Source organism: Syngnathus typhle, linkage group LG5, assembly GCF_033458585.1.
Source record: "Syngnathus typhle isolate RoL2023-S1 ecotype Sweden linkage group LG5, RoL_Styp_1.0, whole genome shotgun sequence".
NCBI classification, from domain to species: Eukaryota; Metazoa; Chordata; class Actinopteri; order Syngnathiformes; family Syngnathidae; genus Syngnathus; species Syngnathus typhle.
The window spans coordinates 385,393-529,571 of NC_083742.1; the positions used below are offsets into that span (position 1 = coordinate 385,393).

The following is a 144,179-nucleotide window of genomic DNA, read 5'->3' on the forward strand; positions in this document are numbered from 1 at the left end:
CTGCAACATTCCTTAAATATTTATTCAACTTCTTCACCTTCACACGCAATTCCTTCAGGAATTGCAAATTCTAGTTATTATTATTATTCAACATCTTCCGCTCACTTTTTTGTCCATTAACTACTTCCACATACTTCAACCGATTCACTCCATTCCACTTTTCACTTATTCCAAATATTCATGGCATGGGTGCTCACATTTTTCTCGTTCCAAAAATTTTCCGTTTCCGCAAAATTCACAAATTTACGGCGATTTTTGCCCCATTCATTCTTAATGGCAGATTCAACATTTCACATTTACGTTGTTCCTGTTTGAAATTCACATAATTCAACACATTCAAATCACATTGGGGACATTCCCAAACTTGCCAAATTCAACATTTTCACGTTTTCATCTTTTATTTTGAAATTCACACCCAATTCCTTTTTCCCTTTTCCCTTCTCATTTCTACATTTTTCAACCGATTCAACCCATTCCAACTTTCAACTGTTCATCTTTTCTCTACCTATTCAACAACTTCCCACTTACCAAAAACTTCACTTCTTTTATTTTGAAATTCACAACCAATTCCTTTTTCCCTTCTCATTTCTACATTTTTCAACCGATTCAACCCATTCCAACTTTCAACTGTTCATCATTTTTCTACCTATTCCACAACTTCCCACTTACCAAAAACTTCACGTCTTTTATTTTGAAATTCCCACCCAATTCCTTTTTCCCTTCTCATTTCTACATTTTTCAACCGATTCAAACCATTCCAACTTTCAACTGTTCATCATTTCTTTACCTATTCCACAACTTAACAAAAACTTCACATCTTTTATTTTGAAATTCACACCCAGTTCCTTTTTCCCTTCTCATTTCTACATTTTTCAACCGATTCAACTCGTTTCAACATCATTCTGCAACATTCCTTAAATATTTATTCAACTTCTTCACCTTCACACGCAATTCCTTCAGGAATTGCAAATTCTAGTTATTATTCAACATCTTCCGCTCACTTTTTTGTCCATTAACTACTTCCACATACTTCAACCGATTCACTCCATTCCACTTTTCACTTATTCCAAATATTCATGGCATGGGTGCTCACATTTTTCTCGTTCCAAAAATTTTCCGTTTTCGCAAAATTCACAAATTTACGGCGATTTTCGCCCCATTCATTCTTAATGGCAGATTCAACATTTCACATTTACGTTCTTCCAGTTTGAAATTCACATAATTCAACACATTCAAATCACATTGGGGACATTCCCAAACTTGCCAAATTCAACGTTTTCACGTTTTCATCTTTTATTTTGAAATTCACACACAATTCCTTTTTCCCTTTTCCCTTCTCGTTTCTACATTTTTCAACCGATTCAACCCATTCCAACTTTCAACTGTTCATCTTTTCTCTACCTATTCCACAACTTCCCACTTACCAAAAACTTCACATCTTTTATTTTGAAATCCAACCAAAATTCTCTAAAATTTCCTTTTTTCTACTATAATTTCTACATTTTTCAACCGATTCAACCCATTCCAACTTTCAACTGTTCATCTTTTCTCTACCTATTCAACAACTTCCCACTTACCAAAAACTTCACTTTTATTTTGAAATTCACAACCAATTCCTTTTTCCCTTCTCATTTCTACATTTTTCAACCGATTCAACCCATTCCAACTTTCAACTGTTCATCATTTCTTTACCTATTCCACAACTTAACAAAAACTTCACATCTTTTATTTTGAAATTCACACCCATTTCCTTTTTCCCTTCTCATTTCCACATTTTTCAACCGATTCAACTCGTTTCAACATCATTCTGCAGCATTCCTTCAATATTTATTCAACTTCTTCACCTTCACACGCAATTCCTTCAGGAATTGCAAATTCTAGTTATTAGTGTGAAGGTCTTCACCTTCACACTATTGTTATTCCTGTCCTTTATTAGTGTGAAGGTGAAGACCTTCACACTATTGTTATTCCTGTCCTTTATTATTATTAGTGTGAAGGTGAAGACCTTCACACTATTGTTATTCCTGTCCTTTATTAGTGTGAAGGTGAAGACCTTCACACTATTGTTATTCCTGTCCTTTATTATTATTCTACTTATTCTGCCCACTTTTTTGGTGCTTAACTACTTCCACATACTTCAACCGATTCACTCCATTCCACTTTTCACTTATTCCAAATATTCATGGCAAGTGTGCTCACATTTTTCTCATTCCAAAAATTTTCCGTTTTCGCATAATTCATAAATTTATGGCGATTTTTGCCCCATTCATTCTTAATGGCAGATTCAACATTTCACATTTACGTTGTTCCAGTTTGAAATTCACCTCATTCAACACATTCAAATCACATTGGGGACATTCCCAAACTTGCCAAATTCAACATTTTCACGTTTTCATCTTTTATTTTGAAATTCACACCCTATTCCTTTTTCCCTTTTCCTTTCTCATTTCTACATTTTTCAACCGATTCAACCCATTCCAACTTTCCACTGTTCATCTTTTCTCTACCTATTCCACAACTTCCCACTTACCAAAAACTTCACATCTTTTATTTTGAAATTCAACCAAAATTCCCTAAAATTTCCTTTTTCTACTCTAATTTCTACATTTTTCAACCGATTCAACCCATTCCAACTTTCAACTGTTCATCTTTTCTCTACCTATTCAACAACTTCCCACTTACCAAAAACTTCACTTCTTTTATTTTGAAATTCACACTCAATTCCTTTTTCCCTTCTCATTTCTACATTTTTCAACCGATTCAACCCATTCCAACTTTCAACTGTTCATCATTTTTCTACCTATTCCACAACTTCCCACTTACCAAAAACTTCACATCTTTTATTTTGAAATTCACGCCCAATTCCTTTTTCCCTTCTAATTTCTACATTTTTCAACCGATTCAACCCATTCCAACTTTCAACTGTTCATCTTTTCTCTACCTATTCAACAACTTCCCACTTACCAAAAACTTCACATCTTTTATTTTGAAATTCACACCCATTTCCTTTTTCCCTTCTCATTTCCACATTTTTCAACCGATTCAACTCGTTTCAACATCATTCTGCAGCATTCCTTCAATATTTATTCAACTTCTTCACCTTCACACGCAATTCCTTCAGGAATTGCAAATTCTAGTTATTATTATTATTCAACATCTTCCGCTCACTTTTTTGTCCATTAACTACTTCCACATACTTCAACCGATTCACTCCATTCCACTTTTCACTTATTCCAAATATTCATGGCATGGGTGCTCACATTTTTCTCGTTCCAAAAATTTTCCGTTTTCGCAAAATTCACAAATTTACGGCGATTTTCGCCCCATTCATTCTTAATGGCAGATTCAACATTTCACATTTACGTTCTTCCAGTTTGAAATTCACATAATTCAACACATTCAAATCACATTGGGGACATTCCCAAACTTGCCAAATTCAACGTTTTCACGTTTTCATGTTTTATTTTGAAATTCACACACAATTCCTTTTTCCCTTTTCCCTTCTCATTTCTACATTTTTCAACCGATTCAACCCATTCCAACTTTCAACTGTTCATCTTTTCTCTACCTATTCCACAACTTCCCACTTACCAAAAACTTCACATCTTTTATTTTGAAATTCAACCAAAATTCTCTAAAATTTCCTTTTTTCTACTCTAATTTCTACATTTTTCAACCGATTCAACCCATTCCAACTTTCAACTGTTCATCTTTTCTCTACCTATTCAACAACTTCCCACTTACCAAAAACTTCACATCTTTTATTTTGAAATTCACACCCAATTTCCTTTTTTCCCTTCTCATTTCTACATTTTTCAACCGATTCAACCCATTCCAACTTTCAACTGTTCATCATTTCTTTACCTATTCCACAACTTAACAAAAAATTCACATCTTTTATTTTGAAATTCACACCCAGTTCCTTTTTCCCTTCTCATTTCTACATTTTTCAACCGATTCAACTCGTTTCAACATCATTCTGCAACATTCCTTCAATATTTATTCAACTTCTTCACCTTCACACGCAATTCCTTCAGGAATTGCAAATTCTAGTTGTGTGAAGGCGAAGGCCTTCACACATTGATATTGTACTTTATTATTAAACAACTTATTCCTCCCACTTTTTTGACATCTAACTACTCCCACATGCTTCAACCGATTCACCTCGTTCAACCTTTCACACGTTCCAAAAATTCATGGCACGCTTGCCAGTATTTGTCGCGTTCATAACATTTACCGTTTTTAAGTAATTAGCAAATTTGTGCCTTTTATTTCCCCATTCATTGTTAATGGCAATGTCAACCCGAGCCAGTTTCCTGTAGTGGGTTCGATTCCCACATTGGGCGTCATTAATTATTTTACTCTTTATTCTTCCCGCTTATCATTTTCAACGCTTATCATTTGTAACTAACATTCGCATTCAACATTCATTACATTAAGCAATTTCCACCACTTTGATTACGTATTCGCATTCAACAAACACATTCATTACATTAACCAATTGCAACCACGACATAGTAAGGGACTCAATTAGCTCGTGGGAAACACAAGTGATTCCAGTACACGAGCATCATTCCCGAGTGGTATCAAAACCCGCGTCAGTTCGATTCCCACATTGGGCGTCATTATTTATTTTACTCTTTATCCTTCCCGGTTATCATTTTCAACGGTTATCATTTGTAACTTTTGTCATTCGCATCCAACATTCATTACATTAAGCAATTTCCACCACTTTGATTACGCATTCGCATTCAACAAACACATTCATTACATTAACCAAATTCAACCAGCAAGAAGGAAGGATCCTCATTAGCTCAGTCGGAAACACAATGGAAATGTCAACCCGAGCCAGTTTCCTGTAGTGGGTTCGATTCCCACATTGGGAGTCATAAATTATTTTACTCTTTATTCTTCCCCCTTATCATTTTCAACGCTTATCATTTGTACCTTTTTTGTAACATTTGTAACGTTTCATTTTTAAAGCTTATCATTTGTACCTTTTTGTAACATGTATTTGTAACATTTTCCCATTTATTTCACAATTATCTATTTTCCCTTTGTATTCTTCCCGCTCATCATTTTTAACGCTTAACGTTTGTAACTTAACATCTGCCTTCGCCTTCACACGCAATTTCTTCCGAAATTGCAATTCTAGTTATTATTATTATTATTCAACATCTTCCGCTCACTTTTTTGTCCATTAACTACTTCCACATACTTCAACCGATTCACTCCGTTCCACTTTTCACTTATTCCAAATATTCATGACATGGGTGCTCACATTTTTCTCGTTCCAAAAATTTTCCGTTTTCGCAAAATTCACAAATTTACGGCGATTTTCGCCCCATTCATTCTTAATGGCAGATTCAACATTTCACATTTACGTTCTTCCAGTTTGAAATTCACATAATTCAACACATTCAAATCACATTGGGGACATTCCCAAACTTCCCAAATTCAAAATTTTCACGTTTTCATCTTTTATTTTGAAATTCACACCCAATTCACTAATATTTCCTTTTTCCCTTCTCATTTCTACATTTTTCAACCGATTCAATCCATTCCAACTTTCAACTGTTCATCAATTTACTACCTATTCCACAACTTCCCACTTACCAAAAAATTCACATCTTTTATTTTGAAATTCACACCCAATTCTCCAATATTTCCTTTTTCCCTTTTCATTTCCACATTTTTCAACCGATTCAACCCATTCCAACTTTCAACTGTTCATCATTTTTCTACCTATTCCACAACTTCCCACTTACCATAAACTTCACATCTTTTATTTTGAAATTCACACCCAATTCCTTTTTCCCTTCTCATTTCTACATTTTTCAACCGATTCAACCCATTCCAACTTTCAACTGTTCATCATTTTTCTACCTATTCAACAACTTCCCACTTCCCGAAAACTTCACATCTTTTATTTTGAAATTCACACCCAATTCCTTTTTCCCTTCTCATTTCTACATTTTTCAACCGATTCAACCCATTCCAACTTTCAACTGTTCATCATTTCTTTACCTATTCCACAACTTAACAAAAACTTCACATCTTTTATTTTGAAATTCACACCCAGTTCCTTTTTCCCTTCTCATTTCTACATTTTTCAACAGATTCAACTCGTTTCAACATCATTCTACAACATTCCTTCAATATTTATTCAACTTCTTCACCTTCACACGCAATTCCTTCAGGAATTGCAAATTCTAGTTAGTGTGAAGGTGAAGACCTTCACACTATTGTTATTCCTGTCCTTTATTATTATTATTCAACATCTTCTGCCCACTTTTTTGACGCTTAACTACTTCCACATACTTCAACCTATTCACTCCGTTCCACTTTTCACTTATTCCAAATATTCATGGCACGTCTGCTCACATTTTTCTCGTTCCACAAATTTTCCGTTTTCGCATAATTCACAAATTTATGGCGATTTTTGCCCCATTCATTCTTAATGGCAGATTCAACATTTCACATTTACGTTGTTCCAGTTTCAAATTCACATGATTCAACACATTCAAATCACATTGGGGACATTCCCAAACTTGCCAAATTCAAAATTTTCACGTTTTCACTTTTAAAATTTGCATAAAATTTTGCAAAATTTCATAAAATTTCGTTTTTCACTTCTAACTTCTACATTTTTCCACCAATTCAACTCGTTCCAACTTTCAACTATTCATCTTTTGCCTATCTATTCCACAACTTCCCACTTACCAAAAACTTCACATCTTTTATTTTGAAATTCAACCAAAATTCTCTAAAATTTCCTTTTTCTACTCTAATTTCTACATTTTTCGACCGATTCAACCCATTCCAACTTTCAACTGTTCATCATTTTTCTACCTATTCCACAACCTACCAAATACTTCACATCTTTTATTTTGAAATTCATTCCCAATTCCTTTTCCCCTTCTCATTTCTACATTTTTCAACCGATTCAACCCATTCCAACTTTCAACTGTTCATCATTTTTCTACCTTTTCCACAACTTCCCACTTACCAAAAACTTCACATCTTTTATTTTGAAATTCACACCCAATTCCTTTTTCCCTTCTCATTTCTACATTTTTCAACCGATTCAACCCATTCCAACTTTCAACTGTTCATCATTTTTCTACCTATTCCACAACTTCCCACTTACCAAAAACTTCACATCTTTTATTTTGAAATTCACACCCAATTCCTTTTTCCCTTCTCATTTCTACATTTTTCAACCGATTCAACACATTCCAACTTTCAACTGTTCATCATTTTTCTACTTAGTCCACAACTTCCCACTTACCAAAAAATTCACATCTTTTATTTTGAAATTCACGCACAATTCCTTTTTCCCTTCTCATTTCTACATTTTTCAACCGATTCAACCCATTCCAACTTTCAACTGTTCATCATTTTTCTACCTATTCCACAACTTACCAAATAATTCACATCTTTTATTTTGAAATTCACACCCAATTCTACAATATTTCCTTTTTCCCTTCTCATTTCTACATTTTTCAACCGATTCAACTCGTTTCAACATCATTCTGCAACATTCCTTAAATATTTATTCAACTTCTTCACCTTCACACGCAATTCCTTCAGGAATTGCAAATTCTAGTTATTATTATTATTCAACATCTTCCGCTCACTTTTTTGTCCATTAACTACTTCCACATACTTCAACCGATTCACTCCATTCCACTTTTCACTTATTCCAAATATTCATGGCATGGGTGCTCACATTTTTCTCGTTCCAAAAATTTTCCGTTTTCGCAAAATTCACAAATTTACGGCGATTTTTGCCCCATTCATTCTTAATGGCAGATTCAACATTTCACATTTACGTTGTTCCAGTTTGAAATTCACATAATTCAACACATTCAAATCACATTGGGGACATTCCCAAACTTGCCAAATTCAACATTTTCACGTTTTCATCTTTTATTTTGAAATTCACACCCAATTCCTTTTTCCCTTTTCCCTTCTCATTTCTACATTTTTCAACCGATTCAACCCATTCCAACTTTCAACTGTTCATCTTTTCTCTACCTATTCCACAACTTCCCACTTACCAAAAACTTCACATCTTTTATTTTGAAATTCAACCAAAATTCTCTAAAATTTCGTTTTTCTACTCTAATTTTTACATTTTTCAACCGATTCAACCCATTCCAACTTTCAACTGTTCATCATTTTTCTACCTATTCCACAACTTCCCACTTCCCAAAAACTTCACATCTTTTATTTTGAAATTCACACCCAATTCCTTTTTCCCTTCTCATTTCTACATTTTTCAACCGATTCAACCCATTCCAACTTTCAACTTTTCATCATTTTTCTACCTATTCCACAACTTCCCACTTCCCAAAAACCACATCTTTTATTTTGAAATTCACACCCAATTCCTTTTTCCCTTCTCATTTCTACATTTTTCAACTCATTCAACCCATTCCAACTTTCAACTGTTCATAATTTTTCTACCTATTCCACAACTTCCCACTTACCAAAAACTTCACATCTTTTATTTTGAAATTCACACTCAATTCCTTTTTCCCTTCTCATTTCTACATTTTTCAACCGATTCAACCCATTCCAACTTTCAACTGTTCATCATCTTTCTACCTATTCCACAACTTCCCACTTACCAAAAACTTCACATCTTTTATTTTGAAATTCACACCCAATTCCTTTTTCCCTTCTCATTTCTACATTTTTCAACCGATTCAACCCATTCCAACTTTCAACTGTTCATCATTTTTCTACCTATTCCACAACTTCCCACTTACCAAAAAATTCACATCTTTTATTTTGAAATTCACGCCCAATTCCTTTTTCCCTTCTCATTTCTACATTTTTTAACCGATTCAACCCATTCCAACTTTCAACTGTTCATCATTTTTTCACCTATTCCACAACTTACCAAATAATTCACATCTTTTATTTTGAAATTCACACCCAATTCTCCAATATTTCCTTTTTCCCTTCTCATTTCTACATTTTTCAACCGATTCAACTCGTTTCAACGTCATTCTGCAACATTCCTTAAATATTTATTCAACTTCTTCACCTTCACACGCAATTCCTTCAGGAATTGCAAATTCTAGTTAGTGTGAAGGTGAAGACCTTCACACTATTGTTATTCCTGTACTTTATTATTATACAACTTATTCCGCTCACTTTTTTGGCGCTTAACTACTTCCACATACTTCAACCGATTCACTCCATTCCACTTTTCACTTATTCCAAATATTCATGGCAAGTGTGCTCATATTTTTCTCGTTCCAAAAATTTTCCGTTTTCGCATAATTCACAAATTTATGGCGATTTTTGCCCCATTCATTCTTAATGGCAGATTTAACATTTCACATTTACGTTGTTCCAGTTTGATATTCACATAATTCAACACATTCAAATCACATTGGGGACATTCCCAAACTTGCCAAATTCAACATTTTCACGTTTTCATCTTTTATTTTGAAATTCACACCCAATTCCTTTTTCCCTTTTCCCTTCTCATTTCTACATTTTTCAACCGATTCAACCCATTCCAACTTTCAACTGTTCATCTTTTCTCTACCTATTCCACAACTTCCCACTTACCAAAAACTTCACATCTTTTATTTTGAAATTCAACCAAAATTCTCTAAAATTTCCTTTTTTCTACTCTAATTTCTACATTTTTCAACCGATTCAACCCATTCCAACTTTCAACTGTTCATCATTTTTCTACCTATTCAACAACTTCCCACTTACCAAAAACTTCACTTCTTTTATTTTGAAATTCACACCCAATTCCTTTTTCCCTTCTCATTTCTACATTTTCCAACCGATTCAACCCATTCCAACTTTCAACTGTTCATCATTTTTCTACCTATTCCACAACTTCCCACTTACCAAAAACTTCACATCTTTTATTTTGAAATTCACTCCCAATTCCTTTTTCCCTTCTCATTTCTACATTTTTCAACCGATTCAACCCATTCCAACTTTCAACTGTTCATCATTTTTCTACCTATTCCACAACTTCCCACTTACCAAAAACTTCACATCTTTTATTTTGAAATTCACACCCACTTCCTTTTTCCCTTCTCATTTCTACATTTTTCAACCGATTCAACCCATTTCAACTTTCAACTGTTCATCATTTCTTTACCTATTCCACAACTTAACAAAAACTTCACATCTTTTATTTTGAAATTCACACCCAGTTCCTTTTTCCCTTCTCATTTCTACATTTTTCAACCGATTCAACTCGTTTCAACATCATTCTGCAACATTCCTTCAATATTTATTCAACTTCTTCACCTTCACACGCAATTCCTTCAGGAATTGCAAATTCTAGTTATTATTATTATTATTCTACTTATTCTGCCCACTTTTTCGGCGCTTAACTACTTCCACATACTTCAACCGATTCACTCCATTCCACTTTTCACTTATTCCAAATATTCATGGCAACACTGCTTAGATTTTTTTCCTTCCAAAAATTTTCCGTTTTCGCAAAATTCACAAATTTACGGCGATTTTTGCCCCATTCATTCTTAATGGCAGATTCAACATTTCACATTTATGTTGTTCCAGTTTGAAATTCACATAATTCAACACATTCAAATCACATTGGGGACATTCCCAAACTTGCCAAATTCAACATTTTCACGTTTTCATCTTTTATTTTGAAATTCACACTCTATTCCTTTTTCCCTTTTCCCTTCTCATTTCTACATTTTTCAACCGATTCAACCCATTCCAACTTTCAACTGTTCATCTTTTCTCTACCTATTCCACAACTTCCCACTTACCAAAAAGTTCACATCTTTTATTTTGAAATTCAACCAAAATTCTCTAAAATTTCCTTTTTTCTACTCTAATTTCTACATTTTTCAACCGATTCAACCCATTCCAACTTTCAACTGTTCATAATTTTTCTACCTATTCAACAACTTCCCACTTATCAAAAACTTCACTTCTTTTATTTTGAAATTCACACCCAATTCCTTTTCCCCTTCTCATTTCTACATTTTTCAACCGATCCAACCCATTCCAACTTTCAACTGTTCATCATTTTTCTACCTATTCAACAACTTCCCACTTATCAAAAACTTCACTTCTTTTATTTTGAAATTCACACCCAATTCCTTTTTCCCTTCTCATTTCTACATTTTTCAACCGATTCAACCCATTCCAACTTTCAACTGTTCATCATTTTTCTACCTATTCCACAACTTCCCACTTACCAAAAAATTCACATCTTTTATTTTGAAATTCACTCCCAATTCCTTTTTCCCTTCTCATTTCTACATTTTTCAACTGATTCAACCCATTCCAACTTTCAACTGTTCATCATTTTTCTACCTATTCCACAACTTCCCCCTTACCAAAAACTTCACATCTTTTATTTTGAAATTCACACCCACTTCCTTTTTCCCTTCTCATTTCTACATTTTTCAACCGATTCAACCCATTCCAACTTTCAACTGTTCATCATTCTTCTACCTATTCCACAACTTCCGACTTACCAAAAACTTCACATCTTTTATTTTGAAATTCACACCCAATTCCTTTTTCCCTTCTCATTTCTACATTTTTCAACCGATTCAACCCATTCCAACTTTCAACTGTTCATCATTTTTCTACCTATTCCACAAGTTCCCACTTACCAAAAAATTCACATCTTTTATTTTGAAATTCACGCCCAATTCCTTTTTCCCTTCTCATTTCTACATTTTTCAACCGATTCAACCCATTCCTACTTTCAACTGTTCATCTTTTCTCTACCTATTCAACAACTTCCCACTTACCAAAAACTTCACTTCTTTTATTTTGAAATTCACACCCAATTCCTTTTTCCCTTCTCATTTCTACATTTTTCAACCGATTCAACCCATTCCAACTTTCAACTGTTCATCTTTTTTCTACCTATTCCACAACTTACCAAAAATTTCACATCTTTTATTTTGAAATTCACACCCAATTCCTTTTTCCCTTCTCATTTCTACATTTTTCAACCGATTCAACTCGTTTCAACATCATTCTGCAACATTCCTTAAATATTTATTCAACTTCTTCACCTTCACACGCAATTCCTTCAGGAATTGCAAATTCTAGTTAGTGTGAAGGTGAAGACCTTCACACTATTGTTATTCCTGTCCTTTATTATTATTATTATTCTACTTATTCTGCCCACTTTTTCGGCGCTTAACTACTTCCACATACTTCAACCGATTCACTCCATTCCACTTTTCACTTATTCCAAATATTCATGGCAACACTGCTTAGATTTTTTTCCTTCCAAAAATTTTCCGTTTTCACAAAATTCACAAATTTATGGCGAATTTTGCCCCATTCATTCTTAATGGGAGATTCAACATTTCACATTTACGTTGTTCCAGTTTCAAATTCACATAATTCAACACATTCAAATCACATTGGGGACATTCCCAAACTTGCCAAATTCAACATTTTCACGTTTTCATCTTTTATTTTGAAATTCACACCCAATTCCTTTTTCCCTTTTCCCTTCTCATTTCTACATTTTTCAACCGATTCAACCCATTCCAACTTTCAACTGTTCATCATTTTTCTACCTATTCCACAACTTCCCACTTACCAAAAAATTCACATCTTTTATTTTGAAATTCACGCCCAATTCCTTTTTCCCTTCTCATTTCTACATTTTTCAACCGATTCAACCCATTCCAACTTTCAACTGTTTATCATTTTTCTACCTATTCCACAACTTCCCACTTACCAAAAAATTCACATCTTTTATTTTGAAATTCACGCCCAATTCCCTTTTCCCTTCTCATTTCTACATTTTTCAACCGATTCAACCCATTCCAACTTTCAACTGTTCATCATTTTTCTACCTATTCCACAACTTCCCACTTACCAAATAATTCACATCTTTTATTTTGAAATTCACGCACAATTCCTTTTTCCCTTCTCATTTCTACATTTTTCAACCGATTCAACCCATTCCAACTTTCAACTGTTCATCATTTTTCTACCTATTCCCCAACTTCCCACTTACCAAAAAATTCACATCTTTTATTTTGAAATTCACGCCCAATTCCTTTTTCCCTTCTCATTTCTACATTTTTCAACCGATTCAACCCATTCCAACTTTCAACTGTTCATCATTTCTTTACCTATTCCACAACTTAACAAAAACTTCACATCTTTTATTTTGAAATTCACACCCATTTCCTTTTTCCTTTCTCATTTCCACATTTTTCAACCGATTCAACTCGTTTCAACGTCATTCTGCAACATTCCTTAAATATTTATTCAACTTCTTCACCTTCACACGCAATTCCTTCAGGAATTGCAAATTCTAGTTATTATTATTATTCTACTTATTCTGCCCACTTTTTCGGCGCTTAACTACTTCCACATACTTCAACCGATTCACTCCATTCCACTTTTCACTTATTCCAAATATTCATGGCAACACTGCTTAGATTTTTTTCCTTCCAAAAATTTTCCGTTTTCGCAAAATTCACAAATTTACGGCGATTTTTGCCCCATTCATTCTTAATGGCAGATTCAACATTTCACATTTATGTTGTTCCAGTTTGAAATTCACATAATTCAACACATTCAAATCACATTGGGGACATTCCCAAACTTGCCAAATTCAACATTTTCACGTTTTCATCTTTTATTTTGAAATTCACACTCTATTCCTTTTTCCCTTTTCCCTTCTCATTTCTACATTTTTCAACCGATTCAACCCATTCCAACTTTCAACTGTTCATCTTTTCTCTACCTATTCCACAACTTCCCACTTACCAAAAACTTCACATCTTTTATTTTGAAATTCAACCAAAATTCTCTAAAATTTCCTTTTTTCTACTCTAATTTCTACATTTTTCAACCGATTCAACCCATTCCAACTTTCTACTGTTCATAATTTTTCTACCTATTCAACAACTTCCCACTTATCAAAAACTTCACTTCTTTTATTTTGAAATTCACACCCAATTCCTTTTTCCCTTCTCATTTCTACATTTTTCAACCGATCCAACCCAATTCAACTTTCAACTGTTCATCATTTTTCTACCTATTCAACAACTTCCCACTTATCAAAAACTTCACTTCTTTTATTTTGAAATTCACACCCAATTCCTTTTTCCCTTCTCATTTCTACATTTTTCAACCGATTCAACCCATTCCAACTTTCAACTGTTCATCATTTTTCTACCTATTCCACAACTTCCCACTTACCAAAAAATTCACATCTTTTATTTTGAAATTCACTCCCAATTCCTTTTTCCCTTCTCATTTCTACATTTTTCAACTGATTCAACCCATTCCAACTTTCAACTGTTCATCATTTTTCTACCTATTCCACAACTTCCCCCTTACCAAAAACTTCACATCTTTTATTTTGAAATTCACACCCACTTCCTTTTTCCCTTCTCATTTCTACATTTTTCAACCGATTCAACCCATTCCAACTTTCAACTGTTCATCATTCTTCTACCTATTCCACAACTTCCCACTTACCAAAAACTTCACATCTTTTATTTTGAAATTCACACCCAATTCCTTTTTCCCTTCTCATTTCTACATTTTTCAACCGATTCAACCGATTCAACCCATTCCAACTTTCAACTGTTCATCATTTTTCTACCTATTCCACAAGTTCCCACTTACCAAAAAATTCACATCTTTTATTTTGAAATTCACGCCCAATTCCTTTTTCCCTTCTCATTTCTACATTTTTCAACCGATTCAACCCATTCCAACTTTCAACTGTTCATCTTTTCTCTACCTATTCCACAACTTCCCACTTACCAAAAACTTTACATCTTTTATTTTGAAATTCAACCAAATTTCTCTAAAATTTCCTTTTTTCTACTCTAATTTCTACATTTTTCAACCGATTCAACCCATTCCAACTTTCAACTGTTCATCATTTTTCTACCTATTCAACAACTTCCCAAAAGCTTCACATCTTTTTTTTTGAAATTCACACCCAATTCCTTTTTCCCTTCTCATTTCTACATTTTTCAACCGATTCAACCCATTCCAACTTTCAACTGTTCATTATTTTTCTACCTATTCCACAACTTCCCACTGACCAAAAACTTCACATCTTTTATTTTGAAATTCACACCCAATTCCTTTTTCCCTTCTCATTTCTACATTTTTCAACCGATTCAACCCATTCCAACTTTCAACTGTTCATCATTTTTCTACCTATTCCACAACTTCCCACTTACCAAAAACTTCACGTCTTTTATTTTGAAATTCACACCCAATTCCCTTTTCCCTTCTCATTTCTACATTTTTCAACCGATTAAACCCATTCCAACTTTCAACTGTTAATCATTTTTTTACCTATTCCACAATTTACCAAAAACTTCACATCTTTTATTTTGAAATTCACACCCAGTTCCTTTTTCCGTTCTCATTTCTACATTTTTTAACCGATTCAACTCGTTTCAACATCATTCTGCAACATTCCTTAAATATTTATTCAACTTCTTCACCTTCACACGCAATTTCTTCAGGAATTGCAAATACTAGTTATTATTATTTTTTAATGCTGTTAATAAATGCATTTGTTTTCAAAAAAAAATTTGGGAATATCTATGCTTTACTACCTACTAAAGGCCAAAATATTTTATGCAATGACCTTTACAGGTTGCGTATATTAATTCACACAAACACTACGTCCATCTGCTCCTGGTTCGGCCCTCCGGTCCAAATTTAGAACCCAGTTCGGTCCGCGAGAAAAAGTTTGCCCACCCCTGTTCTAGACAGAGGGAGATATTTTGCCTAACAAAGAAAAGATATGGTTGGAAGCATGATTAAACTAAGAATATGATGACTTAAGAAAGTGCATGGAGTATCATGCCGATTTGGCTGAAGTTTGATTTGGGGCTATATAAATAAACTTGACTTAATGTGATTTCACCTCATAAGATAAACATATTTCATTTTTTTTAATTTCAAAATGTTTTTATTAGTTTTCACACAGAAATGACAACAGCATATGCTCTGGAACAATTCGCATGGGAACAGACATTGCATTGCATACAGCCTACTAAACAAACATTTCACCCATACAAAACACCTCATTGTTACCTAATTAATAATTAAAAAAAAATAATAATAATAATAAAAAATAATAATAATAAACAAAATTAAATTTGAAAAGAAAAAAAAAAAAAAAAAAAAAAAAAAAAAAAAAGGGAAGGGCAAGGGGGGGGGGGGGGGTGAGAGTGGGCTATTACTCCAATAAGTTTGCATCAAACTCATCCTCATAATAATCCAGGAAAGGTTGCCATATAGTTCTAAAATTCTCCTTCTGAATTATGGTTCTAACTTTTTCCAACTGGAGGAAGGACATGGTCTCACTCACCCAGCGAGAGTGCCTAGGGGGCAATGGAGATTTCCAACACATAAGAACCAAACGTCGAGCGAGTAATGAGGAAAACGCCATCATCTGAGACTGAGCCTTCGAGACTCCTTTTGTCTGTACAACCCCAAATACTGCCGTGACTGGATCTGGGTCAATTCTTCTCTTACAGATGTAGGAGAATGTGTCAAAAATTCTAGACCAAAATGTATGTAATTTTGGGCATGTCCAGAACATATGCCCTAAGGTTGCCTCAGCTTGCTTACAGCGGGTACAAGTAGGGTCCACGCTTGGAATCATTTTAGCCAATTTGGTCCGTGAATAATGTAATCGATTAAATACTTTAAACTGTATTAGCCTATGTCTGACACAAATGGATGTACTGTATATCTTACTGATAGCCTTTCGCCAAATTTCATCAGAAATGTTCAAACTCAAATCTCCTTCCCACTGGGTCTTCAAGTGGTGAAGTGGCGGGCAGTTAATATTACAAATCATTCTGTACAGTCGGGACACACCACCCGATTGTTGCAAATTTAGTGTCAAACAGTCATCCAGGGGACTGGAATCCGGTTGTAGGGGGAATGATGAAAACTGAACTCGAACAAAATCTCGAACTTGGAGATATCGAAAAAATTGAGTACCAGATAAATTAAATTTCGTAATTAATTGTTCCCAAGTTGCAAAACTACCCCCTACATACAAATTTCCCACGCATTTCACCCCATGTCTGGCCCAGGACAAAAAAGCAGTGTCAATCAGTGATGGTTTAAAAGCAGCGTTTTTAATCAGAGGCATAGATAGCAAGGGTTGTGTATATCGAAAGTGCTTACGAAACTGGGTCCAAATGCGAAGGCCCGATCTGATGATTAAATTGGTTGAATGCTCACCCACTGGTAGCGGGAGAGGGGCACACAGTAGCGATGCCAGAGATACTGGAGAACAATCATGCTGTTCCATTAATAACCAAGATGGCCCATCTTCATCCGGATTCAAATTATACCAAAAAGCCATTTTAAAAATATTAGCAGCCCAGTAGTAGTACAAAAAATTAGGTAGCCCCAGTCCACCGTCTTCTTTACGTCTCTCAAGGACTGATTTCCGAACACGAGGTATCGATTTATTCCAAATAAAGCGGCTGATGTACCCATCGAGCTCCTTAAAAAATGATTTTGGCAGAAAAATGGGAATTGTTTGGAACAAGTACAAGATCCTCGGCAGAATCACCATTTTAACCGAATTAATACGGCCTGCCAAATTTATAGGAAGCGAAGACCAGCGCAACAAATCCTCCTTGATTTGATACAAAAGCTTTTTGAAATTAGCTCCGAATAAACCTGTATGACTACTAGTGACTTTCACCCCCAAATATGTCATAGATCCTACTGCGGTCGTGAAGGGGTAAGAGTCATAGACATGATTTTTCGCTATATTATTAATAGGAAATAAAATACTTTTAGTAGGATTGATCCGATACCCCGATGACATACCAAAATGTTCCATTATGTCTAAACATTTCGGGATTGAGGTATCCGGATCTGACACAAACAGCAACAAATCATCCGCATACAACGAAACCTTATGAACTAAGCCTCCTCTCAAGATTCCCCGTACATCCGCACAATGTCTCAGGGCAATAGCAAGTGGTTCTATGGCCAGATCAAAAAGGAGGGGGGATAGAGGGCACCCCTGTCTTGTCCCCCGTTGAAGGGTAAAGTAAGACGAGATAAAATTATTTGTCCTCACCCTTGCTTGAGGTGAAGCATACAGTATCTCTATCCAAGAAACAAAAGTTGGACCAAATCCAAATTTGGTCAAAGTTTTAAAGAGATGTTTATGTTCAATTGAATCGAATGCTTTGTGCGCATCTAATGATATAACTATTTCATAAATCTGACCTGCAGGCGCTGAAGTGATGGAAACTTTTATTCAGTGTTGTATTGGAGGAGAAGACGACAGCCTCCACGTGGCCTCCTCTGCAAGTAGCAAGAAATGGTGCAAGACCAACTTGTGAAACGAATGTCGTCAACCAAACGTCGAGCTCGTCGAGCTCGAGCTGGCAGGCTCAGGACCGGCGGACGGGCAGTCATCCCGACCGTCGAAAACCGAGGCCTGTCAGTTCTTCAACTCAATGTCGAGGGCCTAACAACCGCCAAACTCGAAGTCCTGCGTCACCTGGCTGACTCCAACGAGGCAGCGGTTCTGCTCCTGCAGGAGACACACTGCACATCCGACAACATCCTCCCTGGGTTCCATCTTGCTGGGTCCATCTACAGCAAGCAACACGGTGTGGCAACGTTCGTCAGGTCTGAATTAAGCTGGTCAGCCAGCAGCCAATCCCCACCAGGCTCTAACATCGAGTGGCTGGTTACAAAAATCCAGGAAACATCAGTCGTCAACGTATACAAACCCCCACCATCGGAGCTGTCCGTGACATCACTCCCATCAACAACTGCACCTGCCATCTATGCAGGCGACTTCAACTGTCAGCACACAGACTGGGGTTACAACCACACAACACCTAATGGAGTGGCGCTGAGTGAATGGGCCTCCAACACTGATGCTCTGCTGCTGTACGACCCCAAGGAGCCTCCAACGTTCTTCTCTGCACGCTGGAACACCTCCACCAACCCGGACCTGGCCTTCGCCATCTGCCACAGTAACGACCCAAAACCGGAGAGACGCATCCTGAATAGGTTTCCCCGATCACATCACCGGCCATCCATCATTAAAGTTCCAGCACTGGTGGAACCGGTACCAGGGAAACCCGTCAAGCGATGGAACTTCCGAAAGGCCAACTGGGAGTCGTATGCTGAGGAGACTGAAAGAAGGTCAGCTGGCCTGCCAGACCCAGACACAGCCGATCTGGATGTGGCCTATGCAGCCTACTGCCAGGTCCTCCTGGGTGCGGCAAAGAAGACCATCCCACGGGGCTATAACAGGAACTACATCCCGGGTTGGGACAAGGAATGCAGCCGCCTTCTGTGCGATCACCAGAGGGCTATCTCCAGAGAAGAGGTGGACATGACTGCAGCAGCACTACTCCAGAAGCTGGATATCACTCGTAGGGCCAGATGGACGGAAGTCGTCGAATCTATCGACTTCACCCATTCTAGTCGCAAGGCGTGGCAGACCATCAACCAGCTCACAGGCAGAAATACAACACCCCACAGCTGCCCAGTCACAGCAAATGCCATTGCATCCCATCTCCTGAAGAACGGCCGCTTCCCGGATGCTGACAAAGTTTTTGCCCGACTGATATCGTGTGAGGTGTCTGGCCTCTCGGGAGCGGCCAGTGTCGATTCCAACCTCTCGGGAGAATTCACAGCAGAGGAACTCAGTGAGGCCTTGAGCAAGCTCAAGCCAGGCAAATCCCCTGGCCGTGACAACATCCACCCAGAGTTTGTCATCCACCAGAGCACAACAACATCTGGTTGGCTCTGTGCTTTCTTTACATCATGCTACCGGAGATTAAAGCTCCCAAAGACTTGGCGCCGTGCCTCTGTCATAGCTCTGCCGAAGCCAAATAAACCTGCAGAAGATCCTAAGTCATACAGACCAATCTCGCTGCTCTGTGTCCCATTTAAGATCTTGGAGAAGATGATCCATAGCCGCATCGAGCCAGCGGTGGACTCACAGCTCCCACGGGAACAAGCTGGTTTCCGTTGTGGAAGATCAACAGCAGACCAGGTAACACTACTCTGTCAGGACATCGAGGACAGCTTCCAGGACAGGGAGAAAGCTGGGGTAGTGTACCTGGATCTGACGGCTGCATATGACACCGTGTGGCACCGGGGACTCCACCTGAAGCTGCTGAGGACAATACCAGACCGGCACATGGTGAAGTTCATCATGGAGACAATTTCCAACCGCAGCTTCATCCTCCAGACCAGCAGTGGCCAGTGCAGTAGGCTCAGAAGACTGAGGAACGGGGTACCGCAGGGGTCTGTCCTCTCACCGATGCTGTTCAATGTTTACATCTACGACCTACCTGATACAACATCGAGAAAGTATGGCTACGCAGACGACCTTGCCATCATGCTGAGCCGACCAACATGGAAGGCGATGGAAGAGGGTCTTAATGAAGATATGGGCACACTGGTAGCATACCTTCGGAGGTGGCGTCTACAGCTCAGCGTCGGAAAGACAGTCGCAGCGGCATACCATCTTAGCACCAGAGAAGCCAGGAGAGAACTTGAGGTGCGGGTAGACAACAAATGCCTGGAGGTCCAGCAAGCCCCGAAGTACCTTGGAGTACGCCTGGATCGGACATTATCCTTCAAACAACACCTGGAAGAAGTCAAGGCCAAGGTGACATCCAGAGCCGCGCTGATCCGCCGCCTCGCTGGAACAACCTGGGGAGCCTCCGCTAAGACGCTGCGAATATCCACCCAAGCTCTGGTCTTCTCTGCAGCGGAATACTGCAGCCCAGTCTGGAGCAGAAGCCCGCATGCGAGAAAGGTCGACGTGGCTATTAATACCTCCCTCCGGATAATAACTGGATGCTTGAAACCTACTCCTGTGTCCCTCTTGCCGGTCCTCGCTGGAATAGCACCGGCCGGCCTCCGACGGGAGGCTGCCACCCTCGCCCTGGCCAGGAAAGCACAAAAATACGACTGGCACATCTTGCACAACACCACAATAACACCAGCACCTCCAAGCAGACTCAAGTCCTGACACCCCTACAACAAGGCAGCACAAGAGATGCTCAATTCCACCTCTGAGGACATCTCCAGAGATGCATGGTTGGCAGCAGCTTGGAAGCAGGAGTGGGAGTCTGCCGGACCCTCCCGAGTCCACCGCTACATTTGGGACCCAGGAGATGGCGCCATCGGAGGAGCCGACCTACCACGCCGGCAATGGACCATGCTGAACCGCCTACGGACAGGGGTCGGTCGCTTTGGGTCATCAATGAAGACGTGGGGCTTGGCGGACAGTGCGGCATGTGAGTGTGGTGACCCTGAGCAGACCGCCGACCATATAATCAACATCTGCCCCTTATATGCTCCACCCTCGGAAGCCAGCCTCTTCAACCTAGGACTAGAGATGCAGGCATGGCTACGCGACACCGAGTTGGACATTTGACATTTGACGTTACACGAAAGAAGAAGTGTTGTATTGAAGGAATGGGGTCGAAATACAAAAAGTCCTGCCTAGCTACAAAAACAGATATGCTCAAACCTCATTGAATAAAGTACCGTTTTTTTCCGTGTATAATGCGCCCCCATGTATAATACGCACCCTAAAAATGGCATGTTGATGCTGGAAAAAAGCCTGGACCCATGTATAATGCGCACCCAATTTAAAAAAAAAAAAAAACTTAATTTTTTTTTTTTTTTTTTTAAGTCGCAATGATTGTCACACACGCAGGGAGGCAATGGGTCCCATTTTTATAGTCTTTGGTATGGTCTTAAATAGGCTGGATGTATTTTTTTTGTTGGCGTTGATTTCTCCGACTGCCCGTGAAGGCACCACCGCGCTCCGTGCGCACATGTGAAAAAGGCATGCGGACGTGAAAAAGGCGGCTCTGTATGGGAGAGACGTTGAAGAGGAATAAATTGCATGTGTTACTGTCATGATGTCTGTTTGGTTTCTGTTCCTGTCTTTGGTAATGTCACCCTGTCTTTTTGTTCCACGACTTTGTCGGTCAGTCCTGCTGTTTTGTTGTACCATGACTTTCTTAAAAAAAAAACAAAAAAAAAAAACATTTTTTTTTGTACCCATGTATAATGCGCACCCCAGATTTTAGGACAATAAATTAGTTAAATTTTGCGCATTATACACGGAAAAAAACGGTACATAAGCAGAAAAGTATATTCACATATTAAATCAATAAAAGAAACATTTTAAGCATATAAAATCAAAAACATTTTTAATAGGTGGTAATGACAAAGGTTTTTATAACTTTATGATCTGATATATATTTCTGAGCACTTTGAAATAACAAATGTTTTTTGATATATTGCCTGAATAGCTTAATGACGCTTCAGGAACTGTTTAATGCATGCCTGATGATTCTCTAAATCACGGACACTGCCAAAGTCGTCTAAAAATGTTCAGTACTTGATTGTATCTTATGTTTTGACTAATGCTAGACGCCAGTTTTCGATTACTACTGAACGTTCTAGACAGAGGGAGATATTTTGCCTAACAAAGAAAAGATATGGTTGGAAGCATGATTAAACTAAGAATATGATGACTTAAGAAAGTGCATGGAGTATTAAAAGAACAAACAAACAAAAACATGGTAAATGGTGAGAACAAACTTTGCATAGTCAGGGAACATTAATGGATTAACGATGTCACAGCCAAAAAGCTCACATAATTTCATACAAAATGACAAAATTGAAAGAATGATGAAAGAATGAGCTGCGACAGTGTATGTGCAAGAATGGAGGAGAATGTTTACAGGAAGGTCGCTTGGAGATAAAAACCAGCAGGTGCCAAAGGGAGCCAGCCAAGGACTCGGCCAAAGATGACAACAGCCCCCACACACATCGAATCAAAATCTCCTTCAAACTTGCCCCACCCCAAAGACTCATCACCCATCAAACTCGGCCCACACCGTCATGTGCAACTGAATATAAGCTGACCAAAGAACCTTGAACGTTGCCTTTTCTGAATGGAGACTTTCTGCTCTTGAAAGGCCCAGCGCTGTATTATACTTTCCTGAAAACAGAGCTTTCTTAACAAGAATTGTGAATGAACTCAACCAACCTGTGTAAGTCTAATTTCTGCTTCAGTGTCTTAGCATTTTCCTAAATCTGAAGAAATCAAACGAGCATGCAGTGAGTAAATTAGATAACAAGTGATTGGTAATGGCTTTTGCCGTGAGGCGCAGATAGCGCGCTCCCTAAATTGTGGACAAAATCCAACAGTATTGAATGAGAATCACTGATAGTAGGTTTTTGGTGAAATATTTTTTTTAATGCTGTTAATAAATGCATTTGTTTTCAAAAAGCTTTTTTTTTTAATATCCATGCTTTACTACCTACTAAAGGCCAAAACCTATTATGCCACAGGTGTCAAACTCAAGGCCCGGGGGCCAGATACGGCCGGCCACATCATTTTATGCGGCCTGCGAAGACAAAGTGTGCATCAAATTCGTGTGTCATTACTAGAATTGCAAATTGTCTTCACTTTTAATAATATATATTTTGTTAAATATTTGACCATTTCTTTCTCGTCTGATTTAAAGATGAGTTATTTGTCAGTTGATCTTGTGCCTTTTACTGTGTATAAAATGAGGTGCCCATACATTTATTTGGGATGACAGTCATAATGGCCGTTGAAAAAAACGAGTTGGACACCCTTGTTTTATGCGATTGCTGCTTGGGGCCTAATAATGATTTCCACAAAAGCAACATGGACCTTGCAGCTGATCAAACCCTGATTATTCACTTGATTATTCACCCAACATCCCCCACAATCATGTTTGGTCTGAACCTGTAAACTCCATACAGAAATCACCCCGGTCACGACTCATCCCCGGTCAGTCTATTACGTGTATATGTTGCAATAGTTTCCGTTTGCATCTCTGTGTACTCGCCCCTCCCCTCCTGTGTTGGCCCACGATCAGTGTGATCACCCTCACCTGCCTCTCGTTACCTGTCATGTATTTAAGTCCTGTCTGCTTCTCACTCCCCTGTCGGATTATTCACGTCTCACGTTTTTCTGACCTGTTTGCCGGTTCCTGTTCGTTTGTTCCCCTCATCTTCCCTTCCAACTCCCTTTTACCTCAATATACCCTGGTCCAAGCTGCATTTGGTCGGATTTCCATCCGTGACAGTATTTACACCAAAAGGGGGCACGTGTGGTCGTTACAATCTATAAATAGCGCATGTACATACAGTAATCCCAGTAATTGGTTCCGAGACCACCCATCATAGGTGAAAATCCGCAATGAAGAGAAAATATATTGTTACAATGTCCATAAAAGACTTTTATATTTTATTGTATTTCTAAACACTGTATATTGTACTTTTAAATGCTTGTGTATTCTTAAAGTTTAAGACTTAAACACTTTAGTAAACATTTTAAAGTAAAATTGACGTTCATAAACATTCTTTATTTACCGTAATTTTCGGACTAAAAGTCGCTCCGGTGTACAAGTCGCATCAGCCATAAAATGCCCAAAAAAGTGAAAAAGAAACATATATAAGTTGCTCCGGAGTATAAATTGCATTTTGGGGGGCAATTTTTTCGACAAAATCCAACACCAAGAACAGACATGAACGAGCAACAACAGGCTAAACGATAGGTATGCTAACGTGACATAAACACAAACAAAGAGCTGAGAACGGGCCTGACGTAACATTCAGAGTTGTTTAAAAAAACTATTACATAAATAACACGTTTATAAAACCATCTGTGTCACTCCAATTCATTAAATCCTTTGATCGTCCTTTGTCAACAATGGGTGCGCTCCGCTGACGGCGCTTGCACTTCAAAATATTCCACAGGCCCATACAAGGATATATAAACAAGATATCAAATAACTATTATACAAGCAATCGTATTATCAAACCATCTGTGCACTCTAAATCATTAAATCCATCGATCAAATTCCTCGTCCTTTGTCAACATCAGCCTCGTCGTTTTTCCACAGATCTAGTATATAACTATATTGTAGCGTTACAAGGAAAGACGTGGGTTTGGTAAATGGCTCTTTATTTAACAAAACAAACTTCCAGGCGTGTGGCGGCGTGGACTTCCAGCCACGGAGGTGGAATAGAGATCCATAGAATAGGACCGGGCCTGCGTGACCGAGCCCCATCCACCGTCCCCGGACAGCCACCCGGCCGGGCGCCGGCCCCCAATTTCTATCCACGGAGGTGAAAGAGAGCGAAAGAGAGAGTAGGACCGGGCGTACGTAAAAGCCATAATAGTTTTTCAAACCTTCTGTGTCACTCCAAATCCTTAAATCCTTCAAACTCTTCATCCTCCGTGTCACTTAGAAACAAAGCCGCTAATGATGCCGGTAGTACGTGGGGCCCTTCGTTATCTTCGTCATCGCGTGATCAATCTTTGTCCTTTATGTAAACAACCGCCGCACCGCGCCACTGACGTCACTTGAAATTCAAATTACAGTAATCCCTTGCTACATCGCGGTTCCACTTTTTTTTTTTTTTTTTTTAAATGTTTGATAAAATTCACATATAAGTCGCCCCCCCCACCCAAACTATGAAAAAAACATGCGACTTATAGTCCGAAAATTACGGTAAATAAATAGGAAAATCTTAGAGTAATTGTATGGAGAAGCACTGGTCGGCCTGACCGGAGGCCTCATATCTTTGCTTTAACAAAGATCTCTGTCTAGCTGTGAGAGGCCCTCACTAGTTATGAACAGGACACCTTTGTTCTTTGTTTTAGTTCGAAAGAAGTTGTATCTCTTTTAATAAACATTGTAGTGTTTATCTATTGATTGTTGTTGATTGAGACTGTTTGTCTTTAAGTATTACAGAAAAGAGTAAATCTTGCATCTAAGTTATCCCATATTTATTCAATATTAGTATTGTGTGAAACTTAGCAAGAAAATCTAGTTGCATTGTTGCACAGGAAAACGGCACTCGATATTGCGATATCTCATCAAGGACGAGTCAGCCAACCAGCAGCCAACTGGCTGAGGAGCAGGATAGACTGCAACCTAACTGCTAGAGTCACAAATCGGCCAAGGCCTGGCACCACATAACATTCCTTAGTTAATCAGCGTTGCTACAGCCACAATCTCCCCTCCCTTTAGAGATAGCGGAAGAGGAGCTCAGAATTGGTGGAGGACTGTAACTGGGCCTTCTACGTAATTCTCCTCGCGAGTAAAACGAATACTGGTTGTCTTCTCCTCTTTGTTATAGTGTGTAAAATAATGTCTGATGGTATTTAGACCTAACAAAAAAATAAATAAAATAAAAGAGTAAATATATACAATATCCGCCTAAAATATAAGACTTTTATGAACCTTTATTATAGTTTTATACACTTTGTTTTTTCAAACACTGTGTATTTTTAAACACTTTTGTAAAATATTTTAAGTCAAACTGAGTTGCAAAAACAATCTTATTCATTTAAATAACGTCTTCAAACGTCCCGGTTCTCGAACAAATCGGAATTCGAACGAAAAATACAAGATTTTTTTGCGTCGGTTGTTGAACAAAAATTCAACCCGAGAAAACCCGACCGCGCGGCCCGGATCCCGACTGACTCCGTTCGTTACTACTTAATAACCCCTAATCATGCCTCCAAAGAAAGCAACTGGGAGCAGTAAAGCCATCCTAAAACACAAAGACGCTCTTAAAGCAATGCGAGAGTGAGCGCCCGGGGCGATGCAGTTGCGCGATCGGACCAAATTAAGCTCCCTGCGGAGAGTTGCACTTAAAATTTGGAAAGTACATCGGGACTACTATTATATTAAAATCTATTTTCTAAATTTCAGCGACAGCTCTGTCACAATAATGCGACCAGCGCGGTGCAGTTGCGCGGTCGGTGGTGCGCTACGGTTGCGCGTTCGGCGGTGCGCTGCAGTTGCGCGATCGGACAAAAATGCGCAACTGAAAAAAGTGCTTAGAAAAGGCGGGTTTTTTTGTCTTGGAACGGATAACATTTTTTGTCCATTATTTGCACTGGGAACATTTTATTCGGAATACGAACGATTCACTTCTTGAACCGCCTTCTGGTACGGATTGTGGTCAAAACTGAGGTTCGACTGTATGAGGAAATATATTGCTCCAAAATCCACACAATGAACCTTTATGAACCTTTTTTGAATTGTAAATGTATCTCGCTCCTCTCTGCTCTTGTGTGCTGGCCGACTGACGCGCGCACGCAGCCCAGCGCGGGCGCATCAGCACAAGGCTTTTATAATTTTGTTTTTATACAATCTATTGTACTTTTAAATACGTTATTTTATTTTGTGGTGAATTGTCTTCGATGGTCAGCTGGTCTTCCAAACAAACGGTGAAAAAGTGGCTGGTTTGGGGAAGGAAAACTTCAGTTACACACGGCTGATTGGGGAAAGATTTTATTCAACCGATGTCAGAGAGAAGTGTCTCGTGCCCTAGCCAAGATGTCGAGTCCCTTGTCTACTCTCGCCCTCAAACCTATACCCCTGCGCTTCCCTTCACTCGGGTGCGCGCACACGGGGCTGTTGGATGATCTATGACCCCCCCAGTCAGCCTCCCTAACTCTAAACAGTGCATATCTTAGCAGTTGTTAATGGAAACCAGATGTGTCTGGTGCCAATGAGCCTACATTCCTGGACCAAGCCCCAAACAATCCCGCACAAACCTGACCCGAACATGACCCGGTCACACTTAGGCTTACTCGTGAGATATACGTTGCATGATACCAGAAGAAAAATTCACAACATTCGTCCCTGACGGGGCACTTGAACCCAACAAGAAATGACATCGGTACATGAAAAAACCTTCCCCCAACCATTTGATGGTTTTAGTCTACAATTTGGACCTATTTGTCTCATCCTAAATCATGCTCAAGGCATGCTACTTAAGGTTACATTAACTAGGAAAGCTCAACCTAATTTAATATCTAATTCCTCCCTGACAGCAATCTGAGGCTTCTCAGGAACCACACTTGACCAAGATTGAATCCCCCAACCCACACAAAGTGTAGCACAAGCCCCAAAAACAACAACAAACAGAACCACGCCCCTCAAATACAAATCGGTCAAAATGCAATGTCGTATGGTAAACATGCCACGGGGTAAACAAATTAGGTCACATAAAGTAAATAACATGGCAAAACAACGAGGTAACACAGTGAGGTATATAAAAACGTATCGTCAAAGCATGCAAGAAAATTAAACCGCTTGTTGCGCTGCCCCCCTTTGCATGTACAAGCGCGTGCAGATGTGAAATCCAGTCCACTGCCGTCAGTGGGGAGTAGCACTAGACGGCACTGTCCCGGGCCGGCTGTCCGTTCATTGTCCTCCTGTTGCTTATGATGGCCGTTGAATCCCGTGCAAGGCCCCGGTCAGCAGCCAGCCGACCTACGACAAGCTATAGCTACTGTCTGTATCAAGTGACGTTAACAGTGCAAACATGTGGAGTCACAATGGCAAAGGCAGCAGCCCAGGCCGGACGTCCTTCTGGCCCCGTCGGCCACCGCTGGCGGGGCAACACAACCCAATAGCTCCAGTGTTACCGGCCCCCTCAAATAATCTTTAACGATGATGGGGCAACGAGGAAAAAGCTGTGTCAATCGTCTCATCGAAATCTCATCAGAACGCCCGGGGGCTCCCGACACCTACCCCTCTTTTCCAACAAACAAACAAACAAACAAACAAACAAACAAACAAACAAACAAACAAACAAACAAACACAAACAAACAAACAAACAAACCTAGCACTCCAGGACTTATAAATCATTCCCAAAGTCAAAGTCAAAGTCAGCTCTATTGTCAATCTCTCCACATGTCACAACACACAAAGAGACCGAAATTACGTTTACTCTATCCCACGGTGACGAGACACATAACACGATAGACATACCGTTTTTTTCCGTGTATAGTGCGCCCCCATGTATAGTACGCACCCCTAAAAATGGCATGCTGATGCTGGAAAAAAGCTTGTACCCATGTATAATACGCACCCAATTTTTATGAATTTTTTTTAAAAAAAAAATTAGTTTCTTTTTTTTTTTTTTTTTTTTTTTTTTAAGTCCCAATGATCGTCACACACGCAGGGAGGCAATGGGTCCCATTTTTATAGTCTTTGGTATGGGCTTAACTAGGCTGGATGTAATTTTTTTTGTTGGCGTTGATTTCTCCGACTGCCCGTAAACGCACCACCGCGCTCCGTGCGCATGGAGCGTGTTTGAAGTGAACAGCAGAGAAGAAAGGAACAAGGCAAAGTGTTGTGAAATAAAATATTACCTGTAATACGGATTTAGGTAGAGAACTGAACTCTCGCTCTTTATATAGCTGACGTGTCTTGCTCATCCGTTCTGCGCATCTGTAATGGCGGCCTCCGTATGATATCCGGTTTGCGTGTGTGCGAGAGCGAGAGAGAGCGAGAGAGAGCGAGAGAACGCTCAACCGTAGCGCGCCGCCGACCGCCCAACTGCACCGGGCTGGTCGATTATTGTGACAGAGCCGTCGCTGAAATTTAGAAGATATTTTTAAAGTCCTGATGTACTTTCTAAAATTTAAGTGGACCTCAGTGCGCACTGCGCAGGGAGCTTAATTTGGTGCAGCGCGCCGGGCGCTCACTGTCGCATTGCTTAAAGAGCGCCTTTGTGTTTTAGGATGAACAGCAGAGACCAAAAGAACAAGGCAAAGTGTTGTGAAATAAAATATTACCTGTAAAACGCATTTTGTTATTTGCTGATTGAAACTGCTAATTAAACTGTGAATTGAAACTAATAGGAAGAAAACAACTCTCGCTCTTTATATAGCTGACGTGTCTTGCGCATCCGTTCTGTGCATTTTATTTCACAACACTTTGCCTTTCTTCTCTGCTGTTCACTTCAAACACGCTCCATGCGACCGCAATGCTCTCGTATCAGACGCTTGCTCGATCACCTGCTCGTTTGCTGTCCCGTGCGCGCACGAAGCGCGGTGGTGCGTTTACGGGCAGTCGGAGAAATCAACGCCAACAAAACAAATTACATCCAGCCTAGTTAAGACCATACCAAAGACTATAAAAATGGGACCCATTGCCTCCCTGCGTGTGTGACGATCATTGGGACTTAAAAAAAAAAAAAAAAAATTTTTTTTTTAATTTTTTTTTTTGTACCCATGTATAATGCGCACCCCGGATTTTAGGACAATAAATTAGTAAAATTTTGCGCACTATACACGGAAAAAAACGGTACATGTTGAAAATGGAGTCATTTGAACAATGAACTCATTCGAGGGTGATCAAAGTCAAAGTCAGCTTTATTGTCAATCTCTCCACATGTCACAACACACAAAGAGACCGAAATTACGTTTTTCTCTATCCCACGGTGACGAGACACATAACACGATAGACATACAAGTACGCGACACAATATAAAAACAAGAAGGCAAAAAGTCAAACAATCAATAGTAAGAGTGATGAATAAATAATAAATAAACAGATAACACAATAAATAAGAGGAGCAAAATGGAGCCAGCAAGCATAGTGCAAAAGTAAAAAACATCATAAACAAAAAGGCACAAACAATAAATAATAAGAGTAATAATAAATAATAAATAAACAGATAATACAACAAATAAGAGCCAGTGTGCATACAGACAGTACAGACAGTAAAAGTACAGGACGCTACGCAGAACGGGGGAGCGAGTTCAGGATCCTAACAGCCTGGAGTATGAAGCTGTTTGAGAGTCTGGTGGTGCGGGAGTGCAGGCTTCTGTACCTCTTCCCAGAGGGCAGAAGCTCGAACAAAGAGTGAGCGGGGTGACTCACATCACTCACAATCGTGGTCGCCTTGCGGGTGAGATGGGAGGTGTAAATGTCCTTCAAGGAGGGGAGCGAAGCACCAGCAATCTTACCAGCCGTGTTCACTATGCGCTGCAGGGCCTTCAAGTTGTAGTCAGTGCAGCCGCCACCCCAAACAGCAATACAGCTGGAGAGGACGCTCTCAATGGTGCCGCGGTAAAATGCAGTCATGACGGCCGGAGGAGCGCTCGCTCGCCTGAGTTTCCGCAGGAAGTACAGGCGGCGCTGGGCTTTCTTTGCCAGTGCTGCGGTGTTGGTGGACCAGGATAGATCCTCACTGATGTGCACCCCCTTCATTTCTCGGCGTGCCGACAGCGTTGCTAGATCCCCCAGTCACAATTTAAATTCTACCTGTTCCTGGTAGCCTTTCCTGCCGCAGATGTCACTGTCTCAATCACACTGTCATCTTTCTGAAGTCCCGTCAGTCATGTCACTTCAATCGCTCTTTTCCCCGTCCAAATACTATTTTCCACTCCCAAATTCCTTCTTCAGTTTAAAGATGCGTAGCATTCTCAAACCGGTACCCCTCACATTACTGTGGTTCCCTAGATCTGTACATTTATGTATCCGTGTCTTATGTTCGAGCCACCTCACTGTTTAAATCAGTCATCATTCTGAAACAACGTTCATGTAATCTTTCCAAAATGGTACAACCACTCAAATCCTTTCATTATTTGTTATGCAAACTAATCGTCCTGAAATGTATAATTAAACATTTGCCCTGTAATAGCAGCTTTAATGCAGTCACACGTTCAGAAATTTCCCCATTTCTTGTTTCTGGCCCCGTCTTCCTCCGACATTCAATGACCTTCCAAACGTTCGTTGTGTATTGTGCCACTGTCCATTCCCTAATCACTGTATGATTTGTCCTTCGTACTTTGTCATTGAAAAACCTTAAACCTTATTGTCACTAAATTGTTACCACGCTTCACATCCATTCCAGGTTGTTGTCTCCCGTTAACTCCCTTTCTTTCAAGATGCTTCTTCTGCTCCTTCCATCACTGCTAGTTGAATTCTGGCATGTTATGTTAAACCTTAAAAACAAGTGAATTTAGAAAAAAAACGTATATCACAATTACAAATTGAAACCTACTCACCCATTTCTATTTTACCATCCCCCCCTTTGACACATTCACCCAATGTGTCATTACGTATCAAAAGGAACCTGCAAAGCGTCCCCCCCCTCATCACCACACTCATTGTAGCCAGGCCCGCGGAACCTCTAGCTCCCATCTGGGCCCCGGGACCGTCACCCTAAGTCCTTGAAACTTGACTGTCCACCACACACTCGGCAACACAAACAAAAATCATCGCACTCCTGTCAGTGAGCTTTTAGCCCTGCTGACAGCGGACATTTGTACACACAAAAACAGACATCAAGTCTCAAAATAAAAACAGTCATAAAATGAATCCTGGCACCCGTGGATCATGTCCTGAAAACCATGTCATCAACAAGTTCATCATAAAAACCAAAAGGGCAAGGGTTAACATATACTTGTAAATTCAACACAAATTTTCCATGAACGCAATCGACAACCTGCAAGAACGAAAACAAGTTACGCAAGCAACGCGCAATCTGCTCCTTGGCTGGTGGCTGATGCTGCAAAAACAACAAGTCACACAGAAAATCAAAGCAGAGCGTGCTCTTGTCGCAAGCAAGCTCAAGCGTCAAACATTTGGTCACTGTCCACCTAGTCTGTCACACCCGGTCGGGTGAGCTCAAATTCGTCACACATCAAATCGTGCAAAGTCCTAATGTTCGATACTAGTTCTGTCTTATCTGACCATATCACTGAAATGGGCCTTCTCCATCGAACCGTTTTGTTGTCGATGGTGCCCCTGATTGATCATTGAACCATAGTTCCGGTCGGAACTCATCACTTACCATTTCCAGTCCCTCCGATCTGTACCACCCCTTCAGGTGAGAGGAATTTTATCGTCAATTGCAAACGCATCCCCCCAAATTCAGACCTCTCTGGCCAATCATACTGCTCACACACAGTCATAGCCGATCACACGCGCACGCACCCATCTACACACTCACAGACACACTCATTCGTGTCTATAACTCAGCTCTCCTCCCACACTAAGCAAAGTTAGTATGTTAGTGTGCAGGCAAACATTGACTCCTAACAGTAACTCTTCACATTCGGACATACTCGTCAACATGACCTATTGTAAAATCTCCATTTCAATTTTCCATCAACTCGCCCATCAGATTCATCGCAAACTGTCATATACTATGTATATCTGAGGGGCTAACTGTGGGACCCGCGTTTTGGGGGAGCCTCCATAACCTCAGATTGCTCCTACAAACTCGATCTCTATTACTTATCGTAATTAAATTCAATAAAGATGGGTCAGACTATTCCCTCTGGCTTTTTACGTGATCATTTGGCTCTCCCCCTTTTTCCTGTTGTGTTGCTCAAATATGTTTCTCAGTCTGCTTCTCTTTATTGCCCATCTTTGCAAGTCTCACTCCCCCCCTTTTTTTTTTCCTTCCTAAAAATCCTGCCTGTCACACCATCCCGCATCTCTCCCTGCTTCCTTAAGTCGTCGCCTATTACCACTCCTTTCATCCACTCACTCACGCGGTCCGCCCCCTTCTACAAAGCTGCAGCTCCACACAGGGAGCGCAAAGCCCTCTCCCTCGAATGAGCAGTTCTTAATGTAATTTACGTCATTGCTGTCCAGATTTTCTATCCTCAATCTCCCTTGCTGTCAATCCCTGTTAAGATGCCAAAATGCCCCGGTTCCTACTCGCTCTAATCCTATCTTTGACAATGGAGTTTGCCCTTATCAAACCTCTGAATATCTACGTCCTCCTGTTATCTTTACCTCCACCTCTTAGTACTTCTTTTGATAGAATCTCCTATTGGTAACTCTATAGCGGATTGTTTAGCATATAATCCCTTAGTCAGCTCTCTTGCTTCTACTTTGCCATGTCGGTGCAGTTGAAATTGAGCCCTATCTCAGTCATTATCTTGTTACTTGTGGCCTTGTGCGACTCCTATGCATAATTGTGTGAAAGTAAAAAAATGTACGTATCCAACTTTCTGACCACCCAACCTCCACTATGGTGCAACAAACTTCTATCGTATTGAGTTGGTACATTGGTACACCTAGCTTCCTCTTGACTGAATCCACTTTAGTCCAAATGTCCTATTCTAAAATTTATCTAACTCGACTAACTTCTTAAGCCCGACGACCCAAAAATCAGATCCCGCTCTCGTTTCTTACCGTTTTAGCCTAATGTTTCTTACCGTTTTAGCCTATTTGTTTTATCCAAATCTGTTCAATCTCTGACTATGATGCTTTTCTCTGTAGCTCTCCGCATTATTCAATTTTTTATCAAATCTCCTCAGTTCTGCCAAGCTCAATGAAGCTCCTGCCCACCTTGACCCAAGCTCCACCTAGTTTAGCAACGCCACACCAAGGAGTGCGATTTGGCCGTCGGACACTTCATGTCCATGTGTCTTCTGCAGCAAATTGGTGTTCTTTTGTTGTTGATTCAGAGTCAACCCGTCCATTGATTGTGAGTGATGTGAGTCACCCCGCTCACTCTTTGTTCGAGCTTCTGCCCTCTGGGAAGAGGTACAAAAGCCTGCGCTCCTGCACCACCAGACTCTCAAACAGCTTCATACTCCAGGCTGTTAGGATCCTGAACTCGCTCCCCCGTTCTGCGTAGCGTCCCGTACTTTTACTGTCTGTACTGTCTGTATGCACACTGGCTCTTATTTGTTGTGTTATCTGTTTATTTATTATTTATTATTACTCTTATAATTTATTGTTTGTGCCTTTTTGTTTATGATGTTTTTTACTTTTGCGCTATGCTTGCTGGCTCCATTTTGCTCCTCTTATTTATTGTGTTATCTGTTTATTTATTATTTATTCACCACTCTTACTATTGATTGTTTGAATTTTTGCCTTCTTGTTTTTATATTGTGTCGCGTACTTGTATGTCTATCGTGTTATGTGTCTCGTCACCGTGGGATAGAGAAAAACGTAATTTCGGTCTCTTTGTGTGTTGTGACATGTGGAGAGATTGACAATAAAGCTGACTTTGACTTTGATCACCCTCGAATGAGTTCATTGTTCAAATGACTCCATTTTCAACATTGTGAGTTCCTCCGCTTCTCACTGTCTTTTCTCGTCCCCGAGGATGTCGTCTTTCCTCCGGAGTGTACTTGCCCCCTCCAAGCACAACAACGGTCTTTCTTTGTCCTTGCCAAAGGTCAAAGGTGCCTCAAAGCCAGGCACCGTTTTGTAGTAGTCCACGGCTGCAGGCGGAGTCTCGGGATCGAGTTTCAGAGATCCTGGCACTGAGAGTGACAGACTGGGACATCAAACTTGTAAGACTATCTCCAAATGTAGCTGCTGAGCGCTTTGCATTTCCCCTTATACTGCAGATTTTTAACTTCAGTGTGCACACAAACTACCTTTCTTACATGGTATACCAATATTAAACCCCTGAGGCTTCTTTTTTCACGTTTTCCAATTTCTATCGGCTGCACACTCCTCCGCTCTGCCAATTGCGGTCTGCTGCAAGCCATAAATTTCATCAGACTTTGACAGGCGTGTGTGCTATTACAGTGCGCCTCGACAATCGGAATTGAACCGTGTCAACTTTGGGTACGACCGCAGCGCACCAGTTCCCCAGGTAAGTTGCCCAAAGAGTATCACTCTAAGAGGCTAACGCGCCAGCGGTCAGCCGGGGGAACCGCGCAACCTGCACAAACTCCTAATCTGATCAGTGCCCAAATAACGTGGTCTGCGCGCTTCATTCTCTTCGGCACTCATGGTCCCAGACCCAGCCGTTAATTCTCCCGCATTCATTCACACAGCTACGGATGGCAAGGCTGCGCACTCCTCCGGTCTGCTAATCGCGGTCTGTAGCAAGCCTCCTTTTTATTTGCGACCTTTACAGAGACAAATGCCACCACCAAAAATCGGAAAAATCGCCCTCGGCCCGTACGGCCATTGGGTGCGATCTCAACGTCCCAGCACGTCCCGGGAATTGTGGCTCCGGTGGCTTGGTGGCGCACGTCTCTTTTCGCAAACAGTGTTCAATCGTATCTGTGTTTTCGCCTCAATTACACGGCTAAAATTTCTATCCTCTATCGGATCTGTCGCCAAAATAAAGTCCATGTTTTATGGGACTTTCTATTATTCTTCTCCCGTGACAGCCGAGCGGCGATGTCCCAGACATCCCGTCTTGTCCAACCTGCCCTCTCACTCGGGGCATTTTCTTTCTCATTCATCATTCACACCAGACATGTCACTAACACTGTTGTGCACATTCCCCATTACGTTATATGCTATTATTCCATTTTTATTTGCCTTTTTTCTATTTTTATTGAACATTTTCATTTTCCTATTGGGGCTACTCCCCCATTTCAAAATCCACATCTCGTCGACATTCAGCTAGGGGAGACATTTAAACATTTCAAAGTGTAAATGTGTCACGGCTCCGCACTGATCTTGCGGTGCTGACTGTCTGATGCACTAGTGATGTGCATTCCAGTTCTTTTAAGTGAACAGAATTTTTAGAAGCAGTCCACTCAGAAGATTTGTTCAAACAAATCGTTCAACGAATCGTTCGGGAACGGGAAAATCAAGACTCGTTCCCTCGCTAATCTGTTCTCGCGATGAACTGGAAATGCAAATCACTCACTCACTGACTTGTTCACCCACAGATCCGTTCAGTTGATGAACGGGAAATGCAATTCACGACTCGTTCGTGAACGGGAAGTTATGTCATTTTCTTCTTCATTTTGTTTCACGGCGAGGTGGCACCAGCTTCAATGCGCATTACCAACACCACCTATACTGTGTGGGTTAAGTTACGGTAATGCATGTTGGTTGAAGTCTAAACTGAAAAAATAACGAATTACTTCAGGAAGTGGTCTCTTCACTCACGTTCACTATCCCAGCCAACACACGTTTGAGTGAACTCAAATTACCTGAGAAAGGATTGTGGATTTTTTTTTGTGCAATCACGTGTCAAGAATGTGTATTTGACGACTGCTCTTTATATAGGTTTATTGCAAAATGCACACAAATATAATCAATAATAAAATACGGAAATAAATAAAAAGATACTGAAACAATAAGAAAAAAAATATATACTGTATTTGAACAAAAGGTTGAAAAAACCCCCATTATGCCTACATTTGTTATTTTGGGGGACACCAACTCAGAAACAACGTAAAACACATACCGTTTTTTTTCATGTATAATGCGCCCCCATGTATAATACGCACCCTAAAAATGGCATGCCGATGTTGGAAAAAAGCCTGTACCCATGTATAATACGCACCCAAATTCTGACTCCTACTTAAGTCCGTAAACGTAAAATTATTTCAGAAAAAAGATCATCTTTGGGAACAACCGGATGTTATTCTGCCAGTCAATATCACTGCGCATGCAGTAGCAAACTCGATAGCGAAGAAATATGTGAGACTCTCAACGGCATCACCAATATTTGAGTGATGTTCCAGTTATTTATCACAATTATGGATGTATTTTTTTTGTTGGCGCTAATTTCTCCGACTGCCCAGAAAGGCACCACCGCGATCAGTTAGGTAAAATGAAAAGAGAGGAAAGTGACGTGCGGACATGTGAAAAAGGCGGCTCTGTATGGGAGAGAAGTTGAAGAGGAATAAAAACACCCGTGGAAACCAAAACTTGCCCTTCGTCGTGACTCGGAGCCGCAACAAATGTTTCGGATTTGTGTAGGTTGCATTGTGACAGCAAACGAGCAGGTGATCGAGCAAGCGATACAAGAGCATTGTGTTCGTATGGAGCATGTTTGAAGTGAACAGCAGATGAGAAAGGAACAAGGCAAAGTGTTGTGAAACAAAATATTACCTGTAATACGCATTTTGTTATTTGCTGATTGAAACTGCTAATTAAACTGTGAATTGAAACTAATTGGAAGAAAACTGAACTCTCGCTCTTTATATAGCTGACGTGTCTTGCGCATCCGTTCTGCGCATACTGTAATGGCGGCGTCCGTATGATATCCGGTCTGCGATGGAGATTAAAAAACAAACAATATTTGACAATAACACACAATCAAGGATTGCATCATCACATCAAACGATGTGTCGTCAATTATGAATTTTACTGACTAAGTGTGTTGGGCAGGATGGCTGAACGCGATGCGCGATTGACGTGTCTTGCGCATTCGTTCTGCGCGTACTGTCATGGCGGCCTCCGTATGATATCCGGTCTGCGATGGAGATTAAAAAACAAACAATATTTGACAATAACACACCATCAAGGATTGCACCATCGCATCAAACGTTGTCGTCAATTATGAATTTTACTGACTGTGTTCGGCAGGATGGCTGAATGCGATGCGCGATTGACAACAAACAAGAAGGGGATTTTGAGTTTTATTTCGAGGGAGATTTTCTTCAAAAATTGTTGTACCCATGTATAATACGCACCCAAGATTTTAGGACGATAAATTTGTTAAATGATCGTCACACACACATCTGGGTGTTGTGAAATTTGTCCTCTGCATTTGACCCATCCCCATGTGATTTTAATCCATCCCCTGGGGGAGAGGGGAGCAGTGAGCAGCAGCGGTGCTGCGCTCGGGAATCATTTGTTGATCTAACCCCCCAATTCCAACCCTTTTAATGCTGTGTGCCAAGCAGGGAGGCAATGGGTCCTATTTTTATAGTCTTTGGTATGACCCGGCCGGGGTTTGAACCCACAACCTTCCAGTCTCAGGGTGGACACTCTACCACTAGGCCACTGAGCTGGTCATATATTACATATTACATATTGTCATATAAAGCAGTTAACCAAATGTCAGATTTTTATGTTTTAACGGGCAAAAATAAAAACAAGGAATAAAACACCAGCAAGTTTTAACATAAACGTTTATTAAAATAATAATAATAATAAAAGTACATTTCAAACCAGCAATCTAATGTGAAATTGCAGTAGATATATTGGATAATTATATTTAGGCGCATATGTGCATGCACGTGTTATTTAAGAACAACTGCATAATCTCCCTGTTGTTCCATATCGGCGCATTCATTCATGCAATAAAGTTAGTCGTTAGCTTGGAGAAAACGAGCACAAAAGAAGTGGTGTTTCAGTGAGTGGTTCTTTCTTTCCTTGGCAAATCGTTTATCTACATTCTGGCTTACATAGTTCACGTTCATTCACTGAATTGTTCACGCAAGGAGACCCAACACGTTCACTGACTGACCCGTTGATGCACGAGAAGGCAGTTCACTCATTGACTCGTTCGGGAATGGAAAAGTCAGGACTCGTTCCCTCACTGATCCGTTCTCGTGATGAACGGGAAATGCAAATCACTCACTCACTGATACGTTCACTCACAGATCCGTTCAGTTGATGAGCGGAAATGCAATTCACGACTCGTTCGTGAACGGGAAGTTATGTCATTTTCTTCTTTGTTTTGTTTTACGGCGAGGTGGCACCAGCTTTAATGCGCATTACCGACACCTACTGTGTGGGATAAGTTATGTTATTGCATGTTGGTTGAAGTCATATGAACTGAAAAAAGAACAAATGACCTTAGGAAATGATTCGTTCACTGAAAATATTTGTTCTTTTCAACGAATCGTTCACTCACTAGCCAACACTATGATGCACCCCGGCAGCCAAGCGCGAGAGCATCCACGTTGCTCAGAGGCACGCCCTACGCTTAGTGCCTGTCCCAAATCCTGGACGGCAGTGCTTTCTTACGGCATACGCGGTTACGCTCACTGCCGTTGACCCGACTGTTTCTGCACGGCGGTGCATTTTTCCTTTGTCCGCGGCTGTGTCACGTCTCCGCTCTCGCCCTGCTGGCCTATGACGCACCCTCTGTGCTAGAACACTGAGGCGCGCTTCGCCAACACGGAACTGCTAATTGTCAGTCCTCACAGTTTTGTCTGTTTTGACACGCACGCCTGCCATCTGATTCTCGTTTGCCTGACCCGCTGTGTTACGAGATGCCTGCACGATGTCAGTCCTCACAGTTTTGTCTGTTTTGACACGCACGCCTGCCACCTGATTCTCGTTTGCCTGACCCGCTATGTTACGAGATGCCTGCACGACGCGAGCTCGCTGACCGGCTCGTCATTTTAAAGTGGAAACGTGCAACGGCTCCGCTCTGCTCTTGTCGTGCTGACCGGCTGTCACCCCCCGGCGCGAGGGTATACGAGCAAGACTTTTATAATTTTATGACGGGCAAACAGGACGATCTGATCGGAAGTGACAAGCAGACACACAGTTCTACTCCGACTTGAACATCAAGGAGCGGAGACGTCAGAGTATGTGTGTAATGAAGTGCAAGTCTGAGGTGCTGCTGATTTGCATGTTGACGCAGACGGAGTGAATAAAGTACGGGAGGCTGAGATAAAGTGCAGTTAGAACTGCTAAACCAATCAGCTGCAAGGAAACCGATCAACAAGTTCCCATTGGCCATTATTGTCATATGGGCAGACAAAGCCTTGCGCTCCAAGTGATGCCGCAAAAAGCCGCAACCATCGGGGAGTCGCTGATGATGTAGGGGTGCACTTGCCTGTTGCGGTGATTTCTCTTTGGTCAGCTGGTCTTCAAAACTGACGGTGAAAAGGTGGCTGGCTCGGGTAAGGAAAACTTCAGTGACACAGCTGATTGGGGAAAGATTTTATTCAACCAAAGTCAGAGTGAAGTGTCTCGCCCCCTAGAGTCCACTTGTCTACTCCCGCCCTAAAACATATACCCCCGCGCTTCCCTTCGCTCGGGTGCGCGCACACAAGGGCTGTTGGATGACCTATGACCCCCCAGTCAGCCTCCCCAACTCTACACGGTGTATACATTGTCAGTTGCTAATGGAAACCAGATGTGTCTGGTGCCAGTGAGTCTACGTTCCTAGACCAAGCCCCAAACAATCCCGCACGAACCTGACCCGAAAATGACCCGGTCACACTTAGGCTTACTAGTGAGGTATACATTGCACGATACCAGAATAAAAATATACCGCACTGTCTTGTTGCCTGGCTTGTGTGCTTCATTGCATATGATGCTGTGATTGTGTGTGTGTGTGTGCGTGTGGGAGACTTAAAAAAAAGAAATATGAAAGAAAAAAAAAATCCGCAATGCACCGAATCTATACGCAATATTTGTTTAAAAAAAAAAATCCGTGATTGAGTAAGGCCGCGATAGATGAACGACGAATGAGTGAGGGAATACTGTACTTGGAAGCATACTTAGTGGCATCTCGATAACAGCACATTAAGAGGACATTTAGGAATGACAATGCAATAATAAACAGGTGGTCAAATAAAGGTTTATATTAATTCTGTTATCCATAGAACTCATAGCAGAACAGAATAAGGCTTGACATATCAGGACTTGGGCAGGCCAAAGAGGTCCATGTTCTTTTTGAAGATGGCAGAAAACTCTTCAGAAAGGAGTTGGTGCAGGCTGATGCCATCATGAGTATAGACCCAACCACTTCCTGTCCAATTGTAGCGTTTTGGTCCACTGAAAATACAAAAAGAACGTACCGTAATTTTTGGACTAAAAGTCGCTCCGGAGTACAAGTCGCATCAGCTATAAAATGCCCCAAAAAGTGAAAAAAAAAACATATATAAGTCGCTCCGGAGTACAAGTCGCATTTTGGGGGCAATTTATTCAATAAAATCCAACACCAAGAACAGACATGAACGAGCAACAACGGCCTAAACACACAAAGAGCTGAGAACGGGCCTGACCTAACATTCAGAGTCAACAACGCCGCACGTGCGCCGGTGACGTCAGCCTCGTCGTTTTTCCACAGATCTAGTATATAACTATATTGTAGCGTTAAAGTACAAGGAAAGACGTGGGTTTGGTAAACGGCTCTTTATTTAACAAAACAAACTTCCAGGCATGTGGCGGCGTGGACTTCCAGCCACGCAGGTGGAAGAGAGATCCATAGAATAGGACCGGGCCCGCGTAAAACCCATGGCCGAGCCCCATCCACCGTCCCCGGACAGCCACCCGGCCGAGCGCCGGCCCCCGACTTCTATCCACAGAGCTGAAAGAGAGCTCCGTAGAGTAGGACCGGGCGTGCGTAAAAGCCATGTCTGAGCCCCATCCACCGCCCCCGGACAGCCACCCGGCCGAGCGGCGGCCCCCAACTTCTATCCACGGAGGTGAAAGAAAGCTCCGTAGAGTAGGACCGGGCGTGCGTAAAAGCCATAATAGTTTTTCAAACCTTCTGTGTCACTCCAAATCCTTAAATCCATCAAACGCTAATGATGCCGGTAGTACGTGGGGCCCTTCGTCATCTTCGTCATCCCGTGATCAATCTTTGTCCTTTTTGTAAACAACTGCCGCGCCACGCCGCGTCGCGCTGCTGACGTCACTTGAAATTCAAATCACAGTAATCCCTTGCTACATCGCGGTTCCATTTTTTGGGGGAGAAAATTTTTGAAAAAAAAACACATAAGTCGCTCCTTATTATAAGTCGCCCTCCCATCCAAACTATGAAAACAAACGAGACTTATAGTCCGAAAATTACGGTGGTAAGGCTTGCAAATGAAATAATCCTTTACAGCCACTGAAAGAATTAGGAGCCCGCATGTGTTCTACAATTTCTTGTCCATTTTCATGTCTGGTGCCACTTCTACTTACTAGCTTATCACCACTAGAGAGTGAATGTGTGACAGTTATCAAAAATGCATCGACTGTGAGCGCGTTTGTATAGGCTTATATAGAAAACCGTAATACAAATCCAATGCATTGGTATTACGTAGTAGTATCATTATTTTATTAGTAGTATGAGTAGTAACAGGAGTAATAGTAGTTGAATGTGTGTGTTTGTGTGTGTGTGTGTGTGTGTGTGTGTGCGTGTGTGTGTGCGTGTTATATTAGAGGTAGAACAGTTCATTAAATCCAGAGTTTGGTTGGATACTTAATTTTGTGGTCACGGTTTTTGCTTCAGTTCTAGATACACTTTTGACCTTACTTCGTTGAAAAGTGAAAAAATGAACACACAGAAATAGTGAACATTATTTGCTGTTTAATTGCCATTTTATTTTTATAGTTTTATTAATCAGATACAGTGGTATATGATCTCACCAAGTTTCATCAGGCCAGGTATGCAGAACCCTGAGGAAGATCAACCCCTGCAAAGCAGCAGGACCAGACAACATCCCCGGGCAGGCCCTCAGAGCATGCGCCAACGAGCTGGCAGATGTTCTCACCTCCATCTTCAATCTTTCACTCAGCCAGAACATCGTCCCCACCTGTTTCAAATCCACAACCATCGTCCCTCTCCCCAAAAAGAGCCCGTCCACCTGCCTCAAACAGCTTCATACTCCAGGCTGTTAGGATCCTGAACTCGCTCCCCCGTTCTGCGTAGCGTCCTGTACTTTTACTGTCTGTATGCACACTGGCTCTTATTTGTTGTTATCTGTTTATTTATTATTTATTATTACTCTTATTATTTATTGTTTGTGCCTTTTTGTTTATGATGTTTTTTACTTTTGCGCTATGCTTGCTGGCTCCGTTTTGCTCCTCTTATTTATTGTGTTATCTGTTTATTATTTATTCATCACTCTTACTATTGATCGAATTTTTGCCTTCTTGTTTTTATATTGTGTCGCGTACTTGTATGTCTATCGTGTTATGTGTCTCGTCACCGTGGGATAGAGAAAAACGTAATTTCGGTCTCTTTGTGTGTTGTGACATGTGGAGAGATTGACAATAAAGCTGACTTTGACTTTGACTTTGAATGACTAAGGGCCAGTAGCACTCACCACTATCATCATGAAGTGCTTTGAAAGAACAGTGCTGGCCCACATCCAGAGCAGCATACCGGACTCCGTGGACCCCCTGCAGTATGCTTATAGGCCCAAAAGGTCCACCTCAGACGCGATCACTGCTGCCCTTCATTACTGCCACTCCCACCTTGAAAATAAGGATGCGTATGTCACGATGCTCTTTGTTGACAACAGTTCTGCTTTCAACATGGTCATCCCCCACAAACTCATCCATTAACTGTCCACACTATGTCTTCACCCCAACCTCTGTGACTGGCTCCTGGATTTTCTGACTGACAGGCCTCAGATAGTCAGGATTGGAAACAGGACTTCAGCCAGTATCATCACCAACATTGGTACCCCACAGGGATGCGTGCTCAGCCCCATCCTCTACACCCTGTTCACCCATGACTGCGTTGTCTACCACAAAGACAACATCATTCTGAAGTTCGCAGACGACACCGCAGTGATTGGACGCATCAGTGGCGGAGACGAGGTGGGCTACAGGAGGGAGGTGGACAGCCTAGTGTCATGGTGTGAAGAAAACAACCTCACCCTCAACACGAACAAAACGAAGGAGATGATAGTGGACGTGAGGAAGAAAAGGGGACCTCACTAGCCACTTTTCATTCGACAGCTTGAAGTTGAGAGGGTGAGCAGCTTCAAACACCTGGGTGTCCATCTCAGTGACTGGACACTCAACACCACACAAGTGGTCAAAAAGGCTCAACAGCAGCTGTATTTCCTGAGGAGGCTGAGGACGTTTGGAATGTCCCCCAAGATCCTCAGCAACTTCTACAGCTGCTGCATCCAAAGCATCATGACCAGCTCCATCTCTGTGTGGTATGGCAGCTGTAGTGCTGCGGACCGCAAGCGACTGCAGAGAGTGGTGAGGACGGCAGAGAAAATCACCCGGACTCTGCTGCCCTCTCTGCAGAGTATGCACCACTGTAGGGTCCACAGGAGAGCAGCGTCCATCCTTAAAGACCCCACCCACCCCCAACATGGACTGTTCACACTTCTCCCCTCAGGCCGGAGGTACATAAGTGTAAAATGTAAAACCTCCCGTTTCAAGAACTCTTAAACAGCTGACCAGATCACCACCTCAGTCACTGATCTGCACTTTATACTGTACACTGTTTACACTCACTTTGTTTAGCACTGCATTCTCCCCTGTTTAACAGTACATTCACTATAACTCTCACGACTGTTGCACAATGCCATTTTTGCACTCGCCTACAATGCGCATTCCTCACCTTCGTAGTTGTATATACTGTTTATATATTGTGTTTTTTATATTTTGTGTGTTTTTTTTTTACTTTTTAACATTCTTTTAATCTTCTTTACCTTGTCTGGCATTTTAACAGACAGCGAAAGAATTTAATTTCTTACTCCCAATGATTGTCACACACACATCTGGGTGTGGTGAAATTTGTTCCCCTGCATTTAACCCACCCCCGTGTGATTTTGATCCATCCCCTGGGGGAGAGGGGAGCAGTGAGCAGCAGCGGTGCCGCGCACGGGAGTCATTTGGTGATCTAACCCCCCAATTCCAACCTTTAATGCTGAGTGCCAAGCAGGGAGGCAATGGGTCCCATTTTTATAGTCTTTGGTATGACCCGGCCGGGGTTTGAACCCACAACCTTCCAGTCTCAGGGTGGACACTCTACCACTAGGCCACTGAGCTGGTCATATATTACATATTACATATTGTCATATAAAGCAGTTAACCAAATGTCAGATTTTTATGTTTTAACGGGCAAAAATAAAAACAAGGAATAAAACACCAGCAAGTTTTAACATAAACGTTTATTAAAATAATAATAATAATAAAAGTACATTTCAAACCAGCAATCTAATGTGAAATTGCAGTAGATATATTGGATAATTATATTTAGGCGCATATGTGCATGCACGTGTTATTTAAGAACAACTCTACCACTAGTCCACTGAGCTGGTTCAAAGAAAAGTCCTTTCCTTTTGTACATATGTATGACAATAAACGCTTTGAATCTTGGTACCTCTACTTACGAACGCCTATACTTGCAAATTTTGCGAGATACGAGCCGAAGCCTCATGGTTTTTATTGCATCTACTTATGAACCAAATTTTGACTTCAAAACAGACGCACTAGCCACCAGCAGGTCTCGGTGTGTTAGCAGTGTAAAATCAAGTAGTGTAGAGCAGTGGTCCCCAACCACCGGGCCGCGGACCATTACCGGTCCGTGTGTCACTTGGTACCAGGCCCCCAAGCCACACAGAAAAAAAAAAGTATTTTTTATCGAAGATCAATCAATTCAGGTCAAGACGCTCGTTCCGGTCACGTGATATGTTTCCCCCAGCCTAGCCCGTAAAGCTAGCAAAAAATGAGTAAGAATTTATTTTGAAAAATAAAAACAATTGGCGATTCTCTCCTATCTGTGTCTCTTGACGCTCGTCCCAGTTACGTGACGTCACCCCAGTCGAGCCCGCTAAGCAAGCAAAAATCAGCAAGAGACAGAGATGTTTGGAGAGTTTCTTCAGAAAGGGAAAAAGCCCAATGAGAAGATGGAAGAAGAAGAGGCTACGACTTCTAAGTAAAGCAAAGCTGCGTTTAAAAGAAAATTTCTGCAGTCGTACTTAAAATATGGATTTATCGCCACAGGTGACACTAACACGCTAAGTCCACTTCGTATAATATGTGGCGACAGGCTAGCTGACGAGGCAATGAAGCCTTCAAAACTGCTTCGGCACAAGACAAACCTTTGGAATTTTTTTGAAAGAAGAAAATGTGAACAAGAAGGACAGAAGCCATTACTGAAGGCCAGCACAACCACATCAACAAATGTGAGAATTGTTCTTAGTGGCTAACCGTGTTGCTAAGTCGAAGAAACCTTACTATTGGGGAAGATTTCTGAGAAACAAGCTTACAATAATTCAACGTAAAGGTGAGTTTTATTTTTATGTGGTTTATATTTGTTTGTTATATTTGTTATAAAGGCCGGTCTGCAAAAATATTTCTGACACGTAACCGGTCCTTGGCGCAAAAAAGGTTGGGGAATACTGGTGTAGAGTACGTCTCCTAAAACTATCGATATGAAACTCGAATTCATAAACGAACATGGCGAATGCATGCGTATCGTCGAGCTCAGGTATGGCTGGTGTTGTGCCAAAGTAGGTACCCCTGTGTAAATCGGTATCCCCTGCTGCAGGAGCGCGCATGCATGGAGTGAAAGGGGGAAGCCGTTGCCGTGCGGCAGACAGTACCAGTTTGTTTAAAAAAAAAAAAAAAACTGAAGAACACACTTTTGTCTGATAATTTCTATCTTTAGAAGATAGGTTGCTTCTATTTTCTTTCTCTCACTGGCATTCTGCACGAGGTGCATTCAATGACCACTTACACAGTCTGAAAACTCATTGCACCAAAAAGTAATGACAAGCAGTGAGCACATTGCAAGGAGTACATGGAAGCATACAATAATTTATTAGCCTGACTTTTTCTGTCTTCTTGCAGGTATTTTCTAGCAAGTGTAGAAAATTAAAACAGGTTACCTCCTCCCCAAGCCAAGTTAGAAGGTCAAGAATAAAGTGATATTTTATTTTTTGTTATAAAATCTTGAAAAAGCACAAATAAAATTACCGTTTTTTTCCGTGTATAGTGCGCCCCCATGTATAATACGTACCCTAAAAATGGCCTGTACCCATGTATAATACGCACCCAATTTTTATGAATTTTTTTTTATGAATTATTTTTTTTTTTTTTTTAAGTCCCAATGATCGTCACACACGCAGGGAGGCAATGGGTCCCATTTTTATGGTCTTTGGTATGGTCTTAACTAGGCTGGATGTATTTTTTTTTTGTTGGCGTTGATTTCTCCGACTGCCCGTAAAGGCACCACCGCGATCAGTCCGGACATGTGAAAAACGCGTGCGGACATGTGAAAAAGGCGGCTCTGTATGGGAGAGAAGTTGAAGAGGAATAAAAACACCCTTGGAAACGAAAACTTGCCCCTCGTCGTGACTCGGAGCCCCAACAAATGTTTCGGATTTGTGTAGGGTACATTGTGACAGCAAACGAGCAGGTGATCGAGCAAGCGTCTGATACGAGAGCATTGCGTTCGTATGGAGCGTGTTTGAAGTGAACAGCAGAGACGAAAGGAACAAGGCAAAGTGTTGTGAAATAAAATATTACCTGTAATACGCATTTTGTTATTTGCTGATTGAAACTGCTAATTAAACTGTGAATTGAAACTAATAGGAAGAAAACAACTCTCGCTCTTTATATAGCTGACGTGTCTTGCGCATCCGTTTTGCGCATCGGATCCATAGTGCGCATGCGCAGTCATACTGCCTCGTCCAGTCCGCGATGGAGATTAAAAAACAAACAATATTCGACAATAACACACCAAGGATTTCACCATCGCATCAAACGATGTGTCGTCAATTATGAATTTTACTGACTAAGTGTGTTGGGCAGGATGGCTGAATACGATGCCCGATTGACAACAAACAAGAAGGTGATTTTCAAGAGATTTGTCATGTCTCGTCCCCAGTTTTGCTATGTGTCTAGGTTGCCATAGTTTCTGTTCGCGTCGCCCCTCTCTTCCTGTGTCACCTCAATCGATGTAACGTGTTTTGTATTTAAGTCCTGTCTGCCCCTCGCTCACCGTCGGATCATTGCATGTGTTACTGTCATGATGTCTGTTTGCTTTCTGTTCCTGTCTTTGGTAATGTCACCCTGTCTTTTTGTTCCACGACTTTGTCGGTCAGTCCTGTTGTTGGTTTTGTTTTCTAAAAAAATAAAAATTAAAATCTTTTTGTACCCATGTATAATGCGCACCCCAGATTTTAGGACAATAAATTCGTTAAATTTTGCGCACTATACACGGAAAAAAACGGTATTGTTTTTGTTCTCTGTGTTTTACATAGAGTAATAGGGCAAAAGCTGTGACTTTTGGGATAATCCGGTACGCATTATTTGCTTTTACATTGATTCCTTTGAGAAACCTTGCTTTACTTGCAAACGTTTTTACTAACAAACCCTATCGCAGAACCAATTAAGCTCTTAAGTAGAGGTACCACTACTGTATGTATCTTGGGTTGTTTATTCATGGCAGCTGCACATATGATGGGCATAAAAATCAAATGGTCTTTATTTGGATGGCAAAAGGCACAATACATCTGTGTGCCCACCAGAGATTGGATGAAGTCAAGTTTTAAACAAGTTACACTGGAAAAAATAAATCAAGTTAAGTCACCCAAAAACCAACTCATTACTTTCGTCGAGTTACATGGTGGATAGGATGGTAAAAGATGGTGCGTGAGTGTGTATTGGATTTGGCCCAGACGAATTGGCTAAGATAAAATTCCAAATTTCAAAGATTGACATGGAAGACCTGAAGAAGGGGGCCTGAGTAGGGGTTACTTCAAAGTTAGTTCTTCAAAATTAACTATTGTTAAATTGGTAAAGGGGAATTTGTTGGTTGAACCAGTAAACCTTCATTCCCGTTCCAAATTTCACTAGAAGATGGTGCCAAAGTCAGATTGACCAAACATAGTAAATTAATAGTTTAAAAAGTCATTGATTAGATGAAGACTTGTTCTGAAGCACAGCAACACAATTTTGGAGTATGTTATATAATTTTGTTTTGCTATAATATACTTTGAAACTGCTTGAATATTTTAATTTGCTAACTAGGGAAGCCCATGCTCATCGTTAGCTAATGAGAATGAGACATGTTAATCACAGTTAGAGTAAGCTGCAATATACTTTATTTCATTCTGCTTTGCAATACTGTATAGTTAGTGGCAACTTGAGCAGCATCATAGCACTGATGTTTCATTTATACATGAATGTATTAAGAGTTGAGTAAGGACAAGGGGCTGACAGTGATACTGGGAGTGGAAGACTGCAATCCCACGCTTGAGCTTGATCTAGAGGTCACCACCTTGTCAAAATACGTTTTGAAGATGCTTGATTGTTTTAACCTGCTAACTAAGAGAATTGTCGATCATAGTTCTGATTATGTGTTAAATTGACTATTGTGAAAGTATGTGTTATTATTGTCACGATGTTTGATCAGTATCCAACATGTATGTAATACTAATGTTCCATTTACAGTGCCTTGCGAAAGTATTCGGCCCCCTTGAACCTTTCAACATTTCCCGACATTTCAGGCTTCAAACAAAGATATAAAAGTTCATTTTTTTGTCAAGAATCAACAAGTGGGACACAATCGTGAAGTGGAACAAAATTTATTGGATAATTTAAACTTTTTTAACAAATAAAAAACTGAAAAGTGGGGCGTGCAATATTATTCGCCCCCCTTGCGCTAATACTTTGTAGCGCCACCTTTTGCTGCAATTACAGCTGCAAGTCGCTTGGGGTATGTCTCCATCAGTTTCGCACATCGAGAGACTGGAATTCTTGCCCATTCTTCCTTGCAAAACAGCTCAAGCTCAGTGAGGTTGGATGGAGAGCGTTTGTGAACAGCAGTCTTCAGCTCTTTCCACAGATTCTCGATTGTGTTCAGGTCTGGACTTTGATTTGGCCATTCTAACACCTGGATACGTCTATTTGTGAACCATTCCATTGTAGATTTGGCTTTATGTTTTGCATCATTGTCCTGTTGGAAGATAAATCTCCGTCCCAGTCTCAGGTCTTTTGCAGACTCCAACAGGTTTTCTTCCAGAATGGTCCTGTATTTGGTTCCATCCATTTTCCCATCAATTTTAGCCATCTTCCCTGTCCCTGCTGAAGAAAAGCAGGCCCAAACCATGATGCTGCCACCACCATGTTTGACAGTGGGGATGGTGTGTTCAGGGTGATGAGCTGTGTTGCTTTTACGCCAAACATATCGTTTTGCATTGTAGCCAAAAAGTTCGATTTTGGTTTCATTTGACCAGAGCACCTTCTTCCACATGTTTGGTGTGTCTCCCAGGTAGCTTGTGGCAAACTTTAAATGAGACTTTTTATGGATATCTTTGAGAAATGGCTTTCTTCTTGCCACTCTTCCATAAAGGCCAGATTTGTGCAGTGCACGACTGATTGTTGTCCTATGGAAAGACTCTCCCACCTCAGCTGTAGTTATCTGCAGTTCATCCAGAGTGATCATGGGCCTCTTGGCTGCATCTCTGATCAGTCTTCTCCTTGTTTGAAATGAAAGTTTGGAGGGACGGCCGGGTCTTAGTAGATTTGCAGTGGTCCGATACTCCTTCCATTTCAATATAATTGCTTGCACAGTGCTCCTTGAGATGTTTAAAGCTTGGGAAATCTTTTTGTATCCAAATCCGGCTTTAAACTTCTCCACAACAATATCTCGCACCTGCCTGGTGTGTTCCTTTGTCTTCATGGTTCTCTCTGCGGTGTAAACAGAACCCTGAGACTATCAAAGACCAGGTGCATTTATACGGTGTCATGTAACATGGAGTGTGGGGGGGAACAAATGGTGCAAAAAGTGAGTATGGATTGCTCCCAGGAATAAATTGGCGAAGCTGAAATTCCAAATTTTAGCAGCAGATGGTGGAAAATTTGAGTTGAGAATTATTGAATAAATTGGCAAAGCTGAAATTCCAAAACCTTCCAAGAGATGGTGCCAAACCGTTACAGGAGACCAAAGAGGGGCAAGACCAGCTGAACTAGCAAAAATAGAATGACACGGGGTCGGTTTTTGGGTCACGCACGGAAGCAAAAATGTGGGTTTTATTTTATTTTATTTTATTTGCTTGGCTAAAATATATTCTGTAACCACTTAAAGCAATATTATCACACAATTAGACCAAGCTGCCCACCACTATGAGAATAGTGGTGTGTTAAAAATTGTTTGAAAGATTGAAACAAATGTGTTTTTTATTTTCTTTTATTTTATTTGCTTGGCTGAAATATATTCTGTAACAGCTTAAAGGAATATTATCACACAATTAGACCAAGGTGTCCACCACTATGAGAATAGTGGTGTGTTAGAAAATGTTTAAAAGATTAACTCAAGAGTTTTGCTTTTATGGTTGAGTGAAGTGTAACTTTGAAGTATTATTTTTATAAAAATAGAAGTGAAGAAAAGAGGAAGTAAGGGTAAGGGAAGTAAGCCAGGGGTGTAAAAACGATCGAGTTGGTGGAAGCATTCCCACGGTTAAGTGTTTATATACTATATAATGTTAGAATTAGTGATTTAATGCATTAAATTCATTCTCAAATACTATTATTGTCATACTTCTACTACTTTGATTTTTCTTCGAATAAAGGGAAGTGGGCTCGCTACTTCCTCAACCCAGTAGAGCGGATCCATATCAAGAGTTACTTCGGCAAAACTAGTGCAAGGGTGTGCTAGACCAACGAATCCCTGAGGCGTTAACAAAGGCATCGAAAAATATCCGTAAAGTAATACCAGCATCAAACAACCGAAGGGAGCCATCATTATAGCGCGGTCATTTCGACGACTCGCCTCGAATTGAGTTACTCGGCTCGCGCGTCGGATGACTTGAGAGGGATTGGCGTCGTTAAGAAATTAGATTGATTCTGGTAGAATTAATTTAACTCGGGTGGTCAGCTACGGACTAGTCCCTTCACCCCCGGCTTATTGAATCCGTTACCGGGGAGCCGGTGCCACTTTAATAAAAAGTGTGCGTTTGACAAAGACTTGATTACACACAGGTGCATTCTATTTATCATCATTAGTCATTTACGACAACATTGGATCATTCAAAGATCCTCACTGAACTTCTGGAGTGAGTTTGCTGCACTGAAAGTAAAGGGGCCAAATAATATTGCACGCCCCACTTTTCAGTTTTTTATTTGTTAAAAAAGTTTAAATTATCCAATAAATTTTGTTCCACTTCACGATTGTGTCCCCCCTTTTGTTGATTCTTGACAAAGAATTAAAATTTTATATCTTTATGTTTGAAGCCTGAAATGTGGCGAAATGTTGAAAGGTTCAAGGGGGCCGAATACTCTCGCAAGGCACTGTACACATGAATGTATAAATGTGAGCGCCGAGAAGGAGGCGGAAAGGGTTAATGGTGATACCAAGTGGTGGAAGACCTCGGTCACGCTGATCCAGTTGAAGCCTAAACAAAATGCTGTTTGACGGAACACAAGTCAGAGAAAAAACATTTGCAAATGTCACGTTGATGGACAGTTGACAAGATGTGGGAGTTGGGAAACAGGATGAAGCATCCCTGAGAAAATTGTTACTTCCGTGAGAACATGGTCACCTCATCTGGTTGAATCCGGTTGAGACCGTCTGAGATACAGGTGCAGTCTATTGTGGAAGCATTTGTGTCATCTGAGGCCAATGTATGACGTCATGGAAAAAAACTGGTACGTGACCAAGCAGGCATAGTACCCACGAACTGGACTGGTATAAAAGTTTCGTTCGGACAAAGAGCATCGCTCTCTATCGCCCGGTGGGCTCTGCCTGTCAGGGGTATGCCCCAGCGGCTACTGCCGTGGGTCGAGAACGCCGATTAGGCAAAGATAGATTTCATTCTTTCTGAGATTAACCCAAGCTCCGTTAAAATGAATTTATACTATCTTCAAATTGGATTTACTCAAACTTTAAGCTCAAAGACAGGCTAGGAGATGCAGACCTCGGTGCAGGAGAGAGGAGCCATTTTTAGGGCGTCGTCATCTCCATTCTTTAGGCCAGCCTGTTCTTTTAAACAGAATTCGGATTTTGGAACAAGGAGAACTGATCACTCGACTTTTCCACCAAACAGCATTTTAGACCTCTAACCTCTTACCATTTTTTACTATATTTTTGAGTTTTCAATCGAGAGAACTTCGAGACTGACTAATTTTTCCTCTATTGAGAATGGTGAGTGGAATTTATTGTTAGTTGTTCGAACAATTGAAACTTGTAATTCTCTTTTTTGCTTATTCATTAAATTTCTACTTTCTAATCATCTAATTTCGATTAATAATTATTTTGATCTTTTATGCTTTAAATGTCTTTTGTTTCTCTATCATAGTCATACTTTAAACCGTTCAGTTATTTTTTTAAATGAAGACAGCTTTAATCCTTAACATCAGGGAGTGTCAGAATCTGGTTCGAAACCGTTAACTTAAGCTCAGCTAGTGTGAGTGTACGCTAGTGAAAATAAACGAGTTTCTGCGGTTTTAACAAAGACAGCTAAACTATTCCGAGCGGATAACAAAAGCAACAATCTTATTAGGAAAGGAGAGCCGCTGAAACGGCCGCGATCGAGGAGATCCTGGGTCTCGACAAAGTAGTTACTCAACCCTTGGGTTTCTTTGATTTCAGCGGGACTAACGTCCGGAAATGACGGAATTAATCTAATAATAGATTAGTTATGTACCTGAACAGCGGTTACACTCGGAACGAATCTTCTTTCCGTACCGGCTTAAATCAATTGTCGTCTCCCCTACAGGCTACGTTACTCCAGACGGGCTAAAGTACAGAATTTTACCCTTTAAACGGAGAGCCGGTCACTTACATCAGATAAGTGCATGATTGACACTTTGTTCAGGCAAGTGAATAGTCAAGTAATAAAATGTGGCAGAAACATCACTTTTACAGGCAATTATCAATTTCAACATTTCATGACTGGCAGAGGCTGGGATGTTCCAAGTTTTTGTTTTTGCTTTTACAGTTATGGCAATCAACACTACAAGATGACATTTTTCTACATAAAAGTAGTGGTGTTCAGTGCTGGCTTCCCTTCTTTCCCTCCAGCTAACATCATAAAGTAACTGTATGAAGGCACAATAGGAATAATCATTTGACTTGTCGATTTATTGTACAAATAATCTCTGACAAGTCGACCACAAAAATAATTATTAGTTGCAGCCCTAAATCAGACCACCCTGGGATCTGATGTTGGCCTGTGTATGACATACAAAAAGAAAACATTTTACCTTAAAATGCGTATGCTCAGTGGCGTTGCAGGGCTCCTCGGGGGGCCCAAGCAAGAAGGTAGTTATGGGACAACACGCAGGGGGGGTGTGGGGGGGGGGGATGTATTGATCCAAAATATATATTGTAATTTTCCATGTATAATACGCTCCCATGTATAATACGCACCCTAAAAATGGCATGTTGATGCTGGAAAAAAGCCTGTACCCATGTATAATACGCACCCAAATTTTGACTCTTACGTCCTTAAACGTAAAATTATTTCGGAAAAAAGATCATCTTTGGGAACAACCGGATGTTATTCTGCCGGTCAGTATCACTGTGCATGCGCGAGCAAACTTGATAGCGGAGAAATGTTTCCGATTTGTGTAGGGTACATTGTGACAGCAAACGAGCAGGTGATCGAGGAAGCGTCTGATATGAGAGGATTGTGTTCGTATGGAGCGTGTTTGAAGTGAACAGCAGAGAGGAAAGGAACAAGGCATAGTGTTGTGAATTAAAATATTACCTGTAATATTCCTCAAAGGGGGATGAGTCTGCCTACAGGGGCAAAGTGGTCCGGCTATCGGAGTCGTGCGGAGAGAACAATCTGCTCCTAAACACGGCTAAAACCCAAGAACTGGTCATTGATTTTAGGAGGAAAAATAAAACGGACATTCCACCACTTATCATCTGTGTGGAGAGAGTGTCCTCCTTCCGCTACCTGGGTGTCCACATCGAGGAGGACTTCACCTGGGGCGTGAACACCTCTGAGCTGCTTAAAAAGGCCCAGCAGAGACTTTACTTCTTAAGGGTGCTGAGCAGACACAGCATTACACAAAGACTGCTGGTGTCCTTCTATCGCTGCTCCATAGAAAGCACTTTAACATACTGCTTATGTGTTTGGTACTCCAGCTGCACTGCTGCTCAGAGGAAAAAACTCCAAGGGGTCATCAACACAGCACAGAAGATCATTGGCTGCCCTCTCCCCACACTGGAAGAGCTACACAGAACCCGCTGTCTCAAAAAAACACAGAACATTCTGAAGGACACTTCCCACCCTGGCCACTCCCTTTTCGAACTGTTGTCATCAGGCAGACGCTACAGAGCAATTAGGTCAAAGACTAGCAGATTTGCCAACAGTTTCTACCCTACAATGGTAGTCGCATTGAATGCAGCTAAACGTAAATGATTATGCCTGTGTATGTTCTTCTTCTGTGGGTTTTAGCTTGTATTTTTTAAATCTTTTATTCTATTTACTCTGTTTATTTTTTTATCTCATGCACGGATCGGTTGGCACTTTTTAAATTTCGTTGTACATGTTACAATGACAAATAAAGATCTATCTATCTATCTATCTATCTATCTATCTATCTATCTATCTATCTATCTATCTATCTATCTATCTATCTATCTATCTATCTATCTATCTATCTATCTATCTATCTATCTATCTATCTATCTATCTATCTATCTATCTATCTATCTAATACGCATTTAGGTAGAGAACTGAAGTCTCGCTCTTTATATAGCTGACGTGTCTTGCGCATCCGTTCTGCGCATCTGTAATGGCGGCCTCCGTATGATATCCGGTTTGCGATGGAGATTAAAAAACAAACAATATTTGACAATAACACACCATCAAGGATTGGACCATCAAGGATTGGACCATCGCATGAAACGATGTGTTGTCGATTATGAATTTTACCAACTAAGTGTGTTGGGCAGGATGGCTGAATGCGATGCGCGATTGACGTGTCTTGCGCATCTGTTCTGCGCATGCTGTCATGGCGGCCTCCGTATGATATCCGGTCTGCGATGGAGATTAAAAAACAAACAATATTTGACAAGAACACACCATCAAGGATTGCACCATCACATCAAACAATGTGTCGTCAATTATGAATTTTACTGACTAAGTGTGTTGGGCAGGATGACTGAATGCGATGCGCGATCGACAACAAACAAGAAGAAAGGTGATTTCAAGTTTTATTTCAAGGGAATTGTTGTACCCATGTATAATGCGCACCCCAGATTTTAGGACAATAAATTAGTTAAGTTTTGCGCATTATACATGGAAAAAGACGGTATACTATGTAAATGGCTTTATTAATTCGCAGTGATCCCGAGTAAAAATAAATAAATTAATGATACACTTCAGTTATAGATATGTTTATAGTAAGTGTTTAGACTAATCACTTCTTCATAAATTGCTGACACTGACACTATTATTTACTATATGCTGTCTACACTTATTTTACACAAATACCGTTTTTTTTAATTTATTGTCTTAAAATCCGGGGTGCGCATTATACATGGGTACAATTTTTTTTAAATTTTTTCTTTTTTAAAATGTCTTTTTTTTTTTGAAGAAAATCATGGTACAACAATTTTTGAAGAAAATCTTGTCACGGATGGAGTGTGGAAAGGAGCAGGGCGAACAAGTGCAGCTTGGACCAGGGTTCATTGGAGGAACTCAAAACACAGACTTGGTAAACTAACATAACTCTCTAACAAAACCAACAACAGGACTGACCAATAAAGACGTGGAACAAAAAGAAAGGGTGACATTACCAAAGACAGGAACAGAAACCTGTGTTATTGTCAAATATTGTTTGTTTTTTAATCTCCATCGCGGACTGGACGTCATACGGAGGCAGTATCACTGCGCATGCGCACTATGGATCCGATGCGAATGGTCCTCTTCTCTTCTTGACTGACAATGAATGTGATAATTTAATACAATCAGCAAATAACAAAATTCGTATTACAGGTAATATTTTATTTCACAACACTTTGCCTTGTTCCTTTTGTCTCTGCTGTTCACTTCAAACACGCTCCATACGAACGCAATGCTCTCGTATCAGACGCTTGCTCGATCAGCTGCTCGTTTGCTGTCACAATGTACCCTACACAAATCCGAAACATTTGTTGCGGCTCCGAGTCACGACGAGGGGCAAGTTTTGGTTTCCAAGGGTGGTTTTATTCATCTTTAACTTCTCTCCCATACAGAGCCGCCTTTTTCACATGTCCGCACGTCACTTTCCTCTCTTCATTTTAACCTGATCGCGGTGGTGCCATTACGGGCAGTCGGAGAAATCAACGCCAACAAAAAAAAATAGTTTTTTTTCCATGTATAATGCGCCCCCATGTATAATACGCACCCTAAATATGGCATGTTGATGCTGGAAAAAAGCCGGTACCCATGTATAATACGCACCCAAATTTTGACTCCTACTCAAGTCCGTAAACGTAAAATTATTTCAGAAAAATCATCTTTGGGAACAACCGGATGTTATTCTGCCCGTCAGTATCACTGTGCATGTACTAGCAAACTCAATAGCGAAGAAATGTTTTGGATTTGTGTAGTGTACATTGTGACAGCAAACGAGCAGGTGATCGAGCAAGCGTCTGATACGAGAGCATTGTGTTCGTATGGAGCGTGTTTGAAGTGAGCAGAGATGAAAGCGCATCCATAATGGCAGCCTTTGTATGATATCCAGATTAAAAATAAAAATAGGAAATTGTACCCATGTATAATGCGCACCCCAGATTTTAGGACAATAAATAAGTTAAATTTTGCACATTATACATGGAAAAAAACGGTACATCCAGCCTAGTTAAGACCATACCAAAGACTATAGAAATGGGACCCATTGCCTCCCTGCTTGGCACTCAGCATTAAGGGTTGGAATTGGGGGGTTGGATCACCAAATGATTCCCGAGCGCGGCGCCGCTGCTGCTCACTGCTCCCCCAGGGGATGGATCAAAATCATACGGGGATGGGGCAAATGCAGAGGACAAATTTCACCACACCCAGATATGTGTGTGACGATCATTGGGACTTAAAAAAAAAAAAAATTTTTTTTTTTAAAAATTCGGGTGCGTAATATACATGGGTACAGGCTTTTTTCCAGCATTGACATGCATTTTTAGGGTGCATATTATATATGGGGGCGCATTACACATGGAAAAAAACGGTAAACATCACACTAAATGTTAAGATTTACTTGATGTGTTATCCTCACCGCGGTGTAGCAACTGAAGCTATCCAATAAGTTAAACTTTGATAATAACCAGGAGTCTGTGTTGTAGTCCACATTTCACTGTTGTTTACTGAAAATTTCCGTATTACATGACAGAAAACTGCAATTTAACAAGGTTTGACTGTTTTTACCATTAAGTTCAGCGTCACATGAACTCTCGTGAAATATCCTTGTACATACATGTAAATAAAACAATTTATTACTAGGGGTGTAACGATACATCGATACACATCGATTAACCGATATAATGCTCTACGATTTATTGGCATCGATGCTAAAGGTAAACATCGATTTATATCGCCGTGTTTGACCTCGGACATTAGACGCGACTTTATTTTGAAATCCAGTTCATTGTTGCTTGCTTCCTCTTTCCGGGAGCAGTGCGCCCGGCGTTGTTGTGTTGTGAGCAGCGCACGCACATGAAAGGGGAGTCGACAACTAGTACGCGGCTCCTGGGCTGGTGGTATGGCTAGTGTCCAAAAAGACTAGGAAATTTGCTCCCCTTTGGGCTTCAAGTCATTCGTTTGCACACTGGATTCCAAAGAAAAGATGGCTCAACGGACAAGACACGTGCAGTTTGTAAATCCTGCCATGCGGTGATCAAATATTCAGGGAGCACAAATCTCGCCGCACATTTAAAGAAAAAACACGACATCAAAGTTCAGTGTTAAAGTAAGCAATTTGTATACTACAATACTCTTGTAATTTCCTAAATAAAGAGTTTGCAGTACCTTGTTGATTTGGGACCCATTGCCTCCCTGCTTGGCACTCAGCATTAAGGGTTGGAATTGGGGGTTAGAAGGAGTGGAGCTCTTTACAAGCCCTAGGCTTCGTCTCCCTCCTTGCACAGTTATTGATATAATAATATGTGCTAAACAATAAACTAAACTAAACGTTAAACCTAACTTAATCTTTCAATTATTCAATTTAAGAATGAACTTTACTTACGACTTTGCTTCTAGCATCCCTCATGGTCAGAAATTAATTTGTAGAAACTGTTTCCAACAGATAGGAATCGGGCAGGAGGTAACTGACAACAAGGCAGGAAGTGGAAGGTTACCGTTTTTTACCGTGTATAGTGCGCCCCCATGTATAGTACGCACCCCTAAAAATGGCATGCTGATGCTGGAAAAAAGCTTGTACCCATGTATAATACGCACCCAATTTTTATGAATTGTTTTAAAAAAACATTTTAATTTTTTTTTTTTTTTTTTAAGTCCCAATGATCGTCACACACAGGGAGGCAATGGGTCCCATTTTTATAGTCTTTGGTATGGTCTTAACTAGGCTGGATGTAATTTTTTTTGTTGGCATTGATTTCTCCGACTGCCCGTAAACGCACCACCGCGCTCCGTGCGCGCACGGGACAGCAAACGAGCAGGTGATCGAGCAAGCGTCTGATACGAGAGCATTGCGGTCGCATGGAGCGTGTTTGAAAAAAAATTAAAAAAAAAAAATTAAAAATTTTTTGTACCCATGTATAATGCGCACCCCAGATTTTAGGACAAGAAATTAGTTAAATTTTGCGCACTATACACGGAAAAAAACGGTAATTACCGGAAATGGTATCACAATAAAAGCATCTACTATATACTGCCCTAATGCTGACACAGCAGGAAAGAACTTTCAAGACAGTAAGTTACCGGAAATGGTATCAAAATAAAAGCATCTTCCGTATTTTGCGGACTATAAGTCACACCAGAGTACAAGTCGCACCAGCTATAAAATGCATAATAAAGAAGAAAATAACAAATAAGTCGCACCGGAGTACAAGTCGCACTTTTGGGGGGACTTTATTTGACAAAATTCAACACCAAGAACAGACATGAATAGACAACAACAGGCTAAATATAGTATGCAAACGTTACATAAACACAAACGAGGAACTGAGAATGTGCCTGACGTAACATATTAACAATTATTCCAATAACTACAACATAAATAAGTTTATCAGACCAATCCGTGTCACACCAAATCATTAAACGCACCAAAGTCTTCGTCATTTGTGTCACTTATAAACAACGCGGCTCCTGACTCCGGAAGTATATGCAGCGCTGACATCGGACTCATCATCAGTTGCAGTTCCAATTATTCCACAAGCCCATATAACTACAGTCAACCTCGATTTTGAACGTCTCGGTTCTCGAACAAATTGGAATTCAAGATTTTTTTGCTTCGGATGTTGAACAAAAATTCGGAGGTCGAACCTCGCGAGATGAGTTGAGAGGACGCGAGAAAACCCGACCACGCGGCCCGCATCCCGACTGACTCCGTTCGTTGTTATTGTATTTTTGTTACTTTGAGGATTGTATTGTCCCTTAATCATGCCTCCAAAGAAAGCAAGTGGGAGCAGTAAAGCCATCCAACAGTGAGCGCCCGTGAAAAGTTTTGGAAAGTACGTCAGGACTTTAAAAATATTTTCTAAATTTCAGCTACGGCTCTGTCACCAGCGCGGTGCAGTTGCGCGGTCGGCGGCGCGCTACGATTGCACGTTCGGCGGTGCGCTGTAGTTCCGCGGTCAAACAAAAATGCGCAAATGAAAAAATGCTCAAAAAAGGCGGGGTTTTTTTGTCTTGGAACGGATTAATTTTCTTGTCCATTATGTGTAATGGGAAAAATAGATTCGGAATTCGAACGATTCACTTCTCGAACCGCCTTCTGGAACGAATTGTGGTTGAAAACCGAGGTTTGACTGTATATATAAAATGTAAATGACCTTAAAAGTGGCATTTTATTGGTAAATTTATTTTCTATTATATTTGTTTATTTTGTTTCTTGAAATAACTTGAGCCCAGGTCATTATTTTGTTTCTGAAGCACATTAAGTGTATATACAGGACTGTCTCAGAAAATTAGAATGTTATGATAAAGTTTTTTATTTTCTGTAATGCAATTAAAAAAACAAAAATGTCATACATTCTGGCTTCATTACAAATTAACTGAAATATTGCAAGCCTTTTATTATTTTAATATTGCTGATTATGGCATACAGTTTAAGAAAACTCAAATATTCTACCTCAAAAAATTTGAATATTTCCTCAGACCAAGTAAGAAAAAACATTTACAACAGCAAAATAAAATCAAACATTTAAAAATGTCCATTAATGCGCTCAGTACTTGGTTGGGAATCATTTTGCATGGAATACTTCATCAATGCGGCGTGGCATGGAGGCAATCAGCCTGTGGCATTGCTGAGGTGTTATGGATGCCCAGGATGATTCAATCGCGGGCTTTAGCTCATTTCCATTGTTTGGTCTGGTGTCTTTCAGCTTCTTCTTTACAAGACCCCACAAATTCTCCATGGGGTTCAGGGGAATTGGCAGGCCAATTGAGGACAGTAATGCCATGGTCAGTACACCATTTACTGGTGGTTTTGGCACTGTGGATAGGTGCCAGATCATGCTGGAAAACAAAATCATCATCTCCATAGAGCTTTTCAGCAGACGGGTAAAACAGGCATTTCCAAGCCCCGTTAGTCGAAGCCACTGATAGGACGGGCAGAATAATCTCTAGACTATATAATCCTCTTTCGTTGACTGAAGCTAATATGTTGCGTAGCCAGTTGCCCTCTCCTTCGGAAGGAGGAACAAAGTGGGCTGCAGCTTTTTGTAAACTGGTTCTGCCTACGAACGCTGCACTGGGAGATGTACGTATATGTCTTTTAGCGCATGTGACACCGGGAGATTTGCAGGTTCTTGAGAGGCAGGCTCACACTGCAGATTTGAAGGACAGTCACCCTTTCTCCCCCATTTCTCAACGAGAGCCGGTCACTTACATCAGATAAGTGCACGATTGACAGTGGGATGCACTTTTCTTGATGTACCCTTCCCGGCCCTCTACCAAGGCTATGGGTGAAGTAGGGCGTGAGAAGGGGGAAAACTCTGCCAAGTATTTTGAACGTGTTCGCCTCTTATGGGAGGCTGAGACGGGTGAATATCCGTTGTCGGGCATACTACAGTCTCTGATGAAGCAGGCAATTTACAAAACCCAACCAAAAAAGATACAGAATGCATTAGACGGCATTGTAGACCCAGACTCATTTTCTCTGGAGAGCTGGGGAAAGCATTTGTTCCATTTTTTAAACCACTGTGATAAGAGGCAGGAGGAACACAATAAACAGGATGAGGACCTTGATCGAGAAATAAAAAAACATGGAGCTGAGAGTGTTGAAGGAACAACTTGAGAAAAAAGAGGATGGTTCAAGATTGCAATTGACACAAACTGAGGATTGGCAAAGTAACTCTTTTTAGTATAATGGCCAAGGGAGCCATGTGCAGGGCCGTGGGAAAGGCAGAAGTAAAACTTCAAACAACAGGAATCAATCTTATGTACGTATATTACAATCCATATCAAAACTACCAGTGTTATGTGTGTAATCGGTATAGACACATAGCTTGAAACTGTCCTAGATTTATATCACAGGCTAGTTCACTGCCATTATTTCAACAGACAACCTGCCCCTACCAAAACCACTACCAGCATTGACATATGGGGAACCCCAAAATAATGCAGGTCATACATACTATCAGCCACCGAACCCACATTTTTTGCCTTCAGCGCAGAATAGTCAACCATAAATGAATCGAGTTGAATATCCCTAATAGGGATGCTGGGACTCCATTGAGGAGGGTGAACCATCCATTTAAATCAGTGGTTCCCAAAGTGGGCAGTACCGCCACCCTGGGGGCGGTGGAAAGATCTGGGGGGGCGGTGAGGAAGAAAGGGAAGGTAGGGGGGCGGCAGTCCGAAGTCGACGTTTGTTTGACTGAAAACAAAAACGACTGAAAATTACTGACCGCAGGGATCTACGTCTTCTTAATGAGTTCCAGCCTGATGGTGAGAAGCTTATGTCCCTGCACCAAGCACATCTATCCCATTAATATTAAGTGTGAGACAATGAAGGTTACTGGTGGAATGTTTATTTACCATTCTATGTTGGTGAAACAGTTAAAACTGCTAAAAAATAAACCTTTCTCTTTTCAAATTGCAGCATACCAAATATCAAGAAAGAGGTGTTTGTTTCCATATGTGTCTGTGTGTGTGTGTGGGGGGGGGGGGGCGCTAGGAATTCACTGGGGAGCCAAGGGGGCGCCAGCCTGCAAAAGTCTGAGAACCATTGATTTAAACCTTTAAAGAATTGACACTTATAAGCTATAACCACATTGAAATTGCATAGTTTGATTGCATTTTTATCTACTGTTCATGTGAAAGTCACGGACAATAATAGGTAAAGTAACAACTCTGTTACAAGTAACTAAAGATTGTGTTGTTATTTCTGTCTTAAATTGCATAGGGTGTGGAATTAAATAAATCATACTTCTTCCCACTCCTTTTTAGACAAGTAAACTCTGCCCACTTTGTACAGTATATTGTATACTGTTTGTACCTGGTATTTCTACAAAGTTATAGTTTAAGTGATTTTCACCATGTTTTTATCTTATTTTTTATTTTTTCATTTGATTGATTGATGTATAGTTTACATGTTTGAAACAAACTTAGTCATTCAATCCCCTCTCGTTTCACACACCCTCCAACTAGCTGTTTCTTTTCAGCCGATACGTATGGCTGCTTTGTTATGTCTACAAGTTGTATTTTATTTTATTTCCTCTAGCTGTTGGTATTTTGTTTGAATAACATTCCATTTGTTATGATTCCATTAGTGACAATAAAGGTCAATAAAGGAGATTATTAACCCCATAAGAAATCAATGAACCTGGACTGAGTCATAGTGGCATCATTCAGCAAATCTTTTGCGGAACTGATGAGTGATCAGTTATGGACTTTCTAGTGACATAAGCACTGGCCACGGATATACTGTGTCTCCTGATAAGACCTGATACATTTTAATATTAATTTGTCCTATTGAAACCAATACACATACAGTGACTATACAGGGTCCATGTATCTAATGGTATTCAAAAGTATTCAAAGCATTTGTATTTTTCTTCCCTCGTTCATTCATTCACATATTTCTATTTCTTCTACCAACCTCACCCCCTCATGTCTTTCTCTCTTGATGAGTGAGTAAAAGCAAATTTGGTCATTGTGATTTGAAACTTTTGGTGGACGTAAGAATTGGGATGACAACAAACTGTGGGTTAGGAGATTTTCAAATTTTTGCTAAATTACCGTAATTTTCGGACTATAAATCGCGTTTTTTTTCCATAGTTTGGGTGGGGTGGTCGACATACACTCAGGAGCGACTTATATATGTTTTTTTCATTAACACATCACTTACAAGTATAGTTGACCACTTCACATGTTATTTTTAGTATAATTGATCACTTCACATGCTTTGATATCTTTATCTTGAACATATTCAAAACATGAAAAATAGAGAGAAAAAATCTAATAAAGTAATTAACACTTTAAAGCGCCATATCCTCTGGACATGTCCTCTGTCACCAGGATGACATAAAGGATGAGAAACTTGTTCGATGGGTTTAATGATTTGGAGTGACACAAATGGTTTGATATTATTGTTTATGTGATAGTTATTTAAAATATAGTTTATATATCGTTGTATGGGCCTGTGGAATAATTTGAACTGTGGCGTGGCACACGGCATTGTTGACAAAGGACGATCGATAAAATACGAGAAATTTGATCGATGGATTTAATGATTTGGAGTGACACAAATGGTTTGATAATATTGTTGTTTATGTGATAGTCATTTAAAACATAGTTTATATATCGTTGTATGAGCCTGTGGAATAATTTGAACTGCGGTGCGGCACACGGCATTGTTGACAAAGGACGATCGATGGATTTAATGAATTGGAGTGACACAGATGGTTTTATAAACGTGTTATTTATGTAATATATTTTTTTTAAATAACTGAATGTTACGTCAGGCCCGTTCTCAGCTCCTTGTTTGTGTTTGTCACGTTAGCATACCGTATGATTTAGCCTGTTGTTGCTCGTTCATGTCTGTTCTTGGTGTTGGATTTTGTCGAATAAATTGCCCCCCAAAATGCGACTTATACTCCGGAGCGACTTATATATGTTTTTTTCACATTTTGGGGCATTTTATGGCTGGTGCGACTTATACTCCGGAGCGACTTATAGTCCGAAAATTACGGTATAAAGCTGCGATGCGATGAGTAGCTTCAATGGGTGACTGCTAGAAAGAGAAATGAATAAGAGAAATAGAAAGAGTTGAAGTGGTGGTGATTTATTCACCATACATAAAAGTGCTTGACACTATAGATGTTGTGGAATTCTGAATGCAAACATTTTTAACTTTTGGGGGTAGTGGGAGAATTTTTGAATGAGAGTCTGCTTTTATAGCATGACTCTCAGTAAGAACTTTGCCAAAGTCGAGGATGACCAACTATAGTTTTAAGATTTGGGGTTGTGGCAATCTCTGAGCTATGGCCTTGCAACGGCAAGGGCTTAGCCAGGGGTCCCCAAACTTTTTCCTGTGAGGGCCACATAACTTTTCCCTTCTCTGATGGGGAGCCGGTGTCAGTTTGTAACAGAAAAAGTGTGACGATCATAGGGGAGCTTAAAAAAATAATTGTTTTCCAGAAAGCCACACATAACCAAATAACGGTTATTTAATAACCCTTTCCAGGTTCTTTACAGAAAAAAAGTCAGGAAACAAATAACACTATTAATGAAATAAATAATAACTAAATAACCCTCTCTGAGTTCTTCACAGAAAAAACAGGAAATAAATAATAACTAAATAACTCTCTCTGGGTTCTTCATAGAAAAAAAAGCCATGGAACATAAACTTTCTGTTGTGCCATCCACAATCTTAACAGATAAAAGTTCAGCTCAGTTGTCAGAGCAGAATCTCTCTGACACATATGAGCAGTCTCTTAAAGTTCTTGTGTTCCTTCCTTATAATCCTTTTGTAGGTTCCAGTAGGCTTGTAGACACCGCTGTCTTTTTTGTTAAAGTTTGCTAGTGCGTCATAGTCTGGAGTAAAATTTGTTGTGGCAATTCTTAGGCGAGATCCGAGGTGTTGGTCCGTTTACCTCGATCTGTGACGGGTTGATGTTGATGTTCATGTGGCTGAACGTCACGTCGCGTACGTCGAGCCAAATTGGCCACTCTCTTTCAAACGCTCGGCACTGTGTCCACCTTGCTTTTCCTTGGGTGACTCATTTTAATGGAAGGATTCCAGGGGAAGGTTTGTGGGTGGCTTTAGCGCAAAACTGCATCTGAAAGCTCAGCGCGCGAATTACAAGAATGCTGTTGTCACAGCCCACGCTCTAAATTCGGGACTGATTTCGGGACAGAGCGGTATGCATCCTTTATTATGGAGTAGCAGTGGTCCAGTGTCTGTGTCCCTTGGTAGGACACGTTATGTTAGTTCGTGTGTGAGGTTTGCTCTGTTAAAATCACCCAAAACATTGATCAGTGAGTTTGGTAGGTTTTTTTTTTCCATGTCTGTTACCTGGTCAGCAAGCAGCTGCGTGGCTTCGATCGTACGTGCGTGTGGTGGAATGTATACACCCGCCATTACGATCGAGGAGAACTCGCGTCGTGAATAAAACGGCCGGCAGTTTATGAAAAGTGCCTCTAGGAGAGGGCTGTGTTGCATGTTGTTTGGGATGGCCGTTGTTGAGCCAGTAAAAACAAAGATGTGGAGTAACAATTGGTTCTTTATTGGCAATATCTTGGTTTGTTTAATGACGGCCAGTACACGAGGCACGGCAGCAGATGAAACAACAGTTTCCTTCTCCAGGACAGCTTGTTTTATACTGTCCGGAAAAGGCGGGAAAGCGTCACCTGACCATATGGTACCTATGTGTATTGGGAGGTTAACGCCCCTATGTGTGTATGTGTGTGTGTGTGCGTGTGTGTGTGTGTGTTGTGTTGTGTCCGCCGTCTGTACCCATGTGGCTACAAAGATCTTGGTGCTGTATCCGTGTTCTGATTGAGGAGTTATGTTTATATACAATAAAAAAAAGATTTGCCCACATATGAACACGAAAAAGTATAAGAGTTTATTTAACTTAACCAAATACCGTAATTTTCGGACTATAAGTCGCTCCGGAGTATAAGTCGCACCAACCACAAAATGCCCAAAAATGTGAAAAAAAAACCATATATAAGTCGCTCCGGAGTATAAGTCGCATTTTGAGGGGCAATTTATTCGACAAAATCCAACACCAAGAACAGACATGAACGAGCAACAACAGGCTAAATGATACGGTATGCTAACGTGACAAACACAAACGAGGAGCTGAGAACGGGCCTGACGTATTCCACAAATTCGGGACTGATACAAATAGAGCGCGAGTGCGGCATGTCCGTACTACTGAGTACGTACACGCACTTGTGAGTGTGCACCGAGCTTTCTGACACGGCTTCCGGTAGTAAATGCGCAGGCGAGCGCTTCCCCATCTACTGGGGAAACGCAGTCATTGCAGGCAAAAAAAAAGTTTAATAATACAATTTGTTCAGGGTTGGCGGGCCGGATTAAACGGTCCCGTGGGCCGTATCCGGCCCGCGGGCCGTAGTTTGGTGACCACTGGCTTAGACAGTGGACTGAAGGATGATGGTTCTTTAGACAAAACATAGCAGGCAAGGGGTGGATGTATTCATTTGTTTGTAGAAAGGGGAATGAAATGTGATATTGTTAAGAAAATATGACTATTTGGTGTTGGTTTTTGTTTTGTTTTCAGTGGGCGAAGGCCAATTTCCCTATTTGAGTATAAAAGGTTACAAATCTCTGCCATAAAGTTTTATTTTGCATAACGTGCATTGGGAATTTTCCTTATTACTATTTACCGGCTAAATATTGTTGTTCAGTTCACAAAGAAGACAACTGCTTGATTAGTTGGTCACATCAGATGATATTGATTGTGGGGGCTCAGTTTTCACAGCATAAGTTGGTTATCGTTGAAAAAGAAAAAAAAAAAAAAAGAAATGTTTTAGATTTGACAAATTATTTACCTATGTGGAGTTTTGTTTTATGTAACTGGAAGTCTGTGTTCATCATGAACAGATATAGAAGGTGTCGGGTACTATTGCGGGAGTACGGTTGAATGAGTCGACAACTTTCAAGGGCTATAAGTCAATGTTTATTGTATTGGTTTGAATTGTGGATGTGTCGAATTCACTGACATGTTAGATTTTCTTAATTGAATTAGCAGAAGTGGGACTAAATACTATTTTGAGAAAACATTAATTCTTGAGTCTGCAATTTTTCTTTTTGTTTTTCTTTCTCTTTTTATTGTGATTTTAACAATGGGGGTTCAAGTAATAAATTGTGCTGGAGTTTGTATTCTTTGGAGCCGTGTTTTGGAATTTAATATTTTCATGTTTCAGGTTTGAACTGATAAGTTCTCTATCCATGTTTTAAAATCTTTGTGTCAGTGAGACACGCAACTCGTGAGGGGTTGCTAAAGTAACAAAATAAAAAGCATTTGAGTATCATAGTGGAAATGAAGGTGGCGACATGGCTACAATTTTTTTTTTTTTTTTTTGACACGTCAGCTATATAAAGAGCGAGAGTTCAGTTCTCTACCTAAATGCGTATTACAGGTAATATTTTATTTCACAACAGTTTGCCTTGTTCCTTTCTTCTCTGCTGTTCACTTCAAACACGCTCCATACAAACACAATGCTCTTGTATCAGACGCTTGCTCGATCACCTGCTCGTTTGCTGTCACAATGTACCCTACACAAATCCGAAACATTTGTTGCGGCTCCGAGTCACGACGAGGGGCAAGTTTTGGTTTCCAAGGGTGTTTTTATTCCTCTTCAACTTCTCTCCCATACAGAGCAGCCTTTTTCACGTCCGCACGTCACTTTCCTCTCTTTTTATTTTAACCTAACTGATCGCGGTGGTGCCTTTACGGGCAGTCGGAGAAATCAACGCCAACAAAAAAAATACATCCAGCCTAGATAAGAAATCACCAGAAAGATCACCATGACAATGGTGAATAATAAATAATTATTATATATATTATATATATTATTATTATACTAATAATAATAAATAATTGTGATAAATAACTGGAACATCACTCAAATATTGGTGATCCCGTTGAGAGTCTCACATATTTCTTCGCTATCGAGTTTGCTACTGCATCCGCAGTGATACTGACCGGCAGAATAACATCCGGTTGTTCCCAAAGATGATCTTTATTTCTGAAATAATTTTACGTTTACGGACTTAAGTAACCCGTCCGGGTCATACCAAAGACTATATAAATGGGACCCATTGCCTCCCTGCTTGGAACTCAGCATTAAGGGTTGGAATTGGGGGGTTAGATCACCAAATGATTCCCGAGCGCGGCGCTGCTGCTGCTCACTGCTCCCCTTTCCCCCAGGGGATGGATCAAAATCACACGGGGATGGGTCAAATGCAGAGGACAAATTTCACCACACCCAGATGTGTGTGAGACGATCATTGGGACATTGGGGAAAAAAAAAAGAAATTTGGGTGCGTATTATACATGGGTACAGGCTTTTTTCCAGCATCAACATGCTGCACATTTTTAGGGTGCGTATTATACATGGGGGCGCATTATACATGGAAAAAAACGGTAATTTGCTTGAATATAATACCATTTGTGATTTAACATCTACAACTTGTAACTTGTTATTGTGATTAGTAAGGATATCATTTTTATAACAAGATCACCTCTGAGTTTTTTGACGTCACAGATCCGGCATTATCAGCCATGTCCAGGAGGAACCAGAGAAGCTACGTCACAGTGACTGGAAGGGAAAAATCCTCTGACAACAACAATAAAATTTGGCAGACATCAGTTGAATTAAACATGTGGTACCAACAATTTGGGTGCAAATGAGGCGGGCGCGCCACGAAAGGGGTTACAGTGAGGGATTGGCCACACCTATATGAGCGTGTAAAGGTGGATGCAATTTGAGTATGCAACGGGCCCTAGAAAGGTGGGTACCGACAAGCCCTTTTTAACCCCTAGAGATGCAATGCGCTAACAGGCCTGATCAACCTGAGCTTTCATTGCACTCATGGGGACTGATCTTATATTTTCCTCTTTGGAAACGCAATTGAACAATCAAGTAATCCATTCTGAGAATGAATATTTGTCGTTGTCCCCAAAAATAAGTGTTTCGGAGGGGAGGTCATTTACTCCATTGGTTCCGCAAGCGACACTCATTTGGTTTCCTACTCAGAGATAAGGTAATAGGTGACCAGGGTGGTTGAAAGTCCGGCAACTGCCTTACATCGTCCAATGTGAAACCTCCAGGTATAGGTTTGTATAATTAACAAACAGCAAGACAGGTAAACTTAAAATTTAATTATTGGTGAAATTCGTGGACTGGATTCCCATCATAATTTCTAATTTTATTGAGTGGTGTATATATTTTCTGATGTTAATTTTTACTGTTCTATAATACGAACTGGGAACGAACCTAACACTCTGGCGTCTTGACTTCTAAATGAAATACAAACTTGCTTTTGTCTGAAAAGAGGACTTTGGACCACTCTGCAACCGTCCAGTGCATCTTTTCCATAGCCCAAGTCAGACGTTTCTTCCGTTTTCTTGAGTTCAGAAGTGGCTTGACCATGGGAATACAGCTATCGTAGTCCATTTTCCGGACACATCTGTGAACAGTAGCTTTTTATGCCTGGACTCCAGCTTCACTGTCTTTGAAGGTCCCTCAAATTCTGGAAGCGACTTTTCTTCACAATGCAGTTAAGGGTGCGGTCATCTCTCTTGGTTGTGCAGCGTTATCTGCCACATTTCCCCCTTTCAACAGACGTTTTGTGGATGTGCTTTGAAACTGCACTCTATGAACAGCTTGTTCTTTGAGAAATTTCTTTTTGTGTCTTACCCTCCTGATGGAGGGTGTCAATGATGGTCCTCTGGACAGCAGTCAGATCAGCAGTCTTCTGCATACTTGTGATTCAGTTTACTGAACCAAGCGGAGCTTTTTTCAAAGCTCAGGAAACCCTTGCAGGTGTTTTGAGTTAATTAGACGATTCAGGTGATTAGTTGAATCACCCTTCTAGTATACTTTTTCAAGATATTCTAATATTTTGAGATAGGATATTCGAGTTTTCTTAACCTGTATGCCGTAATCAGCAATAATAAAATATTAAAAGGCTTGCAATATTTCAGTTGATTTGCAATATATCCAGAATGTATGACATTTGTTTTTTTAATTGTATTACAGAAAATAAGGAACTTTATCACAATATTCTAATTTTCTGAGACAGTCCTGTATACTTTAGCTCAATTTACATATGTCACTGTTGGAATAATTTAAGTAAAGCCTTGTCATTTACAAGTTTATGACTTTCCTGGTATTTAAATTCTTCCTCTTTAGCGACAGAGATGTCTTTTGTTCCCTGTCAGCCATATGTCTTCTTACTGTCTTTTTGTTATGCGTGTCTGTTTTTGTTCCTGTAAGAGGTCTTCACCAACAGTGAGCAGAGCATATTGGCATAGGAGAAGTGTTCTGATTTGGTTCATAGGTTGTTGTTGGTCAGAACTGTTTGTCCTTGTCAAGCGTTATATACGGTTTGAAGTAGTTGTGTACAAGTTATCCCATATTTACTCAATGTTTGTTTAAGTGTTTAGGACAAGTCACTCTTGTTATTGCGTGTTAATTTACTAAGTAGATAAAGTCTAGCAAAGGTCTAGTTGCATTGTTCCACAGGAAAGCGGCAATTGAAGTTATCTGATCTCCCTCGCGGACGACTCGGCCAACAACTGGAGTAGAACAGCTGGACAAACTCTGCGGGGGTCACGGGCCGACAATGAAGTGCTAATTCACACCACACTACATTCTTTTGCTAATCAGCGTTGCTACAGACACAATCTCCCCTCCCTTTAGTGTAGCAACGCCTCTGTAACCAGGGCAACCAAAACATTAAATAGAGGAGCACCTGGAGGGAGAACTCAGAATTGATGGAGATTGTAACTGACTTTCCTCTCTCTATCGTTCTCCTCGCGAGTAAACCTGTTCTGGTTCTTTTCTCCTCTTCCTTCCAGCGTGTGGTTAAATGTCTGATGGTATTTAGACCTGACATTTATTTGGTCCTTCGAGCCGGATGCCAATACACCTGAGGATTCCAGCGGGCGGCAGCAGAGATCCAGAAAGACTGCGCGTGGCAGGACCTCCCTAGGTGGGGTCCTAGAATCCTTTTCAAGGGCTGGCTGTCTGCTCCACCAGCTGGGATCCAAAGGTTGAAGGCAATCCGAGGTGCAGAGGTGAAGAGAACCAGAGGGTGAGTTTGTTTTTTTCTTTTAAAAGAATGAGCGGCCGAGGGCTCGTCGTGCCCTATAAAAGTCCTAGGACGGAACGGAAAGGTCCGTTCTAAAGGTACCAAAACGGAAAGGTCCGTTTAAATAAAAGTTACTCAACGGAGAAGTAACTAAACGGAAAGGTCCGTTTAAATAAAAGGACAGAGTTGTCCGACGGAGGAATCCGTTCAAAAGGGTTAGCGTAGTCCGCGGGAAACAGGAAGTTAAACCGAAAGCTACGCAATACTGTGTGATTGAGAGTTTGAATGGGAATACGTATCACTAGATATAGTATTCCATATTAAAGCAGTGGGGAACACATAACGTGGTTCTGTGGAGGCAATAGGCAAGGACTCTCCACCAGAACGCTGGTAGAAGTGAAAATCACCACAGGATTTTTTCGTTATCCCACTAGAAACACCCGACTTTAGAAACCCCTATGGTTTTACAGTTGGGACCAAATTGATTAAAATGGGGAACGGGAAGAGTAAAATTAATATCCGAGATACTCTAAAATGTAACGATTGGAAAATAATTGATAGTCAGGATCCCGACCAACTTAGAAATTTCAATAAATGGGTTAAAAAATATAAACTTGAGGGAGAACTAGAAGAAGTACAAGAGCGGGAAGGGAAAACACATGCTAAAAATTCAAAACTAAAGATCATAGCGAAGTTGTATCCGCAAATACATGACACACACAAAATCGAGGAATCACCTCCTCCTTATGGGTTCATGGACAAAGCTACTACGCGGAAAAGCCCGCTAGAAATGGTTAGGTCAAAGGAAATCAGAGCAATATATACAGAAATAGGGAGAACAAAGCAAAATGATAATGAAACCTTTGATGAATATCGAGGGCGCATGACAGAAGTATTTAAATTACACAGTGGACTGGTAGAAGATAATGCACCCCAAGGAGCTTATCAGCAACAATTAAAAAATGCCATCCATGTAGGATCCAAGCCTGCAATACAAATTAGGGTGATCAATAATCATATAGGAATGAACATCGGAACTTTGGAGGAATACATAAAACACGCTCTCCATGCGGAAAGAGTAGTAATAGACAAACAAAAACGAAAACAAATGAAAGCTTCAAAAGACACTTTTCCGGTAGACCAGGAAAGTGACACTTTTTACTCAAATGCAGGCAGAGGACAGAAAGGACAGAAAGGCCAGAGAGGGCGAGCAATGTCTAACAGAGAAGGCTTTAGAGGCCGAGGAAGAGGAGTTGTGCAACCTCCAATAGAAGGCTGGAGTTGCGGGGAAAACGGTCACATGGCATGTGACTGCACAAATGAACAAAGACAGTTATGACTAGGCCAAAATCAAATCAGATTTCCATGTAATGAAGTGGGAACCTGGCTGCCAAAATTAAAGAGAAATTAGCTTAAATATACAGGAGACATTTGTGTTAAAAGGATAAAGTAATATAAAGAAACACTGAAGTCCAAATTTGCTAAATAGATGGAAAATAATTACAAATAGCTTCTAAAAGTGAAATAGAGAATAAATCAGAAAAGTAAGACAAACAAAAAGGTGTGTTAGTGGGATCGATGTGTGTTCTATTTGTTGTGCGTCATTCTTTTGTGCTGGTGTGTGTGTGCGTGTGCGCGCAAAGGATCCTCATGAATGGGTGTGTGTATGAGTGTGAGTGAGATGTGTGTTCTATGGAAGAAATCAGTAATGGAGAATGTTCTGGAGGCTGTTGAGCAATAATAGGGAAATCGAGAAGTGAATGATGGTGTGTTTAAGTTGGTTGGAGAAACTAAGATGAGCAGTGTGTGGAAGTAGAGAAAATAAGACGTGTGTGGGAGGAAGTGACTAGAACGGTGGCTTGGTAGGACGAGAATAAGAGACCACAAATGTTGTGTAGAAGACAGTGAAAAATGTCGAATGTGATAATGATGAAGGGGGCAACAGCAAAGTTGGCCTGCCCTTTGAGAAGGTGAGACTGATAAGCGTGCCTGCGCTTGCGCGTAGCCGCGGGGTGGGACTGTCCGCATGCGCCTGTGCTATGCTCGTGTGGGCGGTGGGCCGGCATCATGATTGTTGCAGGAAATGGCCAGCCTGTGACCAATCAACATTGATGCTGCACCCCCCTCCTCGCACGAGGGTGCTATGGCTGCGGACGAAGCGGGGAAAGTGTGAGTTTCTCAGAGAATGTTTGAATATTTGGAGCAGGGTGATGCTTAAGGAAGATGTGACAATGTTTGCATTAAGGATGAAAGGCACTGATGAAAAAGAAAGTATAACCAAAACATCAAAGGAGGATGATGTTTGCGCAGCGTTGTTTGTTGGTATTGTTTGTGAGTTGTGTCTCTGCTGTTTTTGTGTTGTAGGTGTTATGTGTTAAAAGGGTGAAATTGGCTAATATAGGTGCAAAAAAGAATTTCCTACACTGTAGTCTATCTGATTTGCACCGCAAAACAAAAACGATTTTGTAAAAATAGGAAGTAAAAAAAAAAGCAAGCAATTAGTTTATGGGCAGAAACTATATTAATGAAACTTAATTAAAAACTAGCATTAAGGCTAGGAATTAATGCCTAGCCTTGATGAAACAAAATTTAAGAGATGGAAAGAACTTGCTTTCTGGAATTGGATGAAGAAAAATGATAAAATAATGACGTTTTGAAGCTAAATTTAAAGGGAATAGTCAATTGGTTGTGTCAAGACTTTTAAGTTTTTACATTTGAGAATAAGAGAGCGATCGAGTTGAAGTTAAGAAACAACAACAATTAACTATTATATTAATTTACTGACGGTTATTTTGTTTTATCTTTTCCAATTAGTGGATTGGTTTGACACCTTGAGGAAGGAAAACATTAGGATGTGGAACACGGGTTTAGACAACCAGTTACACACGCACAACATGTGTGCACTGGGACACTGAGAAGCATTTTGGAAGGTGTGTCAAATTGAATGGAGATGAAATCATATGTAGTAATACAACACTTTACTACATATGGATTCCCTAAATCGTACTATTGAGTTACATAAAACATACATTTTGATTTTTATTCAAATTGCTAAGATTCTTGTGATAAACGATGAGAAAATGATTGAAAAGAAACTACAAGAAACTACAACTAAGCTAGTAGCAGTCCAATTGCCACGAGAAATAGCTATATGCACGTGTGCAGGGCACACACGAGACTGATAAGGTGCCAAGAGGTAACAAGCTTGCAGACGGAACTGCATAGCTGTAGTGCAAAAGACGCTTCAAATTTTATACACAGAAGAAGCAGATTAAATTACTGAAACATTTTTAAAGATGTGCAGCGACAAAGTCCATCGACTGAAATTCAATTATGGACGAAAAGAGGGGCAAGAGTGGAGAATGGTATCTATAAATGACCAGAAGACTGACCTATCCTCCAAAAAACCTATACAAGTGGGCAGCAATTTTGAGCCATGGTTGTGTGTCGCATGGCTCAAGAGGAGGGATAATGGGGCAGTTCAGTCAGCTTTGTACAACATATGAATTTGATTCATATTCAAAACAGTCATATTTTTTTTTTGTAGAGCTTGTTTAACATGTGCTTAACACAATCCACAGGGTTATAATGCCTGGTAATAATAGATGCATTCTCAAAATGGATTGAATTGGCTTCAAAATAAACACTGAATGCCTTAACAGTGGCAAAAACGTTATGTAAAGAAATAATACTTTGTCAACTGCTGTAGATGTTAAAGAATGGAATTAATATCTCTAAAATGAATGTGGATAGCTTATTTCAGGTGACTATAAGAGTAACTGGTAAAAGAAACAATTGATTGCTAATGGCAAAACAAGCTGCAAAGACAGGAAAAATAATGAATGTCATGTGTATGGGTTTACAACCGATTCTTTATGTTGTACCGTTGCCATTGACAAAAGATTGTGTGAAATATGTCACGTCTACTGATTGTGAAATGTGCGACAGTGTTCTAAATAATATCCGTTGAAAAGAAAAAAAGAAAAAAGAAAATAAACCATTGCTTTTAGAGACTGTAGTCAACCAAAATTGTATATGTACCGACATGCCAAGATCTGGGAAAAAGCTGGAAAAAACAAAAAGATAATGTCTTTAAATTTGAGAGGCGACGATGATCTGACTGAAATTGATGCAATTAGAGTCCCCAGAGGAGTTCCTGATTAATAAGAATGAATTGACCAAATTGCAGCGGGATGGGAGTCCTCCATTTGCTGCTGGTGAACGATAAACAAAAACGTTGACGGGATAAATTACATCCATTGCAACATGCAGAAATTGGGCAAACGGACACAAGCGGGACTTGAGGTAGTGCACGAACAGCTAGCCACGCCTTCCCTAATGGCAATCCAGAACCGCAATGCTCTTGTTATGTTGTCTGAGAAAGGAAGGGTCTGCGCAATGTTCAGAGAACAATGCTCCACCTTCATCCAGAATGACACCGCCCCTGATGGGAGCCTGACGAAGGTGATTGCAAGCTTGCAATCCCTCAACACGAGGATGAAAGAGCACAACAAGTGGATGACTGCTTTTGGGAAGTATAAAGCCCTTGTGTCCTCAATTACTGCTATACTCACCTTGTGTGGATGTTGTTGTTTTCCATGTCTCCGTGCTCTGTTTAACCGTCTCATCACTACAGCAATATCGCCCATGGAAGACGAGAAGGCCCGGGTATGCCTAATGTCTGAACGCCAGCATGTTGATGATAACGATGATGATGATGCAATTTTTGCACTTGGGTTTACAGACTTTTTCCCAGATCTGTGTGTTTCCGAATGATAATACCGCAACATTTATCCTTTTTTGGTGTAAACTTATTTGTGCCATATTTGTGATCCGGTAATGTAATGTAAAAATTGAGCAAATATGGGATAAACAGGGGGAATATGTTGGGATAATTTAAGTAAAGCCTTGTCATTTAGAAGTTTATGACTTCCCTGGTATTTAAATTCTTCCTCTTTAGCGACAGAGATGTATTTTGTTCCCTGTCAGCAATATGTGTCCTTACTGTCTTTTTGTTATGTGTGTCTGTTTTTTTTTTCCTGTAAGAGGTCTTCACCAACAGTGAGCAGAGCATATTTGCATAGGTGAAGTGTTCTGATTTGGTTCATAGATTGTTGTTGGTCAGAACTGGTTTTCCTTGTCATGCGTTATATACGGTTTGAAGTAGTTGCGTACAAGTTATCCCATATTTACTCAATGTTTGTTTAAGTGTTTAGGACAAGTCACTCTTGTTATTGCGTGTTAATTTACTAAGTAGATAAAGTCTAGCAAAGGTCTAGTTGCATTGTTCCACAGGAAAGCGGCAATTGAAGTTATCTGATCTCATTCGCGGACGACTCGGCCAACAACTGGAGAAGAACAGCTGGACAAACTCTGCGGGGGTCACGGGCCGACAATGGAGTGCTAATTCACACCACACTACATTCTTTTGCTAATCAGCATTGCTACAGACACAATCTCCCCTCCCTTTAGTGTAGCAACGCCTCTGTAACCAGGGCAACCAAAACATTAAATAGAGGAGCACGTGGAAGGGGAACTCAGAATTGATGGAGATTGTAACTGAGTTTCCTCTCCCTATCGTTCTCCTCGCGAGTAAACCTGTTCTGGTTCTTTTCTCCTCTTCCTTCCAGCGTGTGGTTAAATGTCTGATGGTATTTAGACCTGACAGTCACACACACACACGCACACGCACACGCACACGCACACACACACACACACACACACACACACACACACACACACACACACACACACGTATCATATTTATATTTATATTATTTATACATTATTTTCAGTATGTCATTTATGCTACATAATATAGTATTTACATGTTTGAAACTATTATTCAATGTTCTAATGTTAACATATGCACTTACATGCTTTAATATACAGTTATTGATACACATAAACTGTATGTCCTGTTCCCACAACTTAGTAAACAAAGTGCTAAGTCCCCTGAACTGCTTGACGAGCTGCAGAGGAAGCAATCAAAGTTGTTCTGTTTCCCCCAACGTCGAAAAATAAAGTGCTAACATCCCGTGCTCTGATTTGACCAGATCACCAAACCAGTCCATGCTTACCCCCACCCTGCTTTCTCTCAATAAATATGCTCTTGCAAGAGGCCTAAGTCAGACTGCGTTCGAACACCTCTCTATGCTACAGTGACGAACGTTTTCTCTACTTGCAAGTGCTAAAAGGGCAAACTGTCTCCAGTGTGGTTCTTGCAAAAAAGTTAAGAGTGAGCACCACTCTAACAACACCACTTTGCAGATTTTCATTGGAACTAATTCATCGCAAAAAATGAGGGATTACTGTATTAAAAGCCCAACCACTGGGCCACGGACTGGTACCGGTCCGTGCGGCACTTGGTACCGGGCAACCAAGCCCCATAGAAAGAAAAAATATATATATATTTATATATTTATAAATGAATAAAAAATATATATACCGTTTTTTTCCGTGTATAGTGTGCAAAATGTACCTAATTTATTGTCCTAAAATCTGGGGTGCGTATTATACATGGGTACAAAGAAAAAACATTTTTTTTTATCTATTTATTTATTTATTTTTTTTTTTTTTAAAGAAAGTCATGGTACAACAAAACCAACAACAGGACTGACCGACAAAGTCGTGGAACAAAAAGACAGGGTGACATTACCAAAGACAGAAACAGAATGACAGTAACACATGCAATGATCCAACGGTGAGCGAGGGGCAGACAGGACTTAAATACAAAACACGTTACATCGATTGAGGTGACACAGGAAGAGAGGGGCGACGCGAACAGAAACTATGGCAACCTAGACATATAGCAAAACTGGGGACGAGACATGACAAATCTCCCCCGAAATAAAACTCACCTTTCTTCTTGTTTGTTGTCAATCGCGCATCGCATTCAGCCATCCTGGCCAACACACTCAGTCAGTAAAATACATAATTGACGACACATCGTTTGATGCGATGGTGCAATCCTTGATGGTGTGTTATTGTCAAATATTGTTTGTTTTTAATCTCCATCGCGGACCGGACGTCATACAGAGGCCGCCATTACAGATGCGCAGAACGGATGCGCAAGACACGTCAGCTATATTAAGAGCGAGAGTTGTTTTCTTCCTATTAGTTTCAATTCACAGTTTAATTAGCAGTTTCAATCAGCAAATAACAAAATGCGTATTACAGGTAAAATTTTATTTCACAACACTTCGCCTTGTTCCTTTGGTCTCTGCTGTTCATCCTAAAACACAAAGGCGCTCTTTAAGCAATGCGACAGTGAGCGCCCGGCGCGCTGCGGTTGCGCGACCGCACCAAATTAAGCTCCCTGCGCAGTGCGCACTGAGGTCCACTTAAATTTTAGAAAGTACATCAGGACTTTAAAAATATCTTCTAAATTTCAGCGACGGCTCGGTCACAATAATGCTACCAGCGCGGTGCAGTTGGGCGGTCGGCGGCGTGCTACGGTTGAGCGTTCTCTCTCGCGCTCTCTCTCGCGCTCTCTCTCGCTCTCGCACACACGCGCACACACGCACACGCGCGCACACGCAAACCGGATATCATACGGAGGCCGCCATTACAGATGCGCAGAACGGACGCGCAAGACACGTCAGCTATATAAAGAGTGAGAGTTCAGTTCTCTACCTAAATCCGTATTACAGGTAATATTTTATTTCACAACACTTTGCCTTGTTCCTTTCGTCTCTGCTGTTCACTTCAAACACGCTCCATACGACCGCAATGCTCTTGTATCAGACGCTCGCTCGATCACCTGCTAGTTTGCTGTCTGTCACAATGTACCCTACACAAATCCGAAACATTTGTTGCGGCTCCGAGTCACGACGAGGGGCAAGTTTTGGTTTCCAAGGGTGTTTTTATTCCTCTTCAACGTCTCTCCCATACAGAGCCGCCTCTTTCCCGTGTGCGCACGGAGCGCGGTGGTGCGTTTATGGGCAGTCGGAGAAATCAACGCCAACAAAAAAAATTACATCCAGCCTAGTTAAGACCATACCAAAGACTATAAAAATGGGACCCATTGCCTCCCTGCGTGTGTGACGATCATTGGGACTTAAAAAAAAAAATAAAAATTTAAATTTCTTTTTAAAAAAAATCATAAAAATTGGGTGCGTATTATACATGGGTACAAGCTTTTTTCCAGCATCAGCATGCCATTTTTAGGGGTGCGTACTATACATGGGGGCGCACTATACACGGAAAAAAACGGTATACAGTGGAGCCTCGGTTTTCGAACATCAAGGTTCTCTTTTTTGCTTCGGATGTCCGGCGAAATTTGGTTGTCGAACCTCGCGAGATGAGCCGAGAGGACCCGCATGCCAACTGACTGTACGTTATTACATTCGCGTTGCTCTGAGGATTGCATCAACTCTAATCATGCCTGCAAAGGAAGCAAGTGGGAGCAGTAAAGCCATCCTAAAACACAAAGACGCTCCGAAAGCAATGGGACAGTGAGCGCCCGGTGCGCTGCGGTTGCGCGATCCGACCAAATTAAGCTCCCTGTGCACTGAGGTCCACTTAAATTTTGGAAAGTTCATTAGGACTTTAAAAACATTTTCTCAATATTAGCGACTGCTCTGTCACAATAATGCGACCAGCGCGGTGCAGTTGCGCGGTCGGCAGCGCGCTACTGCTGCACGTTCGGCGGTGCGCTGCAGTTGCGCGATCGGACAAAAAATGCGCAAATGAAAAAAAAATGCTTAAAAAAGGCTTCTTTTTTTTTAGTCTTGGAATGGATTAAATTTCTTGTCCATTATTTGTGATGGGAAAAATAGATTCGGAATTCAAACACTTCTCGAACCGCCTTCTGGAACCGATTCTGGTCGAAAACCGAGGTTCTCTACATCTCTACAGACCCTTCTCACCCAGGTCACAGTCTGTTCAACGGCGTTACAGAGTGCCGTACGCCAAAACCAGCAGACACAAACACAACTTCTTTCCCCAGGCTGTCGCTCTGATGAACTCACACCACTCATAGAGTCTCAGAGACATCACTGGGCAAAAATATCCGGTTCTTGCCACTTTTTTTTTTTTTTTTTTTTTTGGCGCTGCGGTAGTGGCGACACGTTTGCAGCAGCTCCGTCGACTCGTTTGTATATTGTCTCGTTTTATATGTTTTTTTTTTACTCTTTTTTTTCTTTTTTCTCAGTCCTGTGTTTTCTTTTTTACCGGGCAGAAACATGTTTGCAAAAACAGTGAGGCTGGTCCTTTTATTTTTCCTATTTTTCACCTGGTTCATCACCGCTCACCGTTCATAAACGCTCCATTGTTTACACACGTGGTCAGCTTTTAGCCCTCTGTAGCCAAGGGAAGCTAACAGACTACAAGCCCAATGTTTCCCCCGAGCTGAAGAGGAGGAAAAGAGGACAACGCTCGGGTGTTATGTGCCGGAAAAAGAAACGCCGCTTCAAGCCCACATTCCCCACCATCATCACCGGGAATGTGAGATCCATTTGTAATAAGATGGATGAGCTAACGGCGCTGGCACGGCACCAACGAGAATACAGGGAATGCAGCATGCTGCTGTTCACGGAGACCTGGCTAACGGAGCAAACACCGGACTCTGCCGTCGCTCTGGACGGATTTAACCTGATAAGGGCAGACAGGATACAAGAGAGCGGTAAGAGGAAAGGAGGGGGGCTTGCTGTGTTTGTGAACGATAGATGGTGTAACCCTGGGCACATCACTATCAAAGAGCAACTCTGCAGCGCGGACATTCAGCTGCTAGCCGTTAGCTTGAGGCCACACTACCTGCCGCGGGAACTCTCGCACGTTATTGCGATAACTGCGTATGTCCTCCCAAATGCTAATGCCGACGCAGCCCGCGATGTCCTGCACAGCAGTGCAAGCAGGCTGCAAACACAGCATCCACATGCCCTCCACCTTATTACCGGGGACTTCAATCATGCCTCTCCTTCATCCACACTTCCAACTTTCAGCCAATATGTCACCTGCAGTACCAGAGGAAATAAAACACTGGACCTTTTTTATGCCAACCTTAAGGAGGCATATACATCATCCCCCCCTCCCCCCTCTTGGAAGATCTGATCCCGATCTGATCCACCTTCTCCCCCTGTATCAGCCTCTGGTGCACAGGCAACCAGCAGTCACTCACACCAGACAGATCTGGACTCTTCAGGACTGTTTTGAGACCACGGTGTGGGACGTGTACTGTGAGGACTACGGGTACGACATCGACGGTCTCACCAGCTGTGTCACAGACTACATTTACTTTTGTGTAGACTCCACCATACCCACCAAAACAGTCAGAGTTTTTGCAAACAACAAACCTTGGATCACCCCTGAGATCAAAGACCTGCTCAGGGACAAAAGGAGGGTCTTTAAATCAGGAGACAGGGACCTGCTGAAAACGCTGCAGAGGGACTTGAGAAAGAAGATCAGGGAGGGGAAGAGCAACTACAGGAGGAGGATGGAAGACCAACTGCAGCGAGATGATGTCAGCGGGGTCTGGAGGAGCCTGAACACCATCTCAGGACGTAGCACTTCCAGACCTGCGCTGGACAGGGATCAGGAGTGGGTGAATGACCTGAACCGGTTCTTCAACCGGTTTGAACAACCATCCACTCCTCTCCCCACCCACCCAGCCCTGCTGCAACTTCCCCCGACTGGAGCCTCTTCTGCTCCGAGGACTCTCACCTCAACCCCGCACCCTGCTACACCCCCTCCAAGACCCCCCAGCCCATTCTCAACTTCACCGAACCCACCAACCATCCCCCCTGTGAACATCCAGGTAACGGACGTAGAGATTGTGGATTCTTACAAGTACCTGGGTGTTCATCTGAACAATAAACTGGACTGGACTGGTAACACTCAGGCCCTATACAAGAAGGGCCAGAGCAGACTCCACCTGCTGCGCAGACTGAGGTCCTTCGGAGTGAGGGACGGCCTCCTGAGGATCTTCTACGACTCTGTGGTGGCGTCCGCCATTTTGTATGGGGTGGTCTGCTGGAGCAGAGGCATCACTGCAGCGGAGAGGAAGAGGCTGGACAAGGTGGTGAAGAAAGCCGGCTGTGTCCTGGGCTGCAGTTTGGACCGGGTGGAGGTGGTGGGGGAGAGGAGGATGGTGGCTAACCTGTCCTCCATCATGGACAACGTCTCCCACCCCCTTCATGAGACTGTCAGAGCCCTGGAGAGCTCCATCAGTGACCGTCTTCGTCACCCACGATGCACCACCGAGAGGCATCGCAGGTCCCTCCTCCCTGCTGCCATCAGACTATACAACCAGGCTAAATCACTGTAGCTAACGGACAATAATTACGTGCAATAATAACGTGCAATAACCGTATGTGCAATCATATGTGAAACATCTGTCTACCTCATACTCTTTTTACCTGTTTTTTTTTCCTTCACTTGCTCTATTTTTTTATCTAATGTTTTTGTTATCTCCACTGTATATTGTGTATTGTGTACATACTGTCCATATTTTTTTAAATTATATATATCTTTTACTTTTTTAAATCTTTTACCCCCTTCCCCGTATGCGTGTATGTTAAGTGTACTCCTGCTTACACAGGAGTTTCCCCAGTGAGGGAATAATAAAGGATTATCTTATTTTATCTACTCTTCGCATAAAGGAGCTTTCAAAGCCGCCCCCCTCACCCATCTTGGGCTTTCTGACCATATCACTGTCATGCTTTTGCCTGCGTACAGACAAATGGTGAGAGCATCCAGATCGGTTCACAAGCGGGTACGGGTGTGGGGTGCCTCTGATGCGTTCCGTGACTGCTTTGGCTCTACTGACTGGGACATGTTTAGGAGGGCTACCACTTGCGACGATCGGACAGACATTGAGGAGTATACTGACTCTGTTTCCTTCTACATCAGGAAGTGCATTGATGATGTGACTCACTCAAAATCCATCGTCACTCGGGCTAACCGGAAGCCATGGCTGACGGGGGCTCTCTTCAGGCTGCTGAGGGCCCCGGACAAAGCCTTTAGAGCGGGGGATGAGGCTGGCTTGAGGACTGCAAGGGCCGACCTGTCCCGGGGCATCAAAGAAGCGAAGAGGGCGTTCTCTTGGAAAATTACCGCCCACTTCAAGGACAGTAGGGACGCACGAAGCCTTTGGCAGGGCATTCAGACCATCACGGACTACAAGTCCGCGCCACAGAGCTGTGAAGGAGACGTCCGTCTGCTAAATGACCTTAACCGCTTCTTTGCTCACTTCGACGCTCAGAACAGCACTTGCCCGCTGAAGGCCACTCCCCCTTCACACGAGCTGCCCGTGTTCTCCGCCGACAGCGTGAAGAGGGCGCTCACCGCTATCAACATCCGTAAGGCGGAGGGCCTTAACAACGTCCCGGGTCGAGCGCTGAAGGACTGCGCTGGTGAGCTGACGGATGTCTTCACGGACACCTTTAAAACTTCCCTGCAGCAGGCCATCGTCCCGTCGTGTTTCAAAGCTGCTACCATCGTACCTGTGCCGAAGAAACCTGCTCCCTCCTGCTTCAATGACTACCGCCCCGTGGCACTTACGCCCATCACCATGAAGTGCTTTGAGCGGCTTGTCATGGAGCACATCCGATCCGTTTTCCCCCCCCACCATAGACCCCTTCCAGTTTGCGTACCGTGCCAAACGGTCCTCTGAGGATGCCATTTGCTCTGCCCTCCACTTGACCCTCACCCACCTGGAGAGAAGGGACTCGTATGTGAGATTGCTGTTCGTGGACTTCAGTTTTGCCTTCAACACCATTGTGCCACAACGTCTCATCAGCAAACTCGACAAGCTGGGCCTCAATACCTACCTCTGCAACTGGCTACTGGACTTTCTCTGTTAGAGGCCACAGGTGGTACGTGTTGGCGACGAAATCTCCGCCAGCATCACGCTGAGCACAGGGGCCCCCCAAGGCTGCGTGCTCAGTCCGCTACTCTTCACCCTCCTGACGCATGACTGCACTGCAACCGACAGAGACAACCGCATAGTGAAGTTTGCTGACGACACGACTCTGGTGGGTCTCATCACCAAGGGAGACAAGACTCAATACAGGCTGGAGGTTGACCTTCTGACCACGTGGTGCAGGGACAACAACCTCCTGCTGAACGTCGACAAGACCAAGGAGATTGTTGTTGTCTTTCGGAAGGGTCACACCCAACACCTGCCGCTGACCATCGACGGTGCTGTGGTGGAGAGATTGAGCAGCGCCAGGTTCCTGGGGGTGCATATCAGTGAGGATCTCTCCTGGTCCACCAACATCGCATCACTGGCGAAGAAAGCCCAGCGCCGCCTGTACTTCCTGCGGAAACTCAGGCGAGCGAGCGCTCCTCCGGCCGTCATGACTACATTTTACCGCGGCACCATTGAGAGCGTCCTCTCCATCTGTATTGCTGTTTGGGGTGGCGGCTGCACTGACTACAACTTGATGGCCCTGCAGCGCATAGTGAACAAGGCTGGTAAGATTATTGGTGCTTCACTCCCCTCCTTGAAAGATGTTTACATCTCCCATCTCACCCGCAAGGCGACCACGATTGTGAGTGATGTGAGTCACCCCGCTTACTCTTTGTTTGATCTTCTGCCCTCTGGGAAGAGGTATAGGAGCCTGCGCTCCCGCACCACCAGACTCAACAACAGCTTCATACTCCAGGCTGTTAGGATCCTGAACTCGTTTCCCCTTTCTGCGTAGCGTCCTGTACTTTTGCGCTATGCTTACTGTCTGCTGTATGCACACTGGCTCCGTTTTGCTCCTCTTATTTGTTGTTATGTTTATTTATTATTTGTTCATCACTCTTATTATTTATTGTTTGTGCCTTCCTGTTTTTATATTGTGTCGTTTACTTGTATGTCTGTCGTGTAATGTCTTGTCACCGTGGGATACAGAAAACGTAACTTCGGTTTCTTTGTGTGTCTTGAAATGTGAAGAGATTGACAATAAAGCTGACTTTGACTTTTACTTTAAATGTTGTCACATAAATATTGTACAGAGGCTGAGATCAACCGGAGTCAAATTCCTTGTTTGGCATGCACAAACCTGGCCAATAAAGCTGATTCTGAGAAGCTGGACAACAATCCTGATCATTTGAATCAGGTGTGTTGCAGCAGGTCGACCTATGAAACATGCAGGACACCGGCCCTCGAGGACCGGAATTGATCACGCCTGGTCTAGAGCATTGTCTATTTGGGCTCCAAAGCTTTGGAATGCCCTACCGATAGATATCAGAACTGCTACCTCAGTGGGATTTTAGAACATTTAAGACACAATTGAAAACACATTTTTATGCTACGGCCTTCAATTAATCTGTGTTGGCCGATTAGGCTGCAGTTTGTGTTCTCTGTCCGGCCCCCCATCCCCAGCTGGGGACACCCAAACTGAAATGTCGACCAATCCAGACAAGGGACCTGAGGCGGCTTACCACCGTCGCAGACATTGCCACGACAATTGAGGGCCACTTCATGCAGCTCTTCATTTTGAATATGGACATCTACTTTTTCTTTGGATTGTTTTATATTGTGTTCAATGGTGCCTTCTCTGCTACAGTGCCCCTCCTCTGACGAAAGACCGCAAAAAGTGCACAAAGGAGAAAAAACAGACACAATGGAGAAAAAGGGAAGAGAAACTTTTCACCAGTGGAGCAACGATAGAGGACTTGTTTGTAGAGATGTGGCAGCAATCCCTCACAATGTGGTGTACAATATTTAAAAAGTGATTTGGAAATATACGTGACATTTCAATTTCAAAACGTTTCTTGACGCTAGTAGCTGATTAGCAGACATAGTATCTATCATTCAACAATTTGTTACCTCAAATTCTTTTTGGAGAATAGAAAGTCCATACTGTCCTCGCATCACCAACCAGGAACGAGTTCATAGTCTTTTATTATTTTTTTTTTATGGTCTTTTCAAAGCAAAGCAACAATGAATAATGCCTACGTCAACATGATTGGCAGCTGTTTGTCCCGCTTCCTGACAGACCTGCACCAATGGACTGAATCTTGTAGGAAGCACGCGACGATTGGATGGGGTACGGTTGGTGACTGACATGTAGTGCAGCATATCCCCCGGTCAAGACACACGATTCACTCACTACACCACTGAACTGTGGAGCGGATGTCCTTACCAGTGCAGTACCATGGTGCACTCCACAAGCGTAAAGCGTCTATAAGAAAACCTTTCTGATGGTGTAAATACAAACAACTTGTGATACAATTATTTTATTATACATACTTCATTCCACCGTGCAGGCCGGCCTATTTATGTGGATGGTCAGTTTATAGTATCAAAGCACCATCTGGTCTCACCTTGTTGGAGAAGCCAACCAAATCTGTCTGTTTGACGTTTGCTTGTTGATCACGTAGGTTCCATGGTGACCATCCAACTTGACTGTCAGCACACCGCTCTGCAGAAGAATAGGCACATCATACAAGAATGTAAACACTTTCAATGTTTCTCCAAAATGTTCCTTAAAATGCTGTGAAATAGCATTTGCACTCACTAAAGGGTTTTTTCAGAGGAAACTCTAATAGAGTGGTCTCCAACCCACGAGCCATGGACCGGTACCGGCCCGTAGATCATTTGTTACCAGGCCGCACTACAAAGTATAACATTATTTCCATTTTATTTACCCGAGTCTGAATGCTCTTTTATTTTGAAAAATGGGCCGGATTTTCTCCAAAACCTCGTGATGTGAACAAAACATAACATTACTTCTGTTATGTTGTTGCCGTGATGTTATGAAGACTTTGCGAGTAAAGTTGCATAGGTGTTCGCATACAGAATTCCACCATGGAACTAAGGATTGAAGGGGGTGGGGGGGTGGGGTTGGTTCCGTGGTGTGTGTTCTTTCTATTCCTCATTTTACAAGTATTTTCAGTAAAAGTTATTGCGACACACCTGCATCTCTTTTCCTTTGGTACGATAATAGCATGCTTTTTATGCTGGTGGAATCATTTTATTTTGTTGTATATATTTGTCCGCCACACCTTAAAAGCCAGTGTTGGCACCACATCCACATCGGCTCCCTAACACTTTTGAAGACGTCACACTATATGAATGGCTGAAAAGACAGCACGGTAACATTTAAGATTATGGTTAGTCTGCTTTGCAGAAATAGGTCTGGAGTTCAAACACGGATAATTTTTGCAAAGAAAACTTCAAAAAACAATGTGCAGTGGGTGATTATTTGCTTTATTTCGACATTCGATTTTTATCAGATTTTTTTTCTCAAATTGTTTTTAGAAGTTTTTGTTTGCAAAAATGGTGACGTCATCAAACACCGGTCCGTGAAAATATTGTCGACATAAATCCGGTCCATGGTGCTAAAAGTTTTGGGATCGCTGCTCTAATAGCCTGTCTACAATAAGGGATTGTAAACAGGTGAAGATTGGAAATGGAAAATAGTTGTAACATTTTTATGAATAAGATTCATGTAATATTTAGACTTTATTTATTTTCCAGCTAATTTTGTGAATCATTTACCCATCCAAATTATGTTAAATGTATCTGAGATTTCAAAAATAGACGTACAGATGCAAATAAATAGCCTGTATAGGTCTAGGTCAGAAATGACCAAACTAATTTAATCCGACCCGCCAAACCCGAATAGATTTATTGTAAAACATTTTTTGGGGTCATTTTTCCTGCAATGACTGCGTTTCCCTAGTAGATGGGGAAACGGCCGTCCGGGCATTTACCTTTTTTTTCCGTGTATAATGCGCCCCCATGTATAATACGCACCCTAAAAATGGCATGTTGATGCTGGAAAAAAGCCTGTACCCATGTATAATACGCACCCAATTTTATTTATTTTTTTAAAGTCCCAATGATCGTCACACACGCAGGGAGGCAATGGGTCCCATTTTTATAGTCTTTGGTATGGTCTTAACTAGGCTGGATGTATTTTTTTTTTGTTGGCGTTGATTTCTCCGACTGCCCGTAAAGGCACCACCCCGATCAGTGCGGACATGTGAAAAAGGCGTGCGGACATGTGAAAAAGGCGGCTCTGTATGGGAGAGAAGTTGAAGAGGAATAAAAACACCCTTGGAAAACAAAACTTGCCCCTCGTCGTGACTCGGAGCCACAACAAATGTTTCTGATTTGTGTAGGGTACATTGTGACAGCAAACGAGCAGGTGATCGAGCAAGCGTCTGATACGAGAGCATTGCGTTTGTATGGAGCGTGTTTGAAGTGAACAGCAGAGACTAAAGGAACAAGGCAAAGTGTTGTGAAATAAATTATTACCTGTAATACGCATTTTGTTATTTGCTGATTGAAACTGCTAATTAAACTGTGAATTGAAACTAAGGAAGAAAACAACTCTTGCTCTTTATATAGCTGACGTGTGTTGCGCATCCGTTCAGCGCATCGGATCCATAGTGTGCATGCGCAGTGATACTACCTCTGTATGACGTCCGGTCCACGATAGAGATTAAAAAACAAACAATATTTGACAATAACACACCATCAAGGATTGCACCATCGCATCAAACTATGTGTCGTCAATTATGAATTTTACTGACTAAGTGTGTTGGGCAGGGTGGCTGAATGCGATGCGCGATTGACAACAAACAAGAAGGTGATTTCAAGTTTTATTTCGAGGGAGATTTGTCATGTCTCGTCCCCAGTTTTGCTATGTCTCGGTTGCCATAGTTTCTGTTCGCGTCGCCCCTCCCTTCCTGTTTCACCTCAATCAATGTAACGTGTTTTGTATTTAAGTCTTGTCTGCCCCTCGCTCACCGTCGGATCTTTGCATGTGTTACTGTCATGATGTCAGTTTGGTTTCTGTTCCTGTCTTTGGTAATGTCACCCTGTCTTTTTGTTCCACGACTTTGTCGGTCAGTCCTGTTGTTGGTTTTGTTGTACCATGATTATCTTAAAAAAAATAAAAATTAAAAAAAATAAAAATAAAAAAGAATTTGTACCCATGTATAATGCGCACCCAAGATTTTAGGACAATCAATTTGTTAAATTTTGCGCATTATACACGGAAAAAAACGATAGTCCCGGAAGCCGTGTCAGAAAGCTCCGTGCACACTCACAAGTGCGTGTACGTGCTCAGTAGTACAGACCCGGCGCACTCCGCGCGCGCTCTTTTTCTATTGGTGCCGAATTTCGAGTGTGGGCTGTGACGTCAGCATTCTCGTAATTCAGGCGCTGAGCTTTCAGATACAGTTTTACGCTAGAGCCACCCACAAAATAAATAAGAGTGATGAATAAATAATAAATAAACAAACAACATAATAAATAAGAGGAGCAAAAATGGAGCAAGTGAGCATACAGCAGACAGTCAGAATATAGCGCAATTGTACAGAACGCTACGCAGAAGGGGGGAGAGAGTTCAGTATCCTAACAGCCTGGAGTATGAACCTGTTGGTGAGTCTGTGGTGCGGGAGCGCAGGCTCCTGTACCTCTTCCCAGAGGGCAGAAGATCAAACAAAGAGTGAGCGGGGTGACTCACATCACTCACAATCGTGGTCGCCTTGCGGGTGAGATGGGAGGTGTAAATGTCCTTCAGGGCGGTGAGTGAAGCACTAATAATCTTACCAGCCGTGTTCACTATGTGTCCCTGCACCACGTGGTCAGAAGGTCAACCTTCAACATGTATTGAGTCCCGTCGCCCTTGGTGATGAGACCCACCAGAGTCGTGTCGTCAGCAAATTTCACTATGCGGTTGTTGCTGTAGGTTGCAGTGCAGTCATGCGTCAGCAGGGTGAAGAGCAGCGGACTGAGCACACAGCCTTGGGGGGCCCCCGTGCTCAGCGTGATGCTGGCAGAGATTCTGTCGACAACATGTACCACCTGAGGGATCTGACAGAGGAAGTCCAGTTGCCAGTTGCAGAGGTAGGTACTGAGGCCCAGCTTGTCGAGTTTGCTGAGGACCGTTTGGCTCGGTACGCAAACTGGAAGGGGTCTATGGTGGGGGGGGGGAGAATGGACCTGATGTGCTCCATGACAAGCCGTTCAAAGCACTTTATGATGATGGGCGTCAGTGCCACGGGGCGGTAGTCATTGAAGTCAAAGTCAGCTTTATTGTCAATCTCTTCACATGTCAAGACACACAAAGAAACCGAAATTACGTTTTCTCTATCCCACGGTGACGAGACATATTACCCGATAGACATACAAATAAACGACACAATAAAAAAACAAGACGGCACAAACAATAAATAATAAAAGTGATGAATAAATAATAAATAAACAGCTAACACAATAAATAAGAGGAGCAAAACGGAGCCTGTGTGCATACAGCAGACAGTAAGCATAGCGGAAAAGTACAGGACGCTACGCAGAAAGGGGAAGCGAGTTCAGGATCCTAACAGCTTGGAGTATGAAGCTGTTGTTGAGTCTGGTGGTGCGTAGGACGGAGCAGGTTTCTTCGACACAGGTACGATGGTGGCAAGAAGGGACAATGGCTTGCTGCAGGGAAATGTTAAAGATGTCCGTGAAGACACCCGTCAGCTCCCCAGCGCAGTCCTTCAGCGCTCGACCTGGGATGTTGTCAGGGCCCGCCGCCTTATGGCTGTTGATAGCGGCAAGCGCCCTCCTCACGCTATCGGCAGAGAGGCACAGGGGCTGCTCGTGTGGAGGGGGAGGGGTCTTCATATACATATCCGTGCATTAGGGTGAGAATAGATGATTGTTTACCATGGGCGTGAGGTCGGAGGCCCCGTAAAGGGATAGACTTCTTCTCATCTGAGCCCAAAATCTAATTGTGGCGATTACAATTGGACTGGAAGAGAAGGTGGAAATGGTCAAGGGCAGTTGAGAGCAGACCAAAAAGTCAAAGTCTGCTTTATTGTCAATCCCTTCATATGTCAAGACACACAAAGAAACCAAAATTCCGTTTCCTCTATCCCACGGTGACGAGACATAGTACACAATAGACATACAAGTAGACGACACAAAATAAAAACAAGAATGCACAAACAATAAATAATAAATAAATAATATGAGTGATGAATAAATAATAAAGAAATAACACAATAAATAAGAGGAGCAAAACTGAGCCAGTGTGCATACAGCAGACAGTCAGCATAGCGCAAAGTACAGGGCGATACGCCGAAAGGGGGAGAGAGTTCAGGATCCTATCAGCCTGGAGTATGAAGCTGTTGGTGAGTCTGGTGGTGCGGGAGCGCAGGCTTCTGTACCTCCTCCCAGAGGGCAGAAGATCAAACAAAGAGTGACCGGGGTGACTCACATCACTCACAATCGTGGTCGCCTTACGGGTGAGATGGGAGGTGTAAATGTCTTTCAAGGAGGGGAGTGAAGCACCAATAATCTTACCAGCCGTGTTCACTATGCGCTGCAGGGCCTTCATGTTGTAGTCAGTGCAGCTACCACCCCAAACAGCAATACAGCTGGAGAGGACGCTGTCAATGGTGCCGCGGTAAAATGTAGTCATGACGGCCGGAGGAGCACTCGCTCGCCTGAGTTTCCGCAGGAAGTACAGGCGGCACTGGGCCTTCTTTGCCAGTGACGCGGTGTTGGTGGACCAGGAGAGATCCTCACTGATGTGCACCCCCAGGAACCTGGCGCTGCTCACTCTCTCCACCACAGCACCGTCGACGGTCAGCGGCAGGTGTTGGGTGTGACCCTTCCGGAAGTCAACAACAATCTCCTTGGTCTTGTCGACGTTCAGCAGGAGGTTGTTGTCCCTGCAGCACGTGGTCAGAAGGTCAACCTCCAACCTGTAATGAGTCTCGTCTCCCTTGGTGATGAGACCCACCAGAGTCGTGTCGTCAGCAAACTTCACTATGCGGTTGTTGCTGTAGGTTGCAGTGCAGTCATGCGTCAGCAGGGTGAAGAGCAGCGGACTGAGCACGCAGCCTTGGGGGGCCCCTGTGCTCAGCGTGATGCTGGCGGAGACTTTGTCGCCAACACGTACCACCTGGCAAAGGAAGTCCAGTAGCCAGTTGCAGAGGTAGGTATTGAGGCCCAGCTTGTCGAGTTTGCTGATGAGACGTTGTGGCACAATGGTGTTGAAGGCAGAACTGAAGTCCACGAACAGCAATCTCACATACGAGTCCCTTCTCTCCAGGTGGGTGAGGGCCGAGTGGAGGGCAGAGCAGATGCTATCCTCAGAGGATTTTTTGGCACGGTACGCAAACTGAAAGGGGTCTATGGTGGGGGGGGAGAACGGATCGGATGTGCTCCATGACAAGCCGCTCAAAGCACTCCATGATGATGTGCGTAAGTGCCACGGGGCGGTAGTCATTGAACCAGGACGGAGCAGGTTTCTTTGGCACAGGCACGATGGTGGCAGGCTTGAAACACGACGGGACGACGGCCTGCTGCAGGGAAATGTTAGACCAAGGAGTGAAGGGAGGTTATAGAACAGTGACTAAATCAAGATCGGCGATTATGGAAGCAATTTGTTCCCCTTTTTTTTGCTTCTCAAGGTTTCTCATTTTCCGCCAGTTTTTTTTTTTATCCTTGCCCTTCAGGGAGTTATGATCATGGGATGTTAATATTTACTTGTCAAATGTGAGTATGTGAAGCCCTTAGACATTTTTACGATTTAGGGCTACATAAATAAATTTGACTTGATTTTGTACAATTGTACACTGTGTTGAGATTGGGATACAGTGAACCATCGCTATAACGCGGTTCACCTTTCACGGCCTCACTGTTTCACAGATCTTTTGGAAGGTGCACGTACCATTTAGTGCTTTTATCGACACTGTGTTCAATGTGCTACACAATCTCACACCATTAATAGCCACACTGTTTTCTGGCGCAACATGTACCTGTTTTGAACAACTACGACACTGAATACTTGAACAGCACTGCTGTTCATTTTTTATTTCAAGTTCGTCTTAAAACAGTTAACCTAACGGTATTTCGGCATCTTTAGCCAAAGGTTTAAAGGGGTTATTGTTAAGAGCAAAAGAAAAATAACATGGGTACATCTGGGTTCTGCTTCTATTTTACATTCCTTTATGGTTGCCAACTTTCGTTTTGCACAACAAGAAGAGTTTGTCGCATTAAATTGCATGAATCCACAAGGATGTGGCTGAAATACACCACGGGATTCTAGATAAGGTGTGCCGTTTAAGGTTACAAATAAAACTCGAACGCAACATTGCGTCATACCCGTCCACTGCCGGCTGGGACAGAGCAGGCTTCTTCTCACAGCTTGCATCTCCTTATTTATAATTCATTTGACAGTTTAAAAGAATTATTTAGAAGAAAAGGAACCATTGGGGGCGGCTGGGTGAGACAGTGGTTAGCACGACCGCCTCACAGTTAGGAGGGTGCGGGTTCAATTCCACCTCCGGCCCTCCCTGTGTGGAGTTTTCATCTTCTCCCTGGGCCAGCGAGGATTTTCTGCGGGCACTCCGGTTTCCTCCCACATGCTTGGTAGGCCGATTGAGCACTCCAAATTGTCCCTAGGTGTGAGTGCGAGTGTGAATGGTTGTTCGTCTCTGTGTGCCCTGCGATTGGCTGGTGACCAGTTCAGGGTGTCCCCCGCCTATTGTTTGATGACTGCTGGGATAGGCTCCAGCACGCCCGCGACCCCTGTGGGGACAAGCGGTACAGATAATAGATGGATGGATGGAACTAATTGGGGATGGTAGAGGGCTCGTAATGGTCACGGTCATCCCCTTCCTCAGCTCATATTCATTCTTCATTTTAGATTGTAAACCCAACTTCTTCCGCTTATCCGGGGTCGGGTCGCGGGGGCAGCAGCTTTAGGGGGGACTCCCAGACTTCCCTCTTGCCACCCACTTCGTCCAGCTCATCCTGGGCGATTCCTAGGCGTTCCAAGGCCATGCTAGTCTCTCCAGCGCGTTCTGGGTCGTCCAAGTGGTCTCCTGCCAGTGGGACATGCCCGGAACACCTCCCCAGGGAGAAGACCAGGAGGCATCTTGTTGAGATGCCCGAGCCACCTCATCTGGCTTTCCTCTCAGCGGCTCCCGGATGAGCGAGCTTCTCACCCTATCTCTAAGGGAGAGCCCGATCATTGGAATCAACCTCCCATCTATCCAAGAGTTGTACCTGTCCAGGACCAGGAAACGTGCAAGAAACATCTCTAAAGGCCCTTCTCACCCAGGTTGCAGTCTGTTTGAACTACTCCCCTCTGGACGGCGTTATAGAGCTCGGTATGCCAAAACAGGCAGACACAGAGACAGCTTCTTCCCCCAGGCTGTTGCTCTGATGAACTCACACCACTCATAGTCTCAGAGTCATTACTGTGCAATAACATCCTGCTCTTCACACCTTTTTGAATTTGTCTACAGTGTTTTTGCCATTATTCACATGTCCTGAATGTTGTTAGTCACCTAAATGTTGAACAGAGGGTGTGTTTCTACCGAAGTCAAATTCCTTGTTTGGCACGCTCAAACATGGCGAATAAAAACTCTTGAATCTTGAATCACCCTGTGGAGGAAACTCATGTTGGCCGCTTGTATCCGGGATCTTGTTCTTTCGGTCAAAACTCATAGCTCGTGACTATAGGTGAGGGTCGGAGCGTAGATTGACCAGTAAATTGAGAGCTTTGTCTTTTGGCTCAGCTTTCTCTTCACCATGACGGACTGGTACAGAGTCTGCATTATTGCCGATGCTGCACCGATTTGCCTGTCGATCTCAAACTTCATCCTGCCCTCACTCGTGAACAAGACTCCAAGATACTTGAACTCCTCCCCTTGGGACAGCATCTCATCCCCAATCCGGAGAGGGCATTCCACCCTTTTCCGACTGAGGACCATGGACTCAGATTTGGAGGTGCTGAGCCTCACCCCGACCGCTTTACACTCAGCTGCAAAACCATCCAGTGAGAGCTGGAGATCCCAACTTGAACAAGCCAACAACACCACGTCGTCTGCAAAAAGCAGAGATGCAATGCTGAGGTCCCCAAAGCGCGCCAAGATATTCTGTCAATAAAGGTTATGAACAGAATCTTTGACAAAGGGCAGCCTCGGCAGAGTCCAACCCTCACTGGGAACGAATCCGACTTACTGTGGGAAATGCGGAGCAAACTCTGGCATCGATGACACAGGGACCGAACCGCCCTTACAAGTTTTGGCCCACTCCTCCATACAGATCTTCTCCAGAGCCTTCAGCTTTCGGGGCTGTCGCTGGGCCACACGGACTTTAAGCTCCCTGTTCCGTGCCTCCATTGTTGAGGCACCTTAAAGTCCCTGTGGCCCAGCGACAGCCCGAAACCTGAAGGCTCTGGAGGAGATCTGTATGGAGAAGTCGGCCAAAATCCCTGCTACAGTGTGTGCAAATCTGGTCAAGAACTACAGGAAACGTCTGATCTCTGTAATTGCAAACAAAGGTTTCTGCATCAAATATTAAGTTCTGTTTTTCTGATGTATAAAATACTTATTTCCTACAATAAAATGGAAATTAATTGTTTAAAAATCATACAATGTGATTTTCTGGATTTTTGTTTTAGATTCCATCACTCACAGTTGAAGAGTACCGTTTTCTTCCGTGTATAATGCGCCCCCATGTATAATACGCACCCTAAAAATGGCATGTTGATGCTGGAAAAAAGCCTGTACCCATGTATAATACGCACCCAATTTTTATGATTTTTTTTTAACAATTTTTAAAAAAATGATCCATCTTCTTCCGCTTATCCGGGGTCGGGTCGCGGGGGCAGCAGCTTCAGGAGGGACTCCCAGACTTCCCACTCCCCAGCCACTTCATCTAATTCATCCCGGGGGATCCCAAGGCAGCCGAGGCGTTGAGGGTGTCCGGTTTGGGGACCTCAGCATCGCGTCTCTGCTTTTTGCAGACGACATGGTGCTGTTGGCTTCTTCAGGCTGTGATCTCCAGCTGGAGCGGTTTGCAGCCGAGTGCGAAGCGGTTGGGATGAGGGTCAGCACCTCCAAATCCGAGTCCATGGTCCTCGATCGGAAAAGGGTGGAATGCCCTCTCCGGATCGGGGATGAGATCCTGCCCCAAGTGGAGGAGTTTAAGTATCTTGGGATCTTGTTCACGAGTGAGGGAAGGATGGAGCGCGAGATCGACAGGCGGATCGGTGCAGCGTCGGCAGTAATGCGGACATAGTCTCTCCAGCGCGTCCTGGGTCGTCCCCGGGGTCTCCTGCCGGTGGGACATGCCCGGAACACCTCCCCAGGGAGGCGTCCAGGAGGCATCCTGATGAGATGCCCGAGCCACCTCATCTGGCTCCTCTCAACGTGGAGGAGTAGCGACTCTACTCCGAGTCTCTCCCGGATGACCGAACTTCTCACCCTATCTCCAAGGGAGAGCCCGGACATCCTGCGGAGAAAACTCATTTCGGCCGCTTGTATCCGGGATCTCGTTCTTTCGGTCACGACCCATAGCTCGTGACCATAGGTGAGGGTAGGAGCGTAAATTGACCGGTAAATTGAGAGCTTTGCCTTTTGGCTCAGCTCTCTCTTTACCACGACGGATCGGTACAGAGTCCGCATTACTGCCGACGCTGCACCGATCCGCCTGTCGATCTCGCGCTCCATCCTTCCCTCACTCGTGAACAAGACCCCAAGATACTTAAACTCCTCCACTTGGGGCAGGATCTCATCCCCGATCCGGAGAGGGCATTCCACCCTTTTCCGATCGAGGACCATGGACTCGGATTTGGAGGTGCTGACCCTCATCCCAACCGCTTCGCACTCGGCTGCAAACCGCTCCAGCTGGAGATCACAGCCTGAAGAAGCCAACAGCACCATGTCGTCTGCAAAAAGCAGAGACGCGATGCTGAGGTCCCCAAACCGGACACCCTCAACGCCTCGGCTGCGCCTAGAAATTCTGTCCATAAAAATTATAAACAGAATCGGTGACAAAGGGCAGCCTTGGCGGAGTCCAACCCTCACTGGGAACGAATCCGACTTACTGCCGGAAATGCGCACCAAACTCTGGCATCGGTGATACAGGGACCGAACCGCCCTTATCAGTTGGCTCGGTACCCCGTACTCCCGAAGCACCCCCCACAGGACCTCCCGAGGGACACGGTCGAACGCCTTCTCCAAGTCCACAAAACACATGTGGACTGGTTGGGTGAACTCCCATGCACCCTCGAGGATCCTGCTGAGGGTGAAGAGCTGGTCCACTGTTCCACGGCCAGGACGAAAGCCACACTGTTCCTCCTGAATCCGAGGTTCGACCTCCCGACGGACCCTCCTCTCCAGCACCCCTGAATAGACCTTACCAGGGAGGCTGAGGAGTGTAATTCCCCTGTAATTGGAACACACCCTCCGGTCCCCTTTCTTAAAGCGGGGGACCACCACCCCAGTCTGCCAATCCAGAGGCACTGTCCCCGATGTCCACGCGATGCTGTAGAGACGTGTCAGCCATGACAGCCCCACAGCATCCAGAGCCCTTAAGAAATCCGGGCGGATCTCATCCACCCCCGGGGCCTTGCCACCGAGGAGTTTTTTAACTACCTCAGTGACTTCAACCCTAGAGATTGGAGAGTCCGCCTCAGAGTCCCCAGGCCCTGCCTCCACAATGGAAGGCGTGTCGGTGGAATTGAGGAGGTCTTCGAAGTATTCTCCCCACCGACACACGACGTCCCGAGTCGAGGTCAGCAGCACGCCATCTCCACTGTAAACAGTGTTGACGTTGCACTGCTTCCCCCTCCTGAGACGCCGGATGGTGGACCAGAATTTCCTCGAAGCCGTCCGGAAGTCATTCTCCATGGCCTCGCCAAACTCCTCCCACGCCCGGGTTTTTGCCTCAGCAACCGCCGAAGCCGCGTTCCGCTTGGCCATCCGGTACCTGTCAGCTGCCTCGGGAATCCCGCAGGCCAAAACGGCCCAATAGGACTCCTTCTTCAGCTTGACGGCATCCCTTACCGCCGGTGTCCACCAGCGGGTTCGGGGATTGCCGCCACGACAGGCACCAATGACCTTACGGCCACAGCTCCGGTCGGCCGCCTCAACAATGGAGGCGCGGAACAAGGTCCACTCGGACTCAATGTCCCCCGCCTCCCCCGGGACGTGGGAAAAGTTCTGCCGGAGGTGGGAGTTGAAGCTCTTCCTGACAGGGGATTCCGCCAGACGTTCCCAGCAGACCCTCACAGAACGTTTGGGTCTGCCAGGTCGGACCGGCATCTTCCCCCACCATCGGAGCCAACCCTCCACCAGGTGGTGATCAGTTGACAGCTCCGCCCCTCTCTTCGCCCGAGTGTCCAAAACATGCGGCCGCAAATCCGATGACACGACTACAAAGTCGATCATCGAACTGCGGCCTAGGGTGTCCTGGTGCCAAGTGCACACATGGACACCCTTATGTTTGAACATGGTGTTCATTATAGAAAATCCGTGTCGAGCACAGAAGTCCAATAATAGAACACCGCTCGGGTTCAGATCGGGGGGACCGTTCCTCCCAATCACGCCCTTCCAGGTCTCACTGTCATTGCCCACGTGAGCATTGAAGTCACCCAGTAGAACGATGGGGTCCCCAGAAGGAGCGCTCTCCAGCACCTCCTCCAGGGACTCCAAAAAGGGTGGGTACTCTGAACTGCCGTTTGGTGCATAGACACAAACAACAGTCAGGACCCGTCCCCCCACCCGAAGGCGGAGGGAGGCTACCCTCTCGTTCACCGGGGTGAACCCCAATGTGCAGGCGCCCAGCCGGGGGGCAATAAGTATACCCACACCTGCTCGACGCCTCTCACCGTGGGCAACTCCAGAGTGGAAGAGAGTCCAGCCCCTCTCGAGAGGGCTTGTACCGGAACCCAAACTGTGCGTGGAGGCAAGTCCGACTATATCTAGTCGGAACTTTTCTGCCTCGCACACCAGCTCGGGTTCCTTTCCAGCCAGAGAGGTGACATTCCATGTCCCAAGAGCCAGCTTCTGCAGCCGGGGATCAGACCGACAAGGTCCCTGCCTTTGGCCGCCGCCCAGCTTGCAATGCACCCGACCCCTTTGGCCCCTCCCACAGGTGGTGAGCCCATGGGAAGAGGAACCCACGTTTCCTTTTCGGGCTGAGCCCGGCCGGGCCCCATGGGCGAAGGCCCGGCCACCAGACGCTCGCCTTCGAGCCCCGCCTCCAGGCCTGGCTCCAGAGAGGGGCCCCGGTGACCCGCGTCCGGGCGAGGGAAAACGTGGTTCAATAATTGTTTGCATCATAAGGGGTAATGTGAGCCGTGCTTTGTCTGGTCCCTCACCTAGGACCCGTTTGCCATGGGTGACCCTACCAGGGGCATGAAGCCCCAGACAACATGGCTCCTAGGATCATAGGGGCACGCAAACCCCTCCACCACGATAAGGTGACGACTCACGGAGGGCAAATTACGGTACTTGATATATAATTTATATATCGTTCTATGGGCCTGTGGAATATTTTGAAGTGCAAGCGCCGTCAGCTACGCGCACGCATTGTTGACAAAGGACGATCGATGGACTTAATGAATTGGAGTGACACAGATGGTTTTATAAACGTGTTATTTATGTAATAGTTTTTTTTAAATAACTCTGAATGTTACGTCAGGGCCATTCTCAGCTCTTTGTTTGTGTTTATGTCATGTTAGCATACCTACCGTTTAGCCTGTTGTTGCTCGTTCATGACTGTTCTTGGTGTTGGAGTTTGTCTAATAAATTGCCCCCCAAAATGCGACTTATACTCCAGAGCGACATGTGGGTTTTTTCACTTTTTTGGGCATTTTATGGCTGATGCGACTTGCGTACTCCGGAGCGACTTAGTCAGAAAATTACGGTACTCTGTTTAATTCAAAGGAACTTCTTTCGCTTTTAATCAACTCTGTAGCTTTTATCTATGGATTGTTGTTGATTGAGACTGTTTGTCTTTAAGTGTTACAGAAAAGACATCTGTTGAAGTAGTTGAAGTTATCCTATATTTACTCAATATTAGTATTGTGTGAAACTTAGCAAGAAAGTCTAATTGCAATGTTCCACAGGAAAACGACACTCAACAACACACTTCGAGATATCTAATCAAGGACGAGTCAGCCAACAGGCTGCCAACCGGCTGAGGAGTAACAGGACAGACTCCGCACTGCTGGAGTCACGAATCAGCTAAGGCCTCGCACCACATAACATTCGTTAGCTAATCAGCATTGCTATAACCACAATTTCCCCTCACTTTAGTGTAGCAACGCCTTTGTAACCAGGGCAACCTAAAACATTAAACAGAGGAGAGCGTAGAGTAAGAACTATAACTATAATTAGCGGCGATTGTAACTGAGCCTTTCTGTAAATTTCCTCGCAAGTTAAACAAATACTGGTTGTTTTCTCCTCTTTGGTTTAGTGTGTGAATTAATGTCTGATGGTATTTAGACCCGACATTAAATTGGTCCTTCGAGCAGGATGCCAATACACCTGAAGATTCCAGCGGGCGTCAGCAGAGATCCAGAAAGACCACGCACGGCAGGACCTCCCTAGGAGGGGTCCTAAAATCCTTTTCAAGGGCTGGCTGTCTGCTCGTCAGCTGGGATCTGAAGGTTGAAGGCAGTCCGAGGTGCAGAGGTGAAGAGAACTAGACAGATGAGTGGTATATATTTGTTTCTACAAAAAAGTGGTGCGGCCGAGGGCTCGTCATTCCCTGTAAAATCCTGAGATGAGAGAGAAGGACAATGGAAGTCCACAACTCTGAATAACTGAAATTCCGCAAAGGACAGTGAGGTCGCAGTAAGTGAAAGGACAGTGAGGTCCAAGTAGAAGGTCAGCGGAGCCACAGAAAAGCTGAAAATGTAAATTACGTCTAAAAGCAACAGGACAGTGAGGTCCTTGTTAAGAAGTAAAAGGACAGTGAGGTCCAAGGACAGTGAGGTCCATGTAGAAAAGGATGGCAGAGTCCGCGTGCAACCGAAAATTCCGCAAAACCGTATGAATGAGTGTGTGAATGGGAATAAGTATCACTAGATATTAGGGGTGTAACGATTCATCGATACACATCGATTAATCGATATAATGCTCTACGATTTATTGGCATCGATGCTAAACGTAAACATCAATTTATATCGCCGTGTTTGACCTCGGACATTAGGCGCGACTTTATTTTGAAATCCAGTTCATTGTTGCTTGCTTCCTCTTTCCGGGAGCAGTGAGCGGCGTGTTGTGTTGTGAGCAAAGCAGGCACGTGAAAGGGGAGTCGACAACTAGTACGCAGCTCCTGGGCTGGTGCTATGGCTAGTGTCCAAAAAGACGAGGAAATTTGCTCCCCTTTAGGCTTCAAGTCATTCGTTTGGAAGCACTTTGGATTCCAAAGGAAAGATGGCTAAACGGGCAAGACACATGCAGTTTGTAAATCCTGCCATGCAGTGATCAAATATTCAGGGAGCACAAATCTCGCCGCACATTTAAAGAAAAAACACGACATCAAATTTCAGTGTTAAAATAAGCACTTTGTATACTACAATACTCTTGTAATTTCCTAAATAAAGAGTTTGCAGTACCTTGTTGATTTTGCGTATGAATTGTTATAAATCAGGATATTGTTCTATATCTTTTATTTTAAAAAAAAAGAACGATCGAAGAGCACTCTATCGCGATGTATCGTGAATGAATCACAGCAGGCGTTAAGATATCGGCAAATATCGTATCGTTCTTTGTATCGATATGATATCGTATCGTCACAAAACCCGCGATTTACACCCCTACTAGATATAGTATTCCATATTAAAGCAGTGGGGAACACATAATATCCAAACTCGTCAGCGACTCTGTCAGTGAATGTAGAAATTAGGCACACGATTCTCTCACTCCACCCTTCCACTCACCATTTCCCACTGCCCCCATATCTAAAGTGCCTACAATAGCAAGTTGTCACGTCTTTCAAGGTAAAGCACTTAAACATTTTACATTAATTCTTAGGGGGGGGGGGGGAACACACACTTCTACTTACAAACCTTTGGACCTATAATTGCGATCACGGAATTAATTAAGTTTGTGAGTAGAGGTTTTACTGTACATCGGTGTGTTGTGCTTTTCCCATGTCCACTGTACATAAACATACTCTGGAAAAAATAGTAAGCATCAATTTGAATATCAGACTGACTTACAGAGAGCACAACATCATACTCTGGTCCAGTGAAAGGTTCATCCATTAAGTCTTCAAAGTAATCAGCCAGCGCATAAAGCGTCTCATCAGCCAGCTTCTCATAAGCTGCCTCTGACAATTCACTGGGAAACAGAATCAGAAAACATTTTAACAACAGAAATGTTACAGAATATACTGTACATCTTGTTTTGTGGTTACGTTTTGTCATCAGAGTGGTGGTCTTCCAGTCTTGAAGGTGACAAATGGATAATTCTCCTACACCTTTCAGTGTCAACTGTTAATGCAAACCACTGTGATAGAAAAGAATATATTCAGTTGATCGATGTTCTCGGTTTAGGAACGCATATGACAGCATATTTCCTTTTCATGTAAAAACAATCAGATTATGCATAAACTGTAAAAATTCAAAAATGCCTTGCAATCAAGGATGGGTACCACACCCCGGTTTTTCACAAGTTCCACGCTTACGTGTTTGTCAATTTCTTTGAATTTCTGTTCAATTAAATAAGTTTATATGGACATTGGACATTAATTTGCATCTTTAAGCTATACAATATGGCAAAATTTAGAGATTTGGATAAGAAGCATTTTCACAATCAGACATTGTAACGAATTCCAGCAACACACGCAAGACGCTTGGCTGACTTATCACGTTGCACGTGGAGTGCAGTGCAATCTCATTATGGTATTTTCATAACCCACAAGTGATGCGCATTCACCAGAAACCATTTACTGTATTTTCCGGACTATAAGGCGCACCTAAAAACCTAAGTTTTTCTCAAAAGCCGACAGTCAAAGTCCGCTTTATTGTCAATCCCTTCATATGTCAAGACACACAAAGAAACCGAAATTCCGTTTCCTCCATCCCACGGTGACGAGACACAGTACACGATAAACATACAAGTAGACACACAAAATAAAAACAAGAAGGCACAAACAATAACTAATAAATAATAAATAAATAAAATGAGTGATGAATAAATAATAAACAAACAACCGAATAAATAAGAGGAGCAAAACTGAGCCAGTGTGCGTACAGCAGACAGTAAGCATAGCGCAAAATACAGTGCGCCTTATAGTCCGGTGCACCTTATATATGGACCAAATTCCTCAATTTAAACTGGCCCGAAGCATTCTGTCATGAAATCAATCGACCTGTCCCGGGGCATCAAAGAAGTAAAGAGGGCGTTCTCTTGCAAAATTACCGCCCACTTCAAGGACAGCAGGGACGCACGGAGCCTTTGGCAGGGCATTCAGACCATCACGGACTACAAGCCCGCACCGCAAAGCTGTGAAGGGGACGTCTGTCTGCTCAATGACCTTAACCGCTTCTTTGCTCGCTTCGACGCTCAGAACAGCACTTGCCCGCTGAAGGCTACTCCCCCTTCACAAGAGCTGCCCCTGTGCCTCTCCGCCGACAGCGTGAGGAGGGCGCTTGCCGCTATCAACATCCGTAAGGCGGCGGGCCCTGACAACATCCCGGGTCGTGCGCTGAAGGACTGCGCTGGTGAGCTGACGGATGTCTTCACGGACATCTTTAACACTTCCCTGCAGCAGGCCATCGTCCCGTCGTGTTTCAAAGCTGCCACCATCGTACCTGTGCCGAAGAAACTCGCTCTGTCCTGCTTCAATGACTACCGCCCCGTGGCACTTACGCCCATCATCATGAAGTGCTTTGAGCGGCTTGTCTTGGAGCACATCCGATCCGTTCTCCCCCCCACCATTGACCCTTTCCAGTTTGCGTACCGAGCCAAACGGTCCTCTGAGGATGCCATCTGCTCTGCCCTCCACTCAGCCCTCACCCACCTGGAGAGAAGGGACTCGTATGTGAGATTGCTGTTTGTGGACTTCAGTTCTGCCTTCAACACCATTGTGCCACACCGCCTCATCAGCAAAGTTGTCACGCTGGGCCTCAGTACCTACCTCTGCAACTGGCTACTGGACTTCCTCTGTCAGAGGCCACAGGTGGTACGTGTTGGCGACAAAATCTCCCCCAGCATCACGCTGAGCACGGGGGCCCCCTCAAGGCTGCGTGCTGAGTCCGCTGCTCTTCAGTCTCCTGACGCACGACTGCACTGCAACCTACAGCGACAACCGCATAGTGAAGTTTGCTGACGACACGACTCTGGTGGGTCTCATCACCAAGGGAGACGAGACTCAATACAGGCTGGAGGTTGACCTTCTGACCACGTGGTGCAGGGACAACAACCTCCTGCTGAACGTCGACAAGACCAAGGAGATTGTTGTGGACTTCCGGAAGGGTCAGACCCAACACCTGCCGCTGACCATCGACGGTGCTGTGGTGGAGAGAGTGAGCAGCGCCAAGTTCCTGGGGGTGCACATCAGTGAGGATCTCTCCTAGTCCACCAACACCGCATCACTGGCAAAGAAAGCCCAGCGCTGCCTGTACTTCCTGCGGAAACTCGGGCGAGCGAGCGCTCCTCCGGCCGTCATGATTACTTTTTACCGCGGCACCATTGAGAGCGTCCTCTCCAGCAGTATTGCTGTTTGGGGTGGCGGCTGCACTGACTACAACTTGAAGGCCCTGCAGCGCATAGTGATCACGACTGGTAAGATTATTGGTGCTTCGCTCCCCTCCTTGAAGGACATTTACACCGCCCATCTCACCCGCAAGGCGACCACAATTGTGAGTGATGTGAGTCACCCCGCTCACTCTTTGTTTGAGCTTCTGCCCTCTGGGAAGAGGTACAGGAGCCTGCGCTCCCGCACCACCAGACTCTCCAACAGCTTCATACTCCAGGCTGTTAGGATCCTGAACTCGCCCCCCCTTTCTGCGTAGCGTCCTGTACTTTGCGGTATGCTTACTGTCTGCTGTACGCACACTGGCTCAGTTTTGCTCTTCTTATTTATTGGGTTATTTGTTTATTATTTATTCATCACTCATTTTATTTATTTATTATTTATTAGCTATTAAATAAATAATAAATAAGTCCCAATGATCGTCACACACACATCTGGGTGTGGTGAAATTTGTCCTCTGCATTTAACCCATCCCCGTGTGATTTTGATCCATCCCCTGGGGGAGAAGGGAGCAATGAGCAGCAGCGGTGCCGCGCTCGGGAATCATTTGGCGATCTAACCCCCCCAATTCCAATCCTTAATGCTGAGTGCCAAGCAGGGAGGCAATGCGTCCCATTTTTATAGTCTTTGGTATGACCCGGCCGGGGTTTGAACCCACAACCTTCCAGTCTCAGGGCGGACACTCTACCAGTAGGCCACTGAACTGGTTATTGTTTGTGCCTTCTTGTTTTTATTTTGTGTCGTCTACTGGTATGTTTATCGTGTACTGTGTCTCGTCACCGTGTGATGGAGGAAACGGAATTTCGGTTTCTTTGTGTGTTTGCTATGAAGGGATTGACAATAAAGCTGACTTTGAACTTTGAATCATGACTGGCCCACTGAAGACTATGACTCATGAATCAAAAAGACTATGGATCATTATTTTGTGATTATAAAGTAATTTGTTGCATCTGAAGTTAAAATAAAAAAGATAAAATGGAGAATGATTTGATTTGGATTAAAAATCTGACATGATGTATTAATGGTGGGCCTTATAGTCCGGTGCGCCTTTCTAAGGACAAAGTTTTAAAATGGGCCATTCATTGAAGGTGCGCCTTATAGTCCGGTGTGCCGTAAAGTCCGGAAAATACGGTACGCATTCACTTCCAATGTCAAATTATCATGAATTTTTACCCAGATACTAGCCAACTTGCATTAGCTCCTGGTCCACTTGAGATGTGAATTCAAGATTCTGTTACTACCCTATAAAATATTACATGGCTCATAAATATAAAATGGCTTATGCCGTTGACCTAATACCATACGTTCTGTCTCAAAACCTTTTTTCACAAAATGCTGGTCTTTTAGTGACCCCAAGAGTCAAAAAGACTTTGATAGCATTCTCTATTTCGTGTCCAGAGCTCTGGAATGCCCTACTTAAAGTTACAAGAGCTGCTACCTCAGTAGAAGCATTCAAGACACAAAGACATATTTACGTGTATATGCTCTTGCCTTTAATTAAACTACACTAGCCGATTTGACCACCATTTGTACTGCCATTTGACTGCCATTTGCACTCTCTTTCCTACCCCTTCCTCCCTGGATTGGGTAAGGGGCAAGGTGACAACCAAACTGTCTGGATTCTGCATAGACTAACCGGGACAAGAACTGGGTTGCGAGTTTAATGTTGCTCACTTGGCATCCATGGTACCCTGGTCTTCCTGGAAGGGATCCACCATTTAAATGCATGAAAAAGTTTCAGACAGGTAATTTTATAAATGATACAAAATTGCAATACTCTAATGTCAATATTTGATTGCATGCACAAGTCACCTTCTTCTGGTAGATGTGCAAATAAGTGAGCTTTGAACCAAACAATTTGCCAATAAAAACAATGGCTGAAGTACTGGTAGAACGCCCAAGGACACAGACAAGTAAGACCTCGACCCACATATCTTCAGAATTGTAACATTGGCAAGAAAATATAACTGTAAGGACTGCAAGAGTTAGATCACCGCTTTCTGACTCTGCTCGTAAGCGGGTGTGAGCTTTGTGAGGATAGAAAGTTGTCCAGCGCTGTCTTTGTACACTTTCCAGAACCCAAAGCATAAAGACAAAGAATTGGATCAAATTCAAGCCCCCTTGTGTGAGTTTGGTTTGTTGTGTCGATGTAATCACCTTCCTTGAAGAGGACAAAAATTAATACGCATTGAGTAAGTTGGGCATGAACAATATGTATTAGGTTTATGTCGCGGACTGTCGTCGGCTCACTCCCAGTGAATTTCCAACAATTGGTGACCCCAATGTGATCTAGTAAAGAGGATGTCATTCCATGAGACTTTCCACTCGTCACGGGGGTTAGGGGTGTGTTCACGATCATGATACTGTGTTTATTTGATCTATTTAATGATAAATTATTATTAACCAATTTAATCTAATTAGATCAAGGATCTCAAAGTCAAATACACCAAGGTCCGGAATGTTTAAATGTTTATTAAAACATATTGGAATGAACATAGCCTATTGAACCTAACACAGAACCTAACACAGTGTATATTATTTAATAATTCAATGAATAAGGCAATATTTTCTTATGGATCTATCGGTAATTTCAAGTAAAATCATTTTTCAACAGGCAAACGGACAAAAACAAACTTCTTTTAAAGAAAAACTCGCATGTTCTCTACAATAATAGAATAAAGCAATATTTTGTTATGGCTCTGTTAGTGACCTCAAGGGAAAACATTTTCAACAGGCAAACAGCAAAAAAATTAATTGTTTTTAAAAACAAAATGTTTCTTAATATCAAGATAAATACATAATTGAAAGTACATGCATTATAAACTGACAATGCATTACTGGGTTGCTCTATAATCCCACCTATCACTGCTTTCAAATAGTAAAATGAGAAAAAATAGTAAGAGGAGCCCAACTGCTGGTCTCTGATTGGTGACTTTTAGGGACAATTATTCAATCTTGGACTTTAAAAAGAAAGGGGAAGGGACTGTTTTTATCTTGCTACTAAACAGACAAGGGGTTCCGGACTTTTTGTGCAGGTGTGAATACACGCAAAAAAATACTGGTGCGGATTAAAGAAACGGACCAAGACCCACTTTTTCAAGTGGTCTCGGTTTGATTCCAAATGAACTTTGGTGCAGTTCGCTTCAGGTGTGAATAAAAACAACGTAGATCCGAACCAGCAGAACAAATATGCAGAGCAGGAATGCAGCACGGAGGACTTGCATGTTTCCCTCCATTTCCGGGTCTGTGCTACCCTGGTCATTGCTGTTCAATGGGAGCACAGATCGTCACAAGCGTGGGTGTGTTTGCAAAATATACTTCGCTTGCAAAATCTACAGTCTGAATAGGAACCGCACCAAATGAAAAAAAGTCACTTTTGGTTCGGACCAAACAAGCCGACAAAAGGACTTTTCTGGTCTGAGTACACCCCGAGTTGCTTGCTCCACCTTGTGTCAAAGACGGAGTGTGGGGGCCATATTGGTCACGTCCAAAACGGCAGCGGGCAACTCTGGCCTGTGGGCCAGTTCTAAGTATAATTAAATATCATCCAGGGGGCCATAAAAAAGTAATTTGCGGGCCGGATTCGGCCCGCGGGCCTTGACTTAGACATTTGTGAATTGGATCTATTCTTCTCTTTTGTTGTCGTTTTTGTCTTGTCTGATGTTTATATTGTCTAAGTATTTACCTGCCGACTACTGAATTTCCTCCTGAGGATCCATCCATCCATTCATCCATCCATCCATATGTTCTCACTTGTTGCAGGACATCTGGACGCTGACCAGTGGCTATGGACAGTGGGCCCTGGACAGTCCTGTCCTGATTTGGCCAGCACCGATTACTCAGTGTACTGGACTCACCGTCAACACACAAAAGGAAAAATACCGTATTTTTCAAACTATAAGTCGCGTTCTTTTTTCATAGTTTGGGTGGGGGGGCGACTTATACTGAGGAGCGACTTACATGCGAATTTTTTCACAAATTTTCAAAATTCCCCCCCCCAAAAAAAGGTCAAACCGCAATAGACAAACCACGATGTAGCAAGGGATTATTGTAATTTGAATTTCAAGTGACGTCAGCGTCGCGGCGGTTGTTTACATAAAGGACAAAGATTCGATCACGGGATGACGAAGATAACGAAGGGCCCCACGTACTACCGGCATCATTAGCGGCTGTTTCTAAGTGACACGGAGGACGAAGAGTTTGAAGGATTTAATGGTTTGGAGTAACACAGAAGGTTTGAAAAACTATTAACGTTTTTACGCACGCCCGGTCCTACTCTACGGAGCTTTCTTTCACCTCCGTGGATGGAAATCGGGGGCCGGCGCTCGGCCGGGTGGCTGTCCGGGGACGGTGGATGAGGCTCGGAGATGGCTTTTACGCACGCCTGGTCCTACTCTACGGAGCTCTCTTTCAAAGTCAGCTTTATTGTCAATCTCTCCACATGTCACAACACACAAAGAGACCGAAATTACGTTTTTCTCTATCCCACGGTGACGAGACACATAACACGATAGACATACAAGTACGCGACACAATATAAAAACAAGAAGGCAAAAATTCAAACAATCAATAGTAAGAGTGATGAATAAATAATAAACAGATAACACAATAAATAAGAGGAGCAAAACGGAGCCAGCAAGCATAGCGCAAAAGTAAAAAACATCATAAACAAAAAGGCAAAAACAATAAATAATAAGAGTAATAATAAATAATAAATAAACAGATAACACAACAAATAAGAGCCAGTGTGCATACAGACAGTACAGACAGTAAAAGTACAGGACGCTACGCAGAACGGGGGAGCGAGTTCAGGATCCTAACAGCCTGGAGTATGAAGCTGTTTGAGAGTCTGGTGGTGCGGGAGCGCAGGCTTCTGTACCTCTTCCCAGAGGGCAGAAGCTCGAACAAAGAGTGAGCGGGGTGACTCACATCACTCACAATCGTGGTCGCCTTGGCTGGAAGCACTTCCTCCGGGGATGGAAGTCCACGCCGCCACACGCCTGGAAGTCCACGCCGGTGCTTCGGGTGGTGTGGTGGTGAACTATTTATGTTATAGTTATTTGATATATTTTATTTTATGTAGCAACTTGTATATGTTTTTATCGTTCCAGTAGTTGTTGGCTCGTTGAACTTTTGTTTTGTTAAATAAAGAGCCGCTTACCAAACCCACGTCTTTCCTTGTACTTTGTTAATCCTACAATATAGTTATATTCCTCCAGGAGTCTGTGGAATAACGACGATGCTGACGTCAGGGCGCACGCGCGGTGTTGTTGAAAAAGGATGAGGAATTTGATCGATGGATTTAATGATTTGGAGTAACACAGATGGTTTGATAATATTATTGCTTATATAATAGTTATTTGATATGTAATTTATATATCGTTGTATGGGCCAGTGGAATATTTTGAAGTGGAAGCGCCGTCAGCTGCGCGCACCCGGCCGTCATTGTTGACATAAAGGACGATCAATGGATTTAATGATTTGGAGTGACAGAGATGGTTTTATAAATTATTATAGAGTTATTCAAATAACTATTACATAAATAACATTATTTATGTAATAGTTATTTGAATAACTCTGACTGTTACGTCAGGCCCGTTCTCAGCTCTTCGTTTGTGTTTATGTCACGTTAGCTTACCTATCATTTAGCCCAGGGGTGAGGAATTCCGGTCCTTGAGGGCCGGTGTCCTGCATGTTTTCTATGTCACCCTGTTACAACACACCTGATTCAAATGGTCAGATAACTAGCAAGGTCTGCAGAAGCAGGATAACATTCCTGATCATTTCACCATGGGGCCCGGCCGGGCACAGCCTGAAAAGGGAACGTTGGTTCCCCTTTCCATGGGCTCACCACCTGTGGGAGGGGCCAAAAGGGCCGGGTGCGTAGTGAACTGGGCGGCGGTCAAGGGCGGGAACCTTGGCGGTCCGATCCCCAGCTGAAGAAGCTGGCTCTTGGGACATGGAATGCCACCTCTCTGGCTGATGTGTGAGGCCAAAAGGTTCCGACTAGACATAGTCGAACAAGAATTATACAAGTGCAAGAATAAAACAAGTGCCAGAATTACAAAAAAAGGGTGCATGGGAGTTTGCTCAGCCAGTCCATTTTGTGTTCACCTGTGTCCCTCGGGGGAGTTTTGTGGGGGGTGCTCCGGGAGTACGGGGTTCCGGACCCACTGATAAGGGTGGTTCGGTCCCTGTATCTTAGATGCCAGAGTTTGGTCAGCATTTCCAGCAGTAAGTCAGATTTGTTTACGGTGAGGGTTTGACTCAGCCAAGAATGCCTTTGTCACCGATTCTGTTCATAACTTTTATGGACAGAATTTCTAGATGCAGCCAAGGTGTTGAGGGTGTTTGGTTTGGTGACCTTAGCATTGCATCTTTGCTTTTTGCAGACAATTTGGTGGTGTTGACTTCTTCAAGCCGTGGTCTTCCGCTCTTAGTCAGCCGAAAGGCAAAGCTCTCAATTTACCAGTCAATCTACACTCCTACCCTCACCTATGGTCACGAGCTATGGGTTGCGACCGAAAAAACAAGATCCCGGATACAAGCGGCTGAAATGAGTTACCTCTGCAGGGTGTTCGGGCTCTCCCTTAGAGATAGGGTGAGAAGCTCGGTCATCCGTGAGGGACTCTGAGTTGAGTCGCTGCTCCTCCACGTCGAGAGGAGCCAGATGAGGTGGTACGGGCATCTCATTAGGATGCCTCCTGGACGCTTTCCCGGGGAGATGTTGGAAACCCTGGGGACGACCCGAGACGCGCTGGAGACACTATTTCTCTCGGCTGGTCTGGGAACGCCTTGGGATCCCCCGGATGAGCTGGATGAAGTGGCTGGGGAGAGGTAAGTCTGGGCGTCCCTCATAAAGCTGCTGCCCCTGCGACCCCACCCCAGATAAGTGGTAGAAGATGGATGGAGTTAAGTAGCCCCCGGGTCATGTGACCCTATTGACACCAAATAATGCAGGCCGATCTGGTTGAGATACACCTTATAATTTAATTCCACTGCTTTATGTACTTTATATGAATGTATTACTATCAAGTCATGTGACCTATTGACCCCAAAGACTGCTGGGTGATAGTCCAATATGGACAATATGTATGGAGTGATCTTATAATTTCATTTGATTGCTTCAATATTGCGTTTTTGCTCAATAGCTTCCAGGTCATTTGACCCCATAACAGTGCAGAGCGATAGTCCTACATGGACTGGTAGAGATACACCTCTTATAAGTTAATTTGAATGCTTAATAATTTCAATGAATTTATTACTGTAAATATTTGTGGTTTTGCTCAACAGCTTCCAGGTCATGTGACCTATTGACCCCTGCTGACACGGTCTTGGTCCGCGGCGAGACTGAGGGGTTCATTCCTTCCCTATACCGTGAGACTTTTTAACTCGTCGCTGGGGTTGGGGCGCGCTCACGGTCTTGACAGTGTTTATAGATTATATGATCTATTAATTATTAATCTATATATTTGTAGCTTTGATCTCATTATTTATTATTTACTCGATTTATTATTAATATTAAGCATTAAGCTGTCCTCAATTATTGATGTGTTGTCTCTGTGTTTATCTATCTGTGTGTTTCTGTATCTAACTGCTGGTTACTGAATTTCCCCAGGGGATCAATAAAGTATCTATCTATCTATCTATCTATCTATCTATCTATCTATCTATCTATCTATCTATCTATCTATCTATCTATCTATCTATCTATCTATCTATCTATCTATCTATCTATCTATCTATCTATCTATCTATCGTGGGGCAAAAAAGTATTTAGTCTGCCACCAACTGTGCAAGTTCTCCCACTTACAAGATGAGAGATGCCTGTCATTTTCATCATAGGTACACTTCAACTATGAGAGACAAAATGAAAAAAAAAATTACAATATCACAGTCTGATTTTTAAGGAATTTATTTGCAAATTATGGTGGAAAATAAGTATTTGGTCAATAACAAAAGTTCATGTTAAATCTTTGTTATATACGCTTTGTTATACCTTTTCTGTAAGTCTTCACAAGGTTTTTACACATGGTTGCTGGTATTTTGGCCCAGTTCTCCATGCAGATCTCCTCTAGAGCAGTGATGTTTTGTGGCTGTCACTACGCCACAATGGCCAAGACCAAAGAGCTGTCAAAGTACACCAGAAACTAAATTGTAGACCTGCACCAGGCTGGGAAGACTGAATCTGCAATAGGTAAGCAGCTTGGTGTGAAGAAATCAACTGTGGGAGCAATTATTAGAAAATGGAAGACATAGAAGACCACTAATAATTTCCTTTGATCTGGGGCTTCACGCAAGATCTCACCCTGTGGGGTCAAAATGATCACAAGAACGGTGAACAAAACCCAGAAACACACCGGGGGGACCAAGTGAATGACCTGCAGAGAGCTGGGACCAAAGTAACAGACTACCAACAGTAACACACTACGTCGCCAGAGACTCAAATCTTGCAGTGCCTGACGTGTCCCCCTGCCTTTGCCAATACATGTCCAGGCCCATCTGAAGTTTGCTAGACAGCATTTAGATGATCCAGAAGAGGATTGGGAGACTGTGCAGATTGACATGAACAACTCAAGAAATGTGTTCTGTGTTATGTGTTTGTGCGTGATGTCTGTGAAATTAGTCAGTCTGTTGTCATCCTTCTGTGTGTTTGTGTGCGCGTGTGGAGAAGTGCGCACCAGGGATCCCATGTGTGTGCAGGAGTGTCAAAGTCAGCTTTATTGTCAATCTCTTCACACGTCAAGACACACAAAGAAACCGAAATTACGTTTCCTCTATCCCACGGTGACAAGACATAGTACATGATAGACATACAAGTAAACGACACAAAATAAAAACAAGAAAGCACAAACAATAAATAATAAGAGTGATGAATAAATAATAAATAAACAAATAACACAATAAATAAGAGAAGCAAAACGGAGCCAGTGTGCATACAGCAGACAGTAAGCATAGCGCAAAAGTACAGGACGCTACGCAGAAAGGGGGAGAGAGTTCAGGAACCTAATAGCCTGGAGTATGAAGCTGTTGGTGAGTCTGGTGATGTGGGAGCGCAGGCTCCTATACCTCTTCTCAGAGGGCAGAAGATAAAACAAAGAGTGAGCGGGGTGACTCACAATCGTGGTCGCCTTGCGGGTGAGATGGGAGATGTAAATGTCCTTCAGGGAGGGGAGTGAAGCACCAATAATCTTACCCGTCAGCTCCCCAGCGCAGTCCTTCAGCGTTCGACCCGGGATATTGTCAGGGCCCGCCGCCTTACGGATGTTGATAGCGGCAAGCGCCCTCCTCACGCTGTTGGCAGAGAGGCACAGGGGCAGCTTGTGTGAAGGGGGAGTGGCCTTCAGCGGGGAAGTGCTGTTCTGAGCGTCGAAGCGAGCAAAGAAGCGGTTAAGGTCATTGAGCAGACGGACGTCGCCTTCACAGCTCTGCGGCGCGGGCTTGTAGTCCGTGATGGTCTGAATGCCCTGCCAAAGGCTCCGTGCGTCCCTGCTGTCCTTGAAGTGGGCGGTAATTTTGCAAGAGAACACCCTCTTCGCTTCCTTGATGCCCCGGGACAAGTTGGCCCTCGCAGTCCTCAAGCCAGCCTCATCCCCCACTCTAAAGGCTTTGTCCCGGGGCCTCAGCAGCCTGAAGACAGCCCCTGTCAGCCATGGCTTCCGGTTAGCCCGAGTGACGATGGATTTCGAATGAGTCCCATCATCAATGCACTTCGTGATGTAGGAGGAAACAGAGTCAGTATACTCCTCAATGTCTGTCCGATCGTATAAGTCAGTGGTCACCAAACTACGGCCCGCGGGCCGGATACGGCCCACGGGACCGTTACTTCCGGCCCACCAACCCTGAACAAATTGTATTATTAAACTATTTTTTTGGGTCATTTTGCCTGCAATGACTGCGTTTCCCCAGTAGACGGGGAATCGCTCACCTGCGCATTTACTACCGGAAGCCGTGTCAGAAAGCTCGGTGCACACTCACAAGTGCGTGTACGTACTCAGTAGTACAGACCAACAGCTCGGATCTCGCCTAAGAATTGCCACAACAAATTCTACTCCAGACTATGACGCACTAGCAAACAAAAAAGACAGCGGTGTCTACAAGCCTACTGGAACCTATAAAAGGATTATAAGGAAGGAACACGAGAACTTTAAGAGACTGCTCATATGTGTCAGAGAGATTCTGCTCTGACAACTGAGCTGAACTTCTATCTAAGATTGTGCATGGCACAACAGAAAGTTAATGTTCCATGGCTTTTTTTTTCTAGGAAGAACCCAGAGAGAGTTATTTAGTTATTATGTATTTCCAGTTTTTTCTGTGAAGAACTCAGAGAGGGTTATTTAGTTATTATTTATTTCATTAATAGTGTTATTTGTTTCCTGACTTTTTTTCTGTAAAGAACCTGGAAAGGGTTATTAAATAATCGTTATTTGGTTATGTGTGGCTTTCTGGAAAACAATAATTTTTTTAAGCTCCCCTACGATCGTCACACTTTTTCTGTTACAAACTGACACCGGCCCCCCCATCAGAGGAGGGAAAAGTTATGTGGCCCTCACAGGAAAAAGTTTGGGGACCCCTGGTATAAGTGTATAAGTGCTTAAAGCCAGGCTGAACTATGGATAGGTCTGATGCCACTGAACATTTTGTGAGGTTGAAAGTTAAAAAAATAATAATAATAAATGACAAAATTATACCTAAAAAAGCACTGCCCAAATTGGGATGAATTTTGCGTTTAAGTATTACCGTTTTTTTCCGTGTATAGTGCGCCCCCATGTATAATACGCACCCTAAAAATGGCATGCTGATGCTGGAAAAAAGCCTGTACCCATGTATAATACGCACCCAATTTTTATGAATTTTTTTAAATTTTTTTTTTTTTTTTTTTTTTAAGTCCCAATGATCGTCACACACGCAGGGAGGCAATGGGACCCATTTTTATAGTCTTTGGTATGGTCTTAACTAGGCTGGATGTAATTTTTTTTGTTGGCGTTGATTTCTCCGACTGCCCGTAAACGCACCACCGCGCTCCGTGCGCGCACGGGAAAGACGCTTGCGGACGTGAAAAAGGCGGCTCTGTATGGGAGAGACGTTGAAGAGGAATAAAAACACCCTTGGAAACCAAAACTTGCCCCTCGTCGTGACTCGGAGCCGCAACAAATGTTTCGGATTTGTGTAGGGTACATTCTGACAGACAGCAAACGAGCAGGTGATCGAGCAAGCGTCTGATACGAGAGCATTGCGGTCGCATGGAGCGTGTTTGAAGTGAACAGCAGAGAAGAAAGGAACAAGGCAAAGTGTTGTGAAATAAAATGCACAGAACGGCTGCGCAAGACACGTCAGCTATATAAAGAGCGAGAGTTGTTTTCTTCCTATTAGTTTCAATTCACAGTTTAATTAGCAGTTTCAATCAGCAAATAACAAAATGCGTATTACAGGTAATATTTTATTTCACAACACTGCCTTGTTCCATTGATCTTTCCCGTGCGCGCACGGAGCGCGGTGGTGCGTTTATGGGCAGTCGGAGAAATCAACGCCAACAAAGAAAATTACATCCAGCCTAGTTAAGGCCATACCAAAGACTATAAAAATGGGACCCATTGCCTCCCTGCGTGTGTGACGATCATTGGGACTTAAAAAAAAAAAAAAAAATTTAAAAAAAAAAGTAAAAATTTTTTTGTACCCATGTATAATGCGCACCCCAGATTTTAGGACAATAAATTAGTTAAATTTTGCGCACTATACACGGAAAAAACGGTACTTTTTTTATTATACTTCACAAGGGTTAAGCGTGCATATCAGTAAAACATTTTTTCCATTTTGAAAAAGGGCTAGACTGCAACATACTGATCCGTATTTAAAATAGCCCACCTTTTATTTTGTAAACCGGAAGTGTTTACAAGCTATCGGGCAGCTCCGCTACCTTCGCTCTCTTTTGCCCTGTTTAGCTATGGTACTGGTCTTGCGTTTCCTTCTTTTACCACAAAGGCTTGACCGCAGTGCCATACTGATCTCAATTGCATGCCAGCGCCGACCGGAGATTTCATATTTGAGTGAAAACAAAATGATTAAAAATAACATTAAGACTTAAATTAAAAAAATAAGGGTATAAGGAACTTTAGTTTTTAAGTTATGTTATTAATTATATTGATCATAAAAACAAATGCAAGTCCAACTATCGTCGACGTTGTTGGATTGGGGATGCATCCATTAAATTGCTACACTCCGAATATATAATGTCGTATATCACTCCCTAAACGCTTACTTCACTTCATACTTGCTTACTTCACAATGTCTCCAGTTGATTGGAAGTTGTATGTCACGTATTTATTACTAACCTTCACTGTATTTATATTTTAAAAAAGAAAAAATAAGAAAACGACGTAGCCGTGCGAAATTCGTTAAAAATAAGAGTATAAGGAACTTTAGTTTTTAAGTTATGTTATTAATTATATTGATCATAAAAACAAATGCAAGTCCAACTATCGTCGACGTTGTTGGATTGGGGATGCATCCATTAAATTGCTACACTCCGAATATATAATGTCGTATATCACTCCCTAAACGCTTACTTCACTTCATGCTTGCTTACTTCACAATGTCTCCAGTTGATTGGAAGTTGTATGTCACGTATTTATTACTAACCTTCACTGTATTTATATTTAAAAAAAGAAAAAATAAGAAAACGACGTAGCCGTGCGAAGTCGTGGCAAATCTGCAATGGAGTTTGCGATCGCTGTATGTAAACTAGAAAGCGAGTTTTATCACATACCTGCTTAGAGAAATTGATGATCCCCCTCAGAAAAGTCGCCATGGTCTGGTGTCTGTTTCGAATTGGACATATATGAGAATCAATACAAAATCGGCTCCCGCACTAGCTAAGCACGTGAGGTAACGACACACCAGTGTTAGCAAGCGAGTGAACGATTCGTTCAAAAAGAACAAATCATTTCAGTGAACGAGATTTTATTTTTTACTAAACAACCCACTCTACTGCCTGAGCCACAGCCGCCATATAACTTCAACCAGTAGGTGTCGGTCAATGCCCATTGAAGCTGGTGCCACCTCGCCGTAAAACAAAACGAAGAAGAAAATGACGTAACTTCCCGTTCACGAACAAGTCGTGACCTGCATTTCCCGTTCACCAACGAACGAATATGTGGGTGAACGAATCACTCACTGAGTGAATCGCCTTTCCAGTTCACCGTGAGAACGGATCAGTGAGGGAACGAATCCTGGCTTTCCCGTTCGCGAACGAGTCAATGAGTGAACTGCCTTCCTGTGGATCAACGGATCAGTCAGTGCGTCTCCTGGCGTGAACTATGTAAGACAGAATGTAGATTTACGATTTATTTATAGTAGGTTTTAAATGAAGTGTATGCTTTTATATGCCTAAATGTTATTCAATATATCGACTGCAGTTTCATATTTGATTGCTGGTTTGAGATGTACTTTTATGATTAATAATTATTATTTTAATAAAAATTTATGTTATAACTTGTCTGGTGTTTTATTCCTCGTTTTTATATTCGTCAATCAAAAACATAAAAATCAGACATTTAACTGTTAACTGCTTCATATGACAATATGTATGTGTTTTACGTTGTTATATGAGTTGGTGTCCCCAAATTAACAAATGTCGGCATAACTTTTTTTTTCAACCTTTTATTCAAAAACATTTGGTATAATAACACCATTAACTACAATCCAACAAATACAAAATTAAAACATCAATGTCGGCATAAAGTGTGTCGGTTTGCAATGGCATAGAGGCAATGTTGTCTGACGTCTGTCACTCACTCGTGAATCTTCGCGAACGACCATCAGCAACGCCAGCGAGTGTTCGATGGAGGGACTTTAAGAGCCAGTGACGTAATTTCCCGTTCACGAACGAGTCAGTGACGCAACTTCCCGTTCACGACCGGGTGAGAGACTGTTGCCAACGGATCAGCGTGTAAGTGTTGTATTATAGAAATAAATGTGTTATTATATATAATAATGGGGGGGGAGGGGTAGTTGTATTGTTTGATGTGTTTGGATTGTTTCCACTGGATATAAAAATAAAATAAAAAAGCCGTATCATTTTGTGTGTGTGTGTGTGTGGGGGGGGGCGATTCATTGAACAATTTGTTTGAACGAATCTTTTGAGTGGACTGATTCTAAAGATTCAGTTCACCTAAAAGAAGTGGAATGCACTACACAACACGATTCTCGTCTTCCACGCGACCTGAGTCGCCTTGCTCAGAAAGCCAGCCATTAGTTTTATTAAAATGTTATATTGAAACTCAACATACTACATAAACTTGACAAATAAAATATCATATGAAGCAATCGGCCAAACACATTACCAAAAAGTAATCAATTTGATATTCAATAAATAGGAAAAAAATATAAAGAGGAAAATGTAAAAAATAAAATTATGTGCAAATACGTTATAATGTACATGCTCGGGGCATAAATTGACAAAAACATTCAAATCAGTGCAAAGTTCCAGTAAGTTCAGAGCCTTTATCTATTGGAGTATTTGATCAAAATAACATTGTTTAAATTAGTTATAAAATGCCGTAAAACATGGTTTACTTCCAAGAAACAAGACATTATTTTTGACATTATTAACAAGAGTGATAAGGAAACTTACCCGTTCTGTGACCTCTGCATTCGTGTTGGCTCGTGAGTGAACGATTCGTTCAAAGGAACGACTCTTTTCAGTGAACGAGAGAACTTTTTTTCAGTTCATCCCGAGAACGGATCAGTGAGTGAACGAGTGCTGACTTTCCTGTTCGCGAACGAGACAAGCAATAAAACACTCAAACAAGTTTTAAAATAAATGTTTATTAAAATAATATTAAAAGTAAATTTCAAACCAGCAATCTAAAACATCATCAATGTTGATGTTCTGCTCGACATCGGCGATAGCAAGTTTTGGCGTTCTGGACTTTGAACCGGGGACATTAAAGGCGCTCGGTCTGAACCGTCGCCGGACTCGCCTGCTATTCCTCCCCCGGTTGGGAAGCGTCGGGAGGGGTGTGCGAGGAGGCTGAAGAGGGGCGAGTGCGGGGGCGTCTGGGCCAGGCTGGCGGCCAACCCAGCTCGCCCGGCCGTGCCTTCCATTCTTCTGGTGAATGTTCGGTCGCTTGACATCAACATGGTTTACATTCGCCTGCTGAGTTCTACGAACAAGGACAGTGCATAACTGCTGTGTGCTCGTGTTCATTGGGACTTGGTTGACCGTCATCATTCCGGACTCTGCTGTGCATCTGGTGCTGTGCATCTGGAGCGGCTAGCGTGCTATCGGGCAGACCGGGCCATTGTACGAGGGGGAAAGTCACGAGGAAGTGGGATGTGCGTCTACATCCGTGACGGATGGTGCCGGGACTCTGTGGTGGTATGCGAGCACTGCTCGCCACTGGCGGAGTTTGTGATCTCCAGGCTGTTAGGGTCCTGAACTCTCTCCCTCTTTCTGCGTGGCGTCCTGTACTTTTGCGCTTTGTTCTGACTGTCTGCTGTGCACTCTTGCTCCGTTTTGCTCCTCTTATTTACTGTGTTATTTGTTTATTTATTATTTATTCATCACACTTATTGTTCATTGTTTGTGCCTTCTTGTTTTTATTTTGCGTTGTTTACATGTATGTTTATCGTGTACTGTTTCTCGTCACCGTGGGATAGGGGAAACGTAATTTCGATTTCTTTGTGTGTCTTGGCATGAAGAGATTGACAATAAAGCAGACTTTGACTTTGACTTTATTCTAACAGCTTGTGTGTGTCTGTGGCTCAGAGTACTCGGAGTGCGCACGCGTGAGGAGTTGAATGAGGAAGAAGGTTGGGAGCGACCGGGAGGCGAATGTGTTTAAATATGTTTAAGAGTCGTGTAACAAGCAGAAAGAGGGTGTGAAATTTAGCTATGTCCAAATTCGCAGGCGCCGTTCCCAGAAGGCAATTTTTTTCGGCCGGTTTTCAGGCTACATGACGTCATTTTTAGAGCGTCTCGATGGCACGTCACATAAAACACGAATTCAGCCTGGAAATTGGCTTTCGTTTTCATGGCGATGGGCTTGTTTTTGTTATTATTATTATTATTTATTTTGCCGACAAAAACAAAATAAGACATATCCAATATCAAAAAACACAAAACAAAAAAATCAAAGCACACACAAAAAAAACTAAAACGAAGACAGTAAAAAAATAAATAAATAAAAAGACATTTCAGGGCAACTGCATCTTATATGCAAAGAATATGCAGCCAGAGCAAATATCTTACAGAGACAGCCTTTCAATAAATGAGGTCAGTTTTACAACATTCTTTGTGTTAATAAGCTTTAACGAATTGTTATAGGATTTCAGATCATTCTTTCAATGCAGAAAGTTTGGTCTTGTTTTAAAGAAGCGACATTTGTGTATGTATTGTTTGGCCAACAAAATAATATTGTTAATAAAAAAACACCAAATTTACCATTATGAAAAAAGCCATACTATTTAACATCAGAGATAGTAAGAGAAACAAAGAGCAACCCTTTTGAACAACCCCATTGTTGAAAGTCAAGCCAAAACCTTTGTACAAACTCACATCCAAAGAAAAGATGGTCTTTAAATTTCACCTCCACAAAAAACACAGTTCCCTACATCCAATTTAAATTTCATCTTCAAAAATTTCTTAGTTGGGTAAATATTACTGATAATTTTAAATTGAAGTTCCCTTGTTTTTGGTGGGACCGGAAATTTCAAATACTTGCATCAAATCACTTTAATATCGGCTGAGCTGAAGTCTCTCAAAATATAACCACGTTTCAAAGTACCAGAAAAACAGTTTTCCATAAAATCAGGCTCTAATAAACGTGTTGTTACATTTATCATCACAAAAACCAATCCCATTAACACAGGGGTGGGCAAACTACGTCCGGCAGGCCACATCCGGCCCATGGGACCGTTTAATCCGGCCCGCCAACCCTGAATAAATTGTATTATTAAACCTTTTGTTTTGGTCATTTTGCCTGCAATGACTGCGTTTTCCCCAGTAGATGGGGAGCCGCTCGCCTGCGCATTTACTGCCGGAAGCCATGTCAGAAAGCTCAGTGCACACTCACAAGTGTGTACGTACTCAGTAGTACGGACATGGCGCACTCGCGCTCTATTTGTATCAGTCCCGAAATTGTGGAATAATTTGAACTGCGGCGCGGCACACGGCATTGTTGACAAAGGACGATCGATGGATTTAATGAATTGGATTGACACAGATGGTTTCATAAACGTGTTATTTATGTAATAGTTTTTTTTTAAATAACTGAATGTTACGTCAGGCCCGTTCTCAGCTCCTCGTTTGTGTTTGTCACGTTAGCATACCGTATCATTTAGCCTGTTGTTGCTCGTTCATGTCTGTTCTTGGTGTTGCATTTTGTCGAATAAATTGCCCCTCAAAATGCGACTTATACTCCGGAGTAGAGATGCACCGATCCGACTTTTTCAGTTCCGATACCGATGCCGTGGCTTTGCGTATCGGTCGATACCCGATACCGATCCGATATTATGGTTGACTTAACAAGCTACATAACTCTACATGTGGAACAGAAAAGACCAAAGGCAATGGCATCAGGCAGACTACACAGTTCTTTGCTCTAAATTAGGGGTGTCCAAACTAACGGTCCAGTTTTTATTGGCCCGCAGCAAATTCTGAAAACATAATTGAATATGGCCCGCACAAGAAGCTTGAGCTCAGCTTCTCAGTTTCCACACTAGATGGAGCCCGCCACACAAAGCGTTTGACGTCCCATTAACACCCCCCCGGAAGAGAAGCGAACACGCAGCGTTTGACATCCGATTAGCCTCCGCCCCCCCCCCATTCGGGAGAGAAGCGAACGCGCAGCCTTTGACGTCCCATTAGCAACCCGAAGAGAAGCGAACGCGCAGGGTTTGACGTCCGCTTAGCAACCCGGGGAAGAGAAGCGAACGTTCGCTCCATGTTTGCGTTTGTTTAGAAAACTCTCGTGGCATGCGGCACACGTGCTGCTGACGTATGACGTAGCCCGCGTCCCAATAGATTAAGGAAAGTATCGGCTCACAGATCGGCTGTATTTTCCGATACCCGATCCATCTATTTTGTTGATATCGGGGCCGATATCCGATCCAGATATCGGATCGGTGCATCTCTACTCCGGAGCGACTTATATATGTTTTTTTTTTCACATTTTTGGGCATTTTGTGGTTGGTGCGACTTATACTCCGGAGCGACTTATAGTCCGAAAATTACGGTATTTGGTTAAGTTAAATAAACTCTTGTACTTTTTCGTGTTCATATGTGGGCAAATCTTTTTTTTATTGTATATAAACATAACTCCTCAATCAGAACACGGATACAGCACCAAGATCTTTGTAGCCACATGGGTACAGACGGCGGACACAACACACACACACACGCACACACACACACACACATACACACATAGGGCCGGTAACCTCCCAATACACATAGGTACCATATGGTCAGGTGACGCTTTCCCGCCTTTTCCGGACAGTATAAAACAAGCTGTCCTGGAGAAGGAAACTGTTGTTTCATCTGCTGCCGTGCCTCGTGTACTGGCCGTCATTAAACAAACCAAGATATTGCCAATAAAGAACCAATTGTTACTCCACATCTTTGTTTTTACTGGCTCAACAACGGCCATCCCAAACAACATGCAACACAGCCCTCTCCTAGAGGCACTTTTCATAAACTGCCGGCCGTTTTATTCACGACGCGAGTTCTCCTCGATCGTAATGGCGGGTGTATACATTCCACCACACGCACGTGCGATCAAAGCCACGCAGCTGCTTGCTGACCAGGTAACAGACATGGAAAAAAAAAAAAAAAAAAAACTACCAAACTCACTGATCATTGTTTTGGGTGATTTTAACAGAGCAAACCTCACACACGAACTCCTCAAATACAGACAGCACATAACGTGTCCTACCAGAGGGACACAGACACTGGACCACTGCTACTCCATGATAAAGGATGCATACCGCTCTGTGCCCCGTGCAGCTTTAGGACTCTCGGACCACTGTCTAGTTCATCTAATCCCAACCTACAGAAAGAAATTAAAAACTTCTAAGGACTGAGGGCACTGTGAGGAAATGGACAGTGGAGTCAAAGCCGGACCTCCAAGTCTGCTTTGACTGCACCGATTGGGGTGTTTTTGAAGCTGCAACTTCAGACTTGCATGAACTCACCGATACTGTGACATCATACATCAGCTTTTGTGAGGACTTGTGTGTGCAAACTAAGACCTTCTGCACGTACAACAGCAACAAAGCTCAGGATGCGGCGCAAAGCCAAGAAGGAGGCCTAGAGGAGTGGGGGCCGTAACCTGTTAAGGCAGACCAGGAATACACTGAACCGAGAGATCAGGAAAGCCAAGAGGTGCTATGGGGAGAGCCTGCAGAGACACCTCTCTGCCAATCCTGAACCCTCATCAGTGTGGAAAGGCCTGCAGAGCATCACAGGCTTCAAGAGACCAAGCCCCTGTCCTGTGGAGAACCCAAGGCTTGCAAACCAGCTAAATAGGTTTTATTGCAGGTTTGACTGGTCCAGCCACACAACGGGACCTCCTGCATCACAATCACGCACGGCCGGTCCTACTCTCCGGAGCTCTCTTTCACCTCTGTGGCTGGAAGCCGAGGGCCGGCGCTCAGCCGGGTGGCTGTCCGAGGACGGTGGATGGGGCTCGGTCATGGCTTTTACGCACGCCCGGTCCTATTCTATGGAGCTCTCTTCCACTTTCGTGGCTGGAAGTCCATGCCGCCACACGCCTGTAAGTTTGTTTTGTTAAATAAAGAGCCGTTTACCAACACCACGTCTTTCCTTGTACTTTGTTAAGCCTACAATATAGTTATATAGATCTGTGGAATAACGACGAGGCTGACGTCAGGGCTCACGCGCGGCGTTGTTGACTAAGGACGAGGAATTTGATCGATGGATTTAATGATTTAGAGTGCACAGTTGGTTTGATAATATTATTGCTTATATAATAGTAATTTGATTTCTAGTTTATATATCGTTATATAGGCCTGTGGAATATTTTGAAGTGCAAGCGCCGTCAGCAGTGCGCACACATTGTTGACAAAGGACGATCGATGGCTTTAATGAATTAGAGTGACACAGACGGTTTTATAAACGTGTTATTTATGTAATAGTTCTTTTTAAATAACTGAATGTTACGTCAGGGCCATTCTCAGCTCTTCGTTTGTGTTTATGTCACGTTAGCATACCTATCGTTTAGCCTGTTGTTGCTCGTTCATGACTGTTCTTGGTGTTGGATTTTGTCGAATAAATTGTGCCCCAAACTGCGACTAATACTCCGGAGCGACTTATATATGTTTCTTTTCACTTTTTGGGGCATTTTATGGCTGATGCGACTTGTACTCCGGAGCGACATAGTCCGAAAATTACGGTACTTAAATACTTTTCGATACGAACCGGAGTCTCATCATTCTTTTGCATCTACTTACGAAGCAATTTTTGACTTCCAAATCAACACTCAAAATCATAAAGGAGCCTGGCGAATGCATGAGTATCGTCAAGCCCGGACGGAGTATAACAGGTGTTGTGCTCGATTTGGTTCTCCGTGAGATTTTGTTCCCCTTGCCGCGGGAGCGCGCACGCCTTGTTTGGAAAGCGAAAAACCGATGCCGTACGGCAGGGGTCACCAAACTACAGCCCGCGGGCCGGATACGGCCCGTCAGTGGATTTGGGCCGCATTTGGCCCGCCACTCTGAACAATACCAGAGACGCTATCGGATTTTGGAATAATGGCGAAAAGGTTAGGTAAGAGAAAAATTGATTCAGAATGCAGGGTATTTAACCTGCAGTGGACAAACGATTATTTTTTTGTTCAATGCAAAGAAAAGGCTGTATGTATCATCTGTCAAGAGACGGTGGCGGTATTCAAAGAATACAATCTCCGCCGACACTATGAATCCCGTCACATAGACAAGTACTGTAGCTTGCAAGGCCAAATACAAGCAGACAAACTCTCAAAGCTAAAAAGTGGACTACTATCTCAGCAGAATACATTTGTACGCCAAGCTCAGCTGAACCAGGCATCCGTTCGGGCCAGCTTTCGGGTTGCTAAACTGATAGCAAGCAGCGGTAAGCCTTTCACTGACGGAGAGTTTGTTAAGAAATGTATGGATGCTGTCGTGGAGGAGGTGTGTCCCGAGAAGAAAGATGCATTTAATGCCGTAAGTCTGTCGGCGAGTACAATCACCAGACGCGTTGAAGAAATCGGGAGTAATGTATATGCCCAGCTGCAGCAGAAGACAAACGAATTTGACTTTTTTTCATTAGCACTGGATGAGAGCACGGACGTGCAAGACACAGCGCAACTGCTCATTTTTATTCGTGGAGTTAGCGCAAACTTTGAGATATGCGAGGAGCTGGCACCCCTCCGAAGTCTCAAAGGGACTACAACGGGAGAGGATATTTTTGACAAAGTGTGCCAAACCATGGAGAAGTTGGACCTGGACTGGTCAAAGCTAGCTAGCATCACGACTGACGGGGCTCCTAGCATGGTGGGCGAAAATCGCGGTCTAGGACGCATGAACCGGGAGTTGGAAAAAAGGGGTCACACCGCCCCGCTACGAGTCCACTGCCTAATTCACCAGCAAGCACTGTGCTGCAAAGTGTTGACGTGGGATTCTGTAATGAAGGTTGTGGTGTCGTGCATAAACTTCATCAGAGCAAAGGGACTTAAACAGGCAGTTCCAAGAATTCCTGTTTGAACTGGAGTCTACGCACGGAGATGTGCTGTACTACACAGAGGTCCAATGGCTGAGACGCCGGGGCAGAGTTTTGAGGCGTTTTTACGACCTGCTACCCGAAATTAACGCATTTCTTCATTTAAAAGACAAAACGGTCCCAGAGCTGATCGACCCAGAATGGAAATGGCACCTCACATTTTTAACAGACATGACAGAAATACTTAACAGCCTCAACTTGCAGCTACAAGGTGAGGGGAAACTCATTTGAGACATGTATACACACATAAAAGCATTTGAGGTGAAATTAGCGCTGCTTTTGAAACAGGTGAAAAAGCGCAACTTCGTCCATCTTCCTGCTACCCAAAACCTGTCAACAGAGAACCCAGTGGACCCGTTCCCAGCTGAAAAGTGTGTGGAAGCACTGGAAATGCTGAAGGCGGAGTTCGGTGTGCGATTCAGGGAACTACATGTTCATGCAAAAGAAATCTGTCTTTTTCAGAACCCCTTTGTTGCCGACATTGATGAAGCCCAGCCTTCATATCAGTTTGAGTTGGCTGAGTTACAGAACTGTGATGTTCTGAAAGACGCATTCAAGCCCAACAGTCTCATTGACTTCTATGCCGCCCTCCCAAACGACACATATCCAAACATCAAAAAACATGCAATGAAAATGTCCACAGTTTTTGGCAGCACGTATATCTGCGAGAAAACGTTTTCTCGCATGAAACTGCTGAAAACTCCGATGAGATCAAAATTGACCGATGAACATTTGCATCAGTGCTTGAGACTGGCTGTAACTAGAATGGAACCTGATATTCAACTTCTCACCAGGACCTGGAAAGGGTTATTAAACAACCGTTATTTGGTTATGTGTGGCTTTCAGGAAAAAAAAACATTTTAAGCTCCCCTACGATCGTCACACTTTTTCGGTTACAAACTGACACCGGCCCCCTATCAGAGAAGGGAAAAGTTTTGTGGCCCTCACAGGAAAAGGTTTGGGGACCCGTGCCGTACGGCGTCGCACGGCATCAGCACTATGTTGTTTTCAATCAAAAAATGAAGAACTCACATTTGTATCAGTCAATTTAATTTTTTTATAAAGAATTATTCTCATTTGATGTCTTTAAGTCCATTAGCGTTCTGCCGTTAAAGCTGGGTGCATTCAAAGACCAGTCGTACAGACGGAACACTCATTCACTTCATCAAAAAGCAACGATATAATTACGTGAGCTCTTTGCGTAAACCTCGATGCAAAGAAACTCCTCTTTTTGGGTCCATGCTACAAGGAGTATATATTACAAAGAAGATACTTATTTGTGATCATCATTCATCCATCCATTTTATTACTCAGGTATTTTCAAAGCAAATTAATATTGTTGCATTTATTAATTTGCTTTAAAATGACAGCACAATATAATTAAAAGCTGACATTATAGCAATGTCAAACGTGTTCATTTAAGAAAAAACCCACATACGTTTTGTGATCAAATCTTTCATAACAAGAATGATTTGCGTGAATTGATTTGAATGAATAATTGCAAAGAAATTTCAATTTCAAAAGGCTTCTTTTGTCCCAAGCAAAGTGACAGGTGGTGGGGAGGGGGGATAAAAATTGTAACAGTTTTCTCTTGCAATCTGTGCAAGGTGCATTCACTGACCACTCGCACAGTTGGAAAACTCATAAATTGCACCCAAAAGCAATGATGAGTATGTGAGCACATTGTAAGGAGTATGTGGAATCATACAATAATTTACTAGCCTTACTTTTTCTGTCTTCTTGGGGGTATTTTTAGCAAGTGTAAAAAAGTTCCCTCCTCCCTAAGCAAATTTAGGTCAAGAATAAAGTGATATTTTATTTTTTGTTATAAAAAATTGAAAACATTTGAAGAAAAAAAAAATTGTAATAAAGGTTTGAAAAAGCAAAACTAAAACTTGTTTTGGTTTTCTGTTTGTTTTAAACAGAGTAAAAGGGCAAAAAGTGTGACTTTTGGCATAGTCTGGCACACATTACTTGACTTTACATTAACTCCTATGGGAAACGTTGCTTCTACCAACAAACGTTTCGACTTACAAACCAGATCGCGAAACCAATTAAGTTCATAACTCGAGGTACCTCTCAGAATTTCTAGATCACTATGGTTGCCCAGTCGCTCCAAAAGACTTTTGTGTTTGATGCCATTCCTCGGAGTATTTTTGCACTTTTCAGAAACTCTTTTGCAAAGGATATTCAACATACGCTAAGTCTTTTTTGGAAAAATATGTCGAAACAGAAAGAAGAACAGAATAATCCGGGTACTTTTTCTACAGGATGTTGGTACCCTCTGCAAATCTTACTGATCTTCTTTTGTAGGTACAGTATTTTCTGCACTATAAGGTACACTGGATCAATGTTCCCTCTAAGCTGCGCGCGTGCGCAATTGCGCACTGCCCGCACATTGTCAGCGCACAAGAAAATCCGTCTGGGCCCTGCCTATATGTGCCGTGCAGGTTAGTTAGCAGGTTAATTGATGCTAATACAAACCCCGCATCATTGCAAAACGAACAGGCAGCGATACATCCACTCACTAAGCCACAGTAACAAAGAAATGCAGTTCTTTTAAGATGGAATGGCTGTCGGAGTATGTGCAAATTGAAGAAAAAGCGGTGAAATTGGGTGAGATTTTTTCTTTTTCAAGTGAGAAAGGTCTACTTAGATGTGAGGAGCTAAAGGAGATTTCACAGCTTGTGGATATTTGTGCTACATTTCAAGCTTCCAGTGCCGACTGTGAAAGAGGATTTAGTTTAATGATGGCTAATGCTATAACGATAGCTGCTAAACGCGTGAGGCTATTTCATGTCAAAATAGGCTGCTCTGTTAATGTTTCGAGTAAATCTACGGATCGATATGGAAAGGAAACATAGGTAAGTAGTACCAATGCGTTAGATCGAACTTTAGTCAGTTCTGATCATTTTATAGGAGCTCGTATGAGAGACGCGATTGTTTACACTTTGCTGAGGCTCATGGGAGATTGCGAGCTGAGGGTCATGGGTTTTTGCGGATGGCTAATGCTATAACGATAGCTGCTATACGCGCGAGGCTATTTCATGTCAAAATAGGCCGCTCTGTTCATGTTTCGAGTAAATCTACGGATCGATATGGAAGGGAAACATAGGTAAGTAGTACCAATGCGTTAGATCGAACTTTAGTCAGTTCTGATAATTTAACAGGAGCTCGTTTGAGAGACGCGATTGTTTACACTTTGCTGAGGCTCATGGGAGATTGCGAGCTGAGGGTCATGTTTTTTTGCGGATGGCTAATGCTATAACGATAGCTGCTATACGCGCGAGGCTATTTCATGTCAAAATAGGCTGCTCTGTTCATGTTTCGAGTTAATCTACGGATTGATATGGAAGGGAAACATGGGTAAGTACCGTTTTTTTCCGTGTATAATGCGCAAAATTTAACTAATTTATTGTCCTAAAATCCTGGGTGCGCATTATACATGGGTACAAATTTGAAAAAAAAAAATCTTTTTAAATGTCTTTTTTTCTTTTTTTTTAAGAAAATCATGGTACAACAAAACCAACAACAGGACTGACCGACAAAGTCGTGGAACAAAAAGACAGGGTGACATTACCAAAGACAGGAACAGAAACCAAACAGACATCATGACAGTAACACATGCAATGATCCGACGGTGAGCGAGGGGCAGACAGGACTTAAATACAAAACACGTTACATTGATTGAGGTGACACAGGAAGGGAGGGGCGACGCTAACAGAAACTATGGCAACCTAGACACATAGCAAAACTGGGGACGAGACATGACAAATCTCCCTCGAAATAAAACTTGAAATCACCTTTCTTCTTGTTTGTTGTCAATCGCGCATCGCATTCAGCCATCCTGCCCAACACAGTCAGTAAAATTCATAATCGACGACACATCGTTTGATGCGATGGTGAAATCCTTGATGGTGTGTTATTGTCAAATATTGTTTGTTTTTTAATCTCCATCGCGGACCAGACGTCATACGGAGGCAGTATGACTGCGCATGCGCACTATGGAACGGATGCGCAGAACGGATGCGCAAGACACGTCAGCTATATAAAGAGCGAGAGTTGTTTACTTCCTATTAGTTTCAATTCACAGTTTAATTAGCAGTTTCAATCAGCAAATAACAAAATGCGTATTACAGGTAATATTTTATTTCACAACACTTTGCCTTGTTCCTTTTGTCTCTGCTGTTCACTTCAAACACGCTCCATACGACCGCAATGCTCTCGTATCAGACGCTTGCTCGATCACCTGTTCGTTTGCTGTCACAATGTACCCTACACAAATCCGAAACATTTGTTGCGGCTCCGAGTCACGACGAGGGGCAAGTTTTGGTTTCCAAGGGTGTTTTTATTCCTCTTCAACGTCTCTCCCAGACAGAGCCGCCTTTTTCACGTCCGCACGCCTTTTTCACATGTCCGCACTGATCGCGGTGGTGCCTTTACGGGCAGTCAGAGAAATCAACGCCAACAAAAAAAATTACATCCAGCCTAGTTAAGACCATACCAAAGACTATAGAAATGGGACCCATTGCCTCCCTGCGTGTGTGACGATCATTGGGACTTAAAAAAATAAAAAAATAAAATAAAAATAAAATTTGGGTGCGTATTATACATGGGTACAGGCATTTTTCCAGCATCGACATGCCATTTTTAGGGTGCGTATTATACATGGGGGCGCATTATACACGCAAAAAAACGGTAGTACCAATGCGTTAGATTGAACTTCAGTCAGTTCCAATCATTTTATAGGAGATCGTTTAAGAAACGCGATTGTTTACAGATGGCTCGTTGGTTATTGGCTAGTGGGTGCATACCGCAACCCTAGTCAACCTCAGTTTGTTGCAGTAAAGCTTCTATTTTATGCGCTTTATAGGCCGGTGCGCCTTATATATGGACAAAGTTTTAAAATGGGCCGTTCATTGAAGGTGCGTCTTATACCCCGGTGCGCCTAATAGGGCGGAAAATACGGTAATTAGATATTTTACAGACAAAGTGTTACAGGAATTTGCACTGTATCTACAGCACAAGTCATTGTGCAAAATATGAATGTTTTAATGTGAGCAAAATGTTATGTCTGAAAGGTGTATATGTCTCATATCTTCCAGAACAGGACCCTCAGCAAAGCCAAAGCAGGACTCTTCCCATGGCCAAAGCAGGACTCTTCCCATGGCCAAAGCAGGACTCATCCCATGGCCAAAGCAGGACTCTTCCCATGGCCAAAGCAGGACTCTCACATACTGTATAACATCTACACATCCCATTTTTCAGATTTTTGTCTTTTTTTTAAGTGGACCAAATTACTTACCGTATTTTCCGGACTATAAGGCGCACCGGACTATAAGGCGCACCTTCAATGAATGGCCCATTTTAAAACTTTGTCCTTATACAAGGCGCACCGGACTATAAGGCGCACCATTAATGCATCATGTCAGATTTTTAATCCAAACCAAATCATTTTCCATTTCATCTTTTTTATTTCAACTTCAGACGCAACAAATTACATAATAATGATCCATAGTCTTTTTGATTCATGATATGATTCATAGTCCACTTATGATTGATTTCATGACACAATGCTTTGGGCCAGTGTAAATTTAGGAATTTGGTCGGACGGTCGCGGTTTACATCCCGCCTTCCAACATCGAAGGCGACAGGATCGCGGCTCTTAGTGAACTGTACCAGGCTGTCAGTGAACAACAGACAGCGCACCCTGACTGTTTCACCATCTTCGCTGGGGATTTTAATCATGCTAATCTGAAGTCTGTTTTTCCGAGGCTTCACCAGCATGTTAATTTTCCTATGCGTGGCGACAGCTTCCTGGACCTGGTCTACTCTTCGCATAAAGGAGCTTTCAAAGCCGCCCCCCTCCCCCATCTTGGCCTTTCTGACCATATCACTGTTATGCTTTTGCCCGCATACAGACAAATGGTGAGAGCATCCAGACCGGTTCGAAAGCGGGTACGGGTGTGGCCTGAGGGTGCCTCTGATGCGCTTTGTGACTGCTTTGGCTCTACTGACTGGGACATGTTTAGGAGGGCTGCCACTTGCGACGATCGGACAGACATTGAGGAGTATACTGACTCTGTTTCCTTTTACATCAGGAAGTGCATTGATGATGTGACTCACTCAAAATCCATCGTCACTCGGGCTAACCGGAAGCCATGGCTGACGGGGGCTGTCTTCAGGCTGCTGAGGGCCAGGGACAATGCCTTTAGAGCGGGGGATGAGGCTGGCTTGAGGACTGCGAGTGCCGACCTGTCCCAGGGCATCAAAGAAGCAAAGAGGGCGTTCTCTTGCAAAATTACCGCCCACTTCAAGGACGGCAGGGACGCATGGAGCCTTTGGCAGGGCATTCAGACCATCACGGACTACAAGCCCGCACCACAGAGCTGTGAAGGGGACGTCCGTCTGCTCAATGACCTTAACCGCTTCTTTGCTCGCTTCGACGCTCAGAACAGCACTTGCCCGCTGAAGGCCACTACCCCTTCACACGAGCTGCCCCTGTCCCTCTCCGCCAACAGCGTGAGAAGGGCGCTTGTCGCTATCAACATACGTAAGGCGGCGGGTCCTGACAACATCTCGGGTCGAGCGCTGAAGGACTGCGCTGGTGAGCTAACGGATGTCTTCACAGACATCTTTAACACTTCCCTGCACCAGGCCATCGTCCCGTTGTGTTTCAAAGCTGCCACCATCGTACCTGTGCTGAAGAAACCTGCTCCGTCCTGCTTCAATGACTACCGCCCCGTAGCACTTACGCCCATCATCATGAAGTGCTTTGAGCGGCTTGTCATGGAGCACATCCGTTCCGTTCTCCCCCCCCCCCACCATTGATCCCTTCCAGTTTGCGTACCGAGCCAAGCGGTCCTCTGAGGATGCCATCTGCTCTGCCCTCCAATCGGCCCTCACCCACCTGGAGAGAAGGGACTCGTATGTGAGATTGCTGTTTGTGGACTTCAGTTCTGCCTTCAACCCCATTGTGCCACAACAACTCATCAGCAAACTTGACAAGCTGGGCCTCAGTACCTATCTCTGCAACTGGCTACTGGACTTCCTCTGTCAGAGGCCACAGGTGGTACGTGTTGGCGACAAGATTTCCGCCAGCATCACGCTGAGCACAGGGGCCCCCCCAAGGCTGCGTGCTCAGTCTGCTACTCTTCACCCTCCTGACGCATGACTGCATTGCAACCCACAGCGAAAACCGCATAGTGAAGTTTGCTGACGACACAACTCTGGTGGGTCTCATCACCAAGGGAGACGAGACTCAGTACAGGCTGGAGGTTGACCTTCTGACCACGTGGTGCAGGGAAAACAACGTCCTAATGAACGTCGACAAGACCAAGGAGGTTGTTGTTGACTTCCGGAAGGGTCACACCCAACACCTGCCGCTGACCATCGACGGTGCTGTGGTGGAGAGAGTGAGCAGCGCCAGGTTCCTGGGGGTGCACATCAGTGAGGATCTCTCCTGGTCCACCAACACCGCATCATTGGCGAAGAAGGCCCAGCGCCGCCTGTACTTCCTGCGGAAACTCAGGCGAGCGAGCGCTCCTCCGGCCGTCATGACTACATTTTACCGTGGCACTATTGAGAGCGTCCTCTCCAGCTGTATTGCTGTTTGGGGTGGCGGCTGTACTGAATACAACTTGAAGGCTCTGCAGCACATAGTGAACACGGCTGGTAAGATTATTGGTGCTTCACTCCCCTCCTTGAAGGACATTTACATCTCCCATCTCACCCGCAAGGCGACCACGATTGTGAGTGATGTGAGTCACCCCGCTCACTCTTTGTTGAGCTTCTGCCCTCTGGGAAGAGGTATAGGAGCCTGCGCTCCTGCACCACCAGACTCAACAACAGCTTCATACTCCAGGCTGTTAGGATCCCGAACTCGCTACCCCTTTCTGCGTAGTGTCCTGTACTTTTGCGCTACGCTTACTGCCTGCTGTATGCACACTGGCTCCGTTTTGCTCCTCTTATTTATTATGTTATCTGTTTATTTATTATTTATTCATCATTCTTATTATTTATTGTTTGTGCCTTCTTGTTTTTATATTGTGTCGTTTACTTGTATGCTTTTGCCCGCATACAGACAAATGGTGAGAGCATCCAGACCGGTTCGAAAGCGGGTACGGGTGTGGCCTGAGGGTGCCTCTGATGCGCTTTGTGACTGCTTTGGCTCTACTGACTGGGACATGTTTAGGAGGGCTGCCACTTGCGACGATCGGACAGACATTGAGGAGTATACTGACTCTGTTTCCTTTTACATCAGGAAGTGCATTGATGATGTGACTCACTCAAAATCCATCGTCACTCGGGCTAACCGGAAGCCATGGCTGACGGGGGCTGTCTTCAGGCTGCTGAGGGCCAGGGACAAAGCCTTTAGAGCGGGGGATGAGGCTGGCTTGAGGACTGCGAGTGCCGACCTGTCCCAGGGCATCAAAGAAGCAAAGAGGGCGTTCTCTTGCAAAATTACCGCCCACTTCAAGGACGGCAGGGACGCATGGAGCCTTTGGCAGGGCATTCAGACCATCACGGACTACAAGCCCGCACCACAGAGCTGTGAAGGGGACGTCCGTCTGCTCAATGACCTTAACCGCTTCTTTGCTCGCTTCGACGCTCAGAACAGCACTTGCCCGCTGAAGGCCACTACCCCTTCACACGAGCTGCCCCTGTCCCTCTCCGCCAACAGCGTGAGAAGGGCGCTTGTCGCTATCAACATACGTAAGGCGGCGGGTCCTGACAACATCTCGGGTCGAGCGCTGAAGGACTGCGCTGGTGAGCTAACGGATGTCTTCACAGACATCTTTAACACTTCCCTGCACCAGGCCATCGTCCCGTTGTGTTTCAAAGCTGCCACCATCGTACCTGTGCTGAAGAAACCTGCTCCGTCCTGCTTCAATGACTACCGCCCCGTAGCACTTACGCCCATCATCATGAAGTGCTTTGAGCGGCTTGTCATGGAGCACATCCGTTCCGTTCCCCCCCCCCCACCATTGATCCCTTCCAGTTTGCGTACCGAGCCAAGCGGTCCTCTGAGGATGCCATCTGCTCTGCCCTCCAATCGGCCCTCACCCACCTGGAGAGAAGGGACTCGTATGTGAGATTGCTGTTTGTGGACTTCAGTTCTGCCTTCAACCCCATTGTGCCACAACAACTCATCAGCAAACTTGACAAGCTGGGCCTCAGTACCTATCTCTGCAACTGGCTACTGGACTTCCTCTGTCAGAGGCCACAGGTGGTACGTGTTGGCGACAAGATTTCCGCCAGCATCACGCTGAGCACAGGGGCCCCCCCAAGGCTGCGTGCTCAGTCTGCTACTCTTCACCCTCCTGACGCATGACTGCATTGCAACCCACAGCGAAAACCGCATAGTGAAGTTTGCTGACGACACAACTCTGGTGGGTCTCATCACCAAGGGAGACGAGACTCAGTACAGGCTGGAGGTTGACCTTCTGACCACGTGGTGCAGGGAAAACAACGTCCTGCTGAACGTCGACAAGACCAAGGAGGTTGTTGTTGACTTCCGGAAGGGTCACACCCAACACCTGCCGCTGACCATCGACGGTGCTGTGGTGGAGAGAGTGAGCAGCGCCAGGTTCCTGGGGGTGCACATCAGTGAGGATCTCTCCTGGTCCACCAACACCGCATCATTGGCGAAGAAGGCCCAGCGCCGCCTGTACTTCCTGCGGAAACTCAGGCGAGCGAGCGCTCCTCCGGCCGTCATGACTACATTTTACCGTGGCACTATTGAGAGCGTCCTCTCCAGCTGTATTGCTGTTTGGGGTGGCGGCTGTACTGAATACAACTTGAAGGCTCTGCAGCACATAGTGAACACGGCTGGTAAGATTATTGGTGCTTCACTCCCCTCCTTGAAGGACATTTACATCTCCCATCTCACCCGCAAGGCGACCACGATTGTGAGTGATGTGAGTCACCCCGCTCACTCTTTGTTGAGCTTCTGCCCTCTGGGAAGAGGTATAGGAGCCTGCGCTCCTGCACCACCAGACTCAACAACAGCTTCATACTCCAGGCTGTTAGGATCCCGAACTCGCTACCCCTTTCTGCGTAGTGTCCTGTACTTTTGCGCTACGCTTACTGCCTGCTGTATGCACACTGGCTCCGTTTTGCTCCTCTTATTTATTATGTTATCTGTTTATTTATTATTTATTCATCATTCTTATTATTTATTGTTTGTGCCTTCTTGTTTTTATATTGTGTCGTTTACTTGTATGTCTATCGTTTAATATGTCTCGTCACCGTGGGATAGAGAAAACGGAATTTCGGTTTCTTTGTGTGTCTTGACATGTGAAGAGATTGACAATAAAGCTGACTTTGACTTTATATAAAGCGCACCGGACTATAAGGCGCACTGTTGGCTTTTGGGAAAATTTTAGGTTTTTAGGTGTGCCTTATAGTCCGGAAAATTCGGTATTTAAAAATAAAGCGTGCATATCTGATGTTGCTCACAGTAGTCCTCAGTTTGCTCAGGGAGCTTGTGTGTATGCCCAGATACATGAGAAATTAGAGGGAACATTGCACTGGATTATAAAACGCACCTTCACTGAATTTTTTATTTTAGAAATTATTTTACTCATAGGGTGCACCGGATTAAAAAGTGCATAGAATAAAAGATGCTGCATCATACTGAGGTTGACTAGGGTTGCATTTTGCATCCACTAGATGGAGCTGTGCTAAAGGGAATCTCAACCCAGTCAATGAGGTTAACTCCAACTTCCATTCCATATAAAAGTGATACGGTTTGGCTTCTTACTTGGCCCAGCAACCCCACTCATTTTTGATGGTCATAAACTTTCTTTAGTTTAAAAGAAAAAAGCGAGTGCGTGCGTGGATTAGCTTGTTAGCTTCGGTGCCGGGCTTGTGTATGCGCAGCCAGAGTGAGTGGGTGTGGTCACTGTCTATTGTGCATGTACGGTTCAGTGTGATTGCCTCCCGAGAGGCTTACCAGTATGCCAATCAAGCGATGGGATGGATTCTATCCTATGGAAAAAATGTTTTTTTTATTTTAAAATGTCATGTGATCGACCAGTAGTAGCTTACTTCAGTGACGTCCCTGACCACGGTTGCCGTAATGCTGAAACCGATGCGACCTTGTAATTTACTAGTCGTACTGAAACATACATATATATTTGTGAATCCGAAAACGTAAAAATCATAAATTCATTTGTGAATCAGAAAAACATGTTTTCTGTGACCAGGTGGTTCATGCACATAGCATAAAGGCACAGTGGTGTTCTTGTTGACAACGCAAATGTTTTTGAAACCACACATCTGGAACCCAAGGGGTGGAGATATACAGTGCCTTGCGAAAGTATTCGGCCCTCTTGAACCTTTCAACATTTCGCCACATTTCAGGCTTCAAACATAAAGATATCAAATTTTAATTTTTTGTCGAGAATCAACAAGTGGGACACAATCGTGAAGTGCAACGAAATTTATTGGATAATTTAAACTTTTTTAACAAATAGAAAACTGAAAAGTGGGGCGTGCAATATTATTCGCCCCCCTTGCGCTAATACTTTGTAGCGCCACCTTTTGCTGCAACTATAGCTGCAAGTCGCTTGGGGTATGTCTCTATGAGTTTTGCACATCGAGAGACTGGAATTCTTTCCCATTCTTCCTTGCAAAACAGCTCGAGCTCAGTGAGGTTGGATGGAGAGCGTTTGTGAACAGCAGTCTTCAGCTCTTTCCACAGATTCTCGATTGGATTCAGGTCTGGACTTTGACTTGGCATTTCTAACACCTGGATACGTCTATTTGTGAACCATTCCATTGTAGATTTGGTTTTATGTTTTGGATCATTGTCCTGTTGGAAGATCAAGGTCTTTTGCAGACTCCAACAGGTTTTCTTCCAGAATGGTCCTGTATTTGGCTCCATACATCTTTCCATCGATTTTAGCCATCTTCCCTGTCCCTGCTGAAGAAAAGCAGACCCAAACCACGATGCTGCCACCACCATGTCTGACAGTGGGGATGGTGTGTTCAGGGTGATGAGCTGTGTTGCTTTTACGCCAAACATATTGTTTTGCATTGTGGCCAAAAAGTTCGACTTTGGTTTCATCTGACCAGAGCACCTTCTTCCACATGTTTGGTGTGTCTCCCAGGTGGCTTGTGGCAAACTTTAAATGAGACTTTTTATGGATATCTTTGAGAAATGGCTTTCTTCTTGCCACTCTTCCATAAAGGCCAGATTTGTGCAGTGCACGACTGATTGTTGTCCTATGGACAGACTCTCCCACCTCAGCTGTAGTTATCTGCAGTTCATCCAGAGTGATCATGGGTCTCTTGGCTGCATCTCTGATCAGTCTTCTCCTTGTTTGAGATGAAAGTTTGGAGGGACGGCCGGGTCTTGGTAGATTTGCAGTGGTCTGATACTCCTTCCATTTCAATATAATTGCTTGCACAGTGCTCCTTAAGATGTTTAAAGCTTGGGAAATCTTTTTGAATCCAAATCCGGCTTTAAACTTCTCCACAGTATCTCGGACCTGCCTGGTGTGTTCTTTTGTCTTCATGGTTCTCTCTGGGCTTTAAACAAAACCCTGAGACTATCAAAGAGCAGGTGTATTTATACGGAGACTTGATTACACACAGGGGCATTCTATTTATCATCATCAGTCATTTAGGACAACATTGGATCATTCAAAGATCCTCACTGAACTTCTGGAGTGAGTTTGCTGCACTGAAAATAAAGGGGCCGAATAAAATTGCACTGTAATATTGTATTAATACATACACTGCTCAAAAAAATGAAAGGAACCGTTTTTTAATCAGGATATGGCATGAATTCAATTAGACTTTTCTGATAAGGTTTTGGTCAGGTACGTGTCAGAGGGGGTTGTTAATCATTTTCAGCTGCATTGGTGTTGATGGAATTAACAAGTGCACTAGGGGGGCAACGACGAGATGGTCCCCAAAACAGAACTGCTTTTGCAGGTGGAGGCCATTTTAAGTTCCTCCTCTTGATCTTTTTTAACAGTTTTTCCACAAGTGTTGGCTTTAGCTAGAGTCATTATCACGACTGGGAGCATGAGGCGATTTCTTAACCCTCCTGAAGTTGCGCAGATTGTCCAACTCCTCCATGATGGCACATCCATGAGTGCTGTTGCAAGAAGATTTGATGTGTCTCCCAGGACAATCTCCAGAGCATGGAGGAGATTCCAGGAGACAGGCAGTTACTCTAGAAAAGCTGGACAGGGCCGTAGACGGTCCTCATTCTATCAGCAGGACCGATATCTGCTGCAGCTCAGTGGCCTAGTGGTAGAGTGTCCACCCTGAGACTGGAAGGTTGTGGTTCATACCAAAGACTATAACAGAAGCTCATCCAGCTTGCGGTGCCTGCCTCCACCTGTCAGTGGATCACCAGCTTCCTGACCAACAGGAGACAGCGTGTGAGGCTGGGGGGCATCACATCTGACACCCGGACCACCAACACTGGAGCCCCTCAGGGGTGCGTCCTCTCCCCACTGCTCTTCTCCCTCTACACCAATGATTTCTCCTCAGGTGACCCTCGTGTGAAGCTCCTGAAGTATGCAGACGACACCACTCTCATCGGACTGATCCAGGACGGTGATGAGACTGCGTACAGACAGGAGGTGGAGCGGCTGGTCCACTGGTGCAGTCAAAACCATCTGGAGCTGAACCCGCTCAAGACCGTGGAGATGACAGTGGATTTCAGGCGAGACCCTTCACCACTTTTACCCCTCACTATCCGCAGTAATACTATTCTTTCCACAGACACCTTCAAGTTCCTGGGAACCACAATCTCTCGGGACCTGAAATGGACCGGCCACATAGACTCTGTCCGGAAGAAGGCCCAGCAGAGGCTGTACTTCCTGAGACAGCTCAAGAAGTTCAACCTGCCGCGAGAGCTTCTGAAGACCTTCTACACTGCCATCATCCAGTCTGTCCTCTGCACCTCCATCACTGTCTGGTTTGGATCGGCCTCCAAACAAGACAAGCACAGACTACAACGGACAATCAGAACTGCAGAAAAGATCATTGGAATCAACCTCCCATCTATCCAAGACTTGTACCTGTCCAGGACCAGGAATCGGGCAAGGAACATCTCTACAGACCCTTCTCACCCGGGTTGCAGTCTGTTTGAACTACTCCCCTCCGGACGGCGTTATAGAGCTCGGTACGCCAAAACCAGCAGACACAGAGACAGCTTCTTCCCCCAGGCTGTTGCTCTGATGAACTCACACCACTCATAGAGTCTCAGAGACATTACTGTGCAATAACATCCTGCTCCTCACACCTTCTTGAATTTGTCTACACTGTTTTTGCATTATTCACATGTCCTGAATGTTGTTAGTCACCTAAATGTTGAACAGAGGGTGTGTTTCTACCGAAGTCAAATTCCTTGTTTGGCACGCTCAAACATGGCGAATAAAAAACTCTTGAATCTTGAATCTATAAAAATGGGACCCATTGCCTCCCTGCTTGGCACTCAGCATTAAGGGTTAGAATTGGGGGGTTAGATCACCAAATGATTCCCGAGCGCGGCACCGCTGCTGCTCACTGCTCCCCTCTCCCCCAGGGGATGGATCAAAATCACACGGGGATGGGTTAAATGCAGAGGACAAATTTCACCACACCCAGTTGTGTGTGTGACGATCATTGGGACTTTTTTTTCTTTCGGTATGGCGCCGTAAGTGGCTGCCTCCCAGCAGTGTTCTCTCTTTTCCTCTTTATTTCTTTCTTTTCTCCTTTTTCTTTCTGTCTTTTTGTCCATTCGGCGATGCTGGTGCCTTCTACCGCACCTCGGTATCTCTTCGGATCGGATATTTTGTATTATTTTTTTTCTTCCTGGGACCGGGATCATCGGTCGAGACCGGCGTAACTCTACGGCGGCTTCCTGCTTATCCGGGCAGTGATGACCGGGTCCCTCGCCTTGGCCTTGCAGCCGCAACCCCTGTGGGGAGTCCGCTCTCTCGTGCTCGTCGGAACCAACGACTTTCGCCATGCTAGCCCCGTGGTGACCATCTGCACGTGCACCCGACTGGGTGCCCAGGACGCTGCTCACACGTTTGCCTGCTTTGTGATGTTTTTCACCGATTCACGACCACGGTCCATTGGGCGCCGTTGAACTGGACTGCCCCTACACCTGTCTATGGACCCCGTGGAGGCTATTTAGTGTGTTTTGGGGTGTTCTCTTGTATTGAGGGGTGCTGGTTGGCCACAGTTACTTTTTTTCCTTTGTCTTTTATCTTTGTTTTGCTTTGATGGCTTTTATCTTGAGCACTTTCTGGCTTTCTTTGTGGCGCCGTTGTGTGGCAGCCTTATGAGAGCCTGTTGAGTTGCGCTCATGCCATTTGTGCGTCTTTTGTATACCCACTCTGTGGTATGAATACTGCTGGGGCCTGAATTTCCCCACCCCTGGGGATCAATAAATATTCAATCAATCAATCAATCAATCAATCAATCAATCAATTAACTTTGTGCTAGGAGGAACAGGTTGAGCACTGCCCGAGCTCTACAGAATGACCTCCAGCAGGCTACTGGTGTGAATGTCTCTGCCCAAACAGTCAGAAACAGACTTCAGGAGAGTGGCCTCAGGGCACGACATGCCCTGTGCTCACTGCTCAGCATCGTGATCGATTGGCATTTGCCATAGAACACCAGATTTGGCAAGTCCGCCACTGGCGCCCTGTGCTTTTCACAGATGAGAGCAGGTTTACCCTGAGCAACTGTGATAGACGTGAAAGGATCTGGAGAAGCCAAGGAGAGCGCTATGCTGCCTGCAACATCATTCAGCATGACATGGTGGGTCAGTGATGGTCTGGGGAGGCATTTCCAAGGAAGGACGAACTGACCTCTACAGGGTAGAGAACGGCAGTCTGACTGCCATTAGGTATCGGGATGAAATCTTTGCACCCATGGTCAGACCCTACACTGGTGCAGTAGGTCCTGGGTTCCTCCTGATCTACAACAATGCCCGGCCTCATGTGGCAAGAGTATGTAGACAGTATCTGGAGGATGAAGGAATTGACACAATTGGATGGCCCTCACGATCACCTGATCTAAACCCGATAGAACACCTCTGGGACATAATGTTTTGGTCCATCAGATGCCGCCAGGTTGCTCCTCAGACTTTACAGGAGCTCACTGATGCCCTTAGACAGATCTGGCAGGACATCTCACAAAACACCATTCGTCGTCTCATTAGGAGCATGCCGCGACTTTGTCAAGCATGCATACAAGCTCGGGGGGGCTCCACAAGATATTGAAAATAATTTTTAGTTGCAGAAATTGAATTTAGGCAAAATGGACGAGCCTGCCATACCGTTTTTTCACTTTGATTTTTGGGGTGTCTATATACTGATCCTTCTGTAG

At 43.2% G+C, this 144,179-nt stretch overlaps 1 protein-coding gene across 1 annotated transcript; it reads right to left on the bottom strand.

Annotated features, from left to right (window-relative positions):
- Nucleotides 1–41,081: 41,081 nt before the first annotated feature.
- Nucleotides 41,082–120,741, bottom strand: fxn (frataxin). The gene is made up of 7 exons (XM_061278294.1): nt 120,705–120,741; nt 119,247–119,386; nt 118,839–118,890; nt 103,730–103,821; nt 103,533–103,653; nt 87,877–87,974; nt 41,082–41,298 (listed from the first exon to the last, which is right to left on the bottom strand). The coding sequence occupies exons 3-7, from the start codon at nt 118,878–118,880 to the stop codon at nt 41,160–41,162; spliced, it is 492 nt and encodes a 163-aa protein (XP_061134278.1). The 5' UTR covers nt 118,881–118,890; nt 119,247–119,386; nt 120,705–120,741; the 3' UTR covers nt 41,082–41,159.
- Nucleotides 120,742–144,179: the final 23,438 nt, after the last annotated feature.

Excerpts from the sequence above, each read along its gene's own strand:
- fxn (XM_061278294.1), bottom strand. The coding sequence starts at position 118,880 with ATGGCGACTTTTCTGAGGGGGATCATCAATTTCTCTAAGCAG. Across the intron at positions 103,822-118,838 it reads TCATCAATTTCTCTAAGCAG|TGGTTTGCATTAACAGTTGA; the intron begins GTATGTGATAAA and ends TTTCTATCACAG. Across the intron at positions 103,654-103,729 it reads CACCACTCTGATGACAAAAC|TGAATTGTCAGAGGCAGCTT; the intron begins GTAACCACAAAA and ends TCTGTTTCCCAG.